The sequence below is a fragment of the Schistocerca americana genome, chromosome 4 (genome assembly GCF_021461395.2).
Source record: "Schistocerca americana isolate TAMUIC-IGC-003095 chromosome 4, iqSchAmer2.1, whole genome shotgun sequence".
NCBI classification, from domain to species: Eukaryota; Metazoa; Arthropoda; class Insecta; order Orthoptera; family Acrididae; genus Schistocerca; species Schistocerca americana.
Window position 1 is genome coordinate 849,499,786 of NC_060122.1, and position 144,179 is coordinate 849,643,964.

The following is a 144,179-nucleotide window of genomic DNA, read 5'->3' on the forward strand; positions in this document are numbered from 1 at the left end:
GCTCTTTAAGTTAAATGCACAGATAAACCTGTTGTCCCGCATTATCGCTCTATGTCCGTGTAACACGGCATAAAAGGTATCCTTATGAGCATGTTTGACTGTAGTCGACACAGCTTGGCGTTCGCTCCACGTGAGACAAAATCGAATTAGATTCAATCAAACGCGAAACAATATATGGTGTAATGTTTATATCAGGTTTGTTCTTATGACGAGCACAGTGTAGTTGGCAGCAACCGCAGAGCCCGCGACGCGGCCATCTCGGCCGGTGTGGAGCGGCGAAGCTTTGTTGCTTGCCACTCTGCACTCCGCGGATGGACTGCATCAGGGGTGACGGAGGTGGGCGGCGGCAGCGGAAGGTGGGCGGCGGCAGCGGCAGCGGCAGGGAAGCCGCGCCCGCACTGAACAGCTCGCCGCTGCACCTGGTGCCTTTATCCGTGCCTCGGCGGTTGGCTCAGGGTCAGCCGGCGGCCACTGAGAAGCTGGGAGGACCGCGACAGTCAAATGGGGCCGGCGCGCTCTCAGCGAACAGTTGCGGGGGCCGGCGCGCTCACTGCACACATGTTGTAAGGGCCGATTCCCACCAAGCGCGGCGTGCGGCAACGGCAGCGGCTAGAGAGCCTGTATACAGAGGGAGTGGCCCACGAGGGAGCAGTAGCTGCTGCGCAGAAGCAAACCCATTTCTGACGTTCTGCGCATGACGTCACTGAGGAACAGCTCTTGGCGCGCGCGAAGTGTACGTCTGAGCTTTGTGTTGTCGTGGTTCGTCCGTGTTGTGTTTCGTGCGTGTTGTCGTTTCCGTCTGGTTATCTTTGTAGACGTTTTTATGATCATCCATCGCCATTCGAGGTAAAGAGCCGGTTAAGACTGTTGTTGTTGGGAGCAAACGCATCGTCTGTTGAGCCAGATGAAGAAGGAAGATTCGTGACTGCAATTGTTTTTGGCAATATCCTGCCTGATATGTCTGAGGCGTTGGCAATGGTTGAAGGAGAGAAGGAGATAGAAGATTTAGATTTTGGAGTAGGAGAATCCGATGTGCCTCCAATGTCACTGGCTTCTGATTGTAGCACTGAAGGATTTAAATATCTTGCTGGATATGTAGCTTATCGATGCAGACAGTATGACAGATGACTGGCCACACCCACTGGGGAGTTACTGACACTGCCTGAGGAGACATCGAGAGGATGGCTGGGCATGGTTTCTCGTGGCGGTTTGCTTGTGCCTTCAGAAACGTGGCTCGAAACAATTAGCTAATTTGAATTAATTTTTGCCCAGATCCATGGACACGACAGTTTGTCCAGGGAAAGTGGTGTCATCAAGAACCTGTGCGCTATACTTACCGAGCGATTCCCCACTATTCACCCAGAAATCATTAAGATTTACGCTAGGACGAGAACATTTATCCGACTGCGTTGGCTGTCTGCAAAGGACAAGTCGAAGAAAGCAGTTGCCGCTCAGCAACGGAAAGCAAGGAAGTGGTATTTGTCATCGCTTTAGAATGTAAATAAACAATATTTGCGAAAGTTAAATAATATATAAACTTAGTGATAGAAGTGAAGGTCCTCTGACTGTATGTGTTTCACAACTAGCAAGACTCTACACTGACAGTGCCAAGGATTGGCTTATTGTTTCCCACACTACACACCAACTTTGCTGAACGGCGGACTCGGTAAGTTAATTTACCACTATTTCCTGTAAATCGTATTTTGCAGCACTTTTTTTGATTCAATGCTCTTTTATATAAGTGAATTTTAACAACTAGGGCAAACATTATACATTCACCTTGATAAAAATATAAGCCAAAGGTTTGAGGTGTGAGAAAATTAAGAATGTGTGTGTGTGTGTGTGTCAGTTCAGGTAGGTAATTCAAATGCTTCCTACAAATAAGGCAATTGCATAATTTCTTGAGTGAAAATGACAGTGTTTTTGTAGACATGATGTAAACAGAATATAAATGCGCGTTACATAGAGCTTGTCTACAAGTTAACACTTTTCCCAGAGCCAAAGTTAGATAATTGAATGCTCATTTCGAACGTTTACTTCGTAGAGTACTGCAAAACAGACTGTACTTCGCACTTATTTTTGTATAGTTTGATCTATAGACGCTTGATTTTATTAAAGTCAGCACTCAGCAGTGTCTGTTTAAAGCTGGACAAGCTACAGAATATAGCAGTAACTTTCTCGAAATAGCAGAATAACAATTTACCTTTTACTATTTCTGTAGAAACTGAAACATTTCACAAATACATCGGTTAAATGCGCGGGCTGCGTATTGTAGCGCTGTTCCAGAGGCAGCGGTGGTTCCTTCGTGACGTCACAGCCTCAGCCAATGGCAGGACAGAACGCTTACTGCTCAACCTTATTTTTTTTACGGACCTTGGGAGTGGCCATAGGTGAAGTTGCCTGTGACTGGTTGATTAGCTTCGGCGCCATTTTTCTGCCAAACGTCTCTGGCGCTTCCTATGTTCGCCGTGCTTTTGAGTTGAATTGAAGTTCGGAGGACTTTTGGAAACGATTAAAAGCTATTTGAATAATTGAGAGACTTGTTATGCGTTGTGCATACATGTTCGATTTAGTTGTATATCGGTTTTAGTGCGTAATTAGCGTTTGCGATCTTACATACAAGTTGAAATAATGAAGCGTTTTGTGATGAAGTCGGTAGGCATACATGTTTGAAGTAAACACGTTAGTAATTATACAGTATTATTTTTGACATCTGTAATTCGTTCTGCAGACGTTCGTAAACGATGCATTTGGTTCTAAACAACTGCTTACGACTTTCATACATCTGACGTAATACGGGAACGTTAAATCTTTAGCGTTATGCACTTCCGATACAAAACAAATGCTATGCATGATATTTTTTTTATTTTACGTTACTTTCATTGCAATATGTCTAGTAAACGAACTGTAAAGGAGATAAATGCAAGTAACGTATAGTTTTTACAGTCACTGTATCAAATTTTCTGTGGTGTACGTAGTAGGCTACTATGAGTGTATTATAGCTGTAAAGAAAGGCATTTAACGAATGATTTCGCCATATGGTCTTATGCTTTTGATTCGGTGAGTGTGTACTCCACTACTGGCCATTCAAAAGTTCCGCCCGCGCTTTGGCAGAAAAATGGCCGCCGTATCGTTCGGTTGGCCACTCTCTCCATATACAGGCTCTCTAGCGGCGGCACGCGTTTTCCGCGGTGAAGCGGCGGCTGGCAGTATTGGCGGAAGCTAGCGGTAGCCAACAACGAACCGCCGCTCGTGAGGCATGGGGCGGGACGCATCGAAACGCGCGGTACATTTGATTAAAGTGTACCGTGAATCTACAAGGAAGAAAGACGAAGTTTGATGAGGACATACAACTTTTTATTTTCTCTACGATGTACTCTTTCACATATTTCATCAGTCGTGTTTTCTTATTTCGTAACAAACAGATTTGGCGATTTCCGTTCATGATTGTGCACTATCTCATTTAGAAAACCCATCGCCCCAGAACAGGAACTTACTGTTTCTTTCATACTGGCTTTTAGTTTTGATAACTGCAGCACCTAAACGCAGTTTACTGTAATGATAGCACATTACCTGTTACGTGGTAGTCATTTATTTATAACTGAAAATGTCTGACAGTTGGTCCTCAGTATTTGCTATGTTAAGAGCACGTATTTTAACCACTCTGCGAAAGTTAGCTATTGAATCTACCAACGAAGTGGTATCACGAAACTCAGCTACATCTCTAAACTGCCATTAACATGATCATTACCGAAACCCTCACCACGGTGATAAAAATTTACATGCTTATCCCCACCATAGATGATGAACTGATTGAAGTAATGTACTATAACAGAGATTGTTCAGTAGTTAAGCGAGACCTAAATTAAAAATGTGATGAGAGAATGGAATTCGGTAGCCGGTCTTGGAAGACAAAATAGTAGGAAAACATAGCGTTGTGGGATGGATGAAAGGGGCAGCTTCCTGATAGAATTTTGCACAGGGCACCATTAAATCATTACAAACACTTTGCTTAAGAATCATGAAAGAAGGATGCATATTTGGAACAGAAATTTCGAAACGCAGACCGACGATATTTTATTGGTTATGAACTGTAGTTACAATTAAAGAGACAGTAAACGGTTGCAAATTAAAGTGTTGGAACCTGAATAAGTTAAGACCCAGAGTTTTTCTGAACGATCACTAGGTCCCGACTGATTGAAACAGAGGAAGGAAACCACTACAATACAAATAAATATCTTTGAGAGACAGAGTGGTGAAGGCAGCAGGGGATGGAAGAAAGGTACAGTAGAAATCTTTGGATATAATACGATGTATTGAATATAATTTACAACAGGGTAAAACATAAAACTGCAGCAAATAAAGCAAGCAATAGGGAACACAGATGTCTAAAAAAATGACGCTGACCGAGAGCCCAAAATCGCAACTGTGATTTTGCAATTGGAATATATAGACGCCGAAATTAAATAAGAGAAAGAGGAAAGAAAACTTGGCTCAAAAGAGAAGCAACTGTCAACAACTCATTTGCCAAGCAAGAACTAAGCAAAGAAGACAAGGTTAGAAGGTGGAAGCAATATGCAGAGAGGAGAGGGAGAGTGGTTATACCCGCTAACATGAGCACAACGTAAGATTCCTGTGAAATGTCTGAGCACGCGAGGCGATATTGATCCTGCCACTTAGCTTAGTAGACAGACTAAAGAAAGCCAAACCTGTTTTATGGCATTTGTATACGTAGAGAAAGGTTTCGACAGTCTTAATTGAAAGACACTCTTCGAAGCTCTGGAGCTGTCAGCGGTAAGACACAGACACAGAGAGACTGTCTACAACTTGTACACAAGCCACACTGCAGCTGTAAAATTTCAGTGACTTGAAAGGGAAGCAGTAACTGAGAGAGACTATCAACAACTTGTACACAAACCACACTGCAGCTGTAAAATTGAAGGGGAAGCAGTAACTGAGATGGCAGAAATAGAGGCGGTATAAAATCCACACTGCCAATAGCAGGAACAGCGTTTCTGAAGAAGAAAATTTGTTGACATCGAGTAGATATTTAAATGGTTGAGTAGCAGTTCATGAAGATATTTGTTTGGAGTGTAGCATTGTTTTTTTTTTTGTCATCAGTCTACTGACTGGTTTGATGCGGCCCGCCACGAATTCCTTTCCTGTGCTAACGTCTTCATCTCAGAGTAGCACTTGCAACCTACGTCCTCAATTATTTGCTTGACGTATTCCAATCTCTGTCTTCCTCTACAGTTTTTGCCCTCTACAGCTCCCTCTAGTACCATGGAGGTCATTCCCTCATGTCTTAGCAGACGTCCTATCATCCTGTCCCTTCTCCTTATCAGTGTTTTCCACATACTCCTTTCCTCTCCGATTCTGCGTAGAACCTCCTCATTCCTTACCTTATCAGTCCACCTAATTTTCAACATTCGTCTATAGCACCACATCTCAAATGCTTCGATTCTCTTCTGTTCCGATTTTCCCACAGTCCATGTTTCACTACCATACAATGCTGTACTCCAGATGTACATCCTCAGAAATTTCTTCCTCAAATTAACTTCATTGACTTCGTGACCATCAATCCTGATGCTAAGTTTCTCGCTGTTCTCATATCTGCTACTTCTCATTACCTCGTCTTTCTCCGATTTACTCTCAAACCATACTGTGTACTCATTAGACTGTTCATTCCGTTCAGCAGATAATTTAATTCTTCTTCACTTTCACTCAGGATAGCAATGTCATCAGCGAATCGTATCATTGATATCCTTTCACCTTGTACACTCCTGGAAATTGAAATAAGAACACCGTGAATTCATTGTCCCAGGAAGGGGAAACTTTATTGACACATTCCTGGGGTCAGATACGTCACATGATCACACTGACAGAACCACAGGCACATAGACACAGGCAACAGAGCATGCACAATGTCGGCACTAGTACAGTGTATATCCACCTTTCGCAGCAATGCAGGCTGCTATTCTCCCATGGAGACGATCGTAGAGATGCTGGATGTAGTCCTGTGGAACGGCTTGCCATGCCATTTCCACCTGGCGCCTCAGTTGGACCAGCGTTCGTGCTGGACGTGCAGACCGCGTGAGACGACGCTTCATCCAGTCCCAAACATGCTCAGTGGGGACCGACTCCGGAGATCTTGCTGGCCAGGGTAGTTGACTTACACCTTCTAGAGCACGTTGGGTGGCACGGGATACATGCGGACGTGCATTGTCCTGTTGGAACAGCAAGTTCCCTTGCCGGTCTAGGAATGGTAGAACGATGGGTTCGATGACGGTTTGGATGTACCGTGCACTATTCAGTGTCCCCTCGACGATCACCAGTGGTGTACGGCCAGTGTAGGAGATCGCTCCCCACACCATGATGCCGGGTGTTGGCCCTGTGTGCCTCGGACGTATGCAGTCCTGATTGTGGCGCTCACCTGCACGGCGCCAAACACGCATACGACCATCATTGGCACCAAGGCAGAAGCGACTCTCATCGCTGAAGACGACACGTCTCCATTCGTCCCTCCATTCACGCCTGTCGCGACACCACTGGAGGCGGGCTGCACGATGTTGGGGCGTGAGCGGAAGACGGCCTAACGGTGTGCGGGACCGTAGCCCAGCTTCATGGAGACGGTTGCGAATGGTCCTCGCCGATACCCCAGGAGCAACAGTGTCCCTAATTTGCTGGGAAGTGGCGGTGCGGTCCCCTACGGCACTGCGTAGGATCCTACGGTCTTGGCGTGCATCCGTGCGTCGCTGCGGTCCGGTCCCAGGTCGACGGGCACGTGCACCTTCCGTCGACCACTGGCGACAACATCGATGTACTGTGGAGACCTCACGCCCCACGTGTTGAGCAATTCGGCGGTACGTCCACCCGGCCTCCCGCATGCCCACTGTACGCCCTCGCTCAAAGTCCGTCAACTGCACATACGGATCACGACCACGCTGTCGCGGCATGCTACCAGTGTTAAAGACTGCGATGGAGCTCCGTATGCCACGGCAAACTGGCTGACACTGACGGCGGCGGTGCACAAATGCTGCGCAGCTAGCGCCATTCGACGGCCAACACCGCGGTTCCTGGTGTGTCCGCTGTGCCGTGCGTGTGATCATTGCTTGTACAGCCCTCTCGCAGTGTCCGGAGCAAGTATGGTGGGTCTGACACACCGGTGTCAATGTGTTCTTTTTTCCATTTCCAGGAGTGTATTTTAATTCCACTCCGGAACCTTTCTTTTATTTCCATCATTGCTTCCTCGATGTACAGATTGAAGAGAAGGGGCGAAAGGCTACAGCCTTGTCTTACACCCTTCTTAATACGAGCACTTCGTTCTTGATCGTCCACTCTTATTATTCCCCCTTGGTTGTTGTACATATTGTATATGACCCGTCTCTCCCTATAGCTTACCCCTACTTTTTTCAGAATCTCGAACAGCTTGGACCATTTTATATTGTCGAACGCTTTTTCCAGGTCGACAAATCCTATGAAAGTGTCTTGATTTTTCTTTAGCCTTGCTTCCATTATTAGCCGTAACGTCAGAATTGCCTCTCTCGTCCCTTTACATTTCCTAAAGCCAAACTGATCGTCATCTAGCGCGTTCTCAATTTTCTTTTCCATTCATCTGTATATCAATCTTGTAAGCATCTTCGATGCGTGAGCTGTTAAGCTGATTGTGCGATAATTCTCGCACTTGTCAGCTCTTGCAGTCTTCGGAATTGTGTGGATGATGCTTTTCCGAAAGTCAGATGGTATATCGCCAGACTCATATATTCTACACACCAACGTGAATAGTCGTTTTGTTGCCACTTCCACCAATGATTTTAGAAATTCTGATGGAATGTTATCTATCCCTTCTGCCTTATTTGACCGTAAGTCCTCGACTCCTGTTTCTTCTTCTATCACATCAGACAAATCTTCACCCTCATAGAGGCTTTCAATGTATTCTTTCCACCTATCTGCTCTCTCCTCTGCATTTAACAGTGGAATTCCCGTTGCACTCTTAATGTTACCACCGTTGCTTTTAATGTCACCAAAGGTTGTTTTGACTTTCCTGTATGCTGAGTCTGTCTTTCCGACAATCCTATGTTTTTCGATATCTTCACATTTTTCCTGCAGCCATTTCGTCTTAGCTTCCCTGCACTTCCTATTTATTTCACTCCTCAGCGACTTGTATTTCTGTATTCCTGATTTTCCCGGAACATGTTTGTACTTCCTCCTTTCATCAATCAACTGAAGTATTTCTTCTGTTACCCATGGTTTCTTCGCAGCTACCTTCTTTGTACCTATGTTTTCCTTCCCAACTTCTGTGATGGCCCTTTTTAGAGATATCCATTCCTCTTCAACTGTAGTGCCTACTGCGCTATTCCTTATTGCTGTATCTATAGCGTTAGAGAACTTCAAACGTATCTCGTCATTCCTTAGTACTTCCGTATCCCACTTCTTTGCGTATTGATCCTTCCTGACTAATGTCTTGAACTTTAGCCTACTCTTCATCACTACTATATTTTGATCTGAGTCTATATCTGCTCCTGAGTACGCCTTACAATCTAGTATCTGATTTCGGAATCTCTGTCTGACCATGATGTAATCTAATTGAAATCTTCCAGTATCTCCCGGCCTTTTCCAAGTATACCTCCTCCTCTTGTGATTCTTGAACAGGGTATTCGCTATTACTAGCTGAAACTTGTTACAGAACTCAATTAGTCTTCTTCCTCTTTCATTCCTTGTCCCGAGCCCATATTTTCCTGTAACTTTTTCTTCTACTCCTTCCCCTACAACTGCATTCCAGTCGCCCATGACTATTAGATTTTCGTCCCCCTTTACATACTGCATTACCCTTTCAATATCCTCATACACTTTCTCTATCTGTTCATCTTCAGCTTGCGACGTCGGCATGTATACCTGAACTATCGTTGTCGGTGTTGGTCTGCTGTCGATTCTGATTAGAACAACACGGTCACTGAACTGTTCACAGTAACACACCCTCTGCCCTACCTTACTATTCATAACGAATCCTACACCTGTTATACCATTTTCTGCTGCTGTTGATATTACCCGATACTCATCTGACCAGAAATCCTTGTCTTCCTTCCACTTCACTTCACTGACCCCTACTATATCTAGATTGAGCCTTTGCATTTCCTTTTTCAGATTGTATGTAAGTGAAACGCGGCCGATGAGCAGGGACGCTATCAAAACGTGGTGGTAAAGAAGAATGCTAATGGTTAGATATGTAGATTGTATAGCTAAAGAAGTGGTACTGAATTAAACTGAGGAGGAAAACGAAATTATGGCACAACTTTTTTAAAAAAGAATTTTTTAACAGTAGATATAATGAGGCGTGAAGGAATCGTCAGTTTGGTAATGGAGGCTAAATGGTAGAGAGAAACCGTGGCTTGCCAACGGTAAGAGGATTCGAATGGATGTGGGATGCAGCAGTGACGTACAGTTGAAGGGGCCTACACAGGACAGACTACTGTGGGCACTGTATCAACACAGTCTTCAGGCTGACGACAACAGCAGACAAACAGTGAGACCAATTGTATTTCATGTTGATGCAACCCGGCAGCAAATAACATCACCTCTGATTAGGCAGGTCACTTGCGTATCTATTGCAGAACATTTGTTTGGTACACCCTCTAGCACATATCACTTGTGATGTATTTCTGTATGCATCTCTTTTACTCTCTGCAAACAGCCTTACGTTAGGTAAAAGTCACAGCCTGAGTGCAGTTTTCTTATGATGACTCCCAGTAAATGATAAATTTGGATTACTGATTGCCGGCCGGAGTGGCCGAGCGGTTCTAGGCGCTACAGTTTGGAACAGCGCGACCGCAACGGTCGCAGGTTTAAATCCTGCCTCGGGCATGGATGAGTGTGATGTCCTTAGGTTAGTTAGGTTTAAGTAGTTCTAAGTTCTAGGGGACTTATGACCTAAGATGTTGAGTCCCATAGTGCTCAGAGCCATTTGAACCATTTGATTACTGATTTGGCCACTCTGCCATTTGTGGCAATTCCCATAAGACAAGTATTCGTACATGAACCAAGAGCCAGTGGCTAGTTATGTATTATCCGTGACTTCCGAACGCACTGGCAGTTCTCAGGCTGTGTCGAGATCTTGGGCGGCAAATGTATAGTAATGCAATTCTACGTATGCTGCTATACGTTTTTTTGTGCAGTGGAGGCTTTTCCGCTTACTTCAAATTTCATGTGATCATTCTCAGGCATGTTAAAGGATGCACTAACGTTGTATGAAGCTACTGTCTTTTTAATTACCGTTTGTGTTGGGAAATCAGGTTAATCAAAAGATGCATACGAGATTTTGGCAGCCAAACACATAATCGGCAAATGGACCATAACACTTAAAGTGGTAACTGTAAAACCAATTATTGTGACTGATCCTTCATAACTACCTGCAAGACTGGGATTATTGAGACTTTATGGATGTTGAAGAAGATGCACAGAATATTATATTTGATACTTTATGCCAAGGTATTTGTCACAAGGATTCGATCAGGGACGTAAAATCTTTGGGTAAAAGAAATCGATTTATCAGAGGTTACATATCCTGGCCGTAAAGACTATTTTAGCTATGCTGGAAAGAGTTATTGACAAACCGGTGTTAAGACATGTAATTGTAAAGTATTCTATACGTTGCAAATAAACAAAACGTCTGAAGACAAAACGAAATAATTAATAACAAGTTTGCTTACGTGGCGGTCAGCCGCAGCAGGCACAAAGTTTTCGTTTTGTAAATAACAAACGCCTTTTTCTTGCTGTGATGTATTTTATTGGTTACAGTCGCGTCTCGCCTTTTAATTTAAGGCATTTCCAAAGGAATCTTGGAGACATTTGTAGATTATGAAAAAGTTCACATCTTATATTTTTTCATGAATAAGTGTTTACCTACAATTAATCGAGTTGATGGCTAGCATTCGCGTTTCCTCTCACCTGATCGCAGGCTGTAGGTGACACTCTAACTTCACTTACTAGACATAAGCGTATTTCCACGTTACAAACGGTTTTCTTCAAAATTTTCATGTTCTTTGCGCTAATTTGTGTGGAGCACAATTATTCTTCCGTCAGTAGCTGCGGATATTTTACCGAAAATGATTTAAAGTCGTAACTAAGTCGTAAATACTGTGTGTTCAATTTATGTTTCTTCTTATTTGGTTTATTTATGTACATTTTGCCAACCTAACGAAGTATATGCTGAAAACTAAGTCTGTTCACTTCCGTTCTCTTTTATCTGTGTGTGTGTGTGTGTGTGTGTGTGTGTGTGTGTGTGTGTGTGTGTGTGTGTGGGTGTTTGTCTATGTGTATGTAGTTAGTCAAGTTGTAGAAAGCTGAATGTGAACGTAATAGCTGTCGGAGAGTAGTTGAATGTTTTCGTGTTCTTCTGATTCGAGATTTGGTTTAAATGTTTTGTGGAGGGGTCCATGTAAGAGTAAGGACAAAGAGGTTGGGTACTAATTTTCTGATAATATTCCTCTGTTGGGGTGTTATTCTACTATTTTGTTTATTAATGTAAGAAGTGTGTTTACTGTTACATGAACCCCTCAACAAAATAAGTAAACCAAAACTCAAATCATTTGAACACCAAAACTTTCAGCCACTCTCTGACAGCTATTGCAATCACAGTCAACTTTCAATGACTCTCAGTGACTAGCCAAACACTTTTTCAGATATAGGGACAACAGAAATGAACAGACGTTAGGTTTCAGCATATAATCCGCTAGGTTGACAACATGTAGCTAAACAGACTAAATAGGAAGAGACAAAGCCAACACTCTGTAGTTACGAGTTAAAATAATAGTTTTCGGTAAAATGTCTGCAGCTAGTGACAGAAGAATAATAGTGCTTGACACCAATTAGCACAAAGAACACGAAACTTGTGAAGAAAAAAGTGCGAATGTGAAAATCTGCTTATGTTCTGTCAGGCAAGTTTTAGTGACATGTCCAGCATGTGATCAGATGAGAGGAAACGCAGATGCCAATTAAAAACTCGATTATCCGTAAGTAATCAATTATTTATGGAAACAAATAAGATAAAATTTAGATATCACACATCAGAACAAAATTGAATCACTCTAGGTTCCACTGAAGATGCATTAAAGTAAAAGGCGAAACACGTCTTGAACAAGTGAAACAGACTGCAGCAGGAAAAAATTGTTTCTTACATATGAAACGAAATAATCAATAGCTTAGAAAATTACATCTTACTGCCTACTAACAAAATAGTTTCGGTTTAACTTCTGCAGGTCTACATATAACGTAGTAAATATTAACGTGTTCCATATCACCGTAATTAACATTTCACATGCTATTAAATGTCGTTTAAAAAAGTTCTTCGATCCATTTGGAAAAATTATAGCTGCTTTCGCATCTCGATAGATAAATTGATTTTGCATACTTATCTCGCGACAAAATATGTGACTCTTTACGAGTTATCAATTGCAAGAAAACCACGTTTCGATTTCTTGAACTATTACAAAACTTGGGGCTGATCAACGACGTGACTTACGACGAGCAGGGAGAAGTATCGGGCGACCCGCTCGCCGCCACCGCTCTGCACCCTCCGCCGACATGTCATCCAGTATCTCGAGAACGGTGATAGCCATCGTTCTGCTCTCAACTTATAAACAATTTAGATATGTTGGCTAAATTTCATTTGCAATAATGTATTACCTAAAATGAACTGTACGCAAAGTCTGTGCAATGCGTTGTTACCTCTACACGCTCAATAAAATTTCGTGTAGTGCTTTACATAAAAGTGATACAGCAGGTGTCCACGACAGATAACGAAAAGAAATTCAGCTCCTTATTGAGTGAAGATATCATGCTGTAAGACAGAGAAGAATCAAATTTTTTCACCAAATAGTTTCCCTCAAATCGGATTGTAAGTATTTCATGGCTGCCGTTGTGCCCGCACCAGGTAGAGATTGGCGGCGCTGACCTGCAGCACGGCACGCGGCAGCAGTTCGACACGGGTAGCTGCGACGCAGAGCCGCTATACCACGTAACTGACTGCGTTTCCATGGTAACCAAAGCACTGCCACGCAGCTTTGACGCGCAGCAGCCCTAGTGGGAACTGGCCTTCCAGCATCTGGCGCGGCATTGTAGCCGACGTGCTGTAGCACCCAGGCTTCGTGGAAAAACAATGGTGAATACTGACCGACCACACATCAAGCAGGAACCAAAAGTAAACGGCCGCCCTATGGACCGAACTATGGTAACGAATCCCATTCCTGACACCAATGTTCATCGGCAAGGAAGGGGGGTAAAGGTTGTTGGATTCTGCTTATGACAACAATGTACAGAAGGTCAAGCAGTCAGGCCTTGTGAGTGGGCAAGGGCTGCTGTTAAATGATAGAACAGAAAATATATGTCACTGTATGGAATACAAATGGTGTGCCTAGAGTCGGAAGTTACCAAGTGTGGGCCAGTCTAGTAGGACGAACAACTAAATAAGTGGTCAACGGAAGGGGAGGTGGTTCATGTTAACTTATGTTGTTGTCTGGTCATGGAATTCAGGAACCAGAGGCTCTGTCTCCTGAGAAAGAAATCTGTTCTCCTCAAGGTCTTGATCACAAGAGAGAGAAGCAGCTGTGTTCTATACTGCAGAATCCTCCAGCATCCACACATGAGACCTTTATCCCACGCCCACTATTGGCGAAAACCGATGGGTGAATTCGCTAACAGTTTCAGCAGAAGGCTTAAGACGTCTCTTGTCAGCAGCTTTAACTGGACAGAACTGCTTCAGTTCTGAAAGGCAAGTAGCTCGTGTCACATAGGCACAGCCGAAGTTTCTCTGGTAGAAAACTTGTAAAGTTCTCACTGGCGGTTTCAAAAAATTTTTCAAACCAATTCTAAAAATATTCTTTGACTGGCTGCCACTCTGTACAGCCATTCTTTTTACATACACTACCCATCCTATCTGTCTTTCTTCTATTCTACTGTATCCGTAACAGTGCAATGGCTCTTACTTTCTCATTTGTCAGACACTCAAGTCGAGACTTTCCACATGCTCTTTTCAAACGGGCCACTTCTAAAGCTCTGAGTCTCTCGTCATTCTTTATTTCCTACAGTGCGTTCGCAACATTCACTCCCACAACTTCTTTTTGGTTGCACAACGGGTTTGTGCAGTATTATTTTAACCTATAAACCCCATTTTGACGCTGGAGTAATTTTTCGATAGCCCCTCTTCCTTGCCTGATCCATTGTTGACTATCTGTCACATCTTCCATCAAGTGATAGAATACTAATCAGATAATTATACTGTATAATGATGATGATGAGGTTCCATACTCCATGGAGAGCAGGGGACGATGTGGGGAGACCCACACCGCCGTACTAGGCAAGGTCCTAGCGGAGGTGGTTTACCATTGCGTTCCTCTGACTGTAATGGGGATGATTGATGATGATGATGATGACGACACAACACCCAGTCATCTCGAGGCAGGAAAAATCCCTGACCCCGCAGGAAATCGAACTCTAGAGCCGGTGCACAGGAAGCGAGAACGCTACCGCAAGACCACGAGCTGCAGGCACTTGTACTGTATATACACTTTAATCCGATGTCCCTCAATATCTGTGTTACTTTCCTCCTCCCTGAAATATAGATATTCTGTCTACTCAGAATTAATTTTCAGACCACAGATTTTGTATTCTTCCAGCAACTTCCCAAGCACATAAGATATATCCTCTACATAGTTTGTTGCGACGAGCTGATTATCAGGATAGGGAAGTGTGTCTGTTCACTGGTTCGCTGTTTCATTCCCCATTCCCATGCATTTTTTACCCCAGAGATCTAGTGGCTTCTGCACATACAACGTGGTTGTAATTCAACTTTGGCTACTTCACCCAGTTCAGATGGAAAACTATTTACTGCACTGGCACTCAGTTTTATAGGAGTGATGTTCAGAATGTGCTCTACAGGATTTGCGTTGTCAGCAGTGTTAGTGTCGCGACTTGCCGCTAGGTGCCAGTACAAGTGCGGCGATATAGGCTTGTGTCACAAGCTCCAGTGTGCACTACAGATGCAGACAGTCAACATGAGTCTGGACTAGGTGAGCAGTGCCTTACACACAAAGCTGTTTTATCAAAACAACCAGACTGCTGATGTTGTTCGGGAGTATCAATGCATTGAAGGAATGCGAAGAGGTTTGCTTTCCGCATCAAGGTTGGAGAACAAGATTAGGAACTTCGAATTAATGGCCAATCGTTCGAAACTGCGTCCTCACGAAGATCACCAGATTTTAACCTGTGTGATTTTTGGCTATGGGCTTACCTGAAGGACACACTAACCCGCTATGGAGGCTGAAGAACAGAGCAGGGAGGTAGTCAACATCCCAAATGAGACGTTTATAGTGCAGTTTCGAGTGCGGTTCCAGGCTGTCGTCGACGCGGATGATCGTCACTCTGAGTAACGTTTGTAGTGTGGAACTTAAACATAGTACTCAGTTAACAAATGTCACTCTCGCATGTAGAAATTATGTGTGTTTCTTTCAAACGCTTATTCATTATTTATCTTCCGTTCGTCCTTATAAACATTTCCACAATGTTTTGTTGTTCTACGATCAACCGTTCTTCATAGGGCCCTCTCAATTAGCGGAAGTATAATTATGACCGCCCTATACATCTCGAAGAGCGTTGGAGTCAAATATCATCCTTGCTTCAGTGCTTTAGTTATTCTCGAGGCCACTCTAGAAATTTCCTTTATCACTTTAATGACACATTCTGCCAATTTGTAGAGGTTTATGATACTTCTTACGCAAATTTTTGTCAGTTGCTTTGACTACAGTGACATTATGTCATATGTTTTTAAGAAACTGTGTAAACCACATAACTACTTCGATTCCTTTCTGGTCTCTTCTCCGTGATCCGTCTTAGGGTAAAGTTCATTTTAAAAGATTCCTACACAGCCTGCTAACTGAACTTGTGCCTCGACAATTCCTACACATTCCTTTGTATGGGCTTAGATACGTGAAGTTCTACTCTCTTGAAATTTCCTCTCCATACCACATACATTTATTAAATAACCTGTTTAGATATTCTTACAGATACTTGGCCCTCCCCCTCTACTGGTGTACTGTGTATTCGCGCTCTGGTGGTTTACTCGTTTTCGTCTGTGTTCCCTCCTTCTGCACCATTTCTGTGGCTATTTTCTATAACTCTTCACCATCGTGTTCCTCTCTCAACTCCCACTTCATGCCCTTGGAGTCTATCCTTTCTTCTGTTAGTAGGCTTATAAAGTTCTTCGTCTCCTCTTTGTGACTGACGCTCGGCACGTAAACTCTTCCTCTTACCTTTTTCCTTTGATTTGCGATGTGTTGCACGCCGTCATTACTCGCATCCAGGGCAAACAGACTTAAGCATATTGCTGATAAGTGGACTCATATTATGAGGGTCATTCGGAAAGTAAAAATCGTTTCATTTTGGCACGTGATCGCGTTCACCCACCACCACCGCCGATCGATCGCTGAACTTGATACTCATCTGCTTCAGTTTAGCGGCAGCTACGATGCAAGACGGTTGATTTCTGTTTAGCTGTGCGACTTTAAAATGCGTTACAAAATTGACGGTCCCGTGAAGTATGAGGTGCTTTTTAAACGTGCAAAACGTGCAACCCACGGGAATTTGTAGTCACATCAGTGGGGTTTACGGTAATGTGGTGAACGAAGCGTGATGTCGGATGTGATGTAGCATACTTAATGGAAGACGGAAGAATGTTCACGACGAAGATCACGCGGGCCGACCCTCAGTGGTGACTGGCGAATTGAAACTCAAGACCAAGAAGATGGATGAATCACAATTAGTAACGGAGTGGCCTACAAAGATTTCGCCGCGCCACTGAAAACAGGCTGCACGGAATGCCACCCCGTGGAGCCGTCGCACTTCACGACAAAGCACGCCCGCATGCAGCGAAAGTGGCGCACGACTCACTGAGCGGTTTCAGTTTTGTTTTGTTTTAGGGCGCAAAAAAAGCTAGGGTCTTCCACACCCAAGTCAAAACTACAGAAGATGAAGACAGGAGTTAAAAACGAATCGACGTAAGAGAAGAAAGTTAAAAACAGGAACGTGGAGAAGATACACCATAGAGAAACCGAGGTCCAGAACTAAAAGTTAAATATCCTTCGCCATTCTGCTACGACGGATAAAAAGTATAACGCGCTCGACAGACCACGCGTCGTTCGCCAAAACGGCCGATAACACAGATGATAAACACAAACGGGAACGTAAGCGATTAATGGCGGACTGTTAGAAGTTGGGCGCAATGTGCACTAAGTGGTGGGGGAGCGCCACTGAACAAATGGCGAGGGCTAAAGAGGCAGTGCCCAATACCCAGCCTAGTAGAGATGGGCAAACTGAAACACTTAACTGTTTCGAAACAAATGAAACAGTACAATGTAATGTTTCGATACGCTGTTTCGAAACAGTGAAACAGTTGTGTTTTGTAATCTAATAAACCTACACATTTTATCATCTTGAATGTCTACTGTATAAGTATGTCCATATAAACACAAATGAGGTGCGAGAGCGCTAATCATTTCGCAGAAAGTATGAAACTATCACCTGGGCCTCTTGGCAGTTTCGTATTTCCTGCAGCAAATGCGCTGCTTTCGGTGTTGTGTGACTTTCATACTTTTCAATTGGCTGAGGACAGCCATAGCTGAAGACTGAAGAACCACCACGAACGGAACTGGAGGTAGCAAACTGCAGAAACAACGAATATGATACTGGGATTCCCACATTCCGTTAGTATGGGTAATATACCCATCCTGCTAATTTCCATGCACACAAAGGGAATCATTGTGGATAATAGGCACAGTTACTATAGACTCACAGATAACACCAAATAATTCGAATAAATAACAAAATATAACAGAAAAAATTTTGCCTTTCAAGGTGTTTCGAACCGTTACTATAAAGTCACCATGTTTCCCAGCCCTTCCCGTTCACCACTGCACTATCAGTGGTATGTGAAGCAGATTGCTTGCAATTATACCTACATCAAATTTATGTATATATCTAATAACTGTCACTCTACGCCTTTTTTTATTCAGAATGTTGTAGGCTTACTTGCGTTTCTTAATACGATTACTGTACATGAAAAGAGAAGCGTATGTTATAAAAAAAGTGTAATTTAACCGAATGATTTTCACATATTTATTATTTTGAATGTGAATAGTATGCGTTGTTTCATTGTTTGGTTAGTGTATATAAAGCAGATGTTACGCCATTTCGTAATAGGACAGTCAGTTAGAAACGAAGCTTTATTTTCGGATATCTTAAGCTTCATTCTATTGCTTGTCAAAAATATATCGCCACTCTTGAAAGTGTTTCATTAAGTGTTGTGTTTCAGTGTCTGTGCCGAGCCCGAATCTCGTACGACACAGAGCGGAATGAAACATCACTGTTTCGATACAATTAGTCCGTTCCAAGCGCAGGTGGACTGATACAGCCTTATTTTGAAACAACGATACAGTTTCTGTGACTGGCTCGAGATCGAATCTGGTGCGGTTATCCGAGACAGGGGCGGAATGAAACACCACTGTTTCGAAACAGTGAACCACAGCCGTTCCGAAACACTGAAACAGTTCCACGTATCGATACACTGTATCGAAACATAGAAACAGTGGCCAAGTCTACAACCTAGTTAAAATAATCTCCTCGTTGCGAGAGGCCCGAGAGGAGGTCGTCCAAGGCGCTGGGAGAGGCTTGATAGCCCGCAGCTTGTTCCCATGAACGGAGGACCAGTGGCGATGCCCAAGTGACGTCACCTGCTGACAAACGGCAACACAGAGATCACGTGCGGGAAGGTAAGAACTATAGTTCAATTCTTTTATCTTGGCGGCTCGCGCATGCCCACCCAGACGTGGGAGATTGCTGCGTTGCCAGTTGCAAACGGCGCACGCGCCAAGAGAAGCAGCGCCATAGTATAGTATAGTTCGCAAACTTACGTTTAGGGGGGAGCGCACAGTTTATGAAGTAAAGCCACCACGGCCGCATTAACCCTTTCGCTGCTGCAAAGACGTGCTCCCCGCATTTTGTCATCACTGCACTGCTCGCCTGTGCATACACATGGTCTTCTGACTGCTTTGACACACTTATCATTCGATTTCACAAAAACGATTTGGCCCAAAAATTTGATTTTTACACATCTTCTTGACTGATACCTTCCACCCACAAATGACTTAATTTTGTTTCGATGTTCAACGCAGTTCTTGTGCAGCATTAAATGTAGTAAACCATTGCACGAAATTTTGAAGAGTTTGCAAAGGTAAAAGTCCATAGCGTATACTTTCTGTATGGTCGATTTTAGTTTCCACACTGTTGAGAACGAAATGTGGACAAGATACCTAAATTTCATAAAAAAATTACTGTATAACAAATCTCATTTTATTTAAGTACCAGATAGGTGTCGTATGTAATATTGAGTAATATTCCGTCTTTCGCGACTGTAATAAAAGTTTTATTTACACCGGGCGCGTTTGGCTTTATTTTAAAGCACTTCAATCAATCAAAAGGAAGTAGACTAAATACATTAAACAAAACACTGGACTTACAAAACCATCAGGAATATACTGTGTATCAGTGAAGTGCTCTGAGCTATGTCAAATATAATTTTTGTGCGTGGCACATACAAACAGCGTTTATTTGACACTGATCAGCCAACACAAGCGTTGAAAATTGTTACCGCAGCACAAAACTACGAAAGGTGACTTGGCAATGGAGGAGACAAAATACAGCCCACTGAAGATGCTTCAAAAGACAAAAAAGCGTCTGGTCTAAATGAAGTAAGACACTTCGATATCGCCTTTCAATAAAGAAAATATCAAGATTTGAACCCAGAACTTTGCGCTTAGTATCCAAACACCTTAACCATTACACTAATGCAACTCATCGTTTGCCGGCCGGCGGTTCTAGGCGCGCAGTCCGGAACCGTGCGACTGCTACGGTCGCAGGTTCGAATCCTGCCTTGGGCATGGATGTGTGTGATGTCCTTAGGTTAGTTAGGTTTAAGTAGTTCTAAGTTCTAGGGGACTGATGACCACAGCAGTTGAGTCCCATAGTGCTCAGAGCCATTTGAACCAACTCATCGTTTAACAGACGTCCTGAAGGACTGTAAAACATCACGCAAAATATCGACAAACACTGTTGGTATGACTATGAATTACGTTTGCTCGATGTACAATAGGATATAAACAATTACTGCTGTTCTTTATTGCGAAGAAGCGGTTCGTGAGAATGATACAAACACTTATCCTTGCTATCGCCTGAATTAGGAGGCTTATTGCTTGTTTGGTTTTATTAATTAATAGAATATGAAGCAAATGGTATAAAGAATGTTGTTTCCAAACTTTGTATAAAAGAAAGTCTGTTATCAAGACATTTCTTTTGTTCAATTACTTTATTTATGACTGAACGTTCTAAAACTGAAGACACTCCTCCGTGCTTTGCACTGCACTCGAGCTCTGGCAACGTCGTTCTCTGTTCATTGGCTGACAGTGTTTTGTGACGTCAGATGCGCAGAACGAACCTAAACTCGGCCGCCGCCGTAAATGACGCGCACTTTAGCTGGCTGAAGTACGAGGACTGCAGCCTTGGCAGCAGTGGCGGCGGCCTCGTTTCCTGACAGACCGTTGTGACCAGGAGCCCACATAAACATCAGAGCGGCTCCAGCGAGAGTGAGCAGGTGACAGCTTTCCTGGACCGGTTGCAGTCCGGACGTAGCCCAAAGTGATTATCACTTATTTCCCTTTATTGGAACATCTTCAGGCGGACAGCTCTATGGAAGTGATAATGAACTTCAAGAAACCATTAATAAGTGTTGAACAAGTTGCCAATGAGTATGCAGATAGCATAGAAAAGCTGGTAAAAGGGACGACCAAGTGCCTTTTGAGAAATGACTACGTAGAAAACTAGCTTCGATGTGAAATTTTATGTAACAGGTTTGCCGAGAAAGTAATGCACCGCATTTATTCAGAAATTCTTTATTGAACGTAGTGAGAATTACACACACGAAATAATGATGTTTTATCCACACACTCTATTTTACCACGTAATCTCCATGCCGTTCTACGGTCTTCGTCCAGTGACACAAGGGCGTGTATGCGCTGTCAAAAAAAAAAATGGCTCTGAGCACTATGGGCCTTAACTGCTGTGGTCATCAGTCCCCTAGACTTAGAACTACTTGAACCTAACTAACCTAAGGACATCACACACATCCATGCCCGAGGCAGGATTCGAACCTGCGACCGTAGCGGTCACGCGGTTCCAGACTGTAGCGACTAGAACCGCTCGGCCACCCCGGCCGTGTATGCCCTGTCGGTACGAAACCTTGCCCTGGTGGCGGAGCCAGTGCTTCACTGTGTCAGTCACCTGCTCATCGTCCTCAAAATGTCTTCCATGAAAGGTATCCTTTAATGGCCCAAACAAGTGGAAGTCCGAGGGTGCTAGGTCAGGGCAGTAGGGTGTATGGGGTAACACTGTCAAACCCTGTTTTGCCATGTGTTCAGCAGTCCTCAGACATGTGTGAGGCAGAGCGTTATCGTTCAAAAATGTGTGTGAAATCCTATGGGACTTAACTGGTAAGGCCATCAGTCCCTAAGTTTACACACTACTTAACCTAAATTATGCTAAGGACAAACACACACACCCATGCCCGAGGGAGGACTCGAACCGCCGCCGGGACCAGCCGCACAGACCATGACTGCAAGCGTTATCGTGTTGCAGCAAAACATGTCCTGGGTTGCTGTGGCGCCGAAGTCGCCGGAAGCGCATCTTGAATTTTGTTAATGTGTTGACACTTGCTTCTGAGTTAATGTTACCCCCTCTTGACATCACATCAATGAGATTCACACCTTCACAGTCCTAGGGCACAGTGATCATGACCTTACTGGCGGAAGCAGTTTCTTTGAATTTTTTCTTCTGCGGGGACTAGGAATGGCGCCATTGCATCGACTGTCGTTTTGGTTTGGGTCCAAAATAGTGAACCAAGATTTCATGACCTGTCACTATCCTGGACAAGAAGGCCTGCCCCTCAGCTTCAAAACGTTGCAGCAAATCAAGGCAAATGTTTTTTTCTGTGCAATTTGTGACCCACCGTTAGACAGCGCAAGGCCCATCTTGAAAACAGTTTTGAATATACAAGAGTGCGGATAGTTCCATCCACATTTCCTTTGCTGATTGACAGACGCAGCGCCAACTGCCGAGTCGTAATGCGTCTGCCCTCGCGAACGACAACATCAGCTCGCTGCCACGTGTCAGGTGTGACAGCCGCGGATGTTGTCCCCGACCACTGCAAATCGCGGAGCTCCGGCGAACCGTCTTTTGATGACCTCACACTCCGCCTAGGGACTAAGTATAGTCGGCATAGGTGGCCGAGCGGTTCTAGGCGCTTCAGTCAGGAACCCCGCTCCTGCTACGGTCACAGGTTCGGATCCTGCCTCGAGAATGGATGTGTGTGATGTTCTTAGGTTAATTGCGTTTAAGTAGTTCTACGTTCTAGGGGACTGATGACCTCAGATGTCAAGTCCCATGGTGCTCAGAACCATTTGAACCATTCTTGACTAACTGCACTTCTGTCGACGGCAGATGCTCCGCAGACTCTGCACAAGCGCTCGTAAATATTCCCCACAGCTTCTTTCTCTGCCGTGAGAAATTCAATGACGGCACGTTGCTTGTAACGTACATCACGTACAGACGCCGTTTTGAAACTGTTCTGCAGCTAAACTAGCCGTCGGATATGACGGAGACTTGGCGCGCTCACTCAGGAGTCTTCAAATAATACGTACGTAACGCTTCGCATTCGTAGCGTTGTTTTCGACTGACAAGGGAACCTCCCCATCGCACCTCCCTCAGATTTAGTTATAAGTCGGCACAGTGGATAGGCCTTGAAAAAATGAACACAGATCAATCGAGAAAACAGGAAGAAGTTGTGTGGAACTATGAAAAAATAAGCAAAATATACAAACTGAGTAGTCCATGTGCAACATACCCAACAACGAGGACACACCAGGCTCAGGAGTCTCGTGGTCCCGTGGTTAGCGTGTGCAGCTACGGAACGTGAGATCCTTGGCTCAAGCCTTCCCTCGGGTGAAAATTTTAACTTTTTATTTTCAGTTTATGTGACAAACGCTTATGTTTTCATCACTTTTTTGGGAGTGATTATCACATCCACAAGAAAACCTAAATCGGGCAAGGTATAAGAATCTTTTTACCCATTCGCCAAGTGTACAAGTTAGGTGGATTGACAACATATTCTTGTCATGTGATGCACATGCTGTCACCAGTGTCGTAAAGAAAATATCAGACGTGTTTTCCTGTGGAGGAATCGGTTGACGTATGTCATTGCGATCAAATGTTTTCGGTTCCCATCGGAGAGGCACGTCCTTTCGTCTACTAATCGCACGGTTTTGCAGTGCGTTCACAAAACACAGATACTAAACTTATTGCAGTGAACAGAGACGTCAGTGAACGAACGGACAGATCATAACTTTGCGAAAATAAAGAAAGTGAACTTTTCACCCGAGGGAAGACTTGAACCAAGGACCTCTCAGTCCACAGCTGCTCACGCTAACCAGAGGACGACGGTGCTCCTGAGCTCACACTGTCCTTGATGTTGCCTGTCTTGAACATAGACTACTCAGTTTGTATATTTTGCTCATTTTTTGGTAGTTCCACACAACTTCTTCCTGTTTTCTAGATTGATCTGTGTTTAGTTTTTCAAGGCTTATCCACTGTGCCAACTTACAACTAAATCTAAGGGGGGTGCGATGGGGAGGTTCCCTTGTGAGAGAAAATAAAATGCGGTGCATTACTTTCCGGGCAACCCTCCTAAAATACAGTTTCGTTGAATTATATCGTAAATTTCTGTAGAAAAAGAAACATTCTTTACTTTTCGAATGACCCTTGTACCAGATTCTTTGCAAACGTAACCACTGAAAGAACACTGCGTATCCTGTCAGCCCATGAAGCTCCATTTCGTGGCCTCCACCATTTCTGCGTGCTGCACCTTTCATGTCGGGCAGAGTGTTTTCTACCTCTACATCTACATCTACATGCATACTCTGCAAATCACATTTAAGTGCCTGGCAGAGGATTCATCGAACCACCTACACAATTCTGTTATTCCAATATATCCTTCCGTACGAGCTCTGATTTCCCTTATTTTATCGTGCTGATCGTTCCGCCCTACGTAATTCGGTGTCAACAAAATACTTTCACTTTCGGAGGAGACAGTTGGTGGTTGGAATTTCGTGAGAAGATTCCGCCGCAACGAAAAACGCCTTTCTTTTAATGATTTCTAGCCCAAATCCTGTATCGTTTCAGTGACACTCTCTCCCATATTTCGCCATAATACAAAACTTGTTGCCTTTCTTTGAACTTTTTCGATGTACTCCGTCAGTCCTACCTGACAAGGATCCCACACCGCCTGGCAGTACTCTGAAAGAGGACACACAAGCGTAGTGTAGGCAGCCTCCTTAGTAGGTCTGTTACATTTTCTAATGTCCTGCCAATATAACGCAGCCTTTGGTTAGCCGTACCCACAACATTTTCTATGTGTTCTTTCCAATTTAAGTTGTTCGTAATTGTAATGCCTATGTATGTAGTTGAATTTACTGCTTTTAGATTAGATTGATTTATTGTGTAACCGAAGTTTAACGAGTTCCTTTTAGCACTCCTGTAAATGACCTCACACTTTTCGTTATTTAGGGTCAACTGCCACTTTTCGCACCATTCTGATATTTTTCTAAATCGTTTTGCAGTTTGTTTTGATCTTCTGATGACTTTGTTAGTCGATAAACGACAGCGTCATCTGAAAACAACCGAATACGGCTGCTCAGATTGTCTCCCAAATCGTTTATACAGATAAGGAACAGCAAAAGGCCTATAACACTAGCTATGCGAACGCCTGAAATCACTTCTGTTTTACTCGATGACTTTCCGTCAGTTACTACGAACTGTGGCGTCTCTGACAGGAAATCGCATATCCCGTCACATAACTGAGACGATATTCCACAAGCACGCAATTTCACTACGAGCCGCTTGTGTGGTACAGTGTTAAAAGCCTTCAGGAATACGGAATCGATCTGAAAACCCTTGTCAATAGCACTCAGCACTTCATGTGAATAAAGAGCTAGTCGTGTTTCACAGGAACGATGTTTTCTAAACCCATGTTGACTGTGTGTCAATAGATCGTATCCTTCGAGGTAATTCTTAATGTTCGAACACAATATATGATCCAAAATCCTGCTACATATCGACGTTAACGATATGGGCCTGTAATTTAGTGGATTACTCCTACTACCTTTCTTGAATATTGGTGTGACCTGTGCAACTTTCCAGTCTTTGGGTACGTATCTTTCGTAGAGCGAACGGTTCTATATGATTGTTAAGTATGGAGCTAATGCATCAGCATACTGCCTATAAAACGCAGCCTTTGGTTAGCTGTCCCCACAACATTTTCTATGTGTTTTGGGTGGCCTTTCTTAGCTGCCGCGCCCTATGCTTGACTGCAGTGTTTTAGAGATACTGTACGGGCACGACTGGGCGCGGATCTGAATGCACGCGGCTCAGCTGCGACTCCAGTCGTCGCCGCGGTCGCTCGAACACATCAGCTCTCCCCTGCTGGGCGCCGCGGTCAAACGCTTCGACCAGAGAGCCGACGGCGGCGGCGGCGGCGGCGGCGGCGGCGGCGCGCTTGTGCGTCTTTCGCCCCGCCGCACCCCGCTGAACTCAAATGAGACGCATAAGTTAATCACCTACCCAATTATCCGATATATCCGAGCGCGCCGCCCGTCCGTCCGATAGCTCATTATTGTCCGCCTGTCAATCACTCCCCTACACTGTGTGGCATTACTGCCAATATTCGTACGTCATGTAATCTTGTGTGATTTAATATAATCCGTTTTTAACGAACCATTATCATATCATTAGTGTCAAGCCGCTTTGAACAGCCTCACCACTTCAATATCATCCGCGCCGCTGAAGGACATAATCGAGCTGCGATAATACGTCATTCACTAAACGTTTCTCCTGTAAAAATCCCTTAGTCAGTTAACGGCTAAACTGCATACAGAAGCGAGGCATCTCCTGCAGGTACAGTCTCTTCATTTATCCACACTCGCTACTATCATCAGGAGACAGTTTTATTTTGAGTTAATATCTTCGCGAGAACGCGTCAGTTACTTGTCAAATCGTTTCCAGGGGCACAAGTACCTGCTGAAACTGAACTTCCTGGAAAACTGTAAATGTACGGAACAGCTACTAGCAATACAAGCTGAAACTTTCTGGCAGATTAAAAAACTGTGTGCCGGACCGAGACTCGAACTCGGGACCTGTGCCTTTCGCGGGCAAGTGCTCTACCAACTGAGCGACCCAAGCACGACTCACGCCCACTCCTCACAGCTTTACTTCTGCGGCTAAGCCATCTCTCCGCAATATCCTTTCTTTCAGGAGTGCTAGGTTTGCAGGGTTCGCAGGAGAGCTTCTGTAAAGTTTGGAAGGTAGGAGACGAGATACTGGCAGAAGTAAAGCTGTGAGGACGGGGCGTGAGTCGTGCTTCGGTAGCTCGGTTGGTAGAGCACTTGCCCGCGAAAGGCAAAGGTCCGGAGTTCGAGTCTCGGACCGGCACACAGTTTTAATCCGCCAGGAAGTTTCATATCAGCGCACACTCCGCTGCAGAGTGAAAATCTCATTCTGGAAGCAATACAAACTGCCTGTGCTAAGTACTGCAGGATGAATCCTTCCACACATTCCTCAGGAATTGTTCTAGTGGTCGCTTAAAGCACTGTAGTCGAATTCTAGAAGAATAAAGTTCAAATACGCTCACAGAATTTGACATTTATGATTTCTATGGCTCCTCACGTCACTCGAGGCTCATTCTAGGGCGGTACATTTGGACACACTTCCTGTCCTATCCTTATACAGACATACACGTGGCGTTAAAGCCTAATGTAGTTTCGTAGTTCCCCACCAACGACCACAAAAACGATGCGGCGTTAAGCCTTCACCCCGTCAGCATGCTGCAAGAAATAAACTTACCGAATCGGCGGCATTACGAGTAATCCATTCCTGAAATCGCTGAGCGAAGTGTCTCAGTAGCTAGACAACAGACACACATTCGGCAAGGTTATGGTTTCAATGATCATTTCAGACATCCTGACTAAGCTATTTCGTGCCTTCCGTGAGTTTCGATGGATACCGTAATGATTCCTTTCAAAAGGACAAGGTGTATTTCCTTCATCCTTTTCTTGAGCGTAATCCGATACTGTGCTTCGTCTATAATGGTATCCACGTCAACGGCATATTAAACCCTAAGCTTCCTTCCATTTCAGTTCTTTAGTGAAACGAAGCGTCGGTAATCGTAATGCAACAGACGAATATGAACTCTTATAAAATATAAAAGAAAATAAAAACGAAATAAAATAAAATAATGAATAAATAAATTATACGGTATTCAGGGATATGTTCTGAATAATTTAATCTCGCGTAACCATTTTACTAAGTAGTTGCATTTCTCCAGAACCTAAATATTGACCAGATCATTCTTCGAGTGGATCGTTCCACACTTCCTGAAAGATTGAAACGTCCCCTTTGAACAATTATACAGGGACTGTGCTTAAACTGACACACAATATTTTGTTAGCGCAACGCAATCTGACTTTCAAAATTCCCTACAAAAGAATGGCCCTGACTAACATTAAACTATACCTTTCACAAATCACTTACCTCACAAAAATCTTCGCTGCTCAAGCTACTGCAATACAGCGAGCGCCACTACTGCCAGCTAAATAAAAGATTCAAACTATGGAAGGCACTAACTACTGATAGGGATAGTTAGCAAATGAAAGATATTAGTAGAGAACAAATAATGTATTTACCTTGATATCATCATATATAAATATAGCAGTTCATGCCAAATTACAAAACTCCGCCATCTCTCTCCCCACATCCACCACTGCTGGCGGCTCACCTCCAACTGCGCAACGCTACGCGCTGTTCACAGCCAGCTGCCTAACACTACAATGGCGAGTATTACAACAATGCAAAGCAGACACAGACTGCCCACAGCACAGCCAGTGATTGTCATACAGAGGTGGCGTTACCAATAAAAAACCTAAACAGCCTACTTACATAGAGAGAACATAAACAGCCTACTTACATAGCCCCCATGCTCCCCACAAAAATTTTTACAAATGGTGTTGGGCACTGGCCAATACAGATTTGACAAAAATTTTTCACAATTACAGTAACAAAGATATAAAATGCACACACTTATTAATATTATGTTGGTCAAAAGATCAAAATTTCTCACAGTCCATAAAGACAGTCCACATTGTTCATCACAGTAAAAATGCAGAGTTTTTCTCAAAGTCCAAGCAGTAAAAGAAAATGCACATAGAAGTAGTGGATTTCCATGCAGTCTTGAAGAAGTAGTGTTGTCCTTCCAATGGAAAGACAGTGCTGACTCTTGACATGCATACAGGTAATGGGCCACAATGGAGCAAACCCACAACAAAGTCATTCGACGTTTTGAAGAATATTGGTAGGTAGGTCATCACAGAGCAGACCCACTGTAGTCCTGGTAGAGATTACGATATTGGTGGGCCACCAGAGGTGCAGACCCACTGCAGTCCTTGTAGAAATAATGGTATTGGTGGGCCACCAGAGGTGCAGACCCACTGTAGTCCTTGTAGAGATAATGGTATTGGTGGGCCACCAGAGGTGCAGACCCACTGTAGTCCTGGTATAGACGGCCAGCAGCCATCCGTTGCGACTGTGCAGGTGCACAATCACCATCGAAGATTCTTGCAGAGAATATAGCAAGTCCATAAACCACCACTTGTGCACTCACAAAGTTTTTGGAATTGTCCTTAGAACAAGCAATGCTGTTATCCAGTCCCTTGCTGAATTAGTAACACACGTGCAAACACTAACAGTCCCAACTTCTCACATATTGTCCATATACTATGACCAACAGAAACGTGTGCAGTGAAATGGAACTTACAAGTTAATAATATCATGAATTGGTGACAATTACAATTTTATAACAGAAGAATACAATAACAAAGGTACAAAATACATCATTAAAGAACATAACAATACAGATAACATTTGTAGTAAAACAGGCGTTACAAATGAATAGAAATAAACATATACATCAATGTTACAGGAATTATGACATAAGTACATACATAGATCAGAATAATTATTGAAACATCAACTTTACACATGAGCATTAAAACAAAACAATAAACAATGTCTAAACATCTTTACAAAGTAAATAACACATTATTAATGCCAATTATATTCGAGGATAACAGTATTCCTCATCATAGTGAATGTAGCTTAATATTAAAAGAGAAAAAAATTCTATGAAACTGTACACAGAGACAGGAAGAAAACAAATACACAAGGGTACACAAACATATAGTGGGATAACACAAAAGGGAAAGGACAGGGTTCGTTTTCAGTGTAACATGTGGTACTGCAGTCCAACCCAAAACTTCATATATCTTTCCTCTTATTTCATCCTTTGTTTCCACCCAAAAAATTCTATCTAAGCATGCTTTCTGTATTTATATGTTCATACATTTCTTACCTCAACATTTATTTCCAAGAAAATCCTACCTAAACCTGTTTTCTCAATGCATTTCTTTACCTATTCTCCATAGTCAGTTTCTTATATAGTCTACCCCCTCTTAAGCTAACTTAAATCTACTGAGCTCAGATGCTAAACTAAGGGACGAGGCAATGCAGCATCACATAACAAATCAACACAAACAGCAATGCAAAAAATGCAAATTGGCAAAGCTAGCAGCATAAATGAGCAAAAGTCAAATTCAATAACACTATGCCTGGCAAACAGCAGCAACTTATACCTAAACATGACATAGCGCAAGCAGAAAAAATATTACACTAAAATGGCCATGTCTAATACCTATGTCACATCTTAACATTAGAGTGATGCATCACAATTTATTCTACAAAAGAAATTACCAAGTACTTGAAAAGAAAATTATAGATGCAGTTACTGGTATTAGTCCCTTCTTATTGTTCTCTCCATTCCAAGTGCTCCTTTTTTTAAAGAATGTGGATCATAAAATAATTATTTAATAGATCTGTTAACAGAAAGTGTTCACATTAGCAAATGCATTTCATTTTATAAAAGCAATGCTGCAACACAGCTGGAAAACAGATGTCAAATGAAATAAGCAATTACGCAAACCAAAGCATAAAAATATCATTCAATAGTCATGTGACATTTCGTAAGTCAGTAGCTCTCAACTCTCGTAGAAAGACACTTGTCATAATCAGGTGTGCAGATGTACGAATATTTCCCATCAATTCATAAGCATTTCAGCAATTAGCACAAAGTGCGAGTAATCATATGTTTTCAAGTAACGAGGGTGTCGCATTAGCGATGAAAGGCACACCCTAATGGCTTGTTCTCCAGGTGTTTGACACGTCCCACGTCCCCTTTTTTTGTTCTACCTGTGCCGCTGAAAAGGGCTCGCAATAATGGCTTTTTCTCCAGGCGTCTGACACAGCTGGGTGCCCGCGACGCATTACGTGCAGGTGGTCACTTAACTTTCGTACGGAAATATTTACGACAGGAGATTCTGCTACCGTTGCAGTCTCATTTAAAAATATTTCACAGGTCAAGAATTAGCGTTGCAAATCTGTAGAAACAAAATCCTATAAATATAAGTGTCCAAAAAAAAATATTCGTCAGCATTGTGATACAGTCACACATTTCATAACTCTTAAAGTACGTTTCTTGGTTTCCAACATCCTTTTCATAAATCAGAGTCCCTAAACACTACTCATTATTCCTTACCTCATTATACATATACATATTCGTCGACACTTCTTCAATATTTCATCATGAGAAATACGTAGCATAATAAACATTCCTCAACAACATAATACACATCGTCGTCGTAATAATAACATCATAACACCTCAGTCAAATCTCAAAATCGTCGTAACTTCCTCCAATAATTAAAAAAATTCTCTGCTCATGTCAAAAGTGTCATCTGCCTCAAACGTACTTTAAAAATCATGAATCCATACCAAATATATCATTCAAATCTCTCATAGTTTCACAATGGTTCCGAAAAAATATGAACAGTTTACAAAGTACAGACAAAATACAGTTTCATAAGTGTGAAGTTATCCAACCGTGTAATTGCGTAAACATGTGTCACTGATGCAGTAAAAAAAAATGTTTATCTCTCTCAGTTAAATAATCAGATAGCTGTGTAATTTGTGTGTTAGAGAAATATGGTACCGATGTGTAAAGTTGTATAAGCAAATACCATATTAGCTAGGGTTCCTTGTGGTTGCCACACACATGGTACACAAAGTAAACGTGTACCCCCCTGAGGATTAATGTAATTATACCCTCAGGTGTTACAGATTACACCAATGGAATGAAATATATCACGGAAAACTTTCTTTGTAATTCAAAAATCTTTAAAAATAAATGTTTTAAGTATAAAATTGATCACTGAAATGCGTGTCCTGTAGCGCTAAATGTGCATCTTGTTGTAGGATAATCTCTGTGGAAGTGTCGTAGTTATTTTCCTCCGAAAGCTAAGTTCTGCAGAAGCCAATGTACTTACCTCATGATAAACAAAAGTGAAATGCTTTGCGTATAGATATCGTAGTTATTATGCTTATTGGCGTGATGAAGAAAGTACTGTACAGTAACGTATCGTTGTGCCACGAAAAAGGCTGTCTCATTGTTGCTATACCACAAAAGTTACTACTAAAACATGTTTTTCTTTCCAGAAGAATTCAGAAAACTGTGCAGATATAAAACAGATACACCACAAAAGCAACATTGTAAATTGTCACTCATTAGTAGCGTCGTGATAAAAATCGTGTAGCTGTCACATAAACTAACTATTGTCTCATCTGGTATCTCACAGAAAGTACTTTAAATCCGGAATGTATTTTCAAGTAAACCAAAATGTTGCATTAAAATCTCATTAGCAGTACTGGTAAATGTTCTAAGTATGTGAGCCTTATAGTCGTTACGTAATCGTGCAACAAACAAGCAAGAATGTACACACACAATAACACTGTGACGTCTGTTTACTATAACAATGCATTCGTCATTTCTGTTTAAATAAGTTCTCTTGGTTCTTGACTGGATATTTAACTTCAAACATTGTTGCATGGTAACAGTTTCTAAAGCATACTAGTAACGTGAAGTGAAACGTTTTATGGCAAAGACAAAGTTAAAATCAGATTATCTTTCAATAAACGGTTTTACATGTGAAATGTGGTGTAAACCTTTTCCTCTTCTCAATACGCAGAGTTTCAACTTGAATGCAATTATCATGCGGTATACGTCGGCAAAGAATACTGGAATTTTTCTCAAGGTTAGCGTCTATGTTATTTTTCTCTGAACCAGCCGGCGCACGCGGCTGCCTGCGGTGCGAGTCATTGTCTGTTTCTTTGTTGGCGCGCGTCGTTACTGGGATTAGGAGGCCTAACTTCCACAAATTCGCCTCTCCGAGAGGGCCCAGCTCTGTTAGAATCCCGCCAGTTCTGATGAAATTCACGTCTGTCGTTTTGTCGGTAGTTTACATAGTTTCTTGTTTGTCGGTCATATGGTGGAGAATTTCTCCCTGAATCGTACCTCTGCGCCGAACTGTTGCGTCTGAAGTTATTCTGCCTTCCTTGATAATACTTGTTTTGGTTCCCATATTGTCCGTTTCTCTGATTGTCTCTGTGATAGTCATTACTACGGAAATGCGATCTTTCTCTGTAACTATTATTACTCTGCCAACGGTTGTCGTACGGGTGGTGTCTATTTTGGTCACGATTTGTGTGGTAAGAATAGGCTTGTCGTGGCCAGTTATTGTTTCTGTCGTCACGGAATTGTGACGTATGTGACCTGTAGCGATTGTTTTCCTGTTTTCGCATCCCGCGACTGTCTGTGTCAATTTCTAATTCTTGTAACAGTCCCTGAAAAGCTTCAATGTCGTCTTTGCAACGTCCTGCTAAAATAATATGTCGTAAATGTTTAGGCAATTTGAGTAAGCAAATGCGGATGAGTTCTGAGGGGCTGTATGGGTTTGACAGGTACTGATTCTTGTGCAACATGTCTTCAAAATATTTCACAAGACTGGAGAATTCAGATTGTTCGAAACGTTTCATCATTATGATGCTATGTTTTACACGGTCTTGTGTGGCTTGAGACCAATATGCTGAGAGGAAGGCATGGTAAAACTCTCCTTCACTGTGGCAATCGTGAATTACCGATCGCATTCTTACAGCTGGTTCATTCTCTAAGTAGCCACACATAAATTCTAATCTGTGTTCCAACGACCAGTTGGGAGGAAAACAATGAGAGAATTGATGGAGCCATGCTTGTGGATGAATGTCGTTGCCAGAATTCTTAAATGTTTTGAATTTACGGGTAGTAATGAACAGCTTATAGTCAAAATCATCATGTCGGCGAGTCGCATATCGGTCATTGTTAGGTCGTGTCGGCCGTTCCATCTCAAAATTCGGTGCACATTGCCAATTTCTTTCATAACTTCCGAAATGCCCTGTGTTATTATTTTGCGGCTTTTCCGTGTTTCTAAGTCCCTCTTCCCGTGTTGGAGCGCGAGTGTCTTCTGAAATACGTAATTCTTGTATTACCTGTGTCAGCTGATCTTGTACTTCCCGGATTTCTCTTTGGTGTTGCGTATCAATTTGATTCAGATTTTGTTTCAGTTTCCTAATTTGTGCGTTCTGTTCTGTGTCATTAAAGACTACCGGTTTTGCGTCATTCAGATTATCATTTACCTTCGCAGATAAATTATTTAGCTGATCCGAAAGTTCAACTACTTTCTCCGATAGTGTACTTATTTCCTCAGTGTGTTTTTCTGAACCAAGTTTCAGAGTATCCATTTGTGTTGAAATCGTATCTACTGTGTCTTTTAAGTTTTCCTGACTTTTTGCAAGTTGCGTAACCGAATCGGTAGATGCAACTGCATCAATTTTAGCTTGCAAGGTGTTGTGATTTTCATGAACAATAGTTTGCAGTTCTTTTATGGCTGCTTCGTGATTCTGTAATGCATTTTCATGACGCGAAAAAATAGGTTGAAAATGCTCACAAATTTGTGTTTTTACGTCATTACAGACTTTTTGACATTTCGATTCAATGTTATGTAACTCAGCAGTTAAATCCTCACGTGTTTGTTCGAGAGTTTGTTCCAATGAGTCTAACTTTTTGAGATTTTGTTGCACTGTGTCTAACCTTTTGAGATTTTGTTCCACTGTGTCTAACTGTTGCTGTGTTTGTCTCTGGTGTTGTTCCATTGTGTCTAACTTTTCAAGCTTTTGCTGTGTTTGTCTCTGATTTTGTTCCATTTGTTGCATTAATTGCAATAATAATGTATTAGTGTCTGGAATCTGTTTCTCTACGCTTTTCGGCAGTGCATTTGCACCGGCAACATTCACATTTTGACAAGCAGAAAATGTGTCTTGACTTATTTGAGAAAACGGTGATGACCCAAAACCTGAATCTACAGTATTTGCGAAATTGTGTCCTGTCATTTCGGATTCCTGAGGCGAGCTGTTGCCGACCGATCGATCGAAAATGCTTCCCTGTTCACTACCTGTTTCACTGTCTACACCATTGTTTGCAGCCCGCTCCATTTCCCTATGCACGATTACCAAATTACTACTTTGAATATCAGTTAATTCATTACTCGGTGGCGCTAACACACTGCTTTCATTTTCACTGTCATTTCTCAGTTTACTTTGGAGCCTAGTGTTACGTTTTTCACACGCCATTATTGTCACAGTATTTCACACGACAACACAGAAAAACACAATTTGAAGATCAAAAATAAGAGAACACATTGACATAACACTGAAAATAATATCTAGTTAATTGCAAGCGCAGCTGCGAAATACTTAGTGCAAATCTACATGCATGCCACAACTGTTTTACTATACAACAATGAAAGACTGCAACTACAAAGGAAATTCTCTCTACAATTACGCGCTAGCAATAAACAAAATCTACACTAAATACACAAACTACAAGAAAAATCAGAAGATTCCAGTGAGGTATCCTAGGCTAAGGGTCGACATATGAAACGTCCCCTTTGAACAATTATACAGGGACTGTGCTTAAACTGACACACAATATTTTGTTAGCGCAACGCAATCTGACTTTCAAAATTCCCTACAAAAGAATGGCCCTGACTAACATTAAACTATACCTTTCACAAATCACTTACCTCACAAAAATCTTCGCTGCTCAAGCTACTGCAATACAGCGAGCGCCACTACTGCCAGCTAAATAAAAGATTCAAACTATGGAAGGCACTAACTACTGATAGGGATAGTTAGCAAATGAAAGATATTAGTAGAGAACAAATAATGTATTTACCTTGATATCATCATATATAAATATAGCAGTTCATGCCAAATTACAAAACTCCGCCATCTCTCTCCCCACATCCACCACTGCTGGCGGCTCACCTCCAACTGCGCAACGCTACGCGCTGTTCACAGCCAGCTGCCTAACACTACAATGGCGAGTATTACAACAATGCAAAGCAGACACAGACTGCCCACAGCACAGCCAGTGATTGTCATACAGAGGTGGCGTTACCAATAAAAAACCTAAACAGCCTACTTACATAGAGAGAACATAAACAGCCTACTTACAAGATGTACCACCAATGACTCATAGTATAAGATTATTTCGAAATGTCATGGCACGGCTGCACTTGCCAATGTTACGCATGACCCTGAAGTATTGTTGGAAAATGGCGGTGATCTGATTCCATTGACAGATAGTTCAGTATGGCGCAGACAGCCGTTTTCTGCGGTCACTGCCAACTTACACTCACGTGGAACAGAGCGTTAGGGTTCTTGCCCGTGTTTCAGTTGTAGGCCAACTCCTGAAGCTCCAGAGCAGTGTGAGCCGACCCAGTCTCTACCTCCCACTGTCCCATTGGCGGGCGTTCCAGCCGTAGGACTTCCTAAAACATTTTCATAAGCTTTTCATAAAATTTTGACTCAGTATTTGGGAAGTAATTATTATTGTGGTGTCACCGCCAGACACCACACTTGCTAGGTGGTAGCCTTTAAATCGGCCGCGGTCCGTCAGTATACGTCGGACCTGCGTGTCGCCGCTGTCAGTGATTGCAGACCGAGCGCCACCACACGGCAGGTCTAGAGAGACGTCCTAGCACTCGCCCCAGTTGTACAACCGACTTTGCTATGAAAGGTTCACTGACAAATACGCTCTCATTTGCCGAGACGATAGTTAGCACAGCCTTCAGCTACGTCATTTGCTACGACCTAGCAAGGCGCCATTACCAGTTTATATTGAGGTTATAATTAATGTACCGTCAAGAGCGATGTACACCAATTATGGATTAAAGTTAAGTATTCCAAGATCTTCGTACTTTATTTGCAATTCTCAAGACATTGCCCTGTTCCAGACCTCACGCCAGCCTGCGTGAGCTTAAACGCGTGCCTTTCGCCTATCTTGCCAAGTCACTAAAATTATTATGTGCTTCAACTTGCTGCAACCCTGCTCCATAAATTTTATAACGTAAAATAAACGAAAACAATCATCAATGCACATGCACCGCCAAAAGATCACAACAGAAAGAAATCGCAAGAAGGCGAAGACTTTTTTGAAGACATGGAAGAAATAACAAATAAAATAGCACAAAGACATCTTAAAATGTTATTAGGAGACTTCAGTGCACAACTAGGCAAGGAGAAGAAGTACAAGCAAATCACAGCCCCTTACACAGCACACAAACAACAAACGCACCAATAACAATGGGAAACATTTCATACTATACTGTCAAAATTTTAGCTTAAAAATTATGTCAACACAATTTCAAAAGTCAAAACGAAAACTCACAACATGGAAAACCCACAAAAACGTAGTGGGAGAAATTCAAATAGATCACGTGGACATCACAGGCAAAAATAAAAGTGAAGTTCTGAATGTGAGAACACTCAAATGATTCTCCGATTCCGTCCATCACTTGTTACGAGTAAAAATTAGGTCAGTCCCAAGAAACAGAAAGACAATACAGAAAAAAATTAGAAGACCGGATCCAGAATACTTGAAGATAAACGAAGACAAAATTATTGAAGAAATTAATGGAAGTTGAGCACAAAATCGGACAGATCTCGCGTAGACAATTCAGAATGCAATGCGGTTCAACCTATCAGTAAACGAAAAAAACAGAGAGTGGAACGCAAGATGTGATCAGGTCAATGAACTTAGAATCCAGGCCTACAAGAAGTTTAGCAGCAACAAAATAAAATAGACATGGCAAGATTTCCACAAAGTTGAGAAACAGTCCTCGAAAGATATTAGGATAGTATAAAGGACGTCCAACAAAAGTTCACTAAATGGAATTGGGGAAGACTTCAAGAGAAGTAACACGAGAAATTTCTACAGAATTTTCTGGGAAAATATAAAGAGTTATCAGCTCCCCAATATTTGCTTCAATGGAACAGACAGATCTCTGGAAACAAGAACCGCAGAGAACTTTAAAATTCTTAAAAAATATTTTGATAAACTCCTCAACTGTGAGAACCCTAAAGAAAAATTACTCTTCACGAAAACAGTACCAAACCCAGATGCAAAGCGGCCTTCAGTAGCAGAGATAGAAATAAAATCAACAGAGTCCAAGGAGAAGACGGAATTACCTCCGAGACCGGAAAACTCAAAGACTAAACTACCAAAAAGAAAATCTATGAAATTCTTACAGAAATATGGAATACAAAGAAAACTCCACTAGAGTGGAAATGTGCGTTGATTCATCCAGTCCACAGAAAGGGCGACAAGACAGAGCCTTATACCTACAGAGGTATCTCATTATTACCGGCCACCTACAACATTCTCTCCAAGGTATCACTGAACAGACTAGAACCACAATCCTATAAAAAGATAGGTGAATAACAAGCAGACTTCAAGAAAGTAAGGTTCCGTACTGAAAAAATTTGGAACCTGGGAACGCTCCTGAAGGTCAGACAGACGACCAACACTGTAATCACATTCGTGATTCCATAGACAGGCAGGTTCTCTTTGACACACTAGAAGAATATGAAATAGACGAAAACACTCGGACAGTCATACAACAGACAATTACAGATATGACATCTAAAATAAAATTAAGGGGAGAAATCTCAACCTATTCGATATACATACAGGTCTCATACAAGGAGATGGTCCCTCACCGTTTTCTTTCTTCAGCGTTGTCCTGGATAGAATTATCACACAATAGGAAGACAAAGTAAAAGAAATTCTATTAGGAAGAGCGCGCGCAAACAAGACGATCATAAAATGCCTGGCATTTACAGATGACCTGGCAGTACCCAGCAGTAATAGACAAGAATCCCAAGAAGCACTGGAATGCTTATGAGTACATGAAGGCTCTGCGAAAACAGGTCTACAGATATCGTATGAAAAGACGCAATACATGGAAAGAAAAAAGCGACAAAAGCCAAGCCATGTACACATAATACTGAAAGGTTAACAGAGTGTAACAATTCAAATATCTTAGGGAATATATACAAAGGGGAGGATCAAACAAGGCATCCAAGAAACAAAGAACAGGAAAAACTTCACAAAGCATACAGACTGACATGCACGCATTACAATCAAAGAAATGTTTCATGACAGGTTAAACTCAGGCGTTACACTACGGAAGCACTATACGCCTCAGAAACGACCACAATCGGAGCATTAGGCATCACAAAAGCAGAAAAAAAATTGAACGTTAAATCCTATGAAAAATGTTTGGAGCAGCACGCAGAGATGGTATTTGATTGATCAGCAAAGATTTATATGAACACACAGACAGGCTCACAGACATGACCAGAAAACGGTGACAAACATTCTGTGGACACATACATAGTATGAACAACAAAAGACTCGCAAAGAGGATTTTTGATGTCGTAAACAGTTCAATCAAAAAAACCAATTGGTTCCAAGAAACAGAGGAGAACCTAAAACAAGCAGTGATCGGTACTGAAATGATAAACGAATGAGACAAATTCAGAAACAAAATTATGAACACGTAAAAGAAGTAAAAGAAAAGAAGAAAACCGACAAAATAGGGGCAGAGCCAAGGAAACAGGAGCACAGTGAAAGGATGAAGAGGTTTGAGGAAGAGAAAAAGAAGAGGGAAACAAGAAAAAATGAATAATCGTGTAACAGACGAGTTAATCACTGTCCTGGTGGCAAAAATGGGTAATAATACTAATAATATTAATAATAATAACAATAATAATAATAAAATTACCTCTCTATACAAACATTAAAAAAAGTTTTGCATCACTCCGGTTCCCAGAACTCTTGAAGATAGACGTTGACTATGGATATTGTATCACAGGCACAGTCCCCTTGACTGTTCAGAGATGTCACTAAATCCAGACGTAAACAACCATGCATGAGCAGCGCCTATTAGACGGAGGGGGTCCGACAGCCGATCAGTTCCAGTCAGTCCACCAGGAAGGAGGTGCACGGCTTGTGTTGTCTGCAGTTTAACTATGTCTAGACGGTCAATACCGCGCTTCGATGGCGTCAGCATTGTTACTTGGTGCCAAGAAGGGCGTTGGACAATTGAAGTGTCCAGGCGTCTCGAAATGAACCAAAGCGATGTTGTTCAGACATGAGATACAGAGAGACAGGAACTGTTGATGACATGCCTCGCTCAGGCCGCGCAAGGGATACTACTGTAGCCGGCCGGAGTGGCCGAGCGATTCTAGGCGCTTCAGTCTGGAACCGCGCGACCGCTACGGTCGCAGGTTCGAATCCTGCCTCGGGCATGGATGTGTGTGTTGTCCTTAGGTTAGTTAGGTTTAAGTAGTTCTAAGTTCTAGGGGACTTACGAACTCAGATGTTGAGTCCCATAGTGCTCAGAGCCATTTGAACCATTTGATACTACTGTAGTGGATGACCGCTATCTACGGATTATGGCTCGGAGAAACCCAGTCAGTAATGCCACCATGTTAAATAATGCTTTTCGTGCAGCCACAGGACGTCGTGTTACGACTCAAACTGTGCGCAATAGGCTGCATGATGCGCAACTTCACTCCCGACGAGGTCCATCTTTGCAACCACGACAGCATGCAGTGCGATACAAAAAAATGGTTCAAATGGTTCGGAGCACTATGGGACGTAACATCGGAGGTCATCAGTCCCCTAGAACTACTTAAACCTAGCTAACCTAAGGACATCACACATATCCATGCCCGAGGCAGGATTTGAACCTGCGACCGTAGCGGTCGCACGATTCCAGACTGAAGCGCCTAGAACCGCTCGGCCACATCGGCAGGCCAGCGTGGTACAGATGGGCCCAACAACATGCCGAATAGACCGCTCAGGTTCGGCATCACGTTCTCTTCATTGATGAGTGTCGCGTATGCATTGAACCAGAGAATTGTCGGAGACGTGTTTGGAGGCAACCGGTCAGGTCGAACGCCTTAGACACACTCCTGACTAATGTCTTGAACTTCAGCCTACTCTTCATCGCTACTATATTGTGATCTGAGTCTATGTTCAGCGGGTGCAGCACGGTGGGGAGGTTCTCTGCTGTTCTGGGGTGGCATTATGTGGGGCCGATGTACGCTGTTGGTGGTCATGGAAAGCGCCGAAACGATTGTACAATATGTGAATGCCATCCTCCGACCGATAGTGCAACCATATCGGCAGCATATTGGCGAGGCATTCGCCTTCGTGGACGACAATTCGCGCCCCCATCGTGCATATTTTGTGAATGACTTCCTTCAGGATAATGACATCGCTCGACTAGGGTGGCCAACATGAACCCTATCAAACATGCCTGGAATAGATTGAAAAGGGCTGTTTATAGACGACGTGACATACCAACCACTCTGAGGCATCTATGCCGAATCGCCGTTGAGGAGTGGGACAGTTTGGACCAACAGTGCCTTGATGAACTTGTGGATAGTATGCCACGACGAATACAGGCATGCATGAACGCAAGAGGATGTGCTGCTGGGTATTAGAGGTACCGGTGTGTACAGCAATCTGGACCACCACCTCTGAAGGTCTCGCTATATGGTGGTACAACATGCAATGTGTGGTTTCCATGAGCAATAAAAAGGACGGAAATGATGTTTATGTTGATCTCTATTCCGATTTCCTGTACAGGTTCCGGAAGTCTCGGAACCGAGGTGATGCAAAACATTTTTGATGTGTGTAAATCACGATTACTGTGGAACCAGTGCACGTTTAGAAAATTTTACTACCAACGGAGTGGACGGTGCGTAACAAAGATTGACTACTGCTGCCCCTGAGTTTTAGCCTGAACACCGTGTTTTGCTACTGTATCATTTGTATCGATCGTAGCTGTCGGCGCTTTCCAAAAATGGCTAAAAGAAATATTTTACTACGGTAATAAAACTGATACGAGAGAGTGTTTTAAACAGGGTGTGTGTTTCGCCACGGTTTTGTTGAATTATTTCGTGCGTTTTAGCTATCCATTACAGAACGTATATTATTACAGGTGAAAAATTAACGGTAGTTGTCTGGTTTTCTTTTGTCATTAATACCCTATTATGATCCCAGAATGATTACAGTTGGAATATTGGTGAGATACAGGATTGGAAATCATATTTTGGATTATAAGGCGTGTCCAGGAGCACATACGCTTATACCACAATTTAGTAACTTTGCTGTAGACTAAAGTTTCAGATCGCTGGAAAGAGTCGTTGTGGAAAGAAGTGAGATACTGAAGCACTTAGGACTGATGACGCGCGTTTAAAAATCTTGAAGTCTGTTGATATTACGATCATGGATACTACGGTCACGAACATCACAACAGTCACTTCAGTTAACGAGGGATGGGCATATCTAACAAAGGCTACCACAGAAGTTGGACAGTTGGTGATAACAGAGTAAACATTCACCTAATTGGTGAAAGAAGAGAGAAAAAAAAAAATCAGGAAAATACGGCGATAATTCATTATAAATCACATAGGAAAGAAATAAATAAGAAGGCACAGCAAAATATCTACAGAAAAATACGAAGTTCTGATTGTATGTACGAAAGTCAAAGTTATCTTCGATGAAATTAAATGAAAAAATGACAACAGTTAAGAGTGCAACAGGAATTCCAATGTTAAACGTGGAAAAGAGAGAGTACGCCGAAGGGGAGTAACTTTCTTATAGCATGAGATAAGAAGAGATTAGAGTCGACTTTTGTCAGAGTTGCGAAAGACTTGGGATCGAATAAAGTGGCAGGCATAAATAATATCCCCTCGGTATTTCTGAAATAACTGGGTAAGTGTCAAGCACGCTCTTTCTTAGAGTCCATAGCGTGGAGACTTATCACCTGACGTTCGGAAAAATGTCATCCTCAAAGTTCTGAAGACAGTAAGGACAGACAAGGGCGAGGACAATCACAGTTTGCTTAACACCTCCTGGATCCAAGCTGCCGACAAGAATGATATACAGAAGACTAGTTAAGATAATTGATGATATTTTAGATGAAGACCAATTAAAGTTTAGGGAGGATAAATGTGTCAGACAATCCATTCTAACGTTGCACATGATAATGGAACCAAGATGTAAGCAAAATCGAGGACAACACGGCGACCGGTCGGTACCTTTGGACCTTCGTGACTGTTCGCGTGGAGTTCAGTGTTTTTTTTTTTGTGAAACAGGCTTACTAATTTATGTGTTAAGGTTTTTAAAAGAAACCATGGTCTGTTCGAAGCTGAAATGTAAATACACTCCTGGAAATGGAAAAAAGAACACATTGACACCGGTGTGTCAGACCCACCATACTTGCTCCGGACACTGCGAGAGGGCTGTACAAGCAATGATCACACGCACGGCACAGCGGACACACCAGGAACCGCGGTGTTGGCCGTCGAATGGCGCTAGCTGCGCAGCATTTGTGCACCGCCGCCGTCAGTGTCAGCCAGTTTGCCGTGGCATACGGAGCTCCATCGCAGTCTTTAACACTGGTAGCATGCCGCGACAGCGTGGACGTGAACCGTATGTGCAGTTGACGGACTTTGAGCGAGGGCGTATAGTGGGCATGCGGGAGGCCGGGTGGACGTACCGCCGAATTGCTCAACACGTGGGGCGTGAGGTCTCCACAGTACATCGATGTTGTCGCCAGTGGTCGGCGGAAGGTGCACGTGCCCGTCGACCTGGGACCGGACCGCAGCGACGCACGGATGCACGCCAAGACCGTAGGATCCTACGCAGTGCCGTAGGGGACCGCACCGCCACTTCCCAGCAAATGAGGGACACTGTTGCTCCTGGGGTATCGGCGAGGACCATTCGCAACCGTCTCCATGAAGCTGGGCTACGGTCCCGCACACCGTTAGGCCGTCTTCCGCTCACGCCCCAACATCGTGCAGCCCGCCTCCAGTGGTGTCGCGACAGGCGTGAATGGAGGGACGAATGGAGACGTGTCGTCTTCAGCGATGAGAGTCGCTTCTGCCTTGGTGCCAATGTTGGTCGTATGCGTGTTTGGCGCCGTGCAGGTGAGCGCCACAATCAGGACTGCATACAACCGAGGCACACAGGGCCAACACCCGGCATCATGGTGTGGGGAACGATCTCCTACACTGGCCGTACACCACTGGTGATCGTCGAGGGGACACTGAATAGTGCACGGTACATCCAAACCGTCATCGAACCCATCGTTCTACCATTCCTAGACCGGCAAGGGAACTTGCTGTTCCAACAGGACAATGCACGTCCGCATGTATCCCGTGCCACCCAACGTGCTCTAGAAGGTGTAAGTCAACTACCCTGGCCAGCAAGATCTCCGGATCTGTCCCCCATTGAGCATGTTTGGGACTGGATGAAGCGTCGTCTCACGCGGTCTTCACGTCCAGCACGAACGCTGGTCCAACTGAGGCGCCAGGTGGAAATGGCATGGCAAGCCGTTCCACAGGACTACATCCAGCATCTCTACGATCGTCTCCATGGGAGAATAGCAGCCTGCATTGCTGCGAAAGGTGGATATACACTGTACTAGTGCCGACATTGTGCATGCTCTGTTGCCTGTGCGTATGTGCCTGTGGTTCTGTCAGTGTGATCATGTGATGTATCTGACCCCAGGAATGTGTCAATAAAGTTTCCCCTTCCTGGGACAATGAATTCACAGTGTTCTTATTTCAATTTCCAGGAGTGAATATTTAAATCGTCCTTAAACCATTTTCAAGAACCTGCAATAAACCAGTGTGGAAGACCACGTGTCTTCATACATCGCCATATATAACTGATAAACATATTGTAGTGCAATAATTCTACTTGGATGCGGGATGCCACGTTTTCTTTTTCTTTTTTTAATTTTTTTCAATCATCAGTTTTCTTACTGGTTTGTTGCCACCCGCCAAGAATTCCTTTCCTGAGCCAACCTCTTCATGAGTAGCACTTGAAACCTACGTCCTCAATTTACATCTTCAACTTTTGTAGTCCTGTCTTCCTCAGTTGCGCGTAATATTACGGTATATTGATAATTTTTGCTTTTGAACCGTCTAACTACAACTGAATGAAACACAGTTTTCGTGTGGTACAATTACTGTGCTTCATTCAGTTGTAGTTAGACAGCCCAAAACTAAAAATAATCAATATACGTCGTCAATTATTTGCTGGGTGTACTCTAATTTCTGTGTTTCTCTACAGTTTTTACCCACTACAGCTCCCTCTAATACCATGGAAGTTTGTCTAAAACTGACATGGTGAGACCGTGGCTGCATACAATTAATGTAGACTGATTCTTACAAAGAAGAAGACAGCAACTAGCCACTCTTAAAACTGCTATTTATTTAAGTAAATAGTGCCGTGACCGGTTTCGAACTGACAAGTTCATCATCAGACGGCTGTTCACAAGATTCACAAGATGCACTTTACATAATCGTCAGTTTTCGATGTTTATTTCGCTACGGTGGGAGAGTCGTAAGCGTCCTGTCTGATCATCTGCATCCATTCATGTCCATTTTACATTCCGACGGACGTGGGCAATTCCAGTAGGACAATGCGACGCCCACACGTCCATAATTGCTACATAGTGGCTCCAGGAACACTCTTCTGAGTTTCAACATTTCCGGTGGCCACAAAACTCTCCAGACAAGAACATTATTGAGCACAACTGGGATGCCTTGCAACGTGAAGAGATCTCCACCCCCTCGTGGAAATAAAGAAATTTACAACTGAAGTGGTATTTCAGCCTCTCCTTTTAAAATTGATTAAGTATAGACATCCAGACCGAACCGATTAGTAAATATACACCCCAAGAGGCTACGACGTACTGCTCGTGTAGGCATTGCACTTCTGAATATTAAAAAAGGAACTATTTAGTAAATCTACACCATGAGAGATTGATCTGTACCGCTGATCAAGACACTGAATTTCCGAAAATTTCGAATTAACACTGCACTTACAATTGCAGCTAAACATAACGCATCATACCCGCCAAATTATGGTCCCATTAAAATTACTTGATAGGTGACACTTCTGCATCTACATGATACTCCGCAAGCTACCTAGTGGCGTGGGCAGGAGGGTACTTTTTGTACCACTAACTGAGCCCTCCAAACCTGTTCCACTTGCGAAGGGCGCTTGGAAAGAATGATTGCCAGTAAGCCTCTGTACTGGCTTTCATTTCTCAGATTTTCTCCTCGTGGCCATTAGCGAGACGTAAGGGTGGGAAAGTAATATGTCGTCCGACTCTTCCCGGAAAGTGCTCTCTCCAAATTTGAATAATAGGCTTCTCCGTAATGCACAACGCCTCTCTTGTAACGTCTACCTATGGAGATTTTGCCGTCTAAACGATCTTGTAACGAAACGCCCTTCTCTTCGTAGGATCTTCTCCGTCCCTCCTGTCAGTCCTACCTGTTAGGGATCCCAGACACAGACAGATGAAGATTAGTCAAGAATCGGTAGAACACGGGCCCTATAAACCACTTCCCTTGTGGATGAGTTACACTTACTTAGGATTCTTCCTATGAATCTGGCATATGCTTTTTCCACAATTTGTTTTAAGTGGTCATTCCAGTTAAGGTCGCTCTGGTAATTATTCCTGGATATTTTACGGTACATACTATACCGCCAGCCAGTGTGGCCGAGCGGTTCTAGGCGCTACAGTCTGGAACCGCGCGACCGTAACGGTCGCAGGTCCGAATCCTGCCTCTGGCATGGATGTGTGTGATGTGCTTAGGTTAGTTAGGTTTAAGTAGTTCTAAGTTCCTGGGGACTGATGACCTCAGATGTTAAGTCCCATAGTGCTCAGAGCCATTTTTGATACTATCCAGCGGTTTGTTACTATCTTATGGCGTTTCTATTTTGTTATCTGCGAACAGCCTTAAAGAGCACCCGACACTTTTTACTAGATTATATATATATATATATATATATATATATATATATATATATATATATATATATATATATATATATATAAATGGTAACAGTCCTATCGCACTTCCTTGGTGTACTTTGGAAATTACCTTTACACCTGTCGATTTTGTTCCGTTAAAAGCGACGTGTTGAGTTCTATCCGCAAGAAAGTCTTGAATCCAGTCGCAAGCCTGCTCGCTCCGATACTCGATAAGCTCGTATTTTATCTATCACTAAACGGCAGTGCGGGACGGTGTCAAAAGCCCCCCTGAAGTCGAGGAACACGGCATCAAGCTGAGCGCCTTTGTCTAGGCACTCTCACCGTGTGGAGGAACAGAGCAAGCTGAGTTTCGCTGGATCTTGTTTGCGGAATCCATGCTGATTTTTATAGTGGAGATTTTCATTTTCGAAAGACGTCGTAACTCTTGAGGATAATACATGCTCCATAATTGTACAACATATTGACACCATCGGTATAAGTCCATAATTGTGTGCATCTGCGCTACAGCCCTTATCAAAAACCGGAATGACCTGCGCTGTTTTCCATTCGACCCTTTGTTGCTCGAGCGAACTACGGTAAATTATTGCTAGAAGGGGGCAAGTTCTTTGGTGTAAGCCTAGTAGAATCTTACAGATATCTCTTCTCATCCTGACGCCTTTCCACTACTTTGAGATTGTAGTTGTTTTACTATTCTGCGATCGATTTTCTCAACGTCGGCCATTACGACTTTCGTAAGATTATTGAACGGAAGACCCTGTTAAAATCTTCCGCGGTGGAACAATTTCGGAAGGCCGAATTTAGTATTTCGGGCTTCTCTCTGTTATCTTTCCTTTCGGTGACAGCGTGGTTGCTGAGTGGATGAACAGATGATTTTGACTCACTTACTGATATTACATACCACCAAAACCTCTTAGGGCTTTTACTCAGATCGGTTGACGAAGTCTTACTTTCAACGTCGTTGGACGCTTCTGTCATTGCTCTTCTTACCTTCTTTTTCGCTTCTCTTGAATTTGAGATTTCTCTTTGTTTATGTAGTAGTTTTCTAACACGGCTATTAAATCATGGTGGATCTTTCCCTCCCCTTAAAACCCCACTCGGAACATACTTTTCTAGGGTTTATTGCACGATGAATTTAAATTTTTTCCATTTGCTCTCCCCATCTTCATCCGTATCACCAAATATTTGACCATGTCTGCTCGCGTACTAGGACTTTATATCCTGTCTCCCTCGCTTAACAAAAATATCTTGCTACCTTTCCTAACTTTTTTTTCAGTCCAGTTGTCGTAGATACCACCACAGCCTTATGATCACTGATACCTTCCTCTACGTTAACTGATATGATAAGTTAACCTCGGTTTGTTGCCAGGGGGTCCAAGACGTTACCCTCACGAGTTGGTTCTCTAACTATCTGCTCAAAGTAATTTCCGGACAATGCATGCAGAACAATGACACGTGAATCTCTGTCCCTGGCACCAGCGTTGATATAACTGGCCAGTTGAAGTCATGCCATATTACAACGGCATGAAAATTATTAACGATGTTCTGCAAGTATTGTCTGAAGCTTTCTACCACTAGAGTTTCTCATGCAGGCAGTCTATAAAAGCATCCGATTAGTATATTTCATCGATCTTTGATACTAACTTTACGCTGATTAATTCATATTCGGATTCCATGATAACCTCACTAGATTTTATCGAATTTCTTGCTGCAATGAACAACACTGGCTACCAGGGACACCTGCAGGGGTGGGGAGGGGGGGGGGCAGTGGGGGCAGTTGCCCCTAGTGAGAATTTATTCAGTTTACTAATGTAAAAAATACCTGTAACTTGAGGGTTCAGTTATGTGTGATTTAAAATATCTGTAAAATTACCACTAAAATAACCGGAAAATATCGATAAAATGGTGTAAAAATGATATAAAACATATGTAAACAGAATTACAGAATGAACTAGACCAATGAAAAACTTTAAAGGAGAATCGAACTGAAATTAAAAAATGACGATAAATTTAAAAATTGTGTCTTTTTCTTTAAGAAATCTCGTTCGTTGAAGACGTGCAAAATTGTTATATATCCGTCCTACAGCTATTGCCTACGAAGTATTTTTATTTCTACACCCATACGTGGTAGAAATTAACAACAGCAAGTGAGGCAACAATGGGAATAATCAGATGAACCAGCAGTTTATTGTTAACTTCTACAAATGCATTCTTGAGCAACATTTAAGCGTTTTTCCTGAAGGCACGCCCATTGCTCGTTCTTTACATATTAAAAGAATCAGTTGTGTCATAGAGGGACGTTAAAAACAAACGCAAAAAATGATATCCTCCTTGAAAAAGAATCTACAATACAGTATCTATATGTCGAAAAATACAAAATTAAAGATAGATATCTATAGCCGGAATATTCGAGATTTTAGTAACTGTAAATAACGCATATCTGATGAAGAAAGGCCGTTTACATGTTAACAAACCTGGGCATTACTAATAAGATATAATAAAATAAAGCGAATCTGCCGATCGACAAACTACTACATGTGTACATGGTCCCATTAAGAATGGTACCTCTTCATAAACCTCGACTGGCAACACAATGCAGTTGCACAACAAAACACACTCGGCAAAATTTTATTCTTTGAAATTTCAAATAATGGTTAATAATTGTCAGACGCTAATTTAAAATAGCGTATTGTATTATGTTCCTTTTCGTTTGCTGAAAAAGTGTTCGAGGGTACTGTGTGGCCACAAATATCGCTACTTGTCTGTAGAAGCAGGTAATATTCGTCATTGGAACTACTGTCAACGAACGTGATATAGCAGGGTGTGGCGTGAGCTACCTTCATTTCCTGAACATTCTAGATGAGTCTTACTATGTTCTAATTGGAACATACCGCATAAATATTTCCACATCCATCGCAGGAAACCGCTCCAAACGACCGTGCGAAACTCAAAGTCGCTGGCTTGCGGTCTAATGAACATCGCGCTGTTTCATTGTTGAACCAAAACCCCTCCCTCCCTCCCACCACTGTGATAGGCTTTCAGCTTCTGTTCTTTAGCCATCGCTCAGCTCGGTTCAGCATCGCATCGCGTTAAGGGTTGTGTAATTTCATTGTGAGTTGTAAGTGGGCAGTGGTGCTGGATTGTGGTTTGCATAGACGTTTGTGCGTTGTGAATGTAAAAGCGAAGTGTATGTAATGGTAAAGTGACCGATATACGTTTTTGGTACCTCATAAGCGAATGAAAACTACAAATGGAAGTGTAGGTGTCGAAGAAGGTTCTGTCTATCATGAGATATCACAGGAAAAGGGTGAGTCAAACGCAACCATCACTATTAAAAATTCCAGCAGTTGTGCTGATGGAGAAAATACAGGCGAAGACAGTTCCTCTGCTGGCTTCAAGTGCGTTGATGAAAGAGGTAGAAGTATTCTGAACAGTATTCCCGATGTAATTACACTGAAAAAAAGGATATTGACAATTGCCTAAAGTATAAGATTTTATTGAATCCATGGCAACCTGAAAAAGTTATAATTTTAAGAATGACATAGACAGCACAAAAAGAACATATCGACCAGACTGGCTGTCATTATATCTGTGGCTGGTCTATTCTAAAGCAGTTAAAGGTGCCCTCTGCAAGTTTTGTGAGCTTTTCCGCCCACGCATAACGCATGGTAGTCATCATGGCGCATTCATAAGCCGCCCATTCACAAATTTCAAAAAGTTCCATGAACGTGCAAAAATGCATATGAATTCCGAGTGGCATAAAGATGCAATAGAAAAGTCAAATAATTTCATTAGTATTGTGACAAACAAAACTAGAAGTATGGAAGAACTCGCCAACGAGAATCTTGCGAAATTAGTACAAACTAATCGTGCAAAGTTAAAATCAATTGTTTCTCTTGTATTGTTTTGTGCATTACATGACTTACCTTTAAGAGGAAAAACAAATTCAAATTCTGTATTTGATGATTTGTTACAATGTAGAGTACAGTCAGCTGACGAAACATTGCGGAAACATTTTGAGGGTGCTCCTAAAAATGCTACCTACGTTTCTCATAGAACTCAAAATGATTTAATTGATGTATGCGCCGAAGTACTAAGAAATGATTTGATTAATACCATGAATAACAGCGAATCATTTTCAGTGTTGGCAGACGAAACAATGGATATTGCAGGCACAGAACAACTTTCTCTTTCTGCACGTTATTTTGAGCTTGCAACTAATGTAGTCAGAGGACACTTCCTTGAATTTACACCATTAGCAAGGTTAGATGCAAAACATATCTCCAACACAATAATATCTACTTTATCTGCTTGGGGTTTAAATCTAGATAAAATGGTAGGAAAAGGATATGACGGGTGCAGTACGATGGCCGGTAAAATTGGCGGAGTACAGAAGATAATTGCTGAGAAATATCCCAAGGCTCGCTTCTATCTTTGTGCTAGCCATAGACTTAATTTAGTTGTGAATGATTTGTACACCTTACCAGAGGTTAGAAATGCCATTGGTACTATCAAAGAAGGAAATTCTTTTTCCAGGGGAGCACGCAAAGGTAAGTCCTAGTTGGGAACCTTCAAAAACTGTGTGAGACACGCTGGTCTGAGAAGCATAAGTCTATAAGGAAATTTAATGATAAGTTTTTAGAAATTATTGAAGGATTAGCAGTTTTACATAAAGAAGGAGATCGTGAAACTAGGCAGAAAGCCCGGCAACTTTACTGCACACTTACTTCTGCAACATTTATTGTTACATTAAAAGTCATAGCAAAATATTCAGCTAAACTAGAACCTGTCACCAATATCCTACAATCAGTAAACATTAACTTGTTAGAAGTTTCAGAACACATTCAAGGAATTGTAAAAATGTTATTGGATTCAGAGAAAATGCGGAAGCCAAATTTGAAATGATAATGAAAAGTGCTGAAAGCAACTACAGTGCACTTGGAATAGATGTCACTGGCATTCGACAACCGCGAGTTGTTGCGCGACAAATGCATCGTGCAAATCATCCACCAGTTTCTGTCACTGAGTACTACAGAAAATCTCTCTTTATTCCATGTTTGGTTTCCATAGTCCAGTCCTTGCAAGAACGGTTTTCAGAAGAAAACAAGGCATCTTTTGAGATTTTCTGCTGGCACCGAAAGGTAATGAAATCCCAAAGCGACCTAGATATGAAAAAGATAATTGCAAATATCAAGAAATTTTATGGCGATCTTTCAGATAACATCACTGAAGAAGCACGGACATGGATCAGTATGTGGAAAAGCGATAAAGTAACTGAAGGAGATATTGCTGAATTAAGCCTGACTGATCTACTGGACAAAGCCAAATTCTTGCCCGCCGTAGCTTCAGCCTTGAAGGTAGCCCTTAGCTTACCGGCAACCACCTGCTCTGCAGAAAGATCGTTCAGGTACTTAATTACCACAGTCACATTTTTCTGATTGTAAGTACTTAATTAGAAAGACTTTGAAACAATTTCTTAAGTCAGATGAAACTTTTCTTCTAATTATTTTTAAATCTTGTTTGAAATATTATCACAATAGAGTAATTGAAGAAGGTTTCACTGTATGAATTAGTGTAGGCCTACGTCATGTTTGTTTGCAGCACTCTCAGGCGCGTGAAAACGTGGCTGAGAACTACCGTGGCAGATAATCGACTCAGTTGTTTGTGTATGGTGTCAGTTCATCTTGATAAGATAAAATCAGAGAAGGAGTCCTTCATCGAAAAAGTGGTAGATAATTATGGGAAGGACCCGAGACGAATTCAAATTCTGTTTAAGTGATGCAGGTATGTGAGTAGTCAAGTTCTGCACATTATTAATGACAGAACCAATTTCCACAATCGTATGCCTTTTTTAGTACAAGTTTATATGCCAACTAGCTCTGCAGATGATGAGGAAATTGATGAAATGTATGACGAGATAAAAGAAATTATTCAGGTAGTGAAGGGAGACGAAAATTTAATAGTCATGGGTGACTGGAATTCGTCAGTAGGAAAAGGGAGAGAAGGAAACATAGTAGGTGAATATGGATTGGGGGGAAGAAATGAAAGAGGAAGCCGCCTGGTAGAATTTTGCACAGAGCATAACTTAATCATAGCTAACACTTGGTTCAAGAATCATAAAAGAAGGTTGTATACCTGGAAGAATCCTGGAGATACTAAAAGGTATCACATAGATTATATAATGGTAAGACAGAGATTTAGGAATCAGGTTTTAAATTGTAAGACATTTCCAGGGGCAGATGTGGATTCTGACCACAATCTATTGGTTATGAACTGCAGATTGAAACTGAAGAAACTTAAAAAAAGGTGGGAATTTAATGAGATGGGACCTGGATAAACTGAAGGAACCAAAGGTTGTAGAGAGTTTCAGGGAGAGCGTAAGAGAACAATCGACAGGAATGGGGGAAAGAAATACAGTAGAAGAAGAATGGGTAGCTCTGAGGGATGAAGTAGTGAAGGCAGCAGACGATCAAGTAGGTAAAAAGACGAGGGCTAATAGAAATCCTTGGGTAACAGAAGAAATATTGAATTTAATTGATGAAAGGAGAAAATATAAAAATGCAGTGAATGAAGCAGGCAAAAAGGAATACAAACGTCTCAAAAATGAGATCGACAGTAAGTGCAAAATGGCTAAGCGGGGATGGCTAGAGGACAAATGTAAGGATGTAGAGGCTTCTCTCACTAGGGGTAAGATTGATACTGCCTACAGGGAAATTAAAGAGACCTTTGGAGAGAAGAGAACCACTTGTATGAATATCAAGAGCTCAGATGGCAACCCAGTTCTAAGCAAAGAAGGGAAGGCAGAAAGGTGGAGGGAGTATATAGAGGGTTTATGCAAGGGCGATGTACTTGAGGACAATATTATGGAAATGGAAGAGGATGTAGATGAAGATGAAATGGGAGATATGATACTGCGTGAAGAGTTTGACAGAGCACTGAAAGACCTGAGTCGAAACAAGGCCCCGGGAGTAGACAACATTCCATTAGAACTACTGGTGGCCTTGGGAGAGCCAGTCATGACAAAACTCTACCATCTGGTGAGCAAGATGTATGAGACAGGAGAAATACCCTCAGACTTCAAGAAGAATATAGTAATTCCAATCCCAAAGAAAGCAGGTGTTGACAGATGTGAAAATTACCGAACTATCAGTTTAATAAGTCACAGCTGCAAAATACTAACGCGAATTCTTTACAGACGAATGGAAAAACTGTTGGAAGCGGGCCTCGGGGAAGATCAGTTTGGATTCCGTAGAAATGTTGGAACACGTGAGGCAATACTAACCTTACGACTTATCTTAGAAGAAAGATTAAGAAAAGGCAAACCTACGTTTCTAGCATTTGTAGACTTAGAGAAAGCTTTTGACAATGTTAACTGGAATACTCTCTTTCAAATCTTGAAGGTGGCAGGGGTAAAATACAGGGAGCGAAAGGCTATTTACAATTTGTACAGAAACCAGATGGCAGTTATAAGAGTCGAGGGGCATGAAAGGGAAGCAGTGGTTGGGAAAGGAGTGAGACAGGGTTGTAGCCTCTCCCCAATGTCATTCAATCTGTATATTGAGCAAGCAGTAAAGGAAACAAAAGAAAAATTCGGAGTAGGTATTAAAATTCAAGGAGAAGAAGTAAAAACTTTGAGGTTCGCCGATGACATTGTAATTCTGTCAGAGACAGCAAAGGACTTGGAAGAACAGTTGAACGGAATGGACAGTGTCTTGAAAGGAGGATATAAGATGAACATCAACAAAAGCAAAACGAGGATTATGGAATGTAGTCAACTTAAATCGGGTGATGCTGAGGGAATTAGATTAGGAAATGGGACACTTAAAGTAGTAAAGGAGTTTTGCTATTTAGGGAGTAAAATAACTGATGATGGTCGAAGTAGAGAGGATATAAAATGCAGACTGGCAATGGCAAGGAAATCGTTTCTGAAGAAGAGAAATTTGTTAACATCAAGTATAGATTTAAGTGTCAGGAAGTCGTTTCTGAAAGTATTTGTATGGAGTGTAGCCATGTATGGAAGTGAAACATGGATGATAACTAGTTTGGACAAGAAGAGAATAGGAGCTTTCGAAATGTGGTGCTACAGAAGAATGCTGAAGATAAGGTGGGTAGATCACGTAACTAATGAGGAGGTATTGAATAGGATTGGGGAGAAGAGAAGTTTGTGGCACAACTTGACTAGAAGAAGGGATCGGTTGGTAGGACATGTTTTGAGGCACGAAGGGATCACCAATTTAGTATTGGAGGGCAGCGTGGAGGGTAAAAATCGTAGACGGAGACCAAGAAATGAATACACTAAGCAGATTCAGAAGGATGTAGGTTGCAGTAGGTACTGGGAGATGAAGAAGCTTGCACAGGATAGAGTAGCATGGAGAGCTGCATCAAACCAGTCTCAGGACTGAAGACCACAACAACAACAACAATGCCTTCTTTTGTTCTTAATATTAAATTTACAACAGTATTTCAAACTACATTAATATGTTTGTAACAATAAAACAGTTACATCATCCTTACAACCAAAGTTTACAAAATTTGTTAAGACATGAATCTGTTATGGGTTGTGGAAATTATTGCGTACATTTAGTTTTTACTTTACAAAACAGAAAGTAAAGCCCTGTTTTTTTCACTTTTCAGGGGACTAACAGAGAAAAGTATGAATAGCAAGAAAATGTATTAAGGCAGGCGAAAATGAAAGATTTATTCTTACTTAAAAAGAGAAAATAGTTTATTTTTACCTGTTTAACAATCTGAAATTGTTATTATTTATTTTAAGCACCTATTAACATCTCTCAACAGTGGTGCACTTACTGACATGGCGTTGTGCCTCAAAATGTGCATTTACGAGAGCAGTTCAGAATATTCCCACAACATTAACTCTTAAAATGAGACACCTTAACAGCAGATGTGTGAGAAACAGCGAATTCATCTAAAACCGATGTGGCTGACACTAGGGCGTCTGCCTGTAAGAATACAGCATAGCACACGAAACTAAACTTTGCACAGCTGCCAAATTTTATTCGGAAATGCGTTTCCAGTTTTATTTGTCTCCTCTCTATGACTATGTGGAGTCGCCACACTGGGACCAAGTTTGAAACATTTGCCAGTTGCCATTTACCTCAGTGTTGCAAGCGAGGGTACGCCATTAACCATCCAGGCATTTGATCGATACGGCATATTGTAGAGAGATGGTAACTAATAAGTGACTGATGATTAATGAGACAATGATGGCTTGTTTGTGATAGTTTGATAATGACTTAGAAACGAGTGGTCTCAATCTCTTAGGAGTCACAAGGGCTTCGTTCCTATAATATATCCCGGATGTGCCAGTTTCCAAACATGCAGGAAAGATAAAAACTGATTTTCAGCGTCTTGAAGGCCTGGTCAGACACAAAGGCGTAAGTCTGCTTGTGCAGGGCAAGGAACGCCGCACAGGCAAAAGCGGTTAGCTGCTGCGTCAGCTGTCACACCGTGGAAACGGACGGAACCTCATCACATAGCAGCCTGCACGTGTGGCGTGGTATCAGAGATCTGCCTCGCGCCGTTGCTGTCAAATGCGCCAGCGAATGTAAACAGCCGCTCCGGGCTGCTGCGAATCTGTCCGCGTTGACGTCAGCCGGTGCGGCGAGCCGGCCAGTGTCGCGCTCTGTGTGAACGACACCTATACACAACAACGATGCCGCCTGGCCGTTGCAGTTGCTTTTCAAGGTCACAGGTCGGGCCGCCAGGCCGCGCTCTTTCTGACCAGGTCTTTAAAGGCCTGGCCAGACAGAAAGCGGCCTGGCCGTCCGGCCTGTGGCCTTGAACCGCAGCAGGCGGGCCGCACTGTTGAATCGCTCGTTACTGTATGGCGGCGGTCACACTGAGTGCGGCTCTGACGCACCGGCAGACGGCCAGCCGCACCGGCCGCCGCCGGGTTGCGACAGATTACAGATTCGCCGCAAGCCGGAGCGGCTGCTTGCCTCTGTTGGCCCACTCAACTGCTGTGTGGTCACACTAGAAGCAGCGGCGTGAGGCGGTTTTTGTCTTGCAGCTCGTAGTGCATGCACACAGAAAGACTTGTAGAGGAGGTGAGAGAATACAACTTTTTGTATGATACACGCGTTCCTGATTTGGAGGTAGAATACATTTGTCCTCGACATACTCTCGATAGAAAGCTGAATGGTGTTGTCACTGTGATGTCCATAACTTCCAATATCAACTAGTGTAAACTCGGTAGTATGGATCAACGATCGCCAGGAGAACTAGCGAAAAGAACTGTTTGTAACAGAAGAACTGGGATCCACTATCCTCCAGGCATTTTAACCTGACAGCCTTTCCGTCTGTACTTCCAAGGCAGTTCGGAAACCCCCAGTTCTATAAATCCTTCTTCAGATTTCTTCCACATCTCTGTTGTAGGAATAGGAAAATACTTGGGCTGTAGAACAGCCCTTATTGTCTGGCACACTTGTTTCACAATATCTGAGAGTGTTGAACATCCTAACCGAAAAGAAAAAGCTATGGTCTGGTGACTGTCGCCTGTAGTCAAGTATTTGGAAAAGATTAAAATCAATAATGCCGATAGAGCGAATAGATAAGTTAACGACCAGAGATATGTTTGTTTAAATTCAATGACTATGTTATGAATACAATGAAACAAAACAATTTATTAAGTTGAAAGTTCTCTCTAGCGGGACATACGGAACTAGATGTTACTATCGTTTGCTGTATTCGTAAACACTGCAGATAAATTTATCACTCCACTCGTAACTACGTTGTGGGATAGCACTTTCTTCCGCCAAACCTTTCATATGATACCGCAAAACTGAAATGGAATAAATTATACGACTTCTGTTTCAAGCACAAAGAGGCCACAAATGGTAAAACTTACCTCAAACAAATGACTAGTCTCTGCCTTGTATCAATTGGCTTTCTCCGGTTCGTTGTGCACTCCTCGGTGCTACCTTTTTATCAGGCGATGCAGTTCCTCGAAACATTCTCAAAAATGTTCAGATGTGTGTGAAATCTTATGGGACTTAACTGCAAAGGTCATCAGTCCCTAAGCTTACACACTACTTAACCTAAATTATCCTAAGGGCAAACACACCCATGCCAGAGGGAAGACTCGAACCTTCGCCGGGACCAGTCGCATAATCCATCACTGCAGTGCCTTAGACCGGAAACATTCTCACGACAAACGAAAATATTTGAAGAAGCTATCTTCGTGAGAATCTAGATCAATACACAGCCAATGGTATTCTCCTAAGCTTTCTCTCTTGCTATTAATGTCGTGCACCCAACGTCTCCTTTTCTTGGTGCCATTTCGTATCGCTAGTGCGAGCTTATTCGTTTTTGCACTTTAAGCTTAATAATGGGGTTCGGCCCTTTCCACACTGTAACAGCTGACATATCAAGAGCCGCTGCGGCCGGCCGTTGCCTGTGTGGCGTCCCTTGCCGCTGGCTGGCCCGGCCTGCCGCAGCGCCGTCCGTCTCAGCGGCAGGCCGGATTCTGTCTGGCCAGGCCTTAAGGCCGGTTGCACAGCGGATATTTCCCGCCAGGTCAATCGACCGTCGCCATTGTCAGAAGTCCAGTGTTTACATACACGGCAGTAAAATCACCGTCGCCACCGCACGAGTCAGCAGATTAAAGGCAATGTACTTTCATCATCAAACCCATTCATTTAATTTTAATGTCTTACGTAAGTTATTCATTGTTTTTAAACGTACAGTTTTGTTTGAAATGAACAGACAGTAAAATATAAGTATTGTTATTGTGTCGACTAATGAAAAGGAGAAGGAAAAACCGAATAACTTGGGAATCATCCAATTAATTTAACAAGAGGGGAGGATGGAGCTTTCTAAACTTTGTTTGAAGGGAAGGATGACAAGATATCCTTCAGTTACTTCCGAATGTCGATTTTTAATAGCAGGAAAACAAGCAGTTCAGAGAGAAAAAGCTTAGGACAGCACCAAACGAAAATGGCGTCAAAATGTAGAGTCTGCTAATGTAAAAACAGGTTTTGCTATAGTTATAATGTTAGTTTTTTGTGTTCATAACTCTGGCATGGTACTAAAAGTGCATCAGTATTTCTAAATTGCATATAAGGGGAAAACATCTGGCTTACCATGAAACGACAAATGCTCTTCAGAGAACAACAGTAATTCAGTAAGCATATTATAACGCATAGGCCTATTCCAAAATAGAGCTGTATCACATGAAAGAATCGTTCTTAGTTAGTACACTACGCAACTGCAGAACACTATTGTTGAGTGCACAAAAGAAGCTGTCACAGTAATGTAAGCGAATCTGACCAGGTTTACACAGTTGAGTGTAGTGAACCGTTTTTTTCCGGACTGTTGATTTAAATCCAACTGCGTTCACTGCATGAGCAGTGTTTTTAAGAGCTGAAACAATTATTAGTGGTAAGAAAACAATTTATTGACAGAATACCTGCGGGCGCCCCTGCTGGCGACTAACCTATTCTTACGATAAATAATTCAATCAGAACTGAGGATTTCGTTGCCATTAACGCCCGGTTGCAATCAACTTTCTATTCCTAACTGCGCATTAAAGCTTTCCTTGGAAACCCCTCACTTTACTAATACCATATTAACCTTTTCTGTCTCTGATCTGCGGCGACGAACATTCTCTGAGGACATTGTGGCTAATCTATCAGGCAAATCGTCTTTTATCCCAAGGGAGGGTTCCTCTAACCTAAAAACGCCGCATGTGCACGCCACATGTACTCGGCTGCCCTAGTAGCCTGACCTCTTACTAAGAACCCTACAGCTCTGTACCCGACAGTGGAGGTCGAGAAATTCGCATCCGATTCCCATCACACACGAGAATCTGCGTGCAAACATAGCGAGTGCACGCTGGCATTCTTTCCCGCCTTGCCTGCTGTGTTTCCCAGAGGGCTCCATCACCTGCCTGACATTGGAGCTCCGGATGACAAGCATACCCACCTTCTGCACTTGTCCGTACCCACAGCTATCGACAACATTGGGTAGCATCTCGTGCCTACTGCTAAGGCGGAGGGATCCAGCCGCGTGACCTTCCTGCTCTCTTGCCTTCCACCCAGTGACACGCGAACCCAGCACCGCCTGCCACCCACTCGCAAATGAGGACGGAGCGGCCAGATGTTAGGTATCGGAGGCTGAAGCGACGTCCGGGTCACCAGAGGATTGCAACGGCACGAAAGCTGTCGCACGTCTCTATCGCCGAAGCTTTGAGCATTAGCCAGGAGCATTAGCGTTAACTAACGCAGCTTCTAGCTGTTTACGGACAGCAGCCAATTCTTCTTGCTTCCGCTCACAAAAAGCACAGTCCCTTGCCGTATCGTAGTGTGTAAACAACAGAGAGAAGACCACAAATAGCGCTACTGTGTTCGGAATGTAAGCAAAACATAACGAGGAGAATAAAGAAACACTAAAAACTGCTCTGCAGATTTCTCACTGTACTCTAGGACCGTAAGCTCTTAAACAGAAATAAATATCTGTACCGAAGTGCGTGTATCTACAAGTAACACCCAAAATGCAGATAACATACCTTCAGCACCATCCAAAAATTTTACTGTTTAATATCCGTTGGTAACTTACGCTGTACTTCAGATTCTGAAGCTCTAAGCTGTATTACAGAAACTGTATTTAATAAGTAAGCGATGGAATATTTTACTTACTTCTGACTGTATGTAACTGATCGCAATCATGATGAGAATAATGTAAATTGCTGGGTAATAGCCATGAGAACGTTATTGAAATGTATCGACTGCAACGACAAAATGGCAGTAGCTGTGCCGTTGTTTATCTTTGCGTATGGAGAGTCTCTGCCACGTTGCTAACAGAGAGGAGGCAGAGCAGCCGGAGTCTTGAAAGAGGGCGGAAGTGTTTGCTGGGCGCTGCCGCAGACGCGGTGTGCGGCTATGCTCGCGCCAGTGTAGGCGCGCCTGATTCGTTAACACGCGAATGGTGAGCGCATGGAAGGAGTGGACAGGCGGAGGGAGTTGCAGTTCCAGCTGCTGCCTGTCCCGTAATCATCCGTGGCTCTGGAGACCATTCGAACAGCAGCTGCAGCAATAACGGCAGCTCAGCATTGTCGTCGGCTACATTCTTCGTCGTCCGCACAGCTGCAACATCGTAAGATGGTAAAGTAAAAAATATAATATTGCAGAGGCTTCGCCCAACAGCATTTATTTCACAAAGTATGGCTAAGCTGAATAATGATTTGCGATAGTTGAAACTTGTAGGGCATCTTTGTTGTCATTGTCCTCAGATATTATTACCAAACAGGGGCCCTCTCCTTTCGGTGCAATCACCGATTGTCGTATGAGTACGGAAAATTGATTAACTATTTACTTCCAGTTTTGTGTGTTTGCTAATGACCACTTTCAGTCTAAATTTGCTGCCTCAGTAACTGTTCATTCTTGTATTTCATGACAGAGCCTCAAAAAACTTGAAATTTTTACTATTAACTTTATTCACTTAAATTAACGCAAAATTTCACTGGCAAATCTAATAACTAAAGATACAGCACAAATTAAGAGGGTGAACATTGATTTATTCTGTACTTAGCTTAGGGAGTGAGTTCTGCTGGCTTGGTATGTCTTTTAATGTCTTTATTTTAAAAGTAAAATCAGTTTCTCATTTGGTTAAATTCAGTTCTATCTTTCAATAATCAAAAATTGCTTGCCTTTTTCTAAATGTTGGATTACGTTACACTGAAGTTCCTGAAGGTCATTTTTGTACATCACAAAGTTTAAGGTAAGTCAGCCATTTATTTAACCAGTTAACTTCATTTAATTCTACTTTCTTCTTCTTCTTCTTCTACGTGGTCAGGCCCAGTGGACCGCACGCTGCTATACGTTTCCTCCTCAAATGTATTCTGTCCATTGCTGCTATCCGTCATCCGTCCACATCTATTGATGCTTGGTTTAAATCTTCATGGAGACCATCCCTCCAATGCTTTTTGGGTCTCCCTGGGGGTCTCTTTCCTGTTTTTGTGAAATCCAGGAGCTTCCGAGGCCATCTGTGATCTTCCATCCGGGCCACATGGTCGGCCCACTGTATTTGTTTGGCTTTGACAGTTCCTGCTATATTGGGCTGCTGGTATAGTTCCTCAAGCTCTTGGTTGTGTCTGATCCTACATTCCCCTGTGTCTGCATCCTAAGCCGGACCGAATATATTCCGAAGCACTTTTCTCTCAAAAACGAGGAGCTTATGAAAGTCCTGTTCCCGGATACTCCACGTCTCACAGCCATATACACTCCTGGAAATGGAAAAAAGAACACATTGACACCGGTGTGTCAGACCCACCATACTTGCTCCGGACACTGCGAGAGGGCTGTACAAGCAATGATCACACGCACGGCACAGCGGACACACCAGGAACCGCGGTGTTGGCCGTCGAATGGCGCTAGCTGCGCAGCATTTGTGCACCGCCGCCGTCAGTGTCAGCCAGTTTGCCGTGGCATACGGAGCTCCATCGCAGTCTTTAACACTGGTAGCATGCCGCGACAGCGTGGACGTGAACCGTATGTGCAGTTGACGGACTTTGAGCGAGGGCGTATAGTGGGCATGCGGGAGGCCGGGTGGACGTACCGCCGAATTGCTCAACACGTGGGGCGTGAGGTCTCCACAGTACATCGATGTTGTCGCCAGTGGTCGGCGGAAGGTGCATGTGCCCGTCGACCTGGGACCGGACCGCAGCGACGCACGGATGCACGCCAAGACCGTAGGATCCTACGCAGTGCCGTAGGGGACCGCACCGCCACTTCCCAGCAAATTAGGGACACTGTTGCTCCTGGGGTATCGGCGAGGACCATTCGCAACCATCTCCATGAAGCTGGGCTACGGTCCCGCACACCGTTAGGCCGTCTTCCGCTCACGCCCCAACATCGTGCAGCCCGCCTCCAGTGGTGTCGCGACAGGCGTGAATGGAGGGACGAATGGAGACGTGTCGTCTTCAGCGATGAGAGTCGCTTCTGCCTTGGTGCCAATGATGGTCGTATGCGTGTTTGGCGCCGTGCAGGTGAGCGCCACAATCAGGACTGCATACGACCGAGGCACACAGGGCCAACACCCGGCATCATGGTGTGGGGAGCGATCTCCTACACTGGCCGTACACCACTGGTGATCGTCGAGGGGACACTGAATAGTGCACGGTACATCCAAACCGTCATCGAACCCATCGTTCTACCATTCCTAGACCGGCAAGGGAACTTGCTGTTCCAACAGGACAATGCACGTCCGCATGTATCCCGTGCCACCCAACGTGCTCTAGAAGGTGTAAGTCAACTACCCTGGCCAGCAAGATCTCCGGATCTGTCCCCCATTGAGCATGTTTGGGACTGGATGAAGCGTCGTCTCACGCGGTCTGCACGTCCAGCACGAACGCTGGTCCAACTGAGGCGCCAGGTGGAAATGGCATGGCAAGCCGTTCCACAGGACTACATCCAGCAGCTCTACGATCGTCTCCATGGGAGAATAGCAGCCTGCATTGCTGCGAAAGGTGGATATACACTGTACTAGCGCCGACATTGTGCATGCTCTGTTGCCTGTGTCTATGTGCCTGTGGTTCTGTCAGTGTGATCATGTGATGTATCTGACCCCAGGAATGTGTCAATAAAGTTTCCCCTTCCTGGGACAATGAATTCACGGTGTTCTTATTTCAATTTCCAGGAGTGTAGAACAACAGGTTGGATCAGGGTTTTGTATAGTCGAATCTTGAACTGTCTCGAGAGATATCTAGACCGAAGCGGTTGTGTTGGGCCGTGGTCAGATCGCTTTCCTGCTTGTATTCTGGCGTTGATCTCTGCTTCACATGACGAGTTCTCAATGAAAAGAGCCCCTAGATATTTGAATTCATGCACTGTGTTATAGGACTGGTCTCCCACCTGCAGTGACTGTAGATGACCAGCAGTCTGACTTTGACCACGCGTCATAACGAGGTACTATGTCTTGACTTCGTTTAGACCACATTTGCTGTCAGTCTCCTTTAGTGCTCTGGTCATATGCTCCAACTCCTCCTCAGACCTACAGAGTAAACAGATGTCGTCCGCATAGGCTAAGTATGCCAGTCTCTTTCCTTCGATTTCAATCCCTTCGTTCTCTTGGAAGGTCTCGCGCACGGTCTTATCGAGGGAGATTGGGACAACCCATCTCCTTGCCTGAGTCCTGTCACAATTTCAGATTCCTCAGTTACGCGGATGCCCATCTTCAGCATTGCACGTGTTTCACTCAGATCTTTATCAGATTTATGAGTTTCTCTGCCGTGCCAAACCCCCTTAAACAGCTGAGCAGGCTCTTGCGAAGTATACAATCATAGGTCTTCTTAATATCAACGAATAAAATATGCATGTCTTTACCATATTCATCCAATTTCTCAGTTAGCTGTCGGAGATTGAAAATGAGATCTACTATGGACCGCCCTGGCCTGAAACCTCCCTGGTACTCCACAATCACCGATTCTGCCACGGGCTGAATTCTATGTATGAGGCAATTGGACAGGATCTTATAGCAGAAGTTAAGTAGGGCGATTCCTCGATAGTTGTCACATTTCAGTTTGTCGCCCTTCTTGTGTATCGGACAGATGAGAACTGTTTTCCATTATGCTGGTAGTTCTTCATATTGCCAGCATCAGTCGGTGTATTCTTTCTGCAAGTTTCTCTCCTCCTGCCAGGATCATTTCAGCCTGTATACCATATTCACCTGAAATCTTATTCTGCTTAAGGTGTCTGAGTTTGGTTTTTATCTCATCTAGGCTAGGTGCGGGATAATCTGCATCGGCTGTAACTGGATACTGGAAATCAAACTGCAGTTCGGCTTCATCAAAATTTAGCAGCTGTCGAAAGTACTCTTTCCATCTCTCAGCTATATCGCTATCGTTCGTCAGGATGTTATCATGGGAATCTTTGACAAATTTCTGTTTGGCCTGGTGACCTTTGCAGAGGTACTTCACCTTCAGAAACGTTTCCCTAGTCTTTTGTCCTCTGAAGTCTGTTTCTGCTTCAGTTATGATATCCGTTATATATGTTTCCTCTTTGCCCTTCTCAGAGTTGTTTGTGTAGTCTTTCGGACCTCCTCAAACTGTGCTTTGCCCTATGCCAGATTTGTCCCCTCCAGCCATTTGCGCCTGACTTCCTTCCTCCTTTCCAGGGCATCTGCACATCCCTTTCTAAACCAGGTCTTGTAGACCACTGTGTTTCCCATAAACGTCTCCTTTGCCGTATCAGCTCTGGATGTTTCCCCACATTAGTTCAAGGTCCTGATTCGCGTCCACTTCACTGAGTGCTTCAAAGCAGTTACTAAGTTGCACCTGGTATTCGGTCTTCGTTGTGTCACCTTTTAGTTTCTCCACATGGTACCTTTCAACTCTTTTTAACATGGGCCCCGTTCTTCCATTACACTGCACGTTCAAAAGGCCTCTGATCGGGAAATGATCACTCCCACCTTCGGCATCCCGCGCTGTCTTAATGTCTGACACCCATCTCTTGGCTCTGAGATCAATGGCAACATGGTCTATTTGATTTACAGTTCTCCCGCCTGGTGACACCCAGGTTCTCTTGTTTATGTTTTCCCGCTGGAAGTTTACTTTCGAAATTTATCATTTCAGAATAAGTAAAGGCAAACTGAGTGCTTTCTGCTTCATTTATTTTTCCTTTGAATTGTCACGCTGTGGAAAAGCTTGGCAACCTTCTGTTGCCACGCCAGTGATTATTGCTTAAATTTCTTTGTTGTTACCTTTCTTAAGATTCTGGAGACTCATTTCCCCAACGGGGAATCAGTGTTTCCGTTTTATTATCAGCAATTTTTGTAGGAAATATTACACTGTACTCTTTTTTCCCCACCTGTGCGGTTCGTGAACGATTGCACTATGTTCCAGCCATTTCAGAATTATCATCAACATTTAGCTTCAGTTTAGAATAGATTCTTTCTTCAGAAGGGTTTGTTGTACACTCTCCTCCAACAAATCAGTGTTATTTTCATTCTGTAACGATAGCCTTACTCTGTAAAATTTCATTAGGCTTTATAACGTTATACTGCAAGCTAGCGCCAAGTATTACGCCCTCACAACTAATGTTACCCTCTGGGAGGAATTTTCTATTTGACCGTGTGTTTACCTAATGGATAGAGAGTTTCGAAAATGAATTTCGTGACTATGGCAATTAATAGAAAGCTGAAAGACTTTAATTTAGGAAATAATGAAAGTAGTGAAAGTTTTCGTGAATGAAATAATAAACGGTCTCCAGCCCAATTAGGCATAATAAATGTGAGAACATTAAGTTCAAAGAATTTTACTCAAATTTTGCAACAGCGACTTTCATTCTTTCTCTCGTTGTGAAGTGCAATGAATACACACAACTACCAGACGAACTGAACGGTGATTCGCAGTAGTTATCATTCGCATAAATTAGGAGTCACAGAAGGCTAAATGGTACTTTACTCCTGTTGATAATAATCATCATCTCAACCATTATGCAATTCAGCACCAGAAAGTTATCAAAGACATCACGAGACTAAGTGGAGTATGACAAGAATGCTGGTTTAACAAACACACAAACATCACAAATGCTATAAAATAACACTGTATAAAAGCTTTTATATAGTCTCTCTTTTTTGAAAATACGTCAGATTCCTTTAGCAAAATCGATATTTAGATTAACTTTCTCGTTATAGAAAAGAGTATAGTTGGGCCGATAAACTGTCATTTAATCTAGTGGCAAATTCTGTAACTATTTCAGAGACAAATTGCATTACAGTAATGTGGATTTCTAACCCCACTTCAATTTGTTTATATTTCATTACTATAAAGCAATTCATTCAACTGCTATTTTCAAATAAAACTTCAGAAATTAGTTCATGGTAACAGTCAAAGCAAAAATCAAATTTCCTGTAAGTCAAAGTATATGCCTTTTTCACTGCCTGTGAAGTAGATGGTTTAACGAGCAACATTTATACAATTTATCACTGAAACTTAGTCACTTTCAAAGAAGAAACAATTCAGACATTATTCAGAAACAGGATACTCAATTTTTTTCCACGTTTAGGATAGGAGCCTAAAACGGTTTTATGATCAGGACAGTTCCAAAGATCACACACATGTTTTTATTACTTGAATTATTATTGAAAAAGCACACACACAAACATACCGGTTCACACTAAGAACATATCTGATGTCCTGAAGTTGGCGGAGCAGTGGCGTAATAGTGGTGGCAAGCAGGTGGCGACTATCTGGTCTCAACTCTTGCAGTTTAAGACTGTTTTCAAATTCCATAATACAAGAGCACCATATTACAGCCGAAACCACATGCGAGGCACCCGCGGTCTTGACTGTGCAACTGCTGGCCACTGGCTGTGTGATGTGCTCTCTGTCTTGCCGCCCAGATTGACCGCCAAAACCACCTTTTCGCGCGCGCCAAGCCCCTTCTGTAGAAGAGGGGGTTCCCTACACCTTTTCCATTATATACCCAACTTCCCTAAGTATGAACCAGTATTCAAAGTACAAGTTCTCTTTTACGAGCATACATTGTTTATAAAGTTCCATTATTTTTAAACATTATTATGTCTTTTACAATATATACATCATAAACTTCCACTTTTCCTCTTACAATTCAAAGATCTTAACTAGTACAGAAAAATCACTTCATATTTACAATGTATAAACTACATAAATCGATAATGGTGTTACAGCATATGCGATCACGGTCGGTTGTAGAGCAGTCCAGTAGCCCGATTAGGAAGGGGGAGGTTACATACAGTTACCTGTTGCTAGAAACGCTGCTTACCCGAAAGCTACTGCACGAGATAAGAATGCAAACTAGAATACTCTGATCTAATGTACGTGCTGTGTACCAGCACGAGATTTAAATTTAGTGGTGTAACGTGAAGCTTCTGGTGGCGGGACAATTGCTCTAGAGAGATGACTAACACAGAGATGGGCATCAAGATTTTTCAAGTTCTAAGGCCTCCGATTTTTTTTCTAATTAACTACTCACCCGAAATCGATGAAACTGGCGTTACTTCTCGACGTAATCGCCCTGCAGACGTTCGCATTTTTCACAACGCTCACGCCATGATTCCATGGCAGCGGCGAAGGCTTCTTTAGGAGTCTGTTTTGACCACTGGAAAATCGCTGAGGCAATAGCAGCACGGCTGGTGAACATGCGGCCACAGAGAGTGTCTTTCATTGTTGGAAAAAGCCAAAAGTCACTAGGAGCCAGGTCAGGTGAGTAGGGAGCATGAGGAATCACTTCAAAGTTGTTATCACGAAGAAACTGTTGCGTAACGTTAGCTCGATGTGCGGGTGCGTTGTCTTGGTGAAACAGCACACGCGCAGCCCTTCCCGGACGTTTTTGTTGCAGTGCAGGAAGGAATTTGTTCTTCAAAACATTTTCGTAGGATGCACCTGTTACCGTAGTGCCCTTTGGAACGCAATGGGTAAGGATTACGCCCTCGCTGTCCCAGAACATGGACATCATCATTTTTTCAGCACTGGCGGTTACTCGAAATTTTTTTGGTGGCGGTGAATCTGTGTGCTTCCATTGAGCTGACTGGCGCTTTGTTTCTGGATTGAAAAATGTCATCCACGTCTCATCCATTGTGACAACCGACGAAAGGAATGTCCCATTCATGCTGTCGTTGCGTGTCAACATTGCTTGGCAACATGCCACACGGTAAGCCATGTGGTCGTCCATCAGCATTCGTGGCACCCACCTGGATGACACTTTTCGCATTTTCAGGTCGTCATGCAGGATTGTGTGCACAGAACCCACAGCAAGCCAACTCTGGAGGCAATCTGTTCAACAGTCATTCGGCGATCCCCCAAAACAATTCTCTCCACTTTCTCGATCATGTCGTCAGACCGGCTTGTGCGAGCCCGAGGTTGTTTCGGTTTGTTGTCACACGATGTTCTGCCTTCATTAAACTGTCGCACCCACGAACGCACTTTTGACACATCCATAACTCCATCACCACATGTCTCTTTCAACTGTCGATGAATTTCAGTTGGTTTCACACCACGCAAATTCAGAAAACGAATGATTGCACGCTGTTCAAGTAAGGAAAACGTCGCCATTTTAAGTATTTAAAACAGTTCTCATTCTCGCCGCTGGCGGTAAAATTCCATCTGCCGTACGGTGCTGCCATCTCTGGGACGTATTGACAATGAACGCGGCCTCATTTTAAAACAATGCGCATGTTTCTATCTCTTTCCAGTCCGGAGAAAAAAAATCGGAGGCCTTAGAACTTGAATGCACCTCGTACTGTGCGTCAGACTACTGCTGCTGCTAGAGCTGCTTACGCGTGCGCTCGGTTCAGCGTCTGCCGCTGCACTTCACGCGATGGAGCTGGTTTCCTTCAATTAGAGCCCTCAACGTGACACCCGAACCGTCCTCCGTTCGCAGACTGCCACAACAACTGGTGGGTTCATTTCCAGTTCCTTCCCGAAGCCTGGGTCTGGGGCTTTTATTTCGTATTTCATCACACATGATAACCGCACCAAAAACAAGACACACAGGCACGCAAGTCACACAACACGCACATACAAAACGATGATAACGAAATACACACATTTCAGGCAAAGACTGCTGGATCTCCCCGCGCAAGACACGATTCAATGCCACATATACAGTTATCGGCACCTTAGAAAGCTTCATACGATATTCCGTGAAACCGAATTTTACAATGCTCCAGTTCATCGTTACGCGTGAGTCATTACAATCATAAATCTAGCATTCACTCGCAGTGCCGTGACATAGCACAGTGGTTAGCGTGTAAAGTAGACGTGTAGAAGGTCACCAGCGCGAATATCGTCCAATGCAGCGAATTTTTGTTTTTGTTTTTTGTTTTTAAACCTAATAAAGAGACTGTCATTATTTTTATTCAATTAATTGGTTTAAATGTATTGTTTCAAAATTTATAATACTGTGCCGCGCCATTTAGGTCACCGTACATTTTTTGCTCTTATTTTTCTTCCTATCCTTTAGTTTTCATTTGGAACCTGCCTGTCTCACCTATAATCTGTAACCAAGTGACAACCAGCACTGCTTATAGGTTGGTAACGTGGCATCTCGTGCAGCCAGTTTCAGGTAAACAATGGTAGCGAAAAATTACATTTTGCTATTAGAGCTGAAACTTAAATTTTTCTGACCAGAGTTTACTTGTAGATGACAGCTTTAATCGCCGTGAACAAGGAGCTCATGATTAAAGTTCTGCTGCAGATCACTGATCGTCTTTTTCTCTGATACATTGCACCTGACGAGGCTGTGATTAAGTTAGGAGATCAGTCTCAATTCAGAGTTTCAAAATACGTCGTCTGCCGCAATTAAGTCACTGGCCACTTAAGATCCGCTATCGACAGAGCATCTCTCACTTCTGTCAAACCTCCCGACGGCTGCTTCTAACTTGCTCCGTGTCACGCACGAACAGCATTTGTGAAGCTACTCGCCGTGTTTGCAAGTGACAGACGTCAATCATCAAGTAATGTCCGCCCACGGTAGCTGAGTGGCCAGCGCGACGTAATGTCAGTCCTCTGGGCCCGGGTTCGATTCCCGGCTGGGTCGGATATTTTCTCCGCTCAGGGACTGGGTCTTGTGTTCTCCTAATCTCGTCATTTCATCCCCACCTACGCGCTAGTCGCCAAAGTTGCGTCCAATCGTAAGACTTGCACCAGGCGAACGGTCTACCCGACGGGAGGCCCTCGTCACACGATATCATAACCATCAAGTAATGTCAATCGGATCTTTTTTATAGCCTCCTGGGCGCTCTCAGTCTGCACAAAGCAGCCGAGCACCTGTTGTAGCCTTTGGCAGACACCTTCCCGGTGATACCGAACCCACGTAGGTGTTGTGACTGTCCTCTCACTGTTTATAGTTCCCTCCTCTGTGGGCGGCTCCCCGCACGAAGTTCCATCTGCTTCTCGGCAGAAGGACGCTGTTGATGGAATATATTCCCGGGGCGCCGGTGTCCATCACCAACACGAGCTGCGTTTGTGTTCTCCCAGCCGGAAAACTTGCTATTTCGGCTGCTGAAGGCGTACTGTCTTCGTAAAGCAAACGACGTGCCATAGTGCAGATTGACCGCTTCTACGATCTGCAGTCACGTTAAGAGGCTTCGGTGGGCGCCCCCCCCCCCCCCCCCCCTCCTGGCGGCCACAACGCTTTGAGAAATAAAATCTGTGGAATCCAGGATCTTGGCGCGAGCTATCGATCCTGCGGTACGACTTACTTATCGTTCTACATATTTATTATTAATGTCTGTCCGGCCCCGGTTAGCTGAGTGGAAGCCGGCACGGTAGCTCAGCGTATTCGGTCAGAAGGCTGCGTGCTCTCTGTGACAAAAAAACTGAGTCAAAGAGTCAACGATCAACTTGAACGGATGTCATGTGACGTCCGCCCAGACCAAACGCAACGAACTACACCGAACAAAGAAAAAAAAAAAAGTGGTCAGCGTGACAGACTGTCAATCCTAAGGGCGCGGGTTCGATTCCCGGCTTGGGCGGGGATTTTATCCACTCAGGGACTGGGTGTTGTATTGTCCTAGTCATCATCATTTCATTCCCATCGACGCGCAAGTCGCCAAAGTGGCGTCAAATCGGAAACTTGCACCCATATGCCGGCACGGTAGCTCAGCGTGTTCGGTCAGAGGGTTAGCTGCCCTCTGTAATAAAAAAAAACTGAGTTAATCGATCAGCAATGAACTTAAACGGTTGTCTTACGATGCCCGCCCAAAGCAGATGCAACGAACAAAAGCGAACAAAATGAGATTAAAAAAAATCGTGTTGGGTCAGAAGGCTGCGTGCTCTCTGTGACAAAAAAACTGAGTCAACGATCAACTTGAACGGATGTCATGTGACGTCCGCCCAGACCAAACGCAACGAACTACACCGAACAAAGAAAAAAAAAAGTGGTCAGCGTGACAGACTGTCAATCCTAAGGGCGTGGGTTCGATTTCCGGCTTGGGCGGGGATTTTATCCACTCAGGGACTGGGTGTTGTGTTGTCCTAATCATCATCATTTCATTCCCATCGACGCACACGTAGACGAAGTGGCGTCAAATCGGAACACTTGCACCCGGCGAACGGTCTACCGGTCGGGAGGCCCTAGTCACACGACATTTACATTTTTACTGTTAATTTCTGAGTATTCATTTCTCAACATTGCCACTCTGGCGACGAACACCTTTCTCCAACCAAGACACCAGTTTGTTGATATTGTATCTGTTGAATGACTGACTTCGTTGATTTGCTGCACCGTTTCATCACTATCTAAGTGAATTCATCGAAAGTGTACTTTAAATTTTGGAAACAGATGAAAACATAGAGCGAAGTTGGGTCCGTACGGAGACAGGTCCACACAATTACAGACCTATATTGTTCGCGTCTATCTGTTGTATAATTATGGAGCATGTTTTATGCTCAATAATTAATACGTTTTTGGAAAATGAACATCTGTATAAGAACCAGCTTGGATATCGCAAACAGAGATCCTGCGAAACTCAGCTCGGTGTATTCCTCAAAACTGCTTCAAATGACTCTGAGCACTATGCGACTTAACATCTGAGGTCATCAGTCCCCTAGAACTTAGAACTACTTAAACGTAACGAACCTAAGGACACCACACACATCCATGCCCGAGGCAGGATTCGAACCTGCGACCGTAGCGGTCTCGCGGTTCCAGACTGCAGCGCCTAGAACCGCACGGCCACTTCGGCCGGCGTGTATTCCTCCATGAGATCCTCAGCAAAGGGGACGACGGCGCTCAGTTTGATGCCGTATTCCTTGATTTGAGTAAAGCATTTCACACGTCCCGCATCGCCGTTTAATGAAAAAAGTACGAGCTTAAGGAATATCGGAACAGACTTGAGATTGGATTCAAGGCTTTCTTGCAGACAGAACTCAAAACGTTGCCGTTAACAGAACAAAATTGACAGATGTAAAGGTAATATCCGGATTACCACAGCGAAGTGTGATAGGACCCTTGCTGTTTACAATATATATAAATGATCTAGTAGAAAGCGACGGGTGCTTTTTAAGGCTATTCGCACATGATGCAGTTGTCTATACCAAAGTAGCAACGCCAAAAGATAGTAAGAATTTGCAGAACGACCTGCAGAGAATTGATGAATGGTGCAGGCTCTGGCAGTTGAGCCTGGACGTAAATAAATGTAACATGTTGCGCATAAATGAGCTACACTATTGATGACAAACAGCTGTAGACGGTGGCTGCCGTAAACTGTCTTGGCACAACTATCCAGAGCGACCTAAAGTGGAATGATCATATAAAACAGGTACTGGAAAAAGCAGATACCAGACTCTGATTCATTGGAAGAATCTTGCGGAAATGTGACTTATCCACGAAGGAAGTGGCATATAAGGCGCTTGTTCGCACGATTCATGAGTGTTGCTCATCTATCTGGGATCCCCATCATGGAGGACTGATAGAGATGAGAAGATCCAAAGAAGAGCGGCGCGTTTCTTCACGGGATCGCTTAGCTTGGGAGATAGCCTTACGGAGATGCTAAACAAACTCCACTGGCAGACGTTACAAAAGAGGCGTTGTGGAGCACGGAGCGCTTTACTATTGAAATTTCGGGACAGCACTTTTCTCGAGGACGTATTACTTCCCCCTACATACATTTCACGTATTGACTACGAGGAGAAAATTCGAGAAATTAGAGCCAATACAGAGGGTTACCGGCAATCATTCTTCCCACGCACTATTCGCGAGTGGAACAGAGTTGGAGGGATCAGATAGCGGTATCGAAAGTACCCTCAGCCACCCGCCATAAGATGGTTTGCGGAGTACGATGTAGAAGTAGAGGTGGTGACAGTGAACCCAAGGCGTCGGATTAAAACAGATACCGCAGCGCCTTTGTGTGGTCTAGAGTTGCCACACTCAAGGAGAAGGTGCTCCATGTGTGGACAAAATCTTGGAATTCGAAACTCGATTGTGGTGTTCCTCACCCACCGACATAGTGACGTTACACAGTGCCACGTTACACGTTACGCTGCAATTCGGAGCCATCTAGCGAGAGACGGCTGAAAATATGTAGATATGAAGAATAAAGATGTAGAATTTAGTAACATCTATTTTATTTATAAAGCTGTAAGAGATTTCACACCACCAATTCTGCGGGACTTGTTTACAGCACGCACTCGTAGTTCAGCTGCTGTTAATAGTGTTCCAATTTGCTTTGTAAAATATACATCCGTCTGTAGCGTTTCACGTCATGATATATTACTGAAAATGAAATTGATAGACACGATTCCATACACACCAGCAACCGTTTTAATAAAGGCACTGCATGTTACCGTTTCAAACTGATCTTCACTTTTACATAGTGACTGTTCAGTAGGTTCAATAATCAATAAAACTATAGACATCCATAATTATACAGAGGAAAATACACTATAGTTATATTGATGCACAACCATTTAGTCAAAAACGAGAAATAACTTGAAACTTCCTGGCTGATGAAAACTGTGTGCCAGACCGAGACCTTTACCTTTCGCGGGAAAGTGCTCTATCAACTGAGCTACCCAAGTACGACTCACTCCCGTCCTCACAGCTTTACTTCTGCCAATACCTCGTCTCCTACCTTCCAAACTTTACAGAAGCTCTCTTGCGGACCTTGCAGAACTAGAGCACTTGCCCGCGATAGGCAAAGGTCCCGAGTTCGAGTCTCGGTCTGGCACACAGTTTTACTCTGCCAGGAAGTTTCATATCAGCGCACACTCCGCTGTAGAGTGAAAATTTCATTCGGGAAATAACTTATCAATCTAAACGTAAAAATAAATATTATTACGATTTTATGTTTTTACCTTCTTTATTAAAGTGTGAATGTAGGTGTAGCCTATGTGTGTACAACTAAGTCAGCTGTAATAATGAAGAGCAGATGTGAGGCTAGCCACGTATAGATTTTGCGAAAGAGCTTCTTTAGCAGTGATTTATTTTGGTGAAACAGTAGCATATTGGGTTTTAGAATTTTGTGCGTGCGTTCATTGTCAACAGTACTCCCCTATCTGGCGTATTATGAGTTGTAACTGTTTTAGCGCTCCTATCGGCGGCCTTCTGAACCAACGGGCCGGCACTACTCCGAAAGAAACCTTGTTTTTGTTTCACGTACTCTACGATTTGTTATGTTATGTTTACCTACACCTGTTTTTTAAAACGTTTCATGGACTTTATAATTAAGCTGCATGTAAATGAGGCAATGGACAAAGTCGGACGCTTTATGAGGCTGTTCGTGGATGACGCTGCTGTGTGCAGACATGTCACAACCCTTGAAAATTGTAGCAAAACGCCGGAAGATCTGCAAAGTATCGGCGCAGTGTGTGGGAATTCACAGTTGAGGCTAAACATAAGCAAACATAACGCATGTACTGGCAGGCGAACGCATTACTTTATGGTTATTCGATTGTTGGATGCAGTCGCATCCATTACGTCTGTGGGAGTATTAGTATGGAGTGAGACGAACGCACGAAATTAATGCTAGGAATCGGTGGTGCGAGATGAATCCATATGAAGTATCCACCCACGGAAGGGGACAGCTAGCAGAAACATTATTCGACGACAACTGAACATCCCTCATAATGTGGGAGCGTCGCTAGGTAGAACTGAGAGATGGTATAGAGAAGATCTACAGAGGAGCAGCGCATTCCGTTACAGGTTCATTTAGAAAGCGCGAAAGCGTCACGCTGACATTCATCTAATTCAATTGTGCAGACGCTGCAAGAGAAGCGTTGAGAATTACGTATTTGTTTACTGTTCACATGCCAAGAACGTTCGTTACTACAAGAATGCACCAACATATTGCGACCTATATAAGTCTCGCGAGAAGATCACTGGCGTAAAAATAGAGAGATTCGAGTTCACATAAAGCAATCGATCTTACCTCTCACTGTTCACGACTGGAAGAGAAAAGGCGAGAATCGATAGAACTACGCGAAGTAATCTCCACTACACAGCCTAAGGCAGTTTTCGGAACATAGCTGCAGGTGTAGATATGTCAAACATTCGTTATACGAGCGTCGTTCAATAAGTAATGCCCTGCATGTTTTAAAAAAGGCATTAATCTACATAGGCACACGTTCTTGTTGGTGCTTCATATCTGATGTTTGTTCTGTGCGCCGGTGCAGTTTCGAACCGTTCTGGCAGATGGCAGAGCTGTAGTAGAATGTCAAAATGGCGTCTACATACGACTCACGTTAAAAGCAGCGTGCTGTTATTGAATTCTTGCGTGGGCAAAAACAAACTTTGGTGAACGTCCATAAACTTTTGCTTGCAGTGTATGGCGACGTTGCAGTTGATAGGGGTACAGTTGGGCGATGGGTAAGGAAAGTTACAGCCTCGGAGAATGTAGAAACAGAGCTCCATGGACAGCCACGCTTGGGACGTCCTGTCACAGCCACTGCTCCAGTCGTGCCAAATTCGTGCGGACGCCATTATTCGTGCCGACCGACGCATCACAACTCGACAATTGGCTCTACAGTTGTCGGTCAGCATTGGAAGTGCGTCTGCAGTAACCGAGACTCTCGGATATTCAAAGAGGTGCTCACGATGGATTCCACGAATGCTCACAGCGGACCACAAGATTCAAAGAAAGGCCATCTCATCTGAATTGTTGGAGCGTTTTGAGACTGACGGAGAGGCCTTTCTGTCACGGATCGTTACGGAGGACGAAAGCTGGGTGGACAACTTCGTGCCAGAGTCGCGCGGGATTGGCCGAGCGGTCTAGGGCGCTGCAGTCATGGACTGTGCGACCGGTCCCGGCGAAGGTTCGAGTCCTCCCTCGGGCATGGGTGTGTTTGTGTCTGTGTGTGTTTGTCCATAGGATAAGCTTAGGGACTGATGACCCTAGCAGGTAAGTCTCATAAGATTTCACGCACATTTGAACATTTGAACAACTTCGTGCCAGACACTAACAGGCAGTCCATGAAGTGGCATCATCCTCATTCACTAAAAAGGAAGAAAATCGAGACCACCCTCTCTGCCGGAAAAGTCTTGGTGACAGTCTCCTGGGATTGTGATGGCGTCATTCTCGTGGATGAGATGCCAAGAGGGTCAACCATCAATTCAGAAGCATACGTGAAGACTCTGAATAAACCCAAGAACCGTGTAAACGTGTTCGATCGGACAAGAATCCAGCAGAAATCTTGTTCGAACACGATAATGCACGCCCACACACAGGTCTGAGAACCCGGGAACACATCGCCATATTGGCTTGGACATCATTGCCTCATTCACACTACAGTCCAGACCTGGCACCCTCGGACTTGGGCCGCTTAAGGATTCTCTACGGGGAACACACTTTGAAGATGAGGAGAGTGTCAATCATGCAGTGAAAACATGGCAACGCCTACAGGACAAGAGCTTTTACCAGCAACGAATACGTGGTCTTCCACAACGTTGGCGTACGTCCATAGAACGTGAGAGAGACTACGTAGGAAAATAGGACGTGGAGAAGACATTTTGGTGTATATTGTCACCAAATTCTGACGTTTAACAATAAATATGTTCTGAGGAAAAACAATGTGGGCCATTACTTATTGAACGACCCTCGTACATTAAAATTTGTTTGTACCGGGTGATCAAAAAGTTAGTATAAATTAGAAAACTTAATAAACCCCGGAATAATGTAGCTAGAGAGGTAAAAATTGACACACATGCTTGGAATGACATGGGGTTTTATTAGAACAAAAAAAAAAAAATTGCTAGATGCGTGAAAGATCTCTTGCGCGCGTCGTTTGGTGATGATCGTGTGCTCAGCCGCCACTTTCGTCATGGTTGGCCTCCCAGGTCCCCAGACCTCAGTCCGTGCGATTATTGGCTTTGGGGTTACCTGAAGTCGCAAGTGTATCGTGATCGACCGACATCTCTAGGGATGCTGAAAGACAACATCCGACGCCAATGCCTCACCATAACTCCGAACATGCTTTACAGTGCTGTTCACAACAGTATTCCTCGACTACAGTTATTGTTGAGGAATAATGGTGGACATATTGAGCATTTCCTGTAAAGAACATCATCTTTGCTTTGTCTTACTTTGTTATGCTAATTATTGCTATTCTGATCAGATGAAGCTCCATCTGTCGGACATTTTGAGAACTTTTGTATTTTTTTCGGTTCTAATAAAACCCCATGTCTTTCCAAGCATGTGTGTCAATTTGTAGCTCTCTATCTACATTGTTCCTTGATTTATTCAGTTTTCAAATTTATACTGACTTTTTGATCACCCGGTATTTCCAGTGTCAGATTCTAGAAGAATCTTTGTGGGCTGAGGATGTCCACATCGTCGTCGGCATAATTCGCGCGTACATCGTAATGGTAGGAGAGAAATGGGCGGTACAGCGCAGTACGTGGGATAGTGATACGTGTCTGGATGGGCCAACTGGAAATGCGCAGACGGTGAACAGCAGGTGTCCGGGTTTGAGACCGATTACCGCAGCAGGAAAATTATTCAGTGAGGTAAATTAAGGTACAATTTTCTGCAAGAAAAGTACTATAATCGGTTACTTGATACGGTTCGTGGGTAACAGATAACTGCGTCACAAATTTTCAGAATAATCTGTCGGAACAGGTTTCGCCTGCTACCGAATTAGAGGCGTGCAGAAGAGAAAGAAAGCAGAAGCCTGGGTAAGTGCAGGTGTCTGGGACCCGCGCTGACAGGCGGGAAGCGGGCAACCTGTTGTTAAGGAGCTTTCAGCGGAGCGCCGGCCATCCGTGTGTCGTGTGTGTGGGTGGGTGGGCCACGTGGGCGCCCGCCGCAGACTGCGCGCTTCCGGGCAGCTGCACTGCGGTTTCGTCCGGGGCAGTGATTCAAGAGTGCACCGCCAGCTGCTTCCTTTTTTTACTCCAGAGCGACCTAGCAGATGTTAAACCGCGGATTCGGCCCCGGTCGCTTCAAGTTGCAGTTCATCTCTTTAAATTTTCAACCGCTTTAATTTTTCAAATGACGTCCTGAAAGCCATCGTGAAGGCAATCCAGGCAATCAGTAGAATAAAGTGTTTCCCGACTTCCTAAAAGCAATCGACTCAGCAGCGCATAAGCGCTTCTTAACAGAAGTGCGAGACCTTTTGCTGGCTCAAATGGCTCTGAGCACTGTGAGACTTAACTTCTGAGGTCATCAGTCCCCTAGAACTTAGAACTACTTAAACCCGACTAACCTAAGGACATGCCCGAGGCAGGATTCGACCCTGCGACCGTACGGTCGCGCGGTTCCAGGCTGTAGCGCCTAGAACTGCTCGGCCACGCCGGCCCGCCCTTTTACTGGATCAAGGATTTTTTGTAGGTAGGATGAGTATATTACCTGTGATGGAGAGTCATCGGAAGACGTACATGCAACTTCAGGCGTGCCCTGGGGCTGTCTAGAGACCGTGGACGTTCATATTTGTTAACGAACTCACACATAGTATGAATACGTAGATATTTTGCAGGTGACGCATTTATCTGTAATTGAGCAAACTGCACAAATGTCTAGGAACACACCGACTGGATTTAGAGGAGATGAAAAGGCTGGTAACTTATTTTAAATGTGCAGAAATGTAAAACTGTACACTTAACGAAACGTAGAGAAGTAAATTGAACAACATTCGCATAGTGCACAGCCACAAATCTGTTAATTTCAAAATTCACAATAAAAACATAGGTCGATTTCGTGACACAGAAGTATACAGAACTTAAATTTTCACCACATTTCACCTTTTCATAACCTTAAAACCTTTTCATAAATGTTTTGGTAGAGGTCATAAGAAATAAAACTCTCGTAAACTTTAGCAAATACTGAACAAAAAACTTTCAGTGTATCCTTCCAAACGAGGTCCCCGTAAGAAAAGAACGAAAGGTGTAACAATCGTCTGAAGATGGTTTTGTAAAATATATATAAAAGATTTTATCCTAATAAACCCTGTTTAACCATACTGAGCCGTGGCAAAAATTGTTGTTTTGAAGAGCGCGCCGCAGCGCGTTGTGTGAAGCAGTCGCCCTCCGTTTCTGGCGGTGGCGCCGCTGTGGCAATCGCAGCTTTGGTGTCTCCCTCTGGTTGGAAAGGGGAAAGGTTGCCTGTTCACGTGCATTTAAGGGGCGCTATCAGCTCGCCAGTCGGTCAGTCTGGGTCAGTCTCTCGTCCCCACTTGCTAGTCTATCGTCCGCAGTTGTGAAGCAATTACTGTCTGTCTGTCGACCGGAGTGCTAGTATGTCTGTCGTTCGGATCAACCTTTAAAGCCGCAAATGAGTGTCTTTCCACTGCGTTAGTAAGAGAACTCAGCGAGTGGTCGCCCGATCGGGGGTTAGTTCCTGCATCTGACTCTGCGCGTTACGCCGCCAGACTACTCGAGTATGCTCAGGCAATGGTCAAGGCTGTTGGATCGATCGGTCGGTCGGTCGCGCACTGAGACACAAGATGACTTGTCCGTCTTGAGCATCGGCGCATGTGAGGTCGCCACGTGAGTCCAGTAGGCCACGCGGTATAGGGAGGGGTAGTGGCTTCGCGGTCGACGCGAGAGCAACAGGAGTCAACCCACGACATCGGTCTGGCCGGTGCGAGCTGCGACGCCGTGAGACGGGAGATCGGCTCGCCTTCCTGCGTCCGTTGAAGAGGCTGGCAGCGGACGGTTCGGGAGAGCGATTTGGAGGTGCAGCGCCAGGTCTTCTCCAGAAATCGCAGTTTATTAGAAGTTAGGTGATTGGTGATATGTTGTTCCATTTACTTGTTAAATTCTACTTGTTTTCTTGGTGAGGTCACCAGCCGTTTTGTTTTGCTGTCTTCCCACCATTCTTCGCCGTTTGCCCACCCGCGGGAAGGTGGTTGTTTATGAATTGGGTGGTCCGTTTTTCCTTTGTGAAGTAGGGGCGGTTTAGAACAACCTGCGGTTCTGGTTGTTCGGTAATCTCCCTATCAATGTACTGTACATTACTAGCTGCCTCTCTCATGTTTGTCGGATTTTGTGTGTTAACGAATTTGTTGCTTGGAGTGTACCGGCCTAATTCCTGAAATATGTTTTGATCTTGCCTATCATCTTGAGAGGCCGTATCTGTGTACTGTAGAGCATGTTAACTTGTTTGGCCAACCTTGTATGATTTTATATAAGATTGCATTTCATGGGATTTTATTTAAATGGTCATTTTAGTATATAAAGTTGCCACCCTTTCACCGTAAGACTTGTCTTAGAAGTTAAAATCAAATTGCACCTTCGGTGGCAAGGTTAATATTTTAATTTTAGTGTTTTGTACCATTTCCACCCCTCCTACGGGGTGCATTGTTTGTGTGCTTGTGTGAATGCTAAAACTTTTAGTTTAAAGTAGTTTAAAGATTTGCACCAGTGTAGTCTTTCAGACGCTGTTGTGAGCGGTCGTAACTACGGCCGTGTCAAAAGGGAGCGGCACGTTTCTCAGCCCGAAAGCTCACACACTCAGATATTTGTTTCTTTCTGCCTCTGAGTAAATTGTAACTCTGATATTTAGAGGGTGCTTTCTGATTATAATTTTAAATCTGTTCCTTTTTTTAAAAAAAGCTTTGGGCACCACTAAAGTGAATAAATTACCATTTGTTAAAAAGGAATTTGCTTATGATTTCATCAGTTACTCCCTGGCAACTACTTCCATTTTTACATACTGTGATTAAATGTGTTAATGTTCTTCATGAATCGCTAACAAATAAAATAAATTCTTACGAATATTCATTGAAAATAAATCACGCTTCACATACTTTTGGTTGGCTGCTGTTTCAGTTATAAACCTAAAGCAGAGAAGTAATGTACTATGACAACAACACCAACTACCCACAGTTTAAGTCAGTAAACCTATTCAAATACATGACTTTAACAGTTGGTAGAGACATGAAATGAAATGATAATGCTAAAGCGTTGATAAAGCAGGTGGGTGATTCATTTGATTGGTAGGATACTGGGAAAATGCAATTAGTTTGGAAGGAAGATTTGGTGCCGTAATATGACTGATACGGTGATCTCCGAGAGGTGGGTGACGGGATCCCCGGTTATTCCACCCACCAACTCTGATAAGTATACTTAATCCAGCAAGTCTGCAGGAATAGACAAAGCATCATAAATAAGATGAACTCTTAACAGACATACTTACTCTAGCGATCACTTTAGAAGCCAGAAGTAGTTTAGTCCTAGTTGGCAATTACCAGAGATATACAGGGTTATTCAAAACCCATTTTCAAAAATTCGTATGTATTCAAGTACAAATCCAAAATGAACTAGCTTTATAGCAAGTTTTTGGCTGGCGGCGGAGGGCGGACTGTGATGGTTTCAGAAGCGGCTGGCAGAGTTCGCGTGGCGATAGGGCCGTCATTCCGTTTCACTGTCAGTTGTGAGTGAGATGGCGACTGTGGAGCACAAGGTATTCTGCGTTCTCGAGTTCGTGAAAAGTGGTTAGCAAATTACAGTACAGCGGGCATTCCGTACCAAGTTCTGTATTCAACCACCAACTCGCAAAAGCATTAGCCGTTGGTTTAAGCAATTTAAACGGACTGGGAGTGTGTGCAAAGGAAAAACAACAGGCCGACCGCGTGTGTCAGAGAATGGTGCCCGACAGATTCCAGAAGGTTTTGTGCGCAGTCACAGGAAGTCCACCAGTATAGCCAGTCTAGAACTTGGAATACCTCAACCAACTGTGTGGAAAGTTCTGAGACGGCGCTTGCTGTACAAGCCCTACCGATTACAACTTTTGCAGGCTCTCAACCCCAATGACAAAGAGAAGTGTCTCGCATTTTGTGCTTATGTGTCAGCGGAGATGGAGGATGACACATTTCTGCAGAGTGTAGTTCTTAAGAATGAAGCGACTTTCCACCTTAGTGGAAAAGTCAACAGACACAGTGTTCGTATATGGGGATGGAAAATCCACCTTCACCACTGCAACACGAAAGAGACTCACCAAAGATCAACGTGTTCTGTGCCGTATTCCGTACAAAGGTTTATGGACTATTTCTCTTTGCGGAAAGAACTGTAACGGGAATCACGTAACTGGGCATGTTCGAACAATGACTGTTCCCTCAAATTATGGAAGATTCCCAGGACTTAATTTTCCAACAGGATGAATCTCCGCCCCATTGGCACCGTGATGTACGAGGCTTTTTGAATGACTCCCTTCCTCAGCGCCGGATGAGTCGGAAGGGACTTAAGGGCCTCGCTCCGCACTTCCGGGAACCGAGGTCTCCTGATCTTATACCCTGCGACTATTTCTTATGAGGCTACGTGAAAGAAGCTGTTTACGTCCCGCCTCTACCAACCACTCTGAACGATCTGCGGAACCGGATCATAATGCTGCCGTGTGCCCAGTAGCAGCAGATGCGCTTTCGCGTGTGTGGGACGAGTTTAGCTTCCGCGCCGATGTTTGCCGTGCAGCCAACGGTGGCCACATTGAACATTTATAGCGTTTATCACATTTCTAATTATTAAATAATTATTAGAAACTAATTAATTACAAATTATTAAATTTATTAAATTGATATCAAACATAATGGGAAAAAAACTCTGAAGCTTCCTCTTTTCATTGCGATATAGCTAGTTCATTTTCGATTTGTACTTGAATAAATACGAAGTTTTGAAAATGGGTCCATGACTTAGGCTAAACACGTATATTCTTTTAACCATTATTTTGGTAAATCAAAGATCCAGCTGTGGAAAAGGCAGAAAAAGTGAACAAAAGGAAAAATGAAAGAAACTTTTAAGGTTCTTCTGCCCTACGAAGAGAGTTAAGGAATCTTTATCAGTGTAGGTTGACCCACTCCAACAAATGCCGTCAAGTGAAGATATAACCAAAGAATTGACAAACATTAAAAATACCATAACTCAAGTCCCTAAAGAAGTCCTAGCTGAGAAACGCAAACCGAATCGACAACGAACTTAAATTTTAGAACTAATAGACAGAAATCACAGAAAACGAAAGTAAAACGTACAGGGAGTACTGGCAGAATAGACTGAGGAAGCTAAAGAAAACTGTGATAAAATCAGGTATGAAACAAAACAAAAAAGTATGATGAGTAAAAGATCTTCATGGGACACATTTATAAACAGTGAAAGGTCTCTGTTGGATTCCTTTCATGTTTGATTTCTTAAATCTGTTGTCATTTACGGCATAAATTCCTCTTCTAAATTTACTGTGGCGTTTCTGACTATCTGGGAGGAGACTGAGTAGTAGAACGTGTTACTTTTACACATAAACAAGAACGATCTGTCACACTACTACACTTTAAAACACAGTTTATATGTAATTCATGTCACACAGTCTCATACGGAACCTACATCCGTTTTCTTTTATATACTGTATATGATAAGATACTGTCATCCCCCTTCCCTTCTGTGTGAGAGGATGAATGAGCAAATGTATTTCTAGTTGAATGCTTGAGGGTAGCAGACAAGCCTGTCTGCTAGAGAACAGTAGGACCAACTTCGGAACAGGTAGCTACGCTTTCTAAAAGCAAAGAGGTTTCTATCCTTAGTATGGTCCTGTCTGTCCGTTGTCATGTTGGTATAGGAAGCTGCCCCTCTGGCCACTTCCGTTTGTATTTGTGAGCCACCCCTCAGGAAGGGACCAGTCAGTCTGTCCGTGGTGAGCGTCTGAAGTGGTAAGACCTCCGGCTAAGCGCGTCTCTGCTAAGTCCGTAAGACAATGGATTTCTTAAGTTCAGCCTAACTGAAAATTTAATCACCTTTATTTCAGGTTTACCTCTAAAATATCTAATGTTATCTTAAACTGCAGCGCAGTGTATTTCGAGTGTGAAGTTCAGAATATCTTCCGGTAGTTGCTTTGTCACTACTTTGTGAGTAAAGTGGAACCACGTGTTGATCAGTAACTCTAACTAAGTTCATCAATCTTAAGTGCGAATGTGCCTGAGATTATAACGTCTCGCCCTGACAATATTTTTCAATATAGCAACTTTTCTTTATTTTCAACCCACGTGGGGTGTACTTTGTGAGACCACTACCACGTGCTTATATAATTGTTTGACCCATCAGGTTAATAGTAAGACGTTAGTGACCAGTTCGAGGTTTTTCTTTTGTAAATTGCTTTTCGATCTAATTTATTTTAACTATCAAAATTATTGTGGAGTTATACGCTTTGTGTAAACCAAGTTGACCACGTGAAGCATGTGGTGTAATCATCAAAGTAGCCCTCAGCTATTCTTTTTGGGAAGATTTCACAGAGAGTTAGTATGAATTTAGTATACCAGTGTGTGGTAATTACATGACTGACAGAATTGTGCTACGAACGTAATTTCTTTGGGTGAAAATTGACTCGGTTGGTTGTTGTTAATTTCCTCTTGCATATGTTTCAACGTTCTTCGTGTGTTATTTTATGAATGCAGTCTCCCAATCTTGGCTCCATGTTTGATGTGTTCTGTAAGATTACAATCTCACATTTTCACAATCCTAAATAAGGCGCCAGCTTAGTTACGACTCAAGTTTAATATGCTGAAATTTCAATGATCAATGTTAATATAAATTTCCAAATATAAACTGATTTATTTCTTTTTATTTAAATTCTCTTTTATATATATATCTCACCGGTTGTCGTATGACTATTAAAAGATTATAATTAATGTTAGTGTGGTTGGGAATTTGGTAAGCTAGACTGGATATCTGGTGAAACAGTTGCGCAGTAATGGAAGGTTAGCTTCCCCAGACAGCTCACAGCTTTTAACCCGCTTTTAATGTCAATTAGTTCCGCTAACAACACAAAATAAACCAACAACGTTACAACAGAGCTGAACATTACTTTCATTGTAGACAGGAAGTACTATTTAAATTGACCAGAGATTTGACAAGAATTGGCTATCATTCTTCCAGAAAACTGGATAACTCATTATAAGAAATTATGGTATAATCCTTGTGTAGATGGGCCAATGGAAGAAAGAGGAAAGGAAGGGACTGATCCGATTCATTTTGAAGGGTCAAAACAGGCTTTCAAGAATACAAGAAATTGAAAAACACCTGCATTAGACTCAACTAAATCAGAAATGATAATAAATAGTGATACATTCCTAGAATTAACAATCCTCCATCTCTGTGACGTGTACTGGCGTACAGGTAAAATGCCAGAAGAATGAGATGCGTTAAAGTTATTTCATAGTTTAAAAAACGAGATAGAAAGACCACAAAAAATTACAGGGGAAACGGTGCTTTAAATGCTTTTTATAAGATTTACAGCAAACTAATTAATGAAGGGCATAGAAATATCCCTGATTCAATTTTATTGAAATAGCAACCAGGTTTTCGTAAAGGAAGATGTTGTGCCGAATGAGCATTCACGGTGAAACAAATTATATATAAAAAAACAGAATTCATGTTGGAAAGATACCTATCGTTTATCGATTATGAAAATGCCTTTGACCATACGCACAGAAAAAAAATCTCTAGTCGGTCGCGGAAGAAAGAGGTTTCCCCAGGCACCCGATAAATGTATGCCAAGGTTTATATAAAAATATCGAAGTGATAATAGATACTGGCATAGAACTGACACCAGAAATTGAGATAAGCTAAAGATTAAAGCAAGGCCGTAATGGACATGCGGGGGCCAAGCAGCAATCGGTATTGTAATTGTCAACTGTCGAAGCTGCGTTGGTAAAGTACCAGAACTTCAAGCGCTGATAGAAAGCACCGAAGCTGAAATCGTTATAGGTACAAAAAGCTGGCTTAAGCCAGAGATAAATTCTGCCGAAATTTTTACAAAGGTACAGACGGTGTTTAGAATGGATAGATTGCATGCAACCGGTGGTGGAGTGTTCGTCGCTGTTAGTAGTAGTTTATCCTGTGGTGAAGTAGAAGTAGATAGTTCCTGTGAATTATTATGGGTGGAGGTTACACTCAACAACTCAGCTAGGTTAATAATTGGCTCCTTTTACCGACCTCCCGACTCAGCAGCATTAGTGGCAGAACAACTGAGAGAAAATTTGGAATACATTTCGCATAAATTTCCTCAGCATGTTATAGTCTTAGGTGGAGATTTCAATTTACCAGATATAGACTGGGACACTCAGATGTTTAGGACGGGTGGTAGGGGCAGAGCATCGAGTGACATTATACTGAGTGCACTGTCCGAAAATTACCTCGAGCAATTAAACAGAGAACCGACTCGTGGAGATAACATCTTGGACCTACTGATAACAAACAGACCCGAACTTTTCAACTCTTTAAGTGCACAACAGGGAATCAGTGATCATAAGGCCGTTGCAGCATCCCTGAATATGGGAGTTAATAGGAATATAAAAAAAGGGAGGAAGGTTTATCTGTTTAGCAAGAGTAATAGAAGGCAGATTTTAGACTACCTAACAGATCAAAACGAAAATTTCTGTTCCGACACTGACAATGTTGAGTGTTTATGGAAAAAGTTCAAGGCAATCGTGAAATGCGTTTTAGACAGGTACGTGCCGAGTAAAACTGTGAGGGACGGGAAAAACCCACCGTGGTACAACAACAAAGTTAGGAAACTACTGCGAAAGCAAAGAGAGCTTCACTCCAAGTTTAAACGCAGCCAAAACCTCTCAGACAAACAGAAGCTAAACGATGTCAAAGTTAGCGTAAGGAGGGCTATGCGTGAAGCGTTCAGTGAATTCGAAAGTAAAATTCTATGTACCGACTTGACAGAAAATCCTAGGAAGTTCTGGTCTTACGTTAAATCAGTAACTGGCTCGAAACAGCATATCCAGACACTCCGGGATGATGATGGCATTGAAACAGAGGATGACGCGTGTAAAGCCGAAATACTAAACACCTTTTTCCAAAGCTGTTTCACAGAGGAAGACCGCAATGCAGTTCCTTCTCTAAATTCTCGCACAAACGAAAAAATGGCTGACATCGAAATAAGTGTCCAAGGAATAGAAAAGCAACTGGAATCACTCAATATAGCAAAGTCCACTGGACCTGACGGGATACCAATTCGATTCTACACAGAGTACGCGAAAGAACTTGCCCCCCTTCTAACAGCCGTGTACAGCAAGTCTCTAGAGGAACGGAGGGTTCCAAATGATTGGAAAAGAGCACAGGTAGTCCCAGTCTTCAAGAAGGGTCGTCGAGCAGATGCGCAAAACTATAGACCTATATCTCTGACGTCGATCTGTTGTAGAATTTTAGAACATGTTTTTTGCTCGAGTATCATGTCGTTTTTGGAAACCCAGAATCTACTATGTAGGAATCAACATGGATTCCGGAAACAGCAATCGTGTGAGACCCAACTCGCTTTATTTGTTCATGAGACCCAGAAAATATTAGATACAGGCTCCCAGGTAGATGCTATTTTTCTTGACTTCCGGAAGGCGTTCGATACAGTTCCGCACTGTCGCCTGATAAACAAAGTAAGAGCTTACGGAATATCAGACCAGCTGTGTGGCTGGATTGAAGAGGTTTTAGCAAACAGAACACAGCATGTTGTTATCAATGGAGAGACGTCTACAGACGTTAAAGTAGCATCTGGCGTGCCACAGGGAAGTGTTATGGGACCATTGCTTTTCACAATATACACTCCTGGAAATTGAAATAAGAACACCGTGAATTCATTGTCCCAGGAAGGGGAAACTTTATTGACACATTCCTGGGGTCAGAAACATCACATGATCACACTGACAGAACCACAGGCACATAGACACAGGCAACAGAGCATGCACAATGTCGGCACTAGTACAGTGTATATCCACCTTTCGCAGCAATGCAGGCTGCTATTCTCCCATGGAGACGATCGTAGAGATGCTGGATGTAGTCCTGTGGAACGGCTTGCCATGCCATTTCCACCTGGCGCCTCTGTTGGACCAGCGTTCGTGCTGGACGTGCAGACCGCGTGAGACGACGCTTCATCCAGTCCCAAACATGCTCAATGGGGGACAGATCCGGAGATCTTGCTGGCCAGGGTAGTTGACTTACACCTTCTAGAGCACATTGGGTGGCACGGGATACATGCGGACGTGCATTGTCCTGTTGGAACAGCAAGTTCCCTTGCCGGTCTAGGAATGGTAGAACGATGGGTTCGATGACGGTTTGGATGAACCGTGCACTATTCAGTGTCCCCTCGACGATCACCAGTGGTGTACGGCCAGTGTAGGAGATCGCTCCCCACACCATGATGCCGGGTGTTGGCCCTGTGTGCCTCGGTCGTATGCAGTCCTGATTGTGGCGCTCACCTGCACGGCGCCAAACACGCATACGACCATCATTGGCACCAAGGCAGAAGCGACTCTCATCGCTGAAGACGACACGTCTCCATTCGTCCCTCCATTCGCGCCTGTCGCGACACCACTGGAGGCGGGCTGCACGATGTTGGGGCGTGAGCGGAAGACGGCCTAACGGTGTGCGGGACCGTAGCCCAGTTTCATGGAGACGGTTGCGAATGGTCCTCGCCGATACCCCAGGAGCAACAGTGTCCCTAATTTGCTGGGAAGTGGCGGTGCGGTCCCCTACGGCACTGCGTAGGATCCTACGGTCTTGGCGTGCATCCGTGCGTCGCTGCGGTCCGGTCCCAGGTCGACGGGCGCGTGCACCTTCCGCCGACCACTGGCGACAACATCGATGTACTGTGGAGACCTCACGCCCCACGTGTTGAGCAATTCGGCGGTACGTCCACCCGGCCTCCCGCATGCCCACTATACGCCCTCGCTCAAAGTCCGTCAACTGCACATACGGTTCACGTCCACGCTGTCGCGGCATGCTACCAGTGTTAAAGACTGCGATGGAGCTCCGTATGCCACGGCAAACTGGCTGACACTGACGGCGGCGGTGCACAAATGCTGCGCAGCTAGCGCCATTCGACGGTCAACACCGCGGTTCCTGGTGTGTCCGCTGTGCCGTGCGTGTGATCATTGCTTGTACAGCCCTCTCGCAGTGTCCGGAGCAAGTATGGTGGGTCTGACACACCGGTGTCAATGTGTTCTTTTTTCCATTTCCAGGAGTGTATATAACTGACCTAGTAGATAGTGTCGGAAGTTCCATGCGGCTTTTCGCGGATGATGCTGTAGTATACAGAGAAGTTGCAGCATTTGAAAATTGTAGCGAAATGCAGGAAGATCTGCAGCGGATAGGCACTTGGTACAGGGAGTGGCAACTGTCCCTTAACATAGACAAATGTAATGTATTGCGAATACATAGAAAGAAGGATCCTTTATTGTATGATTATATGATAGCGGAACAAACACTGGTAGCAGTTACTTCTGTAAAATATCTGGGAGTATGCGTGCGGAACGATTTGAAGTGGAATGATGATATAAAATTAATTGTTGGTAAGGCGGGTACCAGGTTGAGATTCATCGGGAGAGTGCTTAGAAAATGTAGGCCATCAACAAAGGAGGTGGCTTACAAAACACTCGTTCGACCTATACTTGAGTATTGCTCATCAGTGTGGGATCCGTACCAGGTCGGGTTGACGGAAGAGATTGAGAAGATCCAAAGAAGAGCGGCGCGTTTCGTTACCGGGTTATTTGGTAACCGTGATAGCGTTACGGAGATGTTTAATAAACTCAAGTGGCAGACTCTGCAAGAGAGGCGCTCTGCATCGCGGTGTAACTTGCTCGCCAGGTTTCGAGAGGGTGCGTTTCTGGATGAGGTATCGAATATATTGCTTCCCCCTACTTATACCTCCCGAGGAGATCACGAATGTAAAATTAGAGAGATTAGAGCGCGCACGGAGGCTTTCAGACAGTCGTTCTTCCCGCGAACCATACGCGACTGGAACAGGAAAGGGAGGTAATGACAGTGGCACGTAAAGTGCCCTCCGCCACACACCGTTGGGTGGCTTGCGGAGTATAAATGTAGATGTAGATGTGGAAGTCACCTGTAGTGTTTAACGTCTACATCGACGACCAGGTCAGGGAATGGACGAAGAAAAGTGTAGCTCCTGATGAAATAAGTGGGAGTAATTTATTTATAAATGCAATGTTTCTTGCAAACAACCTGGTAATTATAAAGGAAAGTAAAGACAAACTACAAATAGGGGTACACAGACTAAACAATATAGGATTAAATTATAACCGGTACGTATGGTTGGTTGGTTGGTCGGTTTGGGGAAGGAGACCAGACAGCGTGGTCATCGGTCTCATCGGGTTAGGGAAGGATGGGGAAGGAAGTCGACCGTGCCCTTTCAGAGGAACCATCCCGGCATTTGCCTGGAGCGATTGAGGGAAATCACGGAAAACCTAAATCAGGATGGCCGGACGCGGGATTGAACCGTCGTCCTCCCGAATGCGAGTCCAGTGTCTAACCACTGCGCCACCCCGCTCGGTCTAACCGGTACGTATGAAAAACTAAAGCAACAACAATGTCCATAGAAAAATAGCCCATAGCAAGCAAGATAATCCTTAGTATCGTAATAATAGAAACTTTCATCAATCTCCAGTATCTAAGACGTGACGTAACTTTTGAAGAAGAGAAAGACTTAAATAAGAAAATTAATACCTTGCGATACATATGTGGCCCGATAAGAAGAACATCTAAGGATAAAACGCTAGAAAGAACATCTGAGGGTGGAACGGTGAGAGAAACCCAAATGAAATTTTATAGTCATGAGGAGCAGGAAGTTTGGCATTAAAATAAAAAGAGCTAAGACAACTTGACACATTAGAAATGAATTTCATTAGATAAGTGAATAGTGTATAAGGGAAGGGAAAACAAGAAATGTTGAAATAATGAAAAATCTAGGGCTACAGTCACTAACTGAAAAAATAACCCAACGAAAGCGGGGCTGGAAAGAGCACGTTTTGAGTTCGTCACCTGAGAGAATCCCTCAATAAGCGATGGAATACTCTGAGATGAATCGTGGGAGTGCGTTATGCACATATACAGATGGCGGTAGTGTCGTCTAAACAGTGTAAAAGGGCAGTGCACTGGTCATTTGTGATGCGTGTGAAAAGGTTTCTGATATGATTACGGCCTCAAGACGGGAATTAACAGACTTTGAACGCGGCATGGTAGTTGACAGCAAGATGCAAGGAACATTCCAGATGGTTAGGGAATTCAATAATCAGCGACCCACAGTGTCAAGAGTGTGCCGAAAATACCACATTTCAAACATGACCTCTCACTGTGCAAAGGCCCGGCAGCCTTCACTTAGCGACCGAAAGCAGCGGAGTATTCATAATGTTGTCAGTGCCAACAGACCAGAAACAACGCGTAAAATTACTGCAGAAATGTATGTGGGTCGTACGACGAACATATCCGTCAGGGCAGTGTGGCGAAATCTGAAGCCAATCCGCAATGGCAGCAGACGACCGATGCGAGTGCCTTTACTAACAGCACGACATTGCCTGCAGCGAGTCTCGTGCGCTCGACGCCAACCCGTTTGGAGCCTAGACGACTCAAAAACAGTGGCCACTTGCTAAGAGCTGATAGCAGGGTTCGAGCGTGGCGCAGAGGCCAGGAAGCCATATACCCAAGTTGTCATCAAGTCACTGTGCAAGGTGGGCTGTGTTTGCATGCAATGCAGTGGGTCCTCCGGATATTTAGCTACTTGGAGACCGTTTGCAGGCATTCGTGGACATCAAGTTCCCAAACAGCGATGGTATTTTTATGGATGACGATGTGCCGTGTCACCGGGCCACAGTAGTTCGCGATTCATTTGAAGAACATTCTGGACAGCCGGAGGGAATGGATTGGCCAGCGAGATAGCTCGCTATGAATCGAGAGGTCACTTTGTGCACAAACTGGTAACGTTTGCTCAGTTATGAACGGGTATAGAGTCAACATGGCTCAATTTTTCTGCAGGGGACATCCAACGACTTGTTGAGTCGACGCCACGTCGGGATGCTGCAGTACGCCGGGCAAAAGGAGACTCGACACGATATTAGGAGAAATCTCACGTCTTTTGTCTCCTCGCTGTATTACCCTATTGAAAGGTGTGTGGTAAGGATGAGAAAGAAATGTTGAGGCCAGAACGGGCCATAAGGCCCAGACTTGGATAGGCAGAAGAAGATCTGTTCTTTGAAATAAGTAGTTTCTAGCGTTGCCCAGTTTAATTTTCGAGATCAGAGCTCCGATCTCCTACCACACCATCGCTGCTGGTATTAAATCAGTTCACTTGGCTTGAAATAATCTTTAAAGTATTCCATAATACTGCAGAAGTAATATTACGCTTTAGAACTCCTCCTTGAGACAGAGAAGTTGCTGTCTATGCATCAGCACGACTTTAGAAAGCATCGCTCCTGCGAAACGCAACTCGCCCTTTTTTCACATGATATCTTGCGAACCATGGATGAAGGGTATCAGACGGATGCCATATTCCTTGACTTCCGGAAAGCGTTTGACTCAGTGCCCCACTGCAGACTCCTAACTAAGGTACGAGCATATGGGATTGGTTCCCAAGTACGTGACTGGCTCGAAGACTTCTTAAGTAATAGAACCCAGTACGTTGTCCTCGATGGTGAGTGTTCATCGGAGGTGAGGGTATCATCTGGACTGCCCCAGGGAAGTGTGGTAGGTCCGCTGTTGTTTTCTATCTACATAAATGATCTTTTGGATAGGGTGGATAACAATGTGCGGCTGTTTGCTGATGATGCTGTGGTGTACGGGAAGGTGTCGTCGTTGAGTGACTGTGGGAGGATACAGAATGACTTGGACAGGATTTGTGATTGGTGTAAAGAATGGCAGCTAACTCTTAAATATAGATAAATGTAAATTAATGCAGATGAATAGGAAAAAGAATCCTGTAATGTTTGGCTACTCCATTAGTAATGTAGCGCTTGACACAGTCACGTCGATTAAATATTTGGGCGTAACATTGCAGAGCGATATGAAGCGGGACAAGCATGTAATGACAGTTGTGGGGAAAGCGGATAGTCGTCTTCGGTTTATTGGTAGAATTTTGGGGAGATGTGGTTCATCTGTAAAGGAGACCGCTTATAAAACGCTAATACGACCTATTCTTGAGTACTGCTCGAGCGTTTGGGATCCCTATCAGGTCGGATTGAGAGAAGACATAGAAGCAATTCAGAGGCGGGCTGCTAGATTTGTTACTGGTAGGTTTGATCATCACGCGAGTGCTACGGAAATGCTTCAGCAACTCGGGTGGGAGTCTCTACATGAAAGGAGGCGTCCTTTTCGTGAATCGCTACTGAGGAAATTTAGAGAACCAGCATTTGAGGCTGACTGCAGTACAATTTCACTATCGCCAACTTATATTTCGTGGAAAGACCACAAAGATAAAAAAAGAGAGATCAGGGCTCGTTCAGAGGCATATAGGCAGTCATTTTTCCCTCGTTCTGTTTGGGAGTGGAACAGGGAGAGGAGATGCTAGTTGTGGTACGAGGTACCCTCCGCCACGCACCGTATGGTGGATTGCGGAGTATGTATGTAGATGTAGATGAAACAGATTTACCATACCATTAAGAACGAATCACTGCGCACCTGAGTAATAAAAGGAAAATGTCATTGATGTAATTGTACATTAAGCTATGGATCTATATCTTAAGATGTTAAGATGATTATCTTTCCCTGGTCGTCATGTTTATCTGTGCATTATTATCTTCGGGGAAACGGTAATTTGCTTGAAAATGGGCTTAAAAACCGAAACCTCGGTCGTGAATAATAAAATTGTGAAACAGGGCCTTAAACAGTATTTGCTTAGTTAATAAATGACTGGTATGACTTCATGTTCTTTTGTTGAATGTAACAATGTAGTAAATGTGGTTTGTATTCAGCTTTCATTTACTCATGGTTCCAAATCCCATCACTGTTATGTAGACAACGGCGCTTTGCAGACTTTGATCCATCTTTTATAGAAATGTCGGTAGACGCTTTCTTCTGTGCTAAATATTACTTATTTCTCTATCGGAATAATAAGTTTCCTAATGAGTACCCACACATTACTGACACAGCAGTATTTCAGCGACCTCTTACTCAGCCAGCTGTACAGTGCTTACCGCTCGGCCGTCAGGCGGCTGCAGAGGGCTCGACTGAGTGGCAAGCAACCGGTGCTCGCGAAATTTGAAAGCTCTAGTTTCGGAAGGTCGTAAGTGCGTACTATCAGAACTGGGTCCAAATTTTGGCCGGAGTCGATTGCTGGGGGCTCATATTTTGCACATGTGTTTTTTTTTCCTTAAATTATGAGATCAAGTTGGTGATGTTTCCTTGCAAGTATAGGGTTCGCGTCCAACGTCCTGAATTGTATGTTGCATAGATTCCAACATCTGCGTTCCCTTGCAGGTTTTAGCCTCTACAGTTTCCTCACATACAATGAAAGTTATTCAAAAATGTTCAAATGTGTGTGAAACCTTATGGGACTTAACAGCTAAGGTCATCAGTCCCTAAGCTTACGCACTACTTAACATAAATTATCCTAAGGACAAACACACACACCCATGCCCGAGGGAGGACTCGAACCTTCGCCGGGACCAGCCGCACAGTCAATGACTGCAGCGCCTATGACCGCTCGGCTAATCCTGCACGGCGAAAGTTATTCCTTGTCTTAACACACGTCCTGTCATGCTGTCCCTTCTTGTCATTGTTTTCCTCATTTCTTCTTCTTGGCGATTCAGTTGTCAATCTTCTCATTTCTTATTTACGTACACCCAGTTTTGAACATTCATATATAGCAATAACTTCCCTACTGTTGCAGCGGCGCGGAGTAGCCGGACGTTCTATGGCGCCTACCCACTTTTCTCCGTTCGAGTCCTCCCTCAGGTACGAGTGTGTGTGTTGTCCTTAGCGTAGTTAGTTTAAGTTAGATTAAGTAATGTGTAAGCCTAGGGACCGATGACCTCAGTAGTTACACAAATTTCCATTTTCCTAATGTTGTAAATATGCTTGCACAAATGTCTCACGTAGTACGTGTTGATTGCTGTACATCATTGCTTATCATGGCTGTCTCTCAGCCCTGGTGTTGCCTCTGTACCAGCAACAACAACGGCGTAGCTGGTGCCACCGTACGCAAACAACCGCTTCTCAATATGCGTCTACATCGCTTGACTACTCTACAATTCGTATGTAAGTACTTAGCAGAGGGTTTATAGAACCACTTGCGGAATATTGCATGAGGAAAAAAGAAACAAACAAATTTCGGTTCTCGTATGATTTATTTTGTTAAGATGGTTATTCCTCGCCGTGTAAGAGGCAGTCAATAAAATATTGTCCGCTGGAAAAAGGCAGTTGGTGACTGAAAAATCGCCAAAGGATCTAGCTGCAAACACGAAAGTCCCTGTTTTAATGACTGCCACGCCAGCTCGCATACCGTATCCAGTATACTCCCCTGTTTTGTGCTTATACGAAATGAGCTGCCTTTCTTTGAACTTTTTCGATGTCGTCCGTTCCTCCTGCGTGGTTGGGATCCCATATCGCGCAGCAGTACTCCAAAAGAAGACAGACTAGTATAATGTAATACATAGATTAATAGATTATTTAATAGATTAGTTGCATCTTCTAAGCATTCTGTCAATAAAACACCATCTTCATCTTCTCACAACATTATCGATGTGATGGGGCCAGCTGAAGTCGTTCATGATTTTAATCGCTTTTACAGTTTCTGTTTCATCGTGTGACCGAAATGGAACCGATTTCGTTTAATACTCATGTGGAGGACCTCGCACTTTTTATTGCTTTGGGCCGATCTGTCGACAGAGGGTGCTAATCGAGATTTATGCATATGCGCCTCCACTATAATTTCTGGGATAAACTTAGGAACGTGCACTCGCAATCTGCAGTGTAAAATATTCACCTGAAAATGTCGGAATGGTCGTTAGCCGAAATATCGTGGCAAGACATCGACGTCCTTCGGCTACAGTCCGGAAACCACGTGACATAAGTCGTTACGCTGGGAAAACATAGAGACTTACGGAAGTGCGGAGGTGAGGATCTCAGCATTTCTAGTATTTATCTTGTAACAGCTTCTTGATCGATGGGTCAGTATCGTAACATCACTGTTACTAGTGTGTTCTTTCCGTGGGTTCCAAACATACAACACTTCCATAGCAGCGTGCCCTTCACGAGCCTGAAAAAAGAAATTCGTTTTCTGGAAACTAATCGTTCTATCCCATTCAAGTTAATTCACGTGTCACTACGTACTATTTAATTTGACTTCGACATGACATATTGCACTTCCTTCGACGTTTCGACTCTGTTCGGTGACTCTTCACTGGGTTAGCTCGATGTAACATTTATCTTTGTAGTCAAAACGAAGTTTGATTGAAACTGAGTTAACCCAGTTACATGAAAAATTATCAGTGGAGCAAAGAAATGTGCTGAAAAGTACAATCAAGGCTACTGAGGCAAACAAGTAACAATACAAACTACACGGCCTTAATTTCTCAAGATCCAGCACGAGTACATACATGAAGTGCAAGACTAAACTATCAAATACCTTCCGGCAATTTAGCCAGGTAACACTTTCAGCGACCGCCGATACTTCGGCGGGAGAAATGTTTGCCTTGAAAATGGCGGGGTGTTCTCCCGCCGAAATATCAGCTGTCGCTGAAAGTGTTACCTGGCTGAATTCCCGGAAGTTATTTGAAAGTTGTATACGCCAGGAGAAACTCAGGTCTCAAGACTAAACTAATCTCTGTTGCAGCAGGCGTTGTAAGGACCAACGGTACCGACCGGCCGCCGAGTCATCCTCAGCCCACAGGCGTCACTGGAAGCGGATATGGACGGGCATGTGGTCAGCACGCCGTCTCCCGGCCCTACGTCAGTTCTCGTGACCAGAGCCTTTACTTCTCAGTCAAGTAGGTCCTCAGTTGGCCTCACAAGGGCTGAGAGCACTCCACTTGCAAACAGCGCTCGGCAGAGGTGGATGGACGATGATCCATCGAGGTCTCCAGAATGAGATTTTCACTCTGCGGTGGAGTGTGCGCTGATATGAAGCCTCCTGGCAGGTTAAAACTATGAGCCGGACCTTTTTCGGGAAAGTGCACCTGCCGCGAAAGGCGAAGGTCCCGAGTTCGAGTCTCGGTCCGGCACACAGTTTTAATCTGCCAGGAAGTTTCATCTACCCAGCTGCTAGCCAAACCCGACGGCGCTTAAGTTGGATTATCTTACGGCAACCAGTGTTGCCAATGCCGCATGGCCTTTGGCAAAGTGCGAGACAGCCAACTAACATCAAGCAGTGAAACTCGAGCGAGTCTGTGAGCCACACAGTTAAAAAAATTAATGAAATGCAGTGTCAAATAACAGTTCTTGAAGGTACCAAATTGAATGTACACTTCTCGATGCACGTCCGTACTACGCAAATTCCTTACTAGCAGTTACTGCTCTTGTTTTAATAATTATGGTTCTGCTTGTTCCATTCTCGATGAGACATAGTCAGAATGATTCCTTACACGACACTGTGCTGCCTGTTGTTTTTCTAAGCTCGTATTTTTAGTCAGTATGCAAGCAGTTCATGGAATCTTCTACCACAGATTTTCGATGGATATTTGACTCTTCGACTTTCCACCAGTGGCAATTTTTCTTCAGTTTTGTTATACTCTCTCATTAATCCACCTTATCTGAGACAACACTGCTCTTCTTTGTACACGCTGGATGTCCATTGTTAATCTAACCTGATTTAGGATGTATAGGCTGGAGTAATATTCAAGTGCAGGCACTAAATGCGACGAGGTAGATCACAGAGCTCTAATCCTTAAGTTGATATACAAAACAAGACAGCCAGAGTTGCGACTGAAACGTGTAGTCATTTAGTAGGTGACCGTTTCCGGACTACACCGATTCACAGATCAACCAATGTTTGCCAAGTATAATCTCCGTCAAAATAGTAGTAAAAAATTGGGACCATACACATATGTACGCACTTTGTTTACTGCTATTTTGACGAACAATTTACTTGGCAGACATTGGTACACATACGTACGCACTTCGTTTACTGCTATTTTGACGAACATTTTACTTGGCAAAAATTGGTCGATCCATTTAGTTGCAACTCTGGCTGTCACGTTTTGCATCACAACCTGAAAATGAGTTGCTGTCCCACTGTGCCCAGAACGGTGGAGTTATTACTACCATATTTTTCATCGAGTAGCCGGTCGCTGTGGACGAGCGGTTCTACGCGCTTCAGTCCGGAACCGCGTTGCTGCTACGGTCGCTGGTTCGAATCTTGCCTCGGGCATGGATGTGTGTGATGTCCTTAGGTTAATTAGGTTTAAGTCGTTCTAAGTCTAGGGGACTGATGACCTCAGATGTTAAGTCCCACAGTGATTAGAGCCTTTTTTTTTTCATCGACTAGCGTTACCTCGTAGAGAGGAACATCATTTACCAATAATCTATTATTGCAATTAAGACCATACGATATTCTATAGCAAGAACAAAACAGCTATGTTGGTAATTTGTATTTAAATTCTGTGAGGTGGTGAATAAAGTAAAAGAAATTTTTTGAGAAGCTGCTGGTAGAGGAATTACGAATTTCAAACTCTGTGACGTACGTAGAGCTCCCTGTCGGGAGTACGTGCTTTTGTGGTTTACTAACTTTAGCCTTCTTACTGCGGCGCCCAACAACGCCTCATATATTTTCTAGTGAGATTTCTCAACAGTTAACGGTATGGATAGGTTGGGAGGAGCTCACCGTAGGTAGAATGCGCTGTGTGCCGGACCGGGATTCGAACCCTGACTTGGTCTCTGTAGCTAACCATGTTGTGCTCAGAATCCACACTCGCATCTTTAAAGCTGTCTCCACTTCGCTGCTACCTACAGACTTCACACCTAGCGGGAATGACACTATCACGTCTGTTCTGGAAACAAACTCTAGCCTGTAACAGAGCCACTTCTAGGCGGCATCTTTTGTTCCAGCACTCACAGTCTCGCAACTTCGACAAAGTCTGAAAAGTGAGAGAGAAATGTTGGAAAAATTGAAATTGTTCAAATGGTTCAAATGATTCTGAGCACTATGGGACTTAACGTCAGAGGTCATGTCCTCTAGACTTAGAACTAAGTAGTTCTAAATAACTAACCTAAGGACATCACACACATCCATGCCCGAGGCAGGATTCGAACCTGCGACAGTAGCAGCATCGTGGTTCCGGACTGAAGCGCCTAGAACCGCTCGGTCACACCGGCCGGCATTGAAGTTGTAAGCACAGGTCAGTAATCATGTATTGTTAGCTCAGAGGCTAATAGGTAGCTTCCAGATCTGAGTTCCAGCCCATTACTACACTTCAAAAAAATGGTTCAAATGGCTCTGAGCACTATGCGACTACTTAAACCTAACTAACCTAAGGACATCACACATATCCATGCCCGAGGCAGGATTCAAACCTGCGACCGTAGCGGTCACGCGGTTCCAGACTGTATCGCCTAGAACCGCTCGGCCACCCCGGCCGGCTACTACACTTGGGTCTACCAGTAAGTCTCAAAACTACAAACACTCCACTACAGAATAAAAGATTTGTTCTGGACACATGGAATGCTTTTTGTCAAAGACTACCACGCTATATAGATAATGTGAAACGTTCTAGGACAGATGTTTATAGTTACATGCATACTCACCAATGTCAGTTGGTTGTAGAATCATGGATCATGTGTTATGGTCACGCACTAAGACGTTTTAGGAGGACAGACTCCCTTGCATAAAAGTCAACATTGATTCCTCAGTCAGAGAGCTTGTAAAAGTAACAGCCCGCTCTTTTCGTCTAAGAAATCCACAGAACCGTAGACAAATGCTCCCACGCTGATGTCGAGTTCATTGACTTCTGAAAGGTCTTCAGTACAGTTGCGCACCGCCGGCTAGAGATGTTTAGAGATCTAAATACGGGCTTACCGAGTATTGGGCCAGAGTTGTGACTGGATACAGGACTATCCAGCTAAGAGGATTAAATTCATTGTTCTTAACGGGACGAAACTGAAATGTGTAATGATAGTTTCAGGTGTACCCAAAGGCAATGTTATAGAGCCGTTACGGCTTACAACGATCTCTTGGATATCGTAGGAGGCCCCGTGAGGCCATAGGCGGACGATACAACGCCGGAACACTTTGGTGAAGTGCGTGGAAATCTGCAGAGGGTCCGTGATTGGGGTAGTGTCTGGCAATAAATGTGACGTATGACCGAAGACGTCATGCTGCTGGCGAAAGGTTAGTAGAGTCAATAACAGCCCTGGAACGTCCGAGAGACCTGAACTGAAATGACCATGTTAAATTAATTCTACGAAAATTAGTTCAGGTTTATTACAAAAAGCGTAAGAAATTAATTCATACGCGAAAGAAGTGCGTCACAGAACACTCGTCTGGATAATTCTAAAGTGTTACTTAGCAGACTGGAACCCTTGCCAGGTTGTATTACTAGCGGAGATAGACATAGAGGCACGTTTTGTTCCACGGTCGTTCACTAAGCGCTAGTGCGTACAGGAGAGGTGTGTGTACGACGCGGAGATTTACTGCAGGAATTTGATGAGGTTACGTTTGTTGACCTTGTTGTTATGTACAGGAAAGCATCGTCATTGGACGATCTAAACAAACTAGAGAAAGACTGGGGCAAAAGTGCTTAAATGAATGGCAGCTGTCATCAGAAGCGGATAAATGCGAGGTCATGTCTACAACAAGGAGAAAGGAAGCTAGAGCACTTGCTTACAGGATCAGTCGTTGACATGTACCGTACACCACATCATATATTCAAGGGTAAAAAGAAGAAGCGATATTAAACGCGATGATGATGTAAAAGCAGTATCAGGGAGAACGATTGGAAGATTTAGAGTTGTTGGGAGGGTTCTGGATATGTGCGATGCTTCTGCAAGGGAAAGCACACACATGACGCTGCGCTGGTGCGGCGGTTATTGAATTAAAGAGTGTTTAGTTCTACCAATCTTTTGACTCCTTATTAGTTAGGCGAGACAACTGGCATGGAACGAACACAGACACGCGCTGTTTGGATCCTAAGAGGGCGGTACAGTCTACAGCAAAGTATAAGTTTCTCCGTGTTTGGAGGACGCTGCCGGTCCACCACTGACTGCAGACCTACTGAACAGCCGCTCCAACTGCTAAAGGAGTTCTTCATTCCACTCCACGACCGATTTCGGCTTTTATATTGCAGCCATTTCATAGTGTAACCTGAAACTGACATAAATGCACGATACAATGAATATTTAAATACTATACATAACAGGAATATAGCAACAATCAGCCGAAAAATTTTAAGTCTAAATATGCACCATGTAAGTATAGAAAAAGAAGAAAAAGAAAAATATAGCTCAAATTGTGATATGTTGAAGCAACGTAAGTTTTTTTTCTTATCATCAATCTTCTGACCGGTTTGATGCGACTCACCAAGCATTTCTTCCTTCCTGTACTAGAAAAGCACTTACAACCTACATCCTCAGGTATATTTGCTGAATGTATTCCAGTCTCTCTACCTCTTCCTCTACAATTTTTACCCTTTGCAGCTCCCCTCAGAAACAAAGAAGTCATCCTCTGAAATTTTAACAGGAGTCGTACCATCCTGTCCCTTCACCTTGTCAGCCTTTTCCATAAACTCTCTTCCTCGCCGATTCTGCGGAGAAGCTCCTGATTCCTTAACCCTTGTAAGTCCATCTAATTTTTGCTTCATCTCTAACACCACATGTCAAATGATTCGGTTCTCTTCTGTTCCGATTTTACCTCATCCACGTTTCACTACCGTACAACACTGTGCTCCAGTCGTATGTGTTCAGAAATTTCTGCCTTCAGTGGAGGTCTATGTTTGGTGCTAGTAGATGTTTATTTGCCAGCAATGCCGTTTGTTGCAGTACTAGTCTCCTTTTTATGTCCGACTTGCTCCATCCGTCATGGATTATTTTGCCGCCTAGGTAGCAGCATTTCTTAACTTCATCTACTTTGCGATACCCAATTCTGATGTGAAGTTCCTCGGTGTTCTCATTTCTTCTGGTTCTCATCACTTTCACCTTTCTTCGATTTACTACCAGTGTATATTCTGTACTCATTAAACTGTTCCAGTTCATCATCTTCCGTAATTCTTATTCACTTTCACTGTGAATGTCAGTGTCATCAGCGAATCTTATCACTGGTATCCTTCCACATTGAATTTCAATCCCACTCTTGAACCTACGTTTTATATCCTCCATTCTTTCTTCGATGTATAGATTACACCGTAGGGGCGAAAGGAAAGATCCCTGTCTTACATCTTCTTCAATCCGGGCACTTCGTTCTTGTCTGTCCACTCTCATTATTCCTTCTTGGCTCTTGCACAAGTTGTATGTTACCCGTCTCTCCCAATGGATGACCTATTTTTTTCTTGTACCATTTGAATTGTCGAATGCTTCTTCCAGTTCGATTGACACTATGAAACCAAAGACGATTTACCTGATAAATTAGTCGCAATGTCCACAGAGAATGTTCGTCGTCTCAGATCAGAGATAGAAAAGGTTAATATGATTTCAGTAAACTGCAGGAGGCGACAAGGAAAGGTCCCAAAATTAGTATCGCTTACTGAAGGTTATAATCCACAGACAGTATTAGGGACACAATTTTTGCTGAAACCTGACGTGAATTAAACCGAAATCCTGAGTTCAGATTCAAATATTTATCGTAAGGATAGGTTAGTCGCCAGTGGCGGTGGCGTGTTTATTGCAATAAAGTATTCGACAAAATCTAGCGAGGTTATCACAGATTCCTATTTTGAATTAATCTGGGTTCAAACGATTCAAATGGCTCTGAGCACTATGGGGAACTACTTAAACCTAACTAATTTAAGGACATCACACACATCCATGCCCGAGGCAGGATTCGAACCTGCGACCGTAGCGTTCGCGCGGTTCCAGATTGAAGCGCCTAGAAGCACTCGGCCACTGCGGCCGGTTTAATCCGACTGAAGTTAAGTTTCAAAGATCGGTCAAAAATGGTAATCGGATGCTTTTATAGACCGCCTGAGTCAGATGCTTTAGTGGTAGAACGCTTCATACAGAACGTGCAGAATAACGGTAATAGTTGTCCTGATCATGCCGTTGTAAACGGGGGAGGGGAGGAGGCTGCGGTGATTTGAGCTTGCCAGGTGTAAATTGGGACTCTCATGACAAAAAAACCGGTGCCAGTGACAGGGATTAATGTGAAATTGTTTTGGATGTCTTGCCCGAAAATCGTGTGTCTTAGACATCCTGGCAATAAACACACCTCAGTTTATCGAATCAGTTAACATAGAGGAAGGTATCAGTGATCATAAGGCTGTGATGGCATCTATGGCAGTAGGTCTGACAAAGAATGTTAACAGAGCTAGGAAGATATTTTTGCTTAGCGAGAGTGACAGGATACAAATTCCATATTATCTGAACACTCAGCATTAAATATTTGGTGATGGGGACAAAGTTGGGGAGAAAAAATGGAAAAAATTCAAAGGCATCGTGCAACATGCCCTAGACACATATGTTCCAAGTAAGGTCTTAAGGGATGGGAAAGACCCTCGATGGCTGAATAGCTGTGTTAGAAAAATGCTACCTTAACAAAGAGAACTTTATCTCAGATTCAAGAGAAGTCAAAACTTAGCTGAGAAACAAAAGCTGAACAAAGCAAAAATGAGCATAAGAAGAGCAATGAGAGAATCCGTTCAATGACTTTCAAAGAAACACTTTGTAAACCGATCAAGGTAAAAAACCTAAAAGATTTTGTTCGTATGTAGAATCAATAAGAGAGTCAAAATCACCTATTCATTTACTCAGTGAGCATATTGACACCAAAACGGAATTCGGTCTTCCGAAATTGTTTCACCGCGGAAAATCGTAACACGGTCCCTCCCGTCAATACTAACTCAAAATGGCAGATTTCGAGATAACCGCTACAATCGCATAGTAGTGGAAAGGGTTCAGGATACTTACAAGATTCCACGAAGAATATGCGAAAGAACTTGCTCCCCTTCAAGCAGTAATTTACCTTAGACCGCGTGAGCAACAAAGGGTCCCTAGCGCCTGGGCAAGGGCGCAGGTCTTTCCCATTTTTAAGAAGGACAGACGTACACAATTATAGACCTATATCCTTGACTTCAGTCTCTTGTAGAATTATGGAACATGTTCTATGCTCAAGAATTATGACGTTTGTGGGGAATGAAAATCTCCTCTACAAAAATCAACGTGGATTCCGCAAACAGAGATCCTGTGAAACTCAGCTCGCTCTGTTCCTCCACGAGATCCACAGAGCCGAAGACGATGGCGTTCAGATTTGATGCCGTGTTTCTTGACTTCAGGAAGGCATACGACACCGTCCCGCTCTGCCGTTTAGTGAAAAAAGGAGCAGAGCTCATCCAGTATCGGGCAGATTGGCGGCTGGATTCAAGACTGCCGGCCGGAGTGGCCGAGCGGTTCTAACCGCTACAGTCTGAAACCGCATGCCCGTTGCGGTCGCAGGTTCGAATCCGGCCTCGGGCATGGATGTGTGTGATGTCCTTAGGTTAGTTAGGTTTAAGTAGTTCTAAGTTCTAGGGGACTGATAACCTCAGAAGTAAGGTCCCATAGTGCTCAGAGCCATTTGACCATTTGATTCAAGACTCCCTTGCAGATAGAACTCAACACGTCGCTCTTGACTGAACAAAATCGGCAGATGTAAAGGTGATTTCCGAAGGACCCCAAGACAGTGTGACAGAACCGTTTCTGTCTACAGTTTCTATAAATGATCTAGCACAAAGCGTCAGATGTCCTTTAAGTCTGCTCACAGGTGATGCGGTCGTCAATAACGAAGTAACAACGCCGCGCGGGATTAGCCGAGCGGTCTTGGGCGCTGCAGTCATGGACTGTGCGGCTGGTCCTGGCGGAGGTTCGAGTCCTCCCTCGGGCACAGGTGTGTGTGTTTGTCCTTCGGATAGTTTAGGTTAAGTAGTGTGTAAGCTTAGGGACTGATGACCTTAGCAGTTAAGTCCCATAAGATTTCACCCACATTTGAACGTTTTTGAACTAAGTAACAACGCGAGGAGACAGAAAGATCTACAGAATAACTACCAGATAGTTAATGGATGGTACAGGCTCTGGCAGCTGAACTTGAACGTAAATAAATGTAACATATTGCTCATACATATGAAAAGAAATACACATTCTTGATGAAAAACCGCGGGAAGCAGTATCTCCAGTACAATATCTACAAGTAACTATCCGCAGTGACCTAAAGTGCAGTGACCACATGAGATGAATAGCGGGAAAAGCAGATGCCAGAGTCAGGTTCATAGGAAGAATCTTAAGGAAATGTAATTCATCCACGAAGGAAGTGGCTTAGAAGACGCTGGTTCGACCGATTCTTCTGTATTGTTCATCTATCTTGGATCCGTATCAGATAGGACTGATAGAAGAGCGGCGGATTTCGTACCGAGATCGTTTAACCAGCGCCAGAGCATTGTGGAGATACTCAAAAAACTCCACTGGCAGACATTACAGCGGAGGCGTTGTGCATCACGGAGAGATTTAACTCACAACACATTACTTCACATCCCCCCGCCCCTCATATACGTTCGTGTAGTATCCACGAGGAGAAAATTCTAGAAATTAGAGCCAATACAGAGGCTTACCGACAATCATTCTTCTCTCCAGCTATTCGCGAGTGGAATAGCGAAAGGAGGCCGGTGGAGGGGGGAGAGTCACATACCGCTAGATGGCTTGCGGGATACGACGTAGATGAAATGGTCTTAATTTTCCTTCAGCCTAGCTTCCATTATCAACTGCAATGTGAGAACTGTCTCTCTGGGGCCTCTACCTTTCCTAAAGCCAAACTGATCGTCATCTAACAGATCCCCAATTTTATTTTCTATTCTTCTGTATTCTTCTCAGCCCTTGCACCCTTATCGTTACCAGCCTTGCCTTTAATTTCACCAAAAGTTGTTCTGACTTTTCTGTGCCGTGTCGGTCTACATCTACATCTACATCCATACTCCGCAAGCCACCTCACTGTGAGTGGCGGAGGCTACCTTGAGTACCTCTATCGGTTCTCCCTTCTATTCCAGTCTCGTATTGTTCGTGGAAAGAAGGATTGTCGGTATGCTTCTGTGTGGGCTCTAATCTCTCTGATTTTATCCTCATGGTCTCTTCGCGAGATATACGTAGGAGGGAGCAATATACTGCTTGACTCTTCGGTGAAGGTATGTTCTCGAAACTTCAACAAAAGCCCGTACCTAGCTACTGAGCGTCTCTCCTGCAGAGTCTTCCACTGCAGTTTATCTATAATCTCCGTAACGCTTTCGCGATTACTAAATGAACCTGTAACGAAGCGCGCTGCTCTCCGTTGGATTTTCTCTCTCTCTTCTATCAACCCTATCTGGTACGGATGCCACACTGCTGAGCAGTATTCAAGCAGTGGGCGAACAAGCGTACTGTAACCTACTTCCTTTGTTTTCGGATTGCATTTCCTTAGGATTGTTCCAATGAATCTCAGTCTGGGATCTGCTTTTCCGACGATCAACTTTATATGATCATTCCATTTTAAATCACTCCTGATGCGTACTCCCAGATAATTTATGGAATTAACTCCTTCTAGTTGCTGACCTGCTATTTTGTAGCTAAATGATAAGGGATCTATCTTTCTATGTATTCGCAGCACATGACACTTGTCTACATTGAGATTCAATTGCCATTCCCTGCACCATGCGTCAATTCGCTGCAGATCCTCCTGCATTTCAGTACAATTTTCCATTGTTACAACCTCTCGATACACCACAGCATCACCCGCAAAAAGCTTCAGTGAACTTCCGATGTCATCCACCAAGTCATGTATGTATATTGTGAATAGCAACGGTCCTATGACACTCCCCTGCGGCACACCTGAAATCACTCTTACTTCTGAAGACTTCTCTCCATTGAGAATGACATGCTGCGTTCTGTTATCTAGGAACTCCTCAATCCAATGGCACAATTGGTCTGATAGTCCATATGCTCTTACTTTGTTCATTAAACGACTGTGGGGAACTGTATCGAATGCCTTGCGGAAGTCAAGAAACACGGCATCTACCTGTGAATCCATGTCTACGGCCCTTTCAGTCTCGTGGACGAATAGCGCGAGCTGTGTTTCACACGACCGTCTTTTTCGAAACCCATGCTGATTCCTACAGAGTAGATTTCTAGTCTCCAGAAAAGTCATTATACTCGAACATAATACGTGTTCCAAAATTCTACAACTGATCGACGTTAGAGATATAGGTCTATAGTTCTGCACATCTTTTTGACGTCCGTTCTTGAAAACGGGGATAACCTGTGCCCTTTTCCAATCCTTTGGAACGCTACGCTCTTCTAGAGACCTACGGTACACCGCTGCAAAAAGGGGGGCAAGTTCCTTCGCGTACTCTGTGTAATATCGAACTGGTATCCCATCAGGTCCAGCAGCCTTTCCTCTTTGAGCGATTTTAATTGTTTCTCTACCCCTCTGTCGTCTATTTCGATATCTACCACTTTGTCATCTGTGCGACAATCTAGAGAAGGCTTCCTTTCGATAGTTACATCTTTTTCGATTTTTTCGCCATTCACCTTATTTCATTCCTAAGTGACTTACATTTCTGTGTTCCTGAATTTCCCTGAACATTTTTTACTCCCGTTTTGCGCCGATCAACTGGAGTACTTCCTCTGTTACCCATGATTTCTTCGGAGTTACCTTCCTTGTACCGATCTTTGCTTTTTGACTTCTGTATTTGCCCTTTTTGAGAGAGCAATTCCTTTTCAAATGAACTGCCTACTGAGTTATTCATTATTGCAGTATCTATGGCTTCGGAGAACTTCAAGCGTGTCTCTTCATTCCTTAAAACTTCCGTATCCCACTTCTTTGTGTGTTCAGTCTTCCTGACCAATCTTTAAACATCAGCCTAATCTTCATCTTCACTATTTTCTAATGTGAGTTTATGTCTGCTCTCGGGTGTCCTTACAATCTAATATCTGATTTCCGAAATCTCTGCCTGATCATGCTGAATTCTAACTGTAATCTTCCCGTATTTACCAGCCTTTTCCAGGTAAACTTCCTCCTCTTGGATTCTTGAACAGAGTATTCGCTATTACTATCCGAAATTTATTGCAGAACACAATTAGTCTTTCTCGCCCCTCATTCCTACTACCAAGTCCATATTCTCCCGTTACACTTCCGTCTGCTCCTCCTTCTATAACAGCGTTCTAATTCCCTACGACTATCAGATTTTGGTCTTCCTCGGCGTACTGAATTAACCGGTCAAATTTTCTCTGCCTCGTGATGACTGGGTGTTGTGTGATGCCTTAGGTTAGTTAGGTTTAAGTAGTTCTAAGTTCTAGGGGACTGATGACCATAGATGTTATGTCCCATAGTGCTCAAAGCCATAACCGTTCAATATTCTCACATGGTCTGTCAATCTCTTTATCTCTTAATTGCGACGTTGCCATTTACACCTGAGTTGTTGTTGTCGGTGTTGGTTTTCTGTCGATTCTTATGAGAGCAACTCTGTCACTGAACTGTTCACAGTAACTCACTCTCTGCCCTACATTCCTATTCAAAAGGAATCCTACTCCCGTTATACCGTTTTCTGCTGCTGATGATATTATCGTTCACTCGTCTGACCAGAAGTCCTTGAAATGTTTCCATTCCACGTTATTGACCTCCTCTACATCTAGATTGAGCCTTAGTATTTCCCTTTTCAGATTTTCTAGGTTCCATACGACGTTCAAACTTCCGACACCCCAAGCTCCGATTAGTAGAACGTCACCCTTTCGTTGAATTTTTTTGTTCTTTTGATGATTCTTTTTCCTTTCGGGGCAGTTTCACAACCCAAGGAAAGGAGAGTGCACTGAACCTCTGACCGTTCCTCCGCCCTCTTTGACAAGGCCGTTGGCAGAGTGAAGATGGCTTCTTATGCCGGAAGTCTTCGGTGGCCAATGCTAATTATTAATCAAAGTTTTACCTTGATTATTCACTCTTCTTCTCATGGGCACTTCCCACTCAACAGTCCCCGCCCGAAATGTCGTGATCTTTCGCGTACTGGGAGATGTTCGTGACTTTTTTTCAGTTACCGGCCACATATCCGGTGGATGCAGATTATGTGAGTTTAATGATTGGTTTCCATTACCATCTCTATCCTCTTTGGTGCCATTGATCATTTCTGATGCTTTTACCTACTATGGGCAATTTCCCGCCCAAAGTGCAAGGAAGTGCCCTGAACCTCTGTTTGTTCCTCCGCCCTCTCTGACAAGGCCGTTGCCAGCACGAGGGTGGCACTTCATGCTGGAAGTCTTCCGCCGCCATTGCTGACGATTTTTATTCATAACTTAATCAGTGGTGAGGTTCTAACCCTGGACCTATGAGATTTTGATCATTAGTCAAAGATTGTTAAAAACCATTCGATTGCGAAGATCGCTTAAAATATTTCTCTATTCGAGACAAATTGTTTATAATGTGCTGATTTTTTTCCACTTGACATCTTGTGCGTGAGGGTGAGCGTAAACTGAACACGTTTTACAACAAAAGATTTTTAAGACCTGAAGATGACGGCAAAGTCTGTTGAAACCGTCTGTCTTAAATAAAGAAATATTTTATGCTATGTTGCCTGTTAAATGATTTTTAACAATTAAAACAGCTCGCCTTTCAGTGCTATAAATGAGAAAGTTCAATTAATGTACGAGGATTCGTATAGACCTCGTGTGCAGGTCAGATAGCTGCTGCAGTAAACGTCAGGTATAATATCGTGGGAAAAGTGGGTATGTCATGTTTATAGTATATGTACATTTTAATACATTATAATTACTGGCATTTTACAGCATTAAAAGGAACTGTACTCGGACGTAATCAGAATTTACAATCACATGCTTTACTAATGAAAAGCTAAAAGTCTTGTTCACATTTAATGAAGTTCTAAAACGGTTACAGTGGACGGTGAGTCCAGGTGTACTGTAAAGTTACTTCCGCAAGTGTGAGCAGGCAAAAGCTAGAACACAGAAACTACACAGGTCTTTAGCGTATCATGGGCTGCTCTCAAGGTAAGAGAATGTTTCTGTAAGTCTGGTAGGTGGGAGGTTGATTCTGATACAGTGCAACGTATGGGGAGAAATACAAAGATGGCCTTACTTCATTTGCTTTTTTTCCATTTCAGTCTTGTGCGTTCCTTGCGTCATCCATCAGAATTCCTTGTCATTTACATTACAGACAGAGCAGGAGATTTTCTATATGGCGCCTTTTACACAGTGGCAAAGATACTCGGCAATATCGGTACGCCTGTGAGGCTACGGGCGATTTGTGGCGCCCTGAAAATATTCTAGCAAGGGAACCTCCCCATCGCACCCCCTCAGATTTAGTTATAAATTGGCACAGTGGATAGACCTTGAAAAACTGAACACAGATCAATCGAGAAACCAGGAAGAAGTTGTGTGGAACTATGAAAAAATAAGCAAAATATACAAACTGAGTAGTTCATGCGCAACATAGGCAACATAAAGGAGATTGTAAGACAAGGAGCGCCTTGGTCCCGAGGTTAGCGCGAGCAGCTGCGGAGCGAAAGGTTCATGGTTCAAATCTTCCCTCGAGTGAAAAGTTTATTTTCTTCATTTTCGCAAAGTTATGATCTGTCCGTTCGTTCATAGACGTCTCTGTTCACTGTAATAAGTTTAGTGTCTGTGTTTTGCGACCGCACCGCAAAACCGTGCGATTAGTAGACGAAAAGACGTGCCTCTCCAATGGGAACCTTGTTATTGAAATCGCGAGCTATATTTGCTGGATTCATATTGCCCACGGAATACATCTCACGTGTTTAATGCACTCTCGTCCAAACTGCCAGCCAGCCAGGGAGCTTCGTTAGCAGGAATACTCTCCCTTCCGTGCGCTGTAGTCGACTGACGTCGTGTGTTTCGATGTTTGTTTCATCTACATCTACATTTATACTCCGCAAGCCACCCAACGGTGTGTAGCGTCCCCATTCTACGGCGAAGTTACCTCGCGTTGGACGGACGGATGGACAGGTCTGAAAATAGAAAACTAAAATTTTCACTCGAGGGAGGAGTTGAACCACGAACCACTCGTTTCGCAGCTGCTCACGTTAACCACGGGACCACAGCGCTCCATAGTTCACTTCATCGTTGATGTTGCGTATGTTGCTCATGGACTACTCAGTTTGTATATTTTGCTTATTTTTTCATAGTTCCACAGAACTTCTTCCTGTTTTCTCGATTGATCTGTGTTCAGTTTTTCAAGGCCTATCCACTGTGCCAACTTATAACTAAATGTGAGGGGGGTGCGACGGGGAGGTTCCCTGGTAAGTTAGGAGTTGGCGTGGCCGCACGGGCCGCTTGGCCGGCATGGGGCTCGTCGGCGGCTGCCTGGTGCCGGACGTTAGCCGGAGCAAGAGGGGTGGGCAGGCACAGCGTGTGGTCCAGGCCGACCGCGTGGCTGCGAGTTCCATGTTGACGCCGTGTCGAGGACTGCGCTTTGTGTCGATGAAGGAGATGTGTATCCCTGGAGTGCCAAACATGGCGGACTTTGTGGAACTATAATAGCAGACATTTAACAGCTCATGTAGAAATTAATAATTGCCAGAGGAATCATGATACCTTAAAAAGAAACATGCACATTACTGTTATTTGAACGAAGATTCTGTGATGGTGTAATCAGATTTTCAATATCTTTATTAGTTTAAAGTTTGACTGTAAATTATACAAGTAATGCCCAGCAAAGAATTTCCAAAATCTAAACGGTTCATCCGATTTTGTCGATCGACGTGTCTTTAGAAAGCTATTAGTGTAAACATAAATTAGTTTGAATTACAGGCATGTAACGTGAATACTACATGAGTTATTGGAGGTCAATGTCGCCAATTACTATTAATCGCGTCAGGCAATAGGTAATCCACAGCTACACGAAAAAACGGCAGCAGTATGCTTATAAATATATTTATTCGTCTATGTCTTTGTTTATATCTGATATACCGGGTGATCAAAAAGTCAGTATAAATTTGAAAACCTAATAAACCACGGAATAATGTAGACAGAGAGGTAAAAATTGACACACGTGCTTGGAATGACACCCCATATTGCTAGACGCGTGAAAGATCTCTTGCGCGGGTCGTTTGGTGATGATCGTGTGCTCAGCCGCCACTTTGATCATGCTTGGCCTCCCAGGTCCCCAGACCTCAGTCCGTGCGAGTATTGGCTTTGGGGTTACCTAAAGTCGCAAGCGTATCGTGATCGACCGACATCTCTAGGGATTCTGAAGGACAACATCCGACGCCAATGCCTCACCATAACTCCTGACATGCTTTACAGTGCTATTCACAACATTATTCCTCGACTACAGCTATTGTTGAGGAATCATGGTGGACATATTGAGTATTTCCTGTAAAGAACATCATCTTTGCTTTGTCTTACTTTGTTATGCTAATAATTGCTATTCTGATCAGACATTTTTTGAACTTTTGTATTTTTTTGGTTCTAATAAAACCGCATGTCATTCCAAGCATGTGTGTCACTTTGTACCTATCTATCTACATTATTCCGTGATTTATTCAGTTTTCAAATTAATACTAACTTTTTGATCACGCGGTATACTATTTATGAAGAAATTGGTTAAATATTTATTATGTTTTAGAAAGCACAGAGACATTAGGCTATTGGCCTACCCTTTGTTCCACTCCGTTGATATGTGTTTGTTTCATTTGTTTATGAATCTAATAATGTGTGTTAGAGCGTGTTTATGGTCCACCCATAGGAATACAGAGCTATTACAAATGATTGAAGCGATTTCATAAATTCACTGTAGCTCCATTCATTGACATATGGTCACGACACACTACAGATACGTAGAAAAACTCATAAAGTTTTTTTTCGGCTGAAGCCGCACTTCAGGTTTCTGCCGCCAGAGCGCTCGAGAGCGCAGTGAGACAAAATGGCGACAGGAGCCGAGAAAGCGTATGTCATGCTTGAAATGCACTGACATCAGTCAGTCATAACAGTGCAACGACACTTCAGGACGAAGTTCAACAAAGATCCACCAACTGCTAACTCCATTCGGCGATGGTATGAGCAGTTTAAAGCTTCTGGATGCCTCTGTAAGGGGAAATCAACGGGTCGGCCTGCAGTGAGCGAAGAAACGGTTGAACGCGTGCGGGCAAGGTTCACGCGTAGCCCGCGGAAGTCGACGAATAAAGCAAGCAGGGAGCTAAACGTACCACAGTCGACGGTTTGGAAAATCTTACGGAAAAGGCTAAAGCAGAAGCCTTACCGTTTACAATTGCTACAAGCCCTGACGCCCGATGACAAAGTCAATGGTCGTGCGGTAGCGTTCTCGCTTCCCGCGCCCGGGTTCCCGGGTTTGATTCCCGGCGGGGTCAGGGATTTTCTATGCCTTGTGATGACTGGGTGTTGTGTGCTGTCCTTAGGTTAGTTAGGTTTAAGTAGTTCTAAGTTCTAGGGGACTGTTGACCATAGATGTTAAGTCCCATAGTGCTCAGAGCCATTTTTGACAAAGTCAAACGCTTTGAATTTTCGGCGCGGTTGCAACAGCTCATGGAAGAGGATGCGTTCAGTGCGAAACTTGTTTTCAGTGATGAAGCAACATTTTTTGTTAATGGTGAAGTGAAAAGACACAATGTGCAAATCTGGGCGGTAGAGAATCCTCACGCATTCGTTCAGCAAATTCGCAGTTCACCAAAAGTTAACGTGTTTTGTGCAATCTCACGGTTTAAAGTTTACGGCCCCTTTTTCTTCTGCAAAAAAAACGTTACACGACACGTGTATCTGGATATGCTGGAAAATTGGCTCATGCCACAACTGGAGACCGACAGCGCCGACTTCATCTTTCAACAGGATGGTGCTGCACCGCACTTCCATCATGATGTTCGGCATTTCTTAAACAGGAGCTTGGAAAACCGATGGATCGGTCGTGGTGGAGATCATGATCAGCAATTCATGTCATGGCCTCCACGCCCTCCGGACTTAACCCGAAGCGATTTCTTTCTATGGGGTTATGTGAAAGATTCAGTGGTTAAAGCTCCTCTACCAAGAAACGTGCCAGAACTGCGAGCTCGCATCAACGATGCTTTCCAACTCATTGATGGGGAAATGCTGCGCCGAGTGGGGGAGGAACTTGATTATCGGCTTGATGTCTGCCGAATCACTACAGGGGCACATATCGAACATTTGTGAATGCCTAAAACAACTTTTTGAGTTTTTATGTGTGTGTGCAAAGCATTGTGAAAATATCTCAACTAATAAAGTTAGTGTAGAGCTGTGAAATCGCTTCAATGATTTGTAATAACCCTGTATTTATTTAATTTCACGTTATTTAAATGTAAATCCAGTATTTATCTAATGTCACGTTTTTAAATGTAAATCCAGTATTTCATGTGTGTTTCAATATATCTGTGTGTGTATTGGGTTCGAGAAATGGCGGGAGCGCTCTAGCCAGTCACAGGGCTCGTTAATGGGGAGACTGGATGGGAGTTGGGGAGGAGTCCTGCGCAGGAGCTACTTTGCGCGTATTCGCGGGAGATAGAAATATTTCATAGTGCCGACTTGTGCACTTCGGGGACTTCCGTGGCCTCTGCAGTGAATACGACGTATGCGTTTAGAAGTGAATATCTCGCGAGCTACGTTGTTGTTCATAACTAATTATCTGAAGTAGGAATATATTGTTTCCCTGTTATTCACCTTATATTTTATTTAATTGCTGGACCATCGACATCAATAAGTGTTTTCAGAAATGAATGGCATTCTTAAAGGCACTTCTGCTATCGTATGCATCATTTAAAGTCGTTAAAAACAGTACCTGCACATTTTATTTAACTGCAATATTTCATTTATGAGTTTCTATGTTACATTCAAAATTCGCAATTGCAGAGTGATAGGAACCTTCGACCATTCAGTTTATGTGTATATTCATCTTGTATACTGTAGACTCACCAGTATTTGGCTTGTAATGCGGCAGCTACGTATCCCAGCCCCTAGAGAACGAAACCAGCCAAAACTTTTAATATTTCAACCCTGAGTCTGAGGACCACATCACAATTTTTTATTTATTTGAAAGCCAGAAATTGGAGGTTTCTAGTCAGGCATTTGTGCTCTCCAAACTGGTAATTCCTTTGTTCTCTGTTATTCAGCGTACTATGCGAAGTGTAAAAACCTTTGCAAAACCAGTAGAGATTTCTGTAGAGTGAACCTCTCACAAAACGCAGTGTGAGATCGATTTTTTTTTTCCAAGTAGGTTTCTGGAAATAGTCAAATTACGCAGTAATTTTCACACCTAACACATGCTATCGATAGAGGTCCTATTCTATCACGTTAAAGGCAATTTGCGTGGTGGTTCAGAGTCGAAATAAGTTGAGTGCAGGGAACAGTAGCGGTCAGTGCGTTTAACTGACAGCGGTATGGGAGGCGGTTGGAACACGCGGTAACCGGCAGCAGCTACAACTACATCAGGAGACTTCTGCAGTGGCGGATGCAGATCCTGCAGCAGTACGACGACAGCTTCTTCGAGTACTCCAGGGCAGTCTTCATTGTCGACTTCCACTACAACCGACGGCATCACCATGTCAGAGCGAACCATTTCAGATCAGGTAAGTGCCTGCGCAAATAGCGCACTTACAGATCTCGCGAATATAAAAGAGTCACCTAGTATGTGTAATTCTGAATACGGAAGTGAGCCGGTTAGTCCAAAATCAGAATGCGAAAGTGTAACTAATAGGAATTCAGGCGAGGGGAATGAATGTGCGGGAGCTATTATGTCTCAGCTAACACAAATGATCCAGGGAATGGCAAATTATATCAGTACAATTTGAACAGATACGGGGACGTTGCAAACAGTTACGGATAAAATTCGGACTGATATGGGTACAATGCGAACAGAAATAGGTTCCGCTATGAAAGAGGAAGTTGAAAAAATCATGGGTAACCTTGAAAAAGCAATTGATAATAAGTTAAAATGTGTCCGAGTGGATATGGGGAAAATTACAGACGAAGTTGTGAGAGTAAAATCTAAAATCGAATCAGTGGAAAAAGATCTTGGGCAAAAATGGATAAATACAGACAGAACTTGGGGGCAAGGTAAGAGTCTGTATAAAAGCGCAAGATGCTCATAAAAGCAATATAAACTTAGCAATTAGTGGCATTGCCAATCATGTAGGTGAGGCAGAGAAAGAAGTGGGTAAAATTAAAGATAAAATAGAATTCAGGATCACTAGTGAAAATGAATTTAAAAAACAAATGCAACAGATAAAAAGTGATTTAAATTCGTTAGCCTCCAAACAGGCCACGCCGGTTATGAATATCCCTTGGGAAAATAACGGATCTGTGAAATGTTACAGCCGGCCGCGGTGGCCGTGCGGTTCTGGCGCTGCAGTCCGGAACTGCGGGACTGCTACGGTCGCAGGTTCGAATCCTGCCTCGGGCATGGGTGTGTGTGATGTCCTTAGGTTAGTTAGGTTTAAGTAGTTCTAAGTTCTAGGGGACTTATGACCTAAGATGTTGAGTCCCATAGTGCTCAGAGCCATTTGAACCATTTGAAATGTTACACAGATGACGGAAGCTATCACCCAGTAAATTTCTTGGCTGCGTGTACGGAGGCATTTGTTCACGGCATCTTGGACGAAGCGAAAATACAATACGTTAAACAGCATTTGCTGGAAGACTCACAGTCTTGGGCAAATGTTGAATGTGGTTCGTGCGAATCGTAGGAAGAGTTCGAGAAGTGTTTTTTTGAATAAATTTTGGAGCGAGGCGTATAACAGACGCGGATCCAAAATGAACTCTTAAATCGGCCGAGTTACGGGTACGTTAATGGGATGATAAGAGATTTTAGTAAGCGTGAACTTGGCAAGTTTATGCACGTGAAACATCCATTGGGGGGTTTTAACGGAGATCACCGCGTTTAAAATGCGATTACCCGAAAATTTGCAGTGGGATGTTGTCCATAGTCCATGTGATTCCGTGGCGAATTTCTAGAATTTGCAGAAAAATTAGAGACGTCTTTGAAGTTCAAACCCGAGAGCAAACTGGGTTGTAGTTATTAAAATGGGAATCCAAATAATCACCACAAAAATAATAATCTTGACAGAAATGAAAGGAATTCTCAGGGAGACAGTAGCTGGAACGAGCGGAATGGTCGGAGAACGGAGTGATAACTTCCGTGAACGGGACCCAAGTAAAGAACGCACATTTGACGGGGGAAGTGCAATCGTGTAACATCTAGTAGGGAAACCGATGTTCGGCACATGTCAGGTGTTCCTTTAGGAAGTGCCGCAACACGACGTGGCATGGACTCGACTAATGTCTGAAGTAGTGCTGGAGGGAACTGACACCATCAATTCTGCAGGGCTGTCCAGAAATCCGTGACAGTACGAGGGCGTGTAGATCTCTTCTGAAGAGCATGATGCGAGGCATCCCAGATAAACTCAATAACGTTCACGTATGGAGAATCTGGTGGTCAGCAGAAGTGTTTAAACTGATATAACTGTTCCTGGAGCCACTCTGTAGCAATTCTGGACGTCTGGGGTGTCGCATTGTCCTGCTGCAATTGCTCAAGTTCGTCGGAATGCACAGTGGGGTGTAAGGCTAGTTCGCGTCCTCAGTACAATACTACACGTGCACCCTGGACAGCGTCTAATTATAGACGTGAACTAAATGAACTAGCCCAAACTGGCAACCAGACAATCATATTGATCTCCTGACTATTTAATAGCACATCCTAATCGAAATGGCACAGACGAAATCCATCGGTCATTCTCATGGCCAGCTGACAAGAAAACTGGAACCTTGCCTCAGGATTTGCCAGCTAAAATAGAAGGAATCAGCAGGTCCAAGAGTGATGTCCTGCAAAAGGTTCTAAACCATAATTACATTGACATCGCTGCCATTCAGGAAACACACACAGAGAATATGGAACAACTAAGAAAAAGAGGTAAAATGTACGGTTACGACTTAGTTGGTGCCACATGCCACCAAGCTTATCGTGTGGTAACCTATGTTCAGTTGCATCCAACATCTACCAGCAACAACATACACGAAGTGGTTATTCAAGTCGGAGGGTACACCATAAGTAACACATACAAACCTCCTGCAGCCTCTCGGCCACCACAAGTCCTACCACTATTGCAACACCCATCTGTCTATGTAGGCGACTACAACAGCCAATGGAAATACAAAGAGAACAATGACAATGGTGAGGCACTTGCAAATTGGGCAGATGAAAACAATATGTACCTCGTATTTGACGCAAAGGGTAGAGATACCTTCTATTCGCCAGCATGAAGACGAGGATATAACCCTGACCTATGTTTTGTGACTACAGACAAGGAAAACATACCGCTGAAAATTTCTCGTAATATTCTACCAGATTTTCCACACAGCCAATATCGTCCCAGTCTAACAGAGATTGGAATAACTACTGCCCTAGTTACTTCCTTTCCTCGCCCGCGGTAGAATTTCCAGAAAGGAAACTGGGAAATCTTTTCTAACAGCCTGGATAAGTTGCAGACGATTGGGTCTTGGCAACACAACACAAGAAATTTGATTTCATGGAAACAACCTTGACATCTGACTTGGAGACATTAAGTACATACTTTGGTAAATTGAGATTACAGCCAAATCCTACAAAAACCGAAACTACTTATTTCCATTTCAATAATAAATTTGCAAGCAAACAACTTAACGTTCGTCTCGAGGGAAATCGGTTCCGACCTAATGAGCATCCAAGCCTGGATAAGTTGCTCCAACAAGAGGTTTGTTGGAGCGGTCATAAGCTCCGCAAAAAAGGAAATACCTAGAGGGTACCGTAAACCGTATAGCCCAGGATGGAACAAAGAATGTGGAAATCAGTACCAGGCATTCCTCAACAGCAACGACCAGGAAATTGCTGACGACCTACTGCACAATCTTGATGTGGCTCGACAAGAACGCTGGATGGAAACCGTTCAAGAACAAGACTTCAAAACTTCTAGTAGAAAAGCATGGTCCCTCTTAAGAAAACTAAATGACGACAATAAGAGCATCTACAAAGAAACACCGATACATCCAAACAATATTGCCTCCCATATAGTTTAAACTTCTAATACTCCGAGAGATAGAGCTCACACCACTCAGATAAAGCATGAGCTCACAACATTAAAATCTCTCCGCGATGACCAAACTGAATTTTCTCGTCCATTTTGAGCAGAAGACATAACAAGTGCTCTCAAAGGCGTAAAATCGGGAAAAGCACCTGGTTTTGATGGAGGCCATCCGGAGTTTCTTCTGAATTGCTGAAAATATGCGAAAAGATAGCAGAATTCTTTACAGATATTGTAACTCACGGCATAGTCCCTCAGCAAATGAAACGATCAAAAATCGTTCCTCTCCTAAAGCCAGGGAAGCCGAGTAACGAATCAAAGAGCTACCGCCCAGTCGTATTATTCAACTCTGTCTATGAACTCCTGGAAAGACTTCTCTATAACCGCATTGTCACCAAAACTCTCGAGTCAGTTCCCATGGAGCAAGCCGTGTTCCGCCCTGCGCGCAGCTGTACAGACCAGGTTATGTCACTAACTACTTACATAGAGGCTGGCTGCTAAAGGAAATTAAAAACATCAGCTGTTTTCATAGATCTGTCTGCTGCCTATGACGCTGTCTGGAGACATGGACTGTTGTACAAATCCATGCGAACAGTCTCTTGCCTGAGAACTACCAGACTTATAGATGCCATGCTTGCTGCCAGAACATTTCAAGTAGTAACAGGAGAACAGATAAGCCTCCAAAGAACCATGAACAACGGCCTACCGCAGAGCTCCGTGTTGGCTAAACTGCTTTTAAGCTTATATATCTCCGATATGCCATCCATATCTTCCAGGAAGTTTGGGTACGCAGACGATTGGGTCTTGGCAACACAACACAAGAAATTTGATTTCATGGAAACAACCTTGACATCTGACTTGGAGACATTAAGTACATACTTTGGTAAATTGAGATTACAGCCAAATCCTACAAAAACCGAAACTACTTATTTCCATTTCAATAATAAATTTGCAAGCAAACAACTTGACGTTCCTCTCGAGGGAAATCGGTTCCGATCTAATGAGCATTCAAAGTACCTTGGAGTCACTTTGGACAGAGTGCTCACTTATAAACGACATCTGAAAAATACTGCAGCCAAACTAAAGACGAGGAATAATGTTCTCCAGAAGCTGTGCGGCACTACTCGGGGCTCCTCGGCTGACACGCTACACACGCCGGCACTGGGAATGGTCTACTCGGCCGCGGAGTACTACGCTCCGGTCTGGATGAAGAGTGTTCACACCAAAATAAAAAAAAGTCGACGTGCAGCTGAATAGCACGATGCGAATTGTCAGCGGAATCATGAGATCAATCCCAACACATTGGCTGCCAATTCTAAGCCACATACCACCTGCAGACCTACGTCAGAAGAATGCTCTTCTCCGGGAATATAGGAAGATACTCGACAACGCCCAGCTCCCTCTACACTGCGACATGCCTGACCTGGAAAGAAACAGACTTCGGTCTAGACATCCGACAGTGATAACAGCCAAGGAATTGCAAAAAATAAACTTTGATGCAATAAAGACCTGGAGGGAACAATGGCGGTAGGTGTGCCCTGAGCATTGTCAAGCCCTCCCCTGCATCACTGAGAGACCGCCGGGATATGCACTACCACGTAAAATATGGTCATCCCTTAACAGAATACGGACAAATCACGGAAGATGTGCAGATACTCTTTACAAACGGGGAAAAACACCAACTCCTAACTGTGACTGCGGAGCCAACAGACAGAGAGGCAAAAGAGCGTACAGTGTCAAGTTCAGTGATTTTCTGATGGCAACAGACGCCGGAAAAAACTTTATATATAATCTCGATATTTGTATTTAATTTTTTGACTGTATATAATCTTGATGTCTCTGTTTAATTGTATTGCCCATTATCTGTATGTTTTATCGTGTTTTTTTATGTATATCTCTGTTTAAACATTTGTAAGAAGCGTAAAATGATGCGCACTGCCATACACTAAATAAATAAATAGTGCTATGTCCGCGAACCTAACCGAATCACGCGCGCCCTGCCGTCGCTCAGCCCGGCCGCACATTCGCGATGGTCGGCCTCAGCTTCACGTCGTCACGTCCGCCGGAGGTTCATGGCGATATATCCGGCTGAAGACGTCGCGCCATTCAGTAGTTCTCGCCTGCAGCTCCCTCTATGGCCACAGGATATAACGGGAGAACAGAGCTGACGCCACGACCACTCGCTCTTGTTGCTCGATAGCTGTGTTAATATCAAAGTGTTATTGTATACTACTTATATGACAACCTTGGGCTTAGAACTTAGTTACGATTTGGATAGCACTGTGGATTTGTGAATTGTATTGTGAACTTAATTACGTAGCTACTTGCTATGAGGGCAATAGACGGTGCCTGCTTCATTGTGCAGAAAAAGATAAGTAATCTTCCTGATCGCTGGCACCTTACTTTGAGACTAATCTTTCCTCGACCACCAGATCTTGCTTCACACCCCGGTCACGTCCTGTTACCAAATCCAACTTATGTCTGCCACTCCAGGCAGACATAGAAAATAGGAATGCACATTAGACACGAATGGTTGCAGGTGATTAGACAGGATACTTACGTACGTGTCACCTGTCAGAGTCGTATCTAGACGTATCAGGGGTTCCCATGTCACTCCAACTGCACACGCCCCACACCATTACAGAGCCTGCACCAGCTTGAATAGTCCCCTGCTGACATGCAGGGTCCATGGATTCATGAGGTTGTCTCCTTGCCCGCAGACGTTCATCCTCTCCGTACAATTTGAAACGAGACTCTTCCGACCAGGCAACATGTTTCCAGCCATCAACATTCCAATGTCGGTGTTGACGGGCCCGGAATAGTCGTAAATCTTTGTGTCGTGCAATCCTCAAGGATCCACGAGTAGGCCTTCGGCTCCGAAAGCCCGTATCGATGATGTTTCGTTGAATGGTTCGGACGCTGACACTTGTTGATGGCCCAGCACCGAAATCTACAGCAATTTGCGGAAGGGTTCCAGTTCTCTCAAGTTCAACGATTCTCTTCCGTCGTTCAGTCGTCATTGGTCCTGTTCTAGGAGGAGCTTATTCCGGTCTCAGCGATGTCGGAGATTTGATGTTTTACTGGATTCGTTATATTCACGATGCACTCGTGAAGTGGTGGTACGGGAAAATCCCCACTACATCGCTAACTCGGAGGTGCTGTGTCGCATCGCTCGTCGCCCACTATAACACCACGTTCAAATTCACGTAAATGTTGATAACCTGCCATTGTGTGCGGTAGCGATCTTGCTTCCCGCGTCCGGGTTCCCGGGTTCGATTCCCGGCGGGGTCAGTGATTTTCTCTGCCTCATGATGACTGGGTGTTGTGCGATGTCCTTAGGTTAGTTAGGTTTAAGTTGTTCTAAGTTCTAGGGGACTGATGACCATAGATGTTAAGTCCCATAGTGCTCAGAGCCATTTGAACCATTTTGAACCTGCCATTGTAGCAGCAGTAACCTATCTAACAACTGCGCCTGACACTTGTTGTCTTACATAGGAATTATCATCGCAGCGCCACATTCTGTCTGTTTACATATATCTGTATCTGAATACGCATGCCCATACCAGTTTCAAAAAAATGGTTCAAATGGCTCTGAGCACTATGGGACTCAACATCTTAGGTCATAAGTCCCCTAGAACTCAGAACTACTTAAACCTAACTAACCTAAGGACATCACACACACCCATGCCCGAGGCAGGATTCCAACCTGCGAGCGTAGCAGTCCCGCGGTTCCGGACTGCAGCGCCAGAACCGCACGGCCACCGCGGCCGGCATACCAGTTTCTCTGGAGCTTCAGTGTATGTTACCTAGACAGATTCAAGAAATTACGTTAAGCACTCCGTCTTCAGGCCACAAGTGGCCCATCGGGAACATCCGCCCGCCGTGTCATGCTGAATTGAGGATGTGGATAGGAGGGGCGTGTGGTCAGCACACCGGTCTCCCGGTCATTACGATGGTTTCTTTGACCGGAGCCGCTACTATCCGGTCGAGTAGCTCCTCGATTGGCATCACGAGGCTGAGTGCGCCCCGAAAACTGGCAACAGCGCATGGCGGCCTGGATGGTCACCCATCCTACTGCCGGCCACACCCGAAAGCACTTAACTTCGGTGATCTCACGGGAACCGGTGTATCCACTGCGGCAAGGCAGTTGCCAAGAAATTACATTACTTTGCATTAATTATTTTTTTGGCGTTGTGATTTTTGGGTCAGTGTATTACTTACTCGGAGGTACTGTGACTCACAAAATGCCGACTGCCGGAGTATCAGAGACAGTGAAGTCGTACTGAGTTTGCTCATAGTCATTATTCCCACGCGAGGGAAGGTGGGAGTAGAGGAGGGCTTGGATGGGTGGAGGGTGCCAGAAGTGTGCTCGGCCACACGCCGTTAGGTGGCTTGCCGTGTATTGATATAGACGCAGATGACGAGGAACGGGTCTCTCGACGTCACCTATCACCGCACGAGTGACCGGGGGACTCGAGGGCGGGGTGAAGAGGATCCGCCGCCAGTGTCCTGCCTGTGGCTGAGCCGCCGCCGAGTGCGCGGCGCGCCGCAAAGTAGCCGCGGGGCTGCCGCCGTCATTCCGCGCCGCCGACCACGCGCGCGCCCCTGTACACACGGCAGGAGCGCGCGCCCCCCTCTCGATGAGCGCCCCCGGGAGTCGACCCCCGCCGCCTCCCCCGGCCAGTCGGCGCCGTCCCGGCGGTGCAGCAGAACAGAGGCCAGCCGACACGCGACCGCCGCGCACAATGGCCGCCATTCACGGAGCTCTGGAGGGCCGGCCGCGCGCCCATTGTGGGACTCGTCAGCCGCCACCAGCTGCAGACGTCAGCCGGAAAGACGTCACGGCCGCAGTCGACGAGGAACAAACCGGCCGTGACACTGCGTCCTTGCGGATCTGCGCCCGCAGCTGCTCCGCGGTCGCTAACTGCAAACAAACTGCCGTCACGCCTCGTTAAGCCTCACACGGAGGGGTAATCGTTCGCTGCCCCCCTGAAACGAAGAGCTGAACGTGTTGCGAGACGCGTTTTTTACAATAATATTACAATATAGATAGACTCCCTCGGAGTAACGTGGAAGGACCGAGTGACCAACGAAGCAGTGCTATCTAAAACTAACTGCAACAGTATTTCAGCTATCTTGAAGCAGAGACGACTCCGCTGGCTGGGACACGTCCACCGTACGGATCCTGACAGATTACCACGTGAGGTGATGCTTGGATCTCTATAGCCAAAAGACCTGCAGGGCGTCCTGTATTGAGGTTCAAGGACTCCTGTAAACGAGATATGTACAGCTTTGGACTCGACACAAACAGATGGGCGGCACGGGCTAGCATGAGACCAGAGTGGCGTGATGACATATCATCTGGAATGTCGAAGCATGATGAAGGCTTGTTAGACAGATTAGGGCAGAAAAGGCTTCGCAATGCTACCACTGCTCATGCCTCAGCAGCCAGATACACTTGTGACAATTGCTGTCGTGCTGATGCAGCCAATAAACACACAGACACTGCAACGATCATCTACCACGATGTCGTGCCCATACGAGTGTCGACTGCTAAAATCGATTTGACGTAATGTTTCGGTGCTCCAGCTGCCCGTCATCTTCAGATGTTACGTAAAGACTGTCGCACCCGAGCTGTCGTCCCTACATACGTCACTGAACGCCAGATCCGTCTGCGCCAGTGGATGTAATTGCCGCCCCAGTCTCCACTCCGCTCCCGTAGCGTTCCCCTACCATCTGCTTCTCCATTGGCTGAAGGCCGTCCCCGTCAAAAATGCATCCTTCTTAACCTCTAAAGACATTATTTGAACGAACGTGATCGTTTCCTGTGCTAATATGTTACAACAATAGAGGGTCTTTCAAAAAGGACTTTACAACTTTGGAAATTCGTACAAATTGATTCATAGTACCTACAGAGATGGCTGTAATGTCAATTTGCAGGGAAATGCATCAAGTTTTGTCTCGCGTAGTTCGCTAGTGCGGAATCGCACCGTAAGGAGCGCTAGCGGCAGTTGCGTTCAAGATGACAGCCTTCAGTGGGCCCGAGTGTGCTAGCTGTGTGTTTCGGTTTGAAGAATCGTAGTCGGCGACAGCAGTTCAGCATAATTTCCGCTGAACATCCTTCTAGTAAGCCTACAATTTATGAGTGGCATAAATGTTTTGTAGAAACAGGGTGCTCGGCAAGACATGGGAAATCGTCAGGTCGTCTAAGCGCATCTGGCGACGTCGTTGAGCGAGTGAGACAATGTTTTGTCAACAGCCCTAAGAAATCGACCTGGCGTGCATCTCGCGAACTGCCAATCCCACATACGAGTGTTTGGCGTGTGTTGGAAAACCGTTTGCATTTGCATTTGAAACTGTACAGATTGGCAACAAAAGACACTGATAAAACACCTCGCAAGAACTTCTATGCGGATGAGGATGAACATTTCTTGGACAAAATCATCTTTTCTGACTACACGACTTTTCAGTTAAGTCGCATGGTTAACACACATAACTGTAGGATTTGGGGCAGCAAAAATCCACATCAAACATTGCAACATGTTCATGATAGCCCCAAAGTGATGGTTTTTTGAAACTTGCTGGCAGATTTAAAGTGTGTGCCGGACCGAGACTCGAACTCGGGACCTTTGCCTTTGGCGGGCAAGTGCTCTACCAAGCCCGTGAAAGGCAAGGGTCCCGAGTTACAATCTCGGTCCGGCACACAGTTTTAGTCTGCCAGGAAGTTTCATATCAGCGCACACTCCGCTGCAGCGTGAAAATCTCATTCTTAACGTTTTTTGTGCACTGAGCAAGAACAAAGTATATGGCCCCCTTTTTTCCTTGCGAGAGACATCAACGGGATAGTGTACCCAGCTATGTTACAACAATTCTTGATACCACAGATCGATGAGGATGACCGAGACCGAAACGTTTACTTCATGCAAGATCGATCACCACCCCACTACCTGGCTGACGTCCGGGATCTTCTGAGTGACCGCTTTCCAGGTCAATGGACTGGCCATGATGCACCAATTGCATGGTCCCCACGTTGCCCAGACCAGACACCACTCGATTTTTTTTTCCGTGGGGATTCATCAACGATATGGTGATTGTTCCTTCTGTCCCGGCTTCTCTACCTGAACTTAGAGCAAAAATGTACGCCGCCACTGAGCAAGTTACACCTGCAGTGCTACACTGGGTTTGGGAAGAAATTGATTTCCGATGGTATGTGTGCAGAATAACCAACGGAAGCCACATACAACATCTTTAGTTTAAGATAAAAAAACTTGACGTTTTTTCCTACAAAATAACACTAAACCCAGCTCTATATCTTCTTTCAATAAATTTATATGAATTTTTAAAGTGTGGGGAAAGGGATATACTGACAAACATTTGCATAATGAGAGTAATATAAAGGACGCCATTAATCAATCGATAAAAGAGATACAGATACGTAGCTTTCAAAGACGACAGCTATAGTTCAACGCTATTATGTGAGATACCGTTTGTTGAAATCGCATGAAAAACTTAAAAGTTGTTAATTCAGAGGTTCATTGTAATATGTTTATTCACTGTGAAATATTAATTCCGTGGTTTTAAATATATTGAAATACTGTTCTGTTATTAGAGGTGCCTCATTTATCTGAGATGGTCGATGTATTCAGATTTGCTTCAGTGCTTGATGTGAATAGTTACAGACTCTCACAGAGCTGTAAGAAAACCATCTTTCAGCTTGTCTCAGAGTCCGCCATTGCCGGTCCATCGGCATTCTGCGAAGCTAGCACCATTGTCCAGCTTCTTTCTTCTGGGATTTATCCACATGTGGTCCACGTCCCGGGCTGACGTGCGGTCTGCTCTGTGCCCTGGGCCTGCTAGTGTCCGGCCATACACACGGTGCACCTCAGCTCGTAGCAATTCTGGGTGGCCTGCGAGGCCGCATAAATACGCGCAGCGCTAGGGTAGAACGGAATAGTATTACGAAATACGGAGATTGAGGCCCGGTATCCAAGTAAGGCAGGGCTGGGTTGCGATTGTGGACGGGGCCGCAATCAATTACTGTTGGTTAGTTTATTTTTCAATCACGTACACCTTACTTGGAAACAACAAAAAATAAAAGGTGACAATAAATTAATATGTGTTCCACGCCTGAAGGCCTTAATGACAAAAAATTCAAACTATTTCTCGGCTGAAGGCCCCAATAGTGATAATTTAAAACTGTTTCACGGCTGAAGGCCTGAACAGCAATCTTAAGAACCAGTTAAACTATTTCAACCAGCTATTACAGTTATTAAAATATTTTTAAAAGAACAATCATCAAATCTCACTGCTAGGATACAATTGTCTAATTAAAATTTTAAGACAAGTAACACTCACGGCTGAAGGCATTAATGAAAACAATTTAAACCTCCTTTTGGCTGCAGGCTCCAATAGTAATAATTTAAAACTGTTTCACGGCTGAAGGCCTGACTAGCAGTCCTTTAAAGAACCAGTTAAACATCTTCACATTTGAAGTTACAGTCATAAAAATATTTTTTTAAAAAAAACATTCATCAGATCTGCCACGAAACCTAGGGGGAGTGTGTGTGTGTTGGGGGGATTGGGGAGGGGGGGGGGGGGCAGACGTTGCTTCAAGGATTTACCTGGGAAAATCCCTCAAAACTTCGCAAGCGATAAGACAGGCAGTCAGAAGTTGCATTCACTTCACGAGATGGTATCTCAGACTAGAGGCAGTTTGAACGAATGACCAATAATCATTTGCTGAATCTACCTTATATTCGGTGACCAATGCAACGATGGAATAACATACCCAAACCAGAGCCGGCGGTCAGCGCTACGTCTTCGGTCTCCGGTGTTTAGACCATCTGGAAGCAAAAAGAAAAAAAAAAAAAAAAAAAAAAAACAGAACCACCTGGCCGACAAATCAAGGAAGCCGTCGAACTACACGCCTTGCTGGACAGCAACGGCAAGGCGAGGAAAATTACACTGGTGTAACATGGACTAAGCTCCAGGGCAGGTAACTGGGGCGTTAGCGGCGACTAGGCAGGAAAAATACCACTGGTTGAACTTCACAAATAATAACTTATAGAGTGCAACAATTAATAATAAGAAGTGGAGGAAAGCTAATTAGGTTCGCCTTCCCCAAACGCTCCACTCGCTGGTTTTCCTCTCAGCGACATTGCAAGCAGCAACACACGTGCAAATGGCGAGATCTCACAGTGGTGGAGGTTTCACTACTTGAATTAAGGCTCACCTAAACTTCGTGGGTCCTGTTGAGCACGAGGCTGTACCCCTCGCGACTACAGCCCTTCCACCCGGCAGTGCACGCGTGCCGCCAGTGGTCGTGGCGTGTCTCGCACTGCGCGGATCTGGCTGCTCGTCCGTCCCCAACCGAACTGCCGACTCACACGACACGGGAACACCACAACGTCGCCCCAAAGATAGTACCACCGTTACTAGATATCGATAACCACCGCTGCTGCCACTAGCAGACAGACAACGCTTGCAAACCGAGTGGAGCCAATGAACACAAGAAGAAGACGACAACAGTAACTATACCAACTAAACGATGCCAACCTAGCAACGGCACCAATGCTAGCCACAGCACAGCTCAGAGATAGACTTACATTCTGTGTGTACGTTACATGACTTGCGAAGAAAAATTTACACCCTAAAAGTGTCTGTAACTAATACAAATGTTGGGCCCACTATGGAAAACTCTCAGATCGATCTAAGACAGTTATCGGTAACGATATATTCTAACAAGTCTCCAGTTTCACTTATTTAAGCAGTGACATAATTCTGGAGGTGGACAAAGACCTGGAAAAGAGAATCAACAAATTCTAACATAAATATCTAAACACAATCAAAATTTTACAAAAATTTACAAACCCAAAAAATTTAAATTGTATAAGGCAATGGGATGCAGAAAAATTTCCACTACTAATAAAAATAAGAGGTTATTTATTCGTCACACTACCGGTTTCAGGCTTGTGCTCATCCTCAGTTTTCTTGACCTTACGATATCTAATATAAACAACAAACATGCTTTTCAGATTTACAGATAACTCACCACTACAGATGTTCTCATTAACAACTGCTTGTGTCATCCAGTACAACACAAAATGGCATTCTTCGGGTCTACACTTAATCATATACGTAAAATCTCACTCGGCCCCCATGATGAATAAAAAGAAATTAGCATTATCAAGTAAAATGAACATAGAAATGGACAAAATCGAGATTTTTATTGATAAGCTTAACAACAAAATCAAAAAGAAACAATGCACGCCTCATAAATCAGATTCATGAAAAGCAGAAACATATTTTCCGACATATCCTTTATAGGTAAAATTTAACACCAAATTGCCAACCTCTTTGTAAACTTGGTATTCAACTTTCTTTCAGCACTAACAACAAGTCACAACAGTATATCATCCACAACAGTAAGACAAATAACCAATTCAACTACAAATCATGTATTTACAAACTTTTATGTGACAATTGCCTGCATTTCTACGTATGTCGAACTGGAAGGAGTTTCACTACAAGATACCATGAGCATATAAATGCATACTGGGTAAAAAACTTCGACAAATGTACCTTTGCAATGCATCTAATGAACCATGGTCACTCAGCCACAGGCATTACAGACAACCTATAAATACTACACAGTGACCACAAAGGAAAGAAAATGAATCTGCTCAAAGTGCAGGAAATTTATATCCACAGCTTTAACTCACCACATCTTATTCTCAGTGAACAAGTGGCGCTTGCAAAGAAAACTTATCTCCACATATATCATGAAATATTCAAAAACAGAAGCCCATTATCCTCTGATATCTAATTACAAAGTAATATGCTATGGAAATCCGATGGAACAATCATACAACAGTTCAACTGTCATTATCGCGTAATTTGTAAAAGTCATATTGTAAACACAAGCTTTAACTGTCATTTTCGTAACTTGTAATAGATTTCAAAAAATTTCATGTGTACAACATCATTGCACTTCCCATATGTAAGTTCTCTGACAAAAATTTGGATCAAAAAATTTCGTAATGTGTATCAAAAATTTCGAAATTTATAATAGCTTTTTAAGTTTCTTTGTGTGTCCTTCTTTTCACTTCCTGTGTCTAAGTACTTTGTTAATGACCTAAATGTTTCTGTATTAGCAACATCTTTGCACTTCCTGTGTCTAAGTTCTTTGACCATAACCTATGTGTTTGAATGTAAACACACTATATATCACGAATTCACGACACGGTAGTGAAATACACAGCTAAATTTAAAAGAAAACTGAAACGTGGACTTGAAAATGGTAACAAATGTGCAACTGAGTGGAAAAACTGTCACCACATCATAATTGTAATGAGGATACTTCATCTTTATGTATGTACAGATATATTTTCGACAAATGCTGCCTTGCCACTTACAATTGATCCACTTTTATCTGCTTAGTCACCAGCAAATAATTTTCTTTGTATTCGAACAGTGATTTCAAGCAATACGAACATGTACATGAATGTAAATACCTGAGGGTGAGCACAAGCCCGCAACCGGTAGAGTGACGAATAAATAAACTTCGATTGTGACTGGTAGCGGAAATTATTCTACATCCCATAAAGGAACAGTCACGGAGTTCAACAACATCCACTACGGATAAAATTCACTGTGTAATACAATTATCGTGCCCGTGCTACTACATCGAGACGAATCCTAGGTTAAGAGAGAAAGAGATAATAATAACATACTTACTTACTTACTTTGACCGCTGTCGGGGCATATGATATCCAGGAGAACTTACCATTCATCTCTGTCTTTGGCCATTTCCCTCAACTCCACCCTGACCTTGGTATCTCTCCCTTTTCCCCTTCCACCATCCTCTTCCATTTCTCCCTCCACCGTCCTCTTCCATTTACCTCTAGACCTGCCTGTCTGGCTCGTTATGAGGATTTCATTCCAGTGCCTTGTTTACGACTGCTCCTTCTGGCTTTCTGAATGTGGGTCCCAGTCATCTCCACTTCTCTCACGTATCTTTTGTTCTCTATAGAGAGTTTTTGTCCAGAGATTCCCATTATTTACTTCTTCTGGCCGCCAAATATTCATTATGCAGTGGAGACACGTATTTATGAAGATCTGTAGCTGTGATCTTATATTTTTCTCACTTTCCAACTTTCACTGGAGTGCAGAACGACAGTCTTCACATTTGTATTAAAAGTACGAATTTTAGTTTTGCATGTAATGTTTCTGTTTCTCCATATTTGACACAGATCTATACGGGCAGCATTCCCCTTCTTCACGTTGTTCTCCCGTCTTCTCCAGATCCACCATCTTCTGTGACGAAACCACCCATATGGAGGAATGAATTGACACTTGCTACTCCCCTACCAGTATCGACACTTCCATGCTCCCAGAATTTCTTCTCATTTCCTTTCCTTTATCTTTGTTTATCTTGAGCTTCTGTTTCAGTGAGTTTCATTTAGCTTTCATATTTGTTAGCTCTTGAGCTAATTAAACTATATAGTTTGTGAAATCCATATCCTCCAGAGTTTCATGGATGCACCATTGGATTCCTCGTCTTCTGCCTGCTGTGATTCTTCTCAAAACTGGGTAAAGAACGAGTAGAACGAGCGTTGGTGAAAAAATCCAACACGACAGACTGCGGTTATTATCCATCTTGGATCTGTGAAATTTTCCTTGTGGAGTACATAATATTTTCAGCCATCTTATAGATCTTTGCTGATGTTTAGAATTTTCTGTGGTATACCATACTTTTCCAACACCTTCCACAGCACTTTATATTTCAAAGACTCGAAGGCCTTTTCAAAGCCATTGAATGCCAGGTACATGGTTGCCTGAAATTCTTTGCCTTGCAGTAATATGATCCAACGAGTATTAATAACATCAAAGCAACTGTGTTGTGCCCGATAACTGGCCTGTTCTTTACGCAGTCGAATATCAACTGAATCTTTAATCCTATTGAATATAACTCTGGTGATTATTACCTGACACTGACATCATGCCAGTTGTCACAGTTTGACAAATTTCCTTTTTTTGAGAGCTCTACCACCAGTTCACTTTTCCACTCATTTTGGTAATTATCTTCAAGCCAAATATGCTTCAGCAAGGGGCATAACATTTTAGCAGTGCTTTCAATATCAGCTTTTAACAGCTCCAGTGCTATGTTGTCTAGATGTGGAGCCTTTGCATTTTTTAGGCTTCTCAAAGCACGCCTAATTTCCTCCAATGTGGAACTCTGCACACTTATACCTTAACCTGATTCGATTTCCTCTGGAACCTGCCTCACATGTTGCTCTGTGTTGTCTTTACGGTTTAACAACTCCTTGAAATGCTTTTCCCATCTCTGCAGCTGTGCATCTCTGTTTGTAATCATCACCCCATGCTTGCTCTTAACGGAACCTTCATGCGCAAAGCTACAAAAATGAAACTAGCAGCAGGACAGAACTAAAACAAAAATGCGTTGCCGATTGAAGCGCATAACAAATAGACGGCGCTAAACGGAAGTATGAAAATGGGGTAAGTTGAGATAAAACAAAGGGGTTAGATGAGTGGGCACTGTTAACAGGAGAGGCAGAGGGACAGGGAAACATAAAGGGTCTATTCAACATCAACAAACTACTCTCAATGAAAAAAAGAACATACAGGGTGTTACAAAAAGGTACGGCCAAACTTTCAGGAAACATTCCTCACACACAAAGAGAGAAAATATGTTATGTGGACTTGTGTCCGGAAAAGCTTACTTTCCATGTTAGAGCTCGTTTTATTACTTCTCTTCAAATCACATTAATCATGGAATGGAAACACACAGCAACAGTACGTACCAGCGCGACTTCAAACACTTTGTTACAGGAAATGTTCAAAATGTCCTCCGTTAGCGAGGATACACGCATCCACCCTCCGTCGCATGGAATCCCTGATGCGCTGATGCAGCCCTGGAGAATGGCGTATTGTATCACAGCCGTCCACAATACGAGCACGAAGAGTCTCTACATTTGGTACCGGTATTGCGTAGACAAGAGCTTTCAAATGCCCCCATAAATGAAAGTCAAGAGGGTTGAGGTCAGGAGAGCGTGGAGGTCATTGAATTGGTCCGCCTTTATCAATACATCGGTCACCGAATCTGTTGTTGAGAAGCGTACGAACACTTCGACTGAAATGTGCAGGAGCTCCATCGTGCACGAACCACATGTTGTGTCGTACTTGTAAAGGCACATGTTCTAGCAGCACAGGTAGAGTATCCCGTATGAAATCATGATAACGTGCTCTATTGAGCGTAGATGGAAGAAGATGGGGCCCAATCGAGACATCACCAACAATGCCCGCCCAAACGTTCACAGAAAATCTATGTTGATGACGTGATTGCACAATTGCGTGCGGATTCTCGTCAGCCCACACATGTTGATTGTGAAAATTTACAATTTGATCACGTTGGAATGAAGCCTCATCCGTAAAGAGAACATTTGCACTGAAATGAGGATTGACACATTGTTGGATGAACCATTCGCAGAAGTGTACCCGTGGAATCCAATCAGCTGCTGATAGTGCCTGCACACGCTCTACATGGTACGGAAACAACTGGTTCTCCCGTAGCACTCTCCATACATTGACGTGGTCAACGTTACCTTGTACAGCAGCAACTTCTCTGACGCTGACATTAGGGTTATCGTCAACTGCACGAAGAACTGCCTCGTCCATTCCAGGTGTCCTCGTCGTTATAGGTCTTCCCCAGTAGCGAGTCATAGGCTGGAATATTCCGTGCTTCCTAAGACGCCGATCAATTGCTCGAACGTCTTCCTGTCGGGACACCTTCGTTCTGGAAATCTGTAAACATTGCACTGACTGCGAAACCACGTTCGTGATGAACACTAACCTGTTGATGCTACGTACTGATGTCCTTGATGCTAGTACTGTAGAGCAATGATTCGCATGTGAACACAAGCACCGAAGTCAACATTACCTTCCTTCAATTAGGCCAACTGGCGTTGAATCGAGAAGTACAGTACATACTGACGAAACTAAAATGAGCTCTAACATGTAAATTAAGCGTTTCCGGACACATTTCCACATAACATCTTTTCTTTCTTTGTGTGTGAGGAATGTTTCCTGAAAGGTTGTCCGTACCTTTTTGTAACACCCTGTATAGTACGCAGAATGATACTTTCAAGAACTGTCGAAAGTTGCTCAAGGAGGAACCACATAAAAAATTATGACATGTGAGGGCAACTAGGAATTTATAATGTAGATGAGAAGATTGAAGACTAAAGGGAAGAATGGGAACAACACCTCTGGCTTACGCACGAAGACAGATGTGCAGTCGTTGTTAACAAGTACAAGCCCCAAGGAAGAAAGATGTGGGATGGCTGAAAAACAGATGGAGTTAATTAGGATCACGTCAGCACAGGCGTACTGACAAAGTGTTGACGTGCAAAGAACAAGACTTCTGTGGCAAAATTTACACAGGCCAGTTGTCAAGCACTGTTTAACAGAGGACTAGAAGGACGTGACAGAGATGAGACTGTCAAATAATCTGCTTAAACGAGACAGTAGTGATACTCCCGCCAAATACGCTGGGTAGAACAGGTAATAGGATTCTGTAAAGGGCCAAGGGCTGAGGTTAGTTTCTGCTTCTAATTGTCATTTATTGTAATTCAATAACCTTTACAACCAAAGCGGCACATAGCCGAATCTTTACCGAATGCAACACTTTCATGGCTGAAGGCCTCCAAAAAGAAATCTTAACGAGATAAAAATTCAATTAGGATAGCAATAAAATAATTTAAAGAAGCAACATGTGCAAGGTGGAATACCAATGGCTGAGGGCCATAATCGAACTTCAAAATTTTTAAAATATTTTGCGATAATCTTTAAAGGCAGGAGGCCGCAGTGTTTAAGCTTGAAAGATGAATTTAAAATTAAATTTTGCAAAATTTTAAGACAACTTACAAATAACCATAACCCTAAAATTTAAATAGCTGGCAACAGATAATTAAACACCGGTGGCACTCAGAAGGCGTGCAGAGAGGTCTGTCTGCCCTCGTTCACTTAGGTGAGACAGGTGGTGAGCCCAACTATACTTGATCCGTCAGAACCCAACCAGGGGACAGCCACGGACCGACCGACGCAACAACTTGCTTCCCGTCAATCAGAACATGAGAACTCAAACCGGCATTGTTACAAACGCAAAAATCCACAATGGAGTATGTATTAGCTGTCAAAATTACACACCATGTTGGACAGCGACAACGGGTGAGGAACGGACACTGCCTGAAATTACGTTAGTGGCCAGGGCAGGAAACCGGAACACTAACGGCCACAACAAAGAAAATTCCACTGTTGCACTCATATCGTAATCGACCAAAAGAGTTAATTTCACTGCATGGCCGCTAAATCTCAGCAGTAGAACCACTCGGTGTTGCTCACCGGAAAGCCTCTTCAACAGCAAACCACCGAAGCGAACCACCGCAATATGAATAGACGTGGGTTGGGTAGTTGAAACCACCACTCAACTTTGACGTCCTGGGTCGGTCGGAGAGCCACGAAGCTCGTAGCGATCGGACAGCTCCACACACGCTCCGACACTGCGCAGGGGCTGCCAGCGGACCCAGCCCTCTGCGCCGCACGGAGATAACTTCCCTCGTCCGCAACAACTGACTGATTCCCTGCTGGCCGGTCAGCGGCTGCTGGTCGATCGCGACTGCATTGCTGGCGCTTCTCCCATTCACTTGCAGATACACAACGCGGAAGTACTGGCTCGGATGCAACCATGCAGAGGAAACATGCCCATTGGCTAAAAGACATCCCTGCACCACGAAAGGACCGACCCAAGTTCTACAAGATGGTAATTGAAGGGGCCAGAAGCGCTTGGAGAACCAGTTACACCTCGCCTGATGAGACGACCGAGCGAGCCATGTGGACACAGAGCTCACTGCTGCTGCAACCCGACTGCACCAGTGCCGCACTGCAACTCCCCGACTGGCAGGTCCGGACTGCGCTCCAGACACGTTCCCAGTCTGGCAGACTCGTACTAGCAACCCGAACTGCCAACTAACTGGCTTACGACAGGCAACGAAAGCGTAGTAATGGCTGTCAAGCCAAGATACTACGAGAGGGGATATACCGATACGCGGTGCTAGCGCCGCTCACGGTCAGGCAAAGCAGCAACTCAGTGACAGTAGTAATTTAAATTAACATAGTGAGGTGGAAGTACGTTAAAAACAAAGTGTAATATACTTAATTGGTGGGAACATGAGCCACACACGGCTCAAGTAGGTTTCTTTTAAGCAAGAGGACAGGTATCCCATTGTGTACACATATCATCTCCCAAAAGTTTTGATGCTATGGGTGGGAGATATTACTGGGGTTTTTCTGCTTGTAATACAGCGCTTTCCCCTGTGCTCATCACAGATAAGGATACATTTGCACTCAGCTATGTGTCAGCATGTGCTGAAGGCTTCTGGTGCATGCACAGTGGACGTTCTGTGGCTTACTAGGAGTGACGGCTATGGCAGTTTAGGTTGCCATTAACTAGCATAGGAACTCCAGGATTCAGTTCTTACATAGTGAAAGATGACCCTACAATATGTTAATGAGTGGCATACATTTACAAACAACACAAACAGTAACACTGTACCCTCACTTTTCTCCTCGCCTACAGCAGCTGTGGTCAAGATTTCAGCTCACGGGCCATGCCTAGGCCTGAGTGCCAAAGCGCTCATCCTCGCTTCACATTTCCCCCACCACCCCGCCACACTGGCTGAGCACGGGGTGGGGGAAGAGGGGAAACGTGCCGCATTTAAATGGCAGGCAGCCGCTCTGCATACTACTTGGTTTTATATTTGAGATTTCTCAACGACATAGGAGACAAACGAAAGAAATTTTCATCAATATTTAATTACTTTTGGCGCTCTGAAGACATAATTTAATTTTTACCTAGTAGAAACTGTCGGCATACAGACAGACGCAGACAATATCACAGAGTTTCGGACTCAGGTTGCCACGTAATCGTGACTTATTTAGCTTCATAATCGAAAAAATGTCTTCCATACAAATGCGTCCACCGAAATATTGTAGTACTTTTGCAACCTCTTTACGGTGCCTTGGAAACTGTACCTGAGAAAAACTATGCAGATGTCCTGGATAGTTTTAACGTAAAAAGATTTGTCACTAAAACTGGAGTTACACCAGTCAGTTACATCAGCACATGTGCAGTGGCACTTTCAACTGAAGTGGCAAACAGTCTCGAAAACAGTTTGGGAACAGATTTAAGATAGACATACTTTAGACTGACATACTTTAGACTGACATATCGTAAAGTGCAACGCCAGTCACAATAATTCAATATCCCAGTCACTTTTTATCATCATCCAATACATGTTGACATGGTCATTTACACGGCCATGCCATTATAGAGAACTAAAACTTCTTCCAGTCAGCCTCGTAAGACCCAGTACTATTGACCGACCGCCGTGTCATCCTCAGGCGATAGGCGTCACTGGATGCGCATGTGGAGATGCACACCATTCTCCCAGCAGGAGTCAAGTGGAGACTGAGACTTCTCGAGTGAACAGCTCGAGAGAGCGATTCTGCACACTTTGTATCGAGTTCCTGAAGAGGGCAGATCTGCCTGCAGCTACGTGCTTGTTTTGACTGTGGAGATGTTTGGTTTTGGGGGGTGAACGGCCGCCACAATACTGTAAGATGTGAAAGGACGTTCTATTTCGAGAGGCCTGAACGTGCTCCAGAGTAGGACTAAATTTTTCCACTTGTACCTCGGAACTTTGGATAGGCTAAATATGGGTATCTACTCTTTGTATCGTGTGCGTTAATTTGTGAACCATCATGTTGAATTCTGAATTCTTTGAAGCTGGTGGATATTTTGTGTACTATGTTTAGGGAACGGATTTGGTTTCTGCGTGTCTTTGATCACAGTTTAGTTTGTTACCATTCTCAGAACACTTTAAGGGTAGTTTCTGTCTGTATTTTAACCGAGTAACGTAGAACCACTTCCTCTCTATTTGAGATCTTCTTTCTCGAATACACTTTATTCAACGTTATCTCTGTTGTCTACATCAATTACGGACGTTAGAACAGCACCCTTGCTATTAATTAGCAATTTACATTTCATTTTAGTATTTCTGTGTCATTCATTAATTGACAGTTCTAGCCAGACCACAGTGTTGGACCGGAGGATCGCAGCTACAGGTTCTTATTTTACATTCGTTCCTTGATTTACGGAGTATGAGTTACTATTCTTCGTATCGCATGTTTAACTCTGAACTGTTTTGACCTGGTGAATATTTAGTGTATTGTGATAACGGAACGGACTTCATTTACCCATATCTTTGATGGTTATTTAGTTCCCGGATTTCGCTTCTATTCACATACCACTCTCAGCGTGACTCTACTGCATTTGATAAGAGTATTTTCTGTCTGTATTTTAGCTGAAAATCGTAGAACCACTTCCCGTTTATTTGAAATGTTCTTTCTTGAATAAACATTGTTCAGCATAATTCTCTATTGTCTTCTTCAATTACAGAAGGTAAAATAGAACCCTTTTTATTAAATTATTCATTTATGTTTTATGTTGTATTTCTGTGTATTTTATTAATTCGCAACTCTAGCCAGTGCGTAGACTGTTTGACTGAAGGATCACAGCTACAGATTATTATTCATAGAGAGTTAGCTGTGGGGCATGTAAACAGATGAGCGCGGCTCGCCTCTTTGCCTACACTAAGCAGTTATTTTTGAACAGAGCCGCGCACAGCCCCAGAACCTAGCGTGCGAGTAACTGCTGGCAAAGGTGCAACTGGTTTGCTCGTATGGTCTGCTGTTAGGAAGAGAAAATACACAAGCAGTAACCGTTAGCTACAGTCGCAGTCTGTAAACGTTAGGCTACCTACTTCTACTCCACAAATGTCGATCTTTGGAGCACGGGCGCTACAGGATGGAAGAAAAGCACTAAAGAAAGTGGGAAGTCGCAGTAACCTGACCGTCCTAGATGGAACTGCCAAAAGTCAAGAGCAAGTGCTAACTAGAAGAAATCCACCTCCAAAAAAAGTCGTTTCCTTGTTTAGAACAGATGATTACTGAAAAATGAGTGCAGTAACCTTTTAAACTCTAGCATTTAATTCTACAGGCGAATTATGTCCACGGAAACTTTAACGAAAGGTTGACAGGTGCTTTAAGGAGGTATGGAAGAGTAATTAGCTTGGCAAGATACAAATACAAGAAAACACCATTATTTTCGGAGAAAAATATAGTTCCAGAATGTAGTGTAGTAAACAGCTGATCCAGTGCCGCGTCAGATGATTTGGTATGCTCTTCGTGATCATTAAGTTGCTGAAACCAAGGTCAACTGAGCAAAAATGCTGAACAAGAGCACCAGCAGCGGGGTGCGGTGCTCTGCAGGACTGAATGACTGACTGCATTCCTGCGAGAGTTGCCGTTTCACCACCGTTCAGCTCCGTCTTCGCTGCCCTTCGTTACGCTAATGGATACCGTAACGCTGCGTTTTCCTAGCTGCGGGAATTTCCCGCTGCGTGCTGCGTAAAACGCGTGCGAAACCCCTCTGCTCACTCGCTCAATGCAAACATACGAGACTAGGGTGTGGACAACGCATTGCAACGGACTCCGCCTGCGAGAAATGCTCGCGTGCTTCGGGAGGAGCCTGTCCCTCAAGTCGCAGCGATTTACTTGGCCGGAGGAGCGAGGGGGGTCGAACTGGGCACCAGCCAGGCGACGCTCCACCGTTTTTTGCGCGCGCACAGGCAACAAGAGACAATGAGTTGTTATAGAAACAATCACCAGAAATGTCGACTGACCTCTTCTCTGCCTCAGAGGATGAGCAGCTTATCGAACTGGTTTCCGAAAAACAAATTTTGTGGAATATGACCGACGCCACCCAAATGGAAAAAAGACTTATTTGGTCAGAAATCGGAAGAAAAATGAGTAAAACTATTCGCGAGATGGAGGGATCAGATAGTGGTACCGAAAGTACCCTCCGCTAGATACCATTAGGTGGCTTGTGGAGTATGATGTAGATGTTTTTTATTACGTTCAACGTCATATGTTTTTCAACTCGGTTACAGTAATTACTTCTCAGTTTGTCTTCAGTTACCGAAAGAAAACAATGAAACTAACTGAGTGCTCAATTTATTCACATAAAGTGCTGAGTACTATTGACAAGGGATTTCAGGTCGATTCCGTATTTCTGGATTTTCGAAAGGCTTTTGACACTGTACCACACAAGTGGCTCGTAGTAAAATTACGTGCTAATGAAATATCGTCTCAGTTATTGGATTTGTGATTTCCTCAGAGAGGTCGCAGTCCATAGTAATTGACGGAAAGTCATCGAGTAAAACAGAAGTGATTTCAGGCGTTCCCCAAGGTAGTGTTAGAGGCCCTTTGCTGTTCCTTATCTATATAAACGATTTGGGAGACAATCTGAGCAGCCGTCTTCGGTTTTTTGCAGATGAGGCTGTCGTTTATCGACTAATAAAGTCATCAGAGATCAAAACAAACTGCAAAACGATTTAGAAAAGATATCTGGATGGTGCGAAAATTGGCAATTGACCCTAAATAACGAAAAGTGTGAGGTCATCCACATGAGTACTAAAAGGAACTCGTTAAATTTCGGTTACACGATAAATCAGTCTAATCTAAAAGCCGTAAATTCAACTAAATACCTAGGTATTACAATTACGAACAACTTAAATTGGAAAGGAACACATAGAAAATGTTGTGGAGAAGGCTAACCAAAGGCTGCGTTTTATTGGCAGGGCACTTATTCCTATTAAGGAGACGGCCTACGCTACGCTTGTCCGTCCTCTTTTAGAATACTGCTGCCCGGTGTGGGATCCTTACCAGGTAGGACTGACGGAGTAGATCGAAAAAGTTCAAAGAAAGGCAGCACTTTTTGTATTATCGCGAAATATGGGAGAGAGTGTCACAGAAATGATACAGGATTTGGGGGAGAAATCATTAAAAGAAAGGTGTTTTTCGTTGCGACGGAGTCTTCTCACGAAATTCCAATCACCAACTTTCTCTTCCAAATGCGAAAGTATTTAGTTGACAGCGACCTACATAGGGCGGATTTTTCAACAGGACAAAATAAGGGAAATCAGAGCTCGTACGGAAAGATATAGGTGTTCATTCATTCCGCGCGCTATACGAGATCGGAATAATAGAGAATTGTGGAGGTGGTTCGTTGAACCCTCTGCCAGGCACGTAAATGTGATTTGCAGATTATCTATGTAGATGTAGAAATAGAGTGTGAATAAGAAAAATGCCATAAACTTAGCCGCATCGTCAAGCTAATGTTTTGTAAGTAAAATTTTACATGATCCTTCTTCTTCACGATGCAAGATCATTCGTCTCACTGCGTTGCGGTTCCTGAGTACTCTTTCCAGTAACACACAGTCCATAACTTCCATGTACTTTCGGAGTGCCGAGATTGACAGTTTTCAGCTGGAGCACTGCGCTGCATCATGTTCGGCCTTCACTGCCTCCGGACCAAGCAGAGAGCGCCTCGCAGGGCGCAGGAAAACAGCGTCGCACCAACGAACCGCACGAAACTGCTCTCGTCTAGGAGAAACTATAGCACCCACCGACTTCCAACAAACTGTAATAATTATTTCAAACCTTTCCCAAACTTTTTCCAACTTTCTACCCCCATGAAAGTATAACGGGAAAAAGATTGTCGCTTACTACATTTTGGACGTTGGTTTGGTAAAGGTTCCGCGTCAGACGTTACATTTCGATTTATTACTTCACTATTACCGACTCTATTGGCAAGAACTTTTGCACACGTTATCGACGTATACTGCTGAAGGCAGTTGTAAACTTATGTTGTTGTACGACACTTATTTTATGAGATATGGTGTGATAAATATCGAGTAGCGCGAACAATCAACTTTTCTTTAAATCTTACATATTCATCGATTTCAATAGCACAAAATTTTCATTGAGTTAAAAGAAAAGGTATCAGGAGGTAGTTCTCGTATCACTCTATCAGGTGGAGTTGCTAAATTATAAAAAAATTGTTTCATTTTTTAGGTTTTTGAAGCTCACCGCCCCGCTCCTCCGGCCAAGTAAATCGCTGCGACTTGAGGGACAGACTCCTCCCGAAGCACGCGAGCATTTATCGCAGGCGGAGTCTGCTGCAATGCGTTGTCCGCACCCTAGTCTCGTATGTTTGCATTGAGCGAGTGAGCAGAGGGGTTTCACGCAGCACCCTGCCACCCGCATCGCACAGCGGAAGACGCAAGCCTATTCCGCTCCACGCTGCGAAAAATTCGCGCACCTAGGACAACATAGCACTAGGGAAGTGTGTTCTGTGGACAATGCTACACACTGATCTATATCTACAGCTATCTGATTACTCTTCCATTCACAATAAAGTGCCTGGCAGAGGGTTCAATGAACCACCTTCAAGCTGTCTGTCTACCGTTCCACTCTCGAACGGCACGCGGGAAAAACGAACACTAAAATTTTTCTGTGCGAGCCCTGATTTATCTTATTTTATTGTGATGGTCATTTCTATGTAGGTGGGTAACAACAGAATATTTTCGCAATCGGAGGAGAAAATTGGTGACTGAAATTTCATGAGAAGATCCCGTCGCAACGAAATACGCCTTTGTTCTAAGTGATACTTGCGGCGAACCCAAGCGAGGCTCTTGAAATCGAAGTCCTAACGTGTTATGATCGTCGACAAAAATTTTGTCTCCATTTAAACAACCACAGGATGAGAACCTCAAAACGATTCCATCTCATTGAACCACAGAAATTAATGGAGCTCCTCTTACCGGGGTGGAGACGCACCGATATCTGCGCTCTCGGCTACGAAGCGACCGCTATGTGAATGAGGTTGAAAGAGCAAGAATCAATGCAGCCTGGGTGCTGTTAAGAGACGTCACTGGTCAGAAGATTAGCTTGGATTAGATTAGATTCGTTTTCGTTCCATAGACCCAAAAAATGAGATGATTTTGGTGGGTGTGGAACATGTCAATGTGTAACATAACATAAAACATTCGAATATAATACTTACTACCCTGATCATTTGTCAGAAGATTGTCGAAATAGGCCAATACAATGCGATAAGCTCAAACAGCTAATATTTATTAATTAACACGCTGTCAGAATGAAACATTGTTATCCACTATTCATAAATTTCTCATACACAAAATACCTAATCTTGACTGTTGTGAACAAGTGCTGTCAAAACTGAAAAGTAACAGACATTTTTACTTAAACTGGGTAACAGTCTGTGTGAAGAAGACGCCTATCCACCTACAATCAGAGATATACGGCACAATGGTGAGGCCATTGCATTATATGGTACCGAGTATTGGCCCGCACCCACAAGTACTGAACACTACTACGTGTCATGAAAATGCAGATGCTGAGAAAATGAGTAGACGTTTTCCTGCTCGACCACATCAGCAATACAGCGACCCGACTCCAGTCAAAGAAAAGACGCAACAATGGAGACATGCGTGGTATGGACGAGGCACACAGCCACCACCTACTTCAGTAATCAGGTCGGTCTATCATCTTACTGTCGAAAGCCAGAGACAACACGGAAGACCTAAATTATAGTGACTGGGCACTATGAATCCAGATCTATAGGGTGACAATTATTGAACTATAAAAATAAAACGTTCGGAACTCCTGAACGGTTTGCGTTAGGAAGTTCAAACTGCACGATTGGCCGCGGGGCATGATGGGAGTTGCTGTGCGCGTGTGCACGTGCCTTGTTGTTGGCCATTTGCACGCGAAAATGTCACATTACAGCGTGCCTGAGCGTATAGCGCTTGTGAAGGCCTACTGTGCGAGCACTAACAGCCCAGCTGCAGGTCGAAGACACTTTGCGACCAGGTTCAAGCTGAAGACACCAGATCCGCAAGTTTGTAGGGAAGGGGTGGTGTTCGTGATGACAGTGTTGGCAACGTATGTCGTCCAACAAGGGAGAAAACGCCTCAAAA